General features: G+C 45.3%; 3 protein-coding genes across 5 annotated transcripts; 2 read left to right on the top strand and 1 right to left on the bottom strand.

Moving 5' to 3' along the window:
• Positions 1–32,942: 32,942 nt before the first annotated feature.
• GDAP1L1 (ganglioside induced differentiation associated protein 1 like 1) lies at positions 32,943–60,479 on the top strand. 3 transcript variants are annotated; one of them, XM_049868714.1, is made up of 9 exons: positions 32,943–33,031; positions 33,168–33,353; positions 41,514–41,706; positions 43,097–43,270; positions 48,225–48,322; positions 49,054–49,168; positions 57,471–57,506; positions 59,120–59,773; positions 59,873–60,479. In XM_049868714.1, the coding sequence occupies exons 2-8, from the start codon at positions 33,174–33,176 to the stop codon at positions 59,461–59,463; spliced, it is 1,140 nt and encodes a 379-aa protein (XP_049724671.1). In that variant the 5' UTR covers positions 32,943–33,031; positions 33,168–33,173; the 3' UTR covers positions 59,464–59,773; positions 59,873–60,479. The 3 variants fall into 3 exon arrangements, with proteins under 3 accessions (XP_049724671.1, XP_049724672.1, XP_049724673.1); XM_049868715.1 differs by lacking the exon at positions 59,873–60,479 and having other exon boundaries at positions 32,943–33,353; positions 59,120–59,817; XM_049868716.1 differs by lacking the exon at positions 57,471–57,506 and having other exon boundaries at positions 32,944–33,353; positions 59,873–60,478.
• Positions 60,480–69,221: 8,742 nt separating this feature from the next.
• Positions 69,222–77,475, bottom strand: FITM2 (fat storage inducing transmembrane protein 2). The gene is made up of 2 exons (XM_049868720.1): positions 77,235–77,475; positions 69,222–74,897 (listed from the first exon to the last, which is right to left on the bottom strand). The coding sequence occupies exons 1-2, from the start codon at positions 77,405–77,407 to the stop codon at positions 74,282–74,284; spliced, it is 789 nt and encodes a 262-aa protein (XP_049724677.1). The 5' UTR covers positions 77,408–77,475; the 3' UTR covers positions 69,222–74,281.
• An 18,112-nt stretch (positions 77,476–95,587) lies between these two features.
• On the top strand, positions 95,588–108,182 carry R3HDML (R3H domain containing like). Its single transcript, XM_049868721.1, has 5 exons — positions 95,588–95,848; positions 99,680–99,798; positions 101,659–101,791; positions 103,126–103,241; positions 108,050–108,182. Exons 1-5 carry the CDS (start codon positions 95,588–95,590, stop codon positions 108,180–108,182), a joined length of 762 nt encoding a protein of 253 aa, XP_049724678.1.
• The last annotated feature ends 35,997 nt before the right edge of the window (positions 108,183–144,179 follow it).

Raw genomic sequence — 144,179 nt, 5'->3', positions numbered from 1 at the left:
GATCTTATGATAGTGGTCTTATGCAATATTTGCCCTTTTGCCTCTGACTAATTTCACTCAGCATAATGCCTTCCAGGTTCCTCCATGTTATGAAATGTTTCACAGATTCGTCACTGTTCTTTATCGATGCATAGTATTCCACTGTGTGAATATACCATAATTTATTTAACCATTCATCCATTGATGGACACCTTGGTTGCTTCCAGCTTTTTGCTATTGTAAACAGAGCTGCAGTAAACATAAAAAAAAAAAAAAAAAAAAAAAAAAAAAACATGGGTGTGCATATATCTGTTCGTGTAAAGGCTCTTATTTCTGTAGGGTATATTCTGAGGAGTGAGATTTCTGGATTGTGTGGTAGTTCTATTTCTAGCTTTTTAAGAAAACGCCAGATAGATTTCCAGAGTGGTTGTACCATTTTACATTCCCACCAGCAGTGTATAAGAGTTCCAATCTCGCCACAGCCTCTCCAACATTTATTATTTTGTGTTTTTTGGATTAATGCCAGCCTTGTTGGAGTTTTTTTTTTTTTCTTTTTTTTTGTTGGAGTAAGATGGAATCTCATTGTAGTTTTAATTTGCATTTCTCTAATGGCTAATGATCTAGAGCATTTTCTCATGTATCTGTTAGCTGCCTGAATATCTTCTTTAGTGAAGTATGTGTTCATATCCTTTGCCCACTTTTTGATTGGGTTGTTTGTCTTTTTCTGGTTGAGTTTTAACAGAGTCATACAGATTTTAGAGATCAGGTGCTGGTCAGAGATGTCATAGCTGAAAATTTTTTCCCAATCTGAACGTGGTCTTTTTAGTCTTTCAGTGAAGTCTTTAGATGAGCATAGGTGTTTGATTTTTAGGAGCTCCCAGTTATCTGGTTTCTCTTCTTCAGTTTTGGTAATGTTTTGTATTCTATTTATGCCTTGTATTAGGGCTCCTAACGTTGTCCCTATTTTTTCTTCCATGATCTTTATTGTTTTAGTATTTATGTTTAGGTCTTTGATCCACTTGGAGTTAGTTTTTGTGCATGGTGTTGGGTATGGGTCCTGTTTCATTTTTTTGCAAATGGATATCCAGTTATGCCAGCACCATTTGTTAAAAAGACTATCTTTTCCCCAATTAACTGACACTGGGCCTTTGTCAAATATCAGCAGCTCATATGTGGATGGATTTATATCAGGGTTCTCAATTCTGTACCATTGGTCTATGTGCCTGTTGTTGTACCGATACCAGGCTGTTTTGACTACTGTGGCTGTATAATACGTTCTAAAATCAGGTAGAGTGAGGCCTCCCACTTTCTTCTTCTTTTTCAGTAATGCTTTACTTATCGGGGCCTTCTTTCCCGTCCATTATGAAGTTGGTGGTTTGTTTCTCTATCACATTAAAAAATGTCATTGGAATTTGGATCGGAAGTGCATTGTATGTATAGATGGCTTTTGGTAGAATAGACGTTTTTACTATGTTAAGTCTTCCTATCCATGAGCAAGGTATGTTTTTCCACTTATGTAGGTCCTTTTTAGTTTCTTGCTCTAGTACTTTGTAGTTTTCTTTGTATAGATCTTTTACATCCTTGGTAAGATTTATTCCTAAGTATTTTATCTTCTTGGGGGCTACTGTGAATGGTATTGATTTGGTTATTTCCTCTTTGATGTTCTTTTTGTTGATGTAGAGGAATCCAAGTGATTTTTGTATGTTTATCTTATAACCTGAGACTCTGCCAAACTCTTCTATTAGTTTCAGTAGTTTTCTGGAGGATTCCTTAGGGTTTTCTGTGTATAAGATCATGTCATCTGCAAATAGAGATAATTTTACTTCTTCCTTGCCAATCCGGATGCCCTTTATTTCTTCGTCTAGCCTAATTGCTCTGGCTAGGACCTCTAGCACAATGTTGAATAAGAGCAGTGATAAAGGGCATCCTTGTCTGGTTCCCGTTCTCAAGGGAAATGCTTTCAGGCTCTCTCCATTTAGAGTGATGTTGGCTGTTGGCTTTGTATAGATGCCCTTTATTATGTTGAGGAATTTTCCTTCAATTCCTATTTTGCTGAGAGTTTTTATCATAAATGGGTGTTGGACTTTGTCAAATGCCTTTTCTGCATCAATCGATAATATCATGTGGTTTTTGTCTTTTGTTTTATTTATATGGTGGATTACATTAATGGTTTTTCTAATATTAAACCAGCCTTGCATACCTGGTATAAATCCCACTTGGTCGTGGTGGATTATTTTTTTGATATGTTGTTGAATTCTATTGGCTAGACTTTTGTTGAGGATTTTTGCATCTATGTTCATGAGGGATATAGGTCTGTAATTTTCTTTTTTTGTGGTGTCTTTACCTAGTTTTGGTATCAGGGATATGGTGGCTTCATAGAATGAGTTAGGTAGTATTCCATCATTTTCTATGCTTTGAAATACCTTTAGTAGTATTGGTGTTAACTCTTTTCTGAAAGTTTGGTAGGACTCTGCAGTGAAGCTGTCTGGGCCAGGGCTTTTTTTTGTTGGGAGTTTTTTGGTTACCTTTTCAATCTCTTTTTTTGTTATGGGTCTATTTAGTTGCTCTACTTTTGATTGTGTTAGTTTAGGTAGGCAGTGTTTTTGTAGGAATTCATCCATTTCTTCTAGGTTTGCAAATTTGTTAGAGTACAATTTTTCGTAATAATCTGATATGATTCTTTTAATTCCAGTTGGGTCTGTTGTGATGTGGCCCATCTCGTTTCTTATTCAGGTTATTTGTTTCCTTTCCTGTATTTCTTTAGTCAGCCTGGCCAATGGTTTATCAATTTTGTTAATTTTTTCAAAGAACCAGCTTTTGGCTTTGTTAATTCTTTCAATTGTTTTTCTGTTCTCTAATTCATTTAGTTCAGCTCTAATTTTTATTATTTGTTTTCTTCTGGTGCCTGATGGATTCTTTTGTTGCTCGCTTTCTATTTGTTCAAGTTGTAGGGACAGTTCTCTGATATTGGCTCTTTCTTCTTTATGTATGTGTGCATTTATTGATATAAATTGACCTCTGAGCACTGCTTTTGCTGTGTCCCAGAGGTTTTGATAGGAAGTGTTTTCATTCTCGTTGTATTCTATGAACTTCTGTATTCCCTCCTTAATGTCTTCTATAACCCAGTCTTTTTTGAGCAGGGTATTGTTCAGTTTCCAAGTATTTGATTTCTTTTCCCTAATTTTTCTGTTACTGATTTCCACTTTTATGGCCTTGTGGTCTGTGAAGATGCTTTGTAATATTTCGATGTTTTGGATTCTGCAAAGGTTTGTTTTATGACCTAATATGTGGGCTATTCTAGAGAATGTTCCATGTGCACTAGAAAAAAAAGTATACTTTGCAGCTGCTGGGTGGAGTGTTCTGTATAAGTCTATGAGGTCAAGTTGGTTGATTGTAGCAATTAGGTCTTCCGTGTCTCTACTGAGCTTCTTACTGGAAGTCCTGTCCTTCTCCGAAAGTGGTATGTTGAAGTCTCCTACTATAATTGTGGAGGTGTCTATCTCACTTTTCAGTTCTGTTGAAGTTTGTTTTATGTATCTTGCAGCCCTGTCATTGGGTGCATAAATATTTAATATGGTTATATCTCCCTGGTCTATTGTCCCTTTAATCATTATGTAGTGTCCTTCTTTATCCTTTGTGGTGGATTTAACTTTAAAATCTATTTTGTCAGAAATTAATATTGCTACTCCTCTTCTTTTTTGCTTATTGTTTGCTTGATATATTTTTTTCCATTCTTTGAGTTTTAGTTTGTTTATGTCTCTAAGTCTAAGGTGTGTCTCTTGTAGGCAGCATATAGACGGATCGTGTTTCCTTATCCAGTCTGAGACTCTCTGTCTCTTTATTGGTGCATTTAGTCCATTTACATTCAGTGTAATTATAGATAAGTATGTGTTTAGTGCTGTCATTTTGATGCCTTTTTGTGTGTGTTGTGGACAATTTCATTTTTCCACTTACTTTTTTGTGCTGAGATGTTTTTCATTGTAAATTGTGTGTTCCTCATTTTCATAGTAGTTGAATTTATGTTTGCGGGGGAGTCATCATGTTTTTCTTGGTTTTTATTTTGAGTAATGGAGCTGTTATACCTCTTTGTGGTTACCTTAATATTTACCCCTATTTTTCTAAGTAAAAACCTAACTTGTATTGTCCTATATCACCTTGTTTCCCTCTCCATATGGCAGTTCTATGCCTCCTGTATTTAGTCCCTCTTTTTGATTATTGTGATCTTTTACATATTGACTTCAATGATTGCCTGTTTTGAGCATTTTTTCTTTTTAAAATTAATCTTAATTTGTTCTTGTGATTTCCCTATTTGTGTTGATATCAGGATGTTCTGTTCTGTGACCTTGTGTTGTGCTGGTATCTGATATTATTGATTTTCTGACCAAACAATTTCCTTTAGTATTTCTTGTAGCTTTGGTTTGGTTTTTGCAAATTCTCTAAGCTTGTGTTTATCTGTAAATGTTTTAATTTCACCTTCATATTTGAGAGAGAGTTTTGCTGGATATATGATCCTTGGCTAGCAGTTTTTCTCCTTCAGTGCTCTGTATATGTCATCCCATTGCCTTCTTGACTGCATGGTTTCTGCTGAGTAGTCTGAACTTATTGATTCTCCTTTGTAGAAGACCTTTCTTTTATCCCTGGCTGCTTTTAAAATTTTCTCTTTATCTTTGGTTTTGGCAAGTTTGATGATAATATGTCTTGGTGATTTTCTTTTTGAATCAATCTTATACGGGGTTCGATGAGCATCTTGGATAGATATCCTTCCGTCTTTCATGATGTCAGGGAAGTTTTCTGCCAACAGATCTTCAACTATTCTCTCTGTGTTTTCTGCTATCCCTCCCTGTTCTGGGACTCCAATCACACACAAGTTATTCTTTTTGATAGAGTCCCACATGATTCTTAGGGTTTCTTCATTTTTTTTTAATTCTTTTATCTGATTTTTTTTCAACTGTATTTATATTGGTGTCAACTCCCTTGTCCTCCAGGTCCCCCACTCTGCATTCCAATTGCTCAACTCTGCTCCTCTGACTTCCTATTAATTTGTCTAATTCTGTAATTTTACTGTTAATCTTTTGGATTTCTGAATGCTGTTTCTCTATGGATTCTTGCAGCTTATTAATTTTTCCACTATGTTCTTGAATAATCTTTTTTATTTCTTCAATTGCTTTATCCGTGTGTTCCTTGGCTTTTTCTGTAGATTGCCTTATTTCATTATGAGGTCATCCCTGATGTCTTGAAGCATTCTGTAAATTAGTTTTTTATATTCTGCATCTGGCAATTCCAGGATTGTATCTTCATTTGGGAAAGATTTTGATTCTTTAGTTTGGGGAGTTGTAGAAGCAATCATGGTCTGCTTCTTTATGTGATTTGATATCGACTGCTGTCTCTGAGCCATCTATAAGATATTCTAGTGATTTATTTTATATTTGCTCACTGAGTCTTATCTTGTTTTGTTTTCTTTCAATATACGTAGATGGGCTACTAGATTGTACTGTCTTGATTGTTGTAGCCCTTGAATCACTTATGTCCTATTACCAGCTGGTTTGGGCTGTTACCAGATATATAAGCCTAAGAGTCCGTTCACTATTCTTGAGTAGAATCTGATTTTGGGTTATCAAGTGTGTGGTGCAGACTGTCACCTATCCGCCTAGAGGAGTAGTGGTGATAGTTGTGTGCACCAGATTCTAGTAGCAGCAGGGTTTCACACTCCAGGGGGTGCAGGATGCTGACAGGCTTCCCCCAAGTGCCAGTGAGGTAGGTGTGTCTCTATTCCTAAAGCACTTTGGTGGGTGGGCTCCGCAGCTGTACCTTAGGCACCCATTGCAAGTACCTCTACAGATTGGCAGGTGTCACCATCCTTAGACCCCTAAGGCAGGAGACTAGGAGGTCTGGGGGGAGCTTCAGCCCTCAGTTCCCTGTTGTGGGTCAGTGAGGGCTCTGTTGAATACGCAGAGATATCAGACCTGGGCAACTTGTCTTTCCAGTAATCTGCTAAAACAATTACAGTCAGATCCCTATCAGAATTGCCTTTGCATTATAATAGCCACCTTGTTCCGTGTAGGGATGAAAGCCCAAGAGTGTGGATCTCATATGCTTGGCTGGAGCTGGTTCTGTATTTTTAGTCCAATTAGGGAAGGATTTTTGGTCCCTCGGTTTTTTGTAGCTGCTTCTCTCAGGCCAGGAGAATGGGTTAGGAAAAGACCAAAAAAGAAAGAAAAACTGCAGCGCAGTTCACTCTCTGGCCCAGGAAATTCCAATGTTAATGAAGCCGCCTGGGAAGGGGAGGGGAGGGATCAGATAAATAGGAGAGAGTAGCACCCCAGAATATAGACAAAGTTACTTATCTTGTTTGGTGATGACTGTTTTATCTGAGATTCCCGAGGGGTGTGTAGCCTGTGTGCATTGGCTGGGTCGAGATTGCCCCCGAGGGTCAGGCCCGCGTCCTGTGCTTGTGCTGTCTCAGAAGCCGTGGTCAGTTCCTCTGCTCCCAGTCCAAAGCCCAGCGCCAAGGTTCCCCAGCTGGGACGCTGCACTCCAGGCTCCAAAATCAGTCGCTGCCTCCCAGTGACTTCTCCTCCTGTCAGCCATGTCGCTGCGCTGCCTGTGTGCATTGGCTGGGCTTCCCCTGAGGCCACTTCTGGGGGCTAGGGCTGCGTCCCGTGTTTGCGCCATCTCAGGATGCAGTGCTCAGCTCCCCTGCGCCCAGTCCAAAGCCTGGCGCCAAGGTTTCCTGACTGGGATGCTGGGTCCAGACTCCGAAAGCAGTCGTTGCTTCCCGTGGTTGTTCGTTCTCAGTCTCTGTCACTCAGGTCAACTCTTTAGATCTGTGTTTGATGCTCAGGGTTCGTAGATCGTCATGTATGTGATCGATTCACTTGTTTTGCCGAGCCTTCGTTGCAAGAGGGATCTGAGGTAGCTTCTACCTAGTCAGCCATCTTGGCCCTGCCTCCTAAAATCTTGTTATAGCTCTTATCACTGCATGACAATGTATACTTATTACCAGTTCCCCTCACAAGGATAGGAGTTACTCGAGGTCAGAGACTTTGTTATTACTCCTTTCTTCATTGAACCTGAGATGCACATTTTCCCACAACTTAGCACACTGAAAATCTGGCTGTGTCTTGTAATCACAGTGTGTCCTAGTTTAATTGGTAGCATTTTTTCTTTCTTAGTGGTACCTAAAATAAATGGCACTTCTTTAAAATGATGTTTTATTGTTGATAAAAATACAGGATACCCCCAGGGCCTAAAATCTTGTCTGGCACACAGTTGGCACTCGGTAATTACTGGTCGAATGAATGACTTAAATGTTCACTGTGTGCCAAAAACTATTTAAATATTTTTAATCCCTACAGTTACCCAGTTATGAAATACTTTGTTATTCGGGCAGTATGATACCAGTACCAGTTGCCATCGAGTCGATTCTGACTTATGGCGATCCCATATGTACAGGGTAGACCTGCTCCATAGGGTTTTCAAGGCCACGGCCTTACAGGTACAGACCACGAGGCCTTTCTTCCGAGGCACCTCTGCATTTCAACCACCAACTTTTTGGTTAGTAGTCGAGGGCTTAACCATTTGTGCTACCAGGGCAGAATGGTAGTGGGAATTAAGTGTGTTTGGATCATTTTGGAAGACTGGGAGCTTGCAGAGAGCTGCGTCCTAGTCTCCTCCACTGTGGGACCGTGAAGTGTCAGGTTGCTTTTCATGTCCTCACTTGCCACTTCTCCTGTCCATGGTCCTTAGTGAACACCTATTGCTTGCCTGGCAGAGAAGCCCTTGAGAAGCTCATGGTCTAGTTGGAGAGCCAGAGACTAAAAGGGTGCTGTGTGGGTCTAGTCCAGTCGGGGGCACAAGTCAGAGAAAGCCTTCCTGGAGGAGGTTATGTCTAATCTGGGTTTGAAAGTCAGGCAAAGTGGGAAGGGATGAGATGAGACTGGAGATAGAGTCCAGGCCAACTCAAGGATAGAATCAGGTTAAGGAGATTGGATTTTGTCTTGAAGGTCACGAATGATTTAAAGCAAAATGGTAATGTGCCAGCTTGCAGTTTATATCTATCACTGTAGCAGCCATTTATAAAATAGGGCAGGGGCAACATAAGTGAGGCCAGTTAGAGCACACTCGAAATAATCTGAGTGAAGGCCAGAACTGAACAGTGGCTGAAGGATGGTGAAGGGGGAGTGGGTTCTAAAGAGTTAGAGAAATTTGGCAGGGAGTACTGGTCAGAGAAGGAGCCCTGGTGGTGCACTGGTTAAGCATCTGCTGCTAACCAAAAGGTCAGCGGTTCAATCCCACCAGCTGTTCTGCAGGAGGAAGATGTGGCAGTCTGCTCCCTTAAAGATTACAGCCTTGGAAACCCTATGGAGCAGTATCAGTTGGAATCCACCCAATGGCAACAGGTTTGGTTTTTTGGCTGGTCAGAGAAGCCTGGATTGAGTGAGACAGTGGCCAGAAGGTGGCACAATTCACCAGGGAAATCCTGGAAGAAAACGTTTGGGGAGTGGGGTGTGAGTTTAGTTTTGGACAGAAGGAGTTTGAAGTGCAGGTGAAAACAGGAACAGATCATGAAGGGTTTTAAAGGCCATGACAACAGGTTTAGGTTTTATGCTAAGGATCATGAGAGCTATAGAAGAGAAATGACCCGATTTTAGAATCACTACTCTGGTGGTGTAGTGGTTAAGAGCTACGGCTGCTAACCAAATGGTCAGCAGTTCATATCCATCAAGTGCTCCTTGGAAACTGTATGGGGCAGTTCTACTCTGCCCTATAGGGCTGCTATGAGTCCGAATTGACTCGACGACAGCGGGTTTGGCACTCTGGTTTCAGCATGGGCTGGCACAGTGATCCAGCCTTGAGATGGCAGTGATCTGAAGAGAGCAGGTGGGTGTACAAATGGAGAGTAAGTTAACAGACTCAAAATTTGAGTAGAAATCCCTCGGAAACCATATATCTGACAAAAATCTAATAACCAGTATATATATAAAACTTCAACAACTTAACAACAAAAATACATAATCCAATTATAAAATGGGCAGAGGACTTGAACAGACATTTCACCAAAGATGACATTCAAATGGCCACCAAACCCATGAAAAGATTCTCAGTGTCATAAGCAATCAGAGAGATGCAAATCCAAACCACACTGAGAAACCATCTCACACTAGGATTGCTAAGTTTAACAACAACAAAAAAGGAAATAACGAATGTTTGTGAGGATGTGGGGAAACTGGAACCATTGCCTGTTTCTGGTGGGAGTGCGAAACGGTACAGCCGTTGTGGAAAACTGTGTGACAGTTCCTCAAAAAACTAAAAATAGCACTACCATATGACCCAGCAAATCCATTCCTAGGTATATACCCAAAAGACTTGAAAGTAGTGACTCACACAGAGACTTGTACACCAATGTCCATAGCAGCACTATTCACAATAGCCAAGAGGTGGAAACAGCCTAAATGCCCATCAGTGAATGAAGGGGTAAACAAAATGTGGTACATACATACAATGGAATACTACTCAACCAGTAAGAGAAATGAAGTCTTGATACATGCTACAATATGGATGGACCTTGAAGTCATTATGCTGACTGAAATAAACCAATCACAAAGGGACAAACATTGTATGCTCTCGCTTATATAAAAATATAAGAAAAGGCAAATGTATAGAGACCAAAGTTTATTAGTGATACCAAGAGTGGGAGGGAGAGGGAAAGAGGTTAAGAGTGATGCAAAAATCACATTTATTAAGGGTAGGGTTGCACAGCTGATTGTTATAATTGTCAATAAGTTGTATGCCTGTAAAAAGTTGAATTGGCAAAAGTGCTATAGATATATTTACAACAACAACAAAAAAAGAGTAGCTGCTGAGGCTGCTTATGTACAACCAAATACCTCATGGGATTTGGTTCCTTGGTTTGGAGGTTTAGGGTCATGGTTTCATGGGACATCCCAGTTAATTGGCCTAATAATATGTTTAGTGCTTCTATTCTACCTCCTAGTTGCATAGGGCCTGGGGTCTTAAAAGCATGCAAGCAGCCATTCAAGGCACAATAATTGATCTCTAGTCATCTGGAGCAACAGAGGAAGGACAGCCAGGAATAGGAGGACATGGAATGTGTGGCTAATTGTCTCCATGAACAACTGCCTCCTTTGCCATGAGACCAGAAGAACTGCCTGGTGCATGACTACCATTACTAAACATTTTGATCAAGGATTCCATAGAAGAATCCTGATCAAAAGGGGGAAAATGTAAAGCAGAATTTCAAATTCTCACAGACTCTAGACTTTCTGGAGCCATGGAGGGTGGATAAATCCCTGAAACTGTTGCTCTGAGATACCCTTTAAACCTTAATCCAAAAATATCCCTCGAAGTCATCTTAAAACCAAACAATAGTTTAGCTTAACTAATCTGCCTTGAACATCATGCTCTTTTAAGAACTATCGGTATAGGATCAAACATAGGGGGAACAGGGATTGAGGGTGGGATGTAAAATCAGGGGTGGGGAAGGACTGTGACAGATGCTTTTTGCCCACCAAGAGCTTAGAATCTAGCTGGAGATACAGGAACTGGGTAAATGGCTAAGAAGTAACTTGAAGAGGTACTTGAAGAAGTTTCATGTGAAGTGCTGTTGAAGTACTGGAGATGGGTAGGGGCCCTGTGAGCTGGCAAAGCTGGCAGGTGGTAGATGGAGCAGTTGCAGTGATGGACAAAAGAACAGATGTCCAGGGAAGCCAACAGGCCACCAAGTGGAATCTCATGGTACAGGAGAGTAGGAAGCGTTACCACCAGTCGGGAGGGGTCCCTAGGTTTGCAGGTCCTGGACTCTACTTTGTTATGGTACTGAGAGCTGATGGAATTCAGGGGGATGAACTCAATAAGTTGATTGGTGATCTCTAACCCAGATGCCAATTTATTAACATGCAGAAGGGAATATACCTCCCCACCCCCCAACTGGAATGCTTGTGTTTGACTTTCAGAGTTCCCTTGCCTCTTTCCTTCTATCACTTCCCACCCTCTCCTGGAACTTCAATTGCTACCTGCTTGCTGATGTCACACTCTCTAGCTGCAGTCCAAATCTCTCACTTGTGCTTCAGACCCATATATCAAACTGACAACAGCAACTCAAAAGATTAGATAGGAACTTAGGGGGCAGTGAGTTGATGTTAATGAGAGAGAAACAGCTCAGAAAAGGAGGGCAAGAATGACTGTACATCTTAATGATGTAATCAGTGTCACTAAATAGGACATGTGGAAACTGTTGAATTGGTGTATGTCTTGCTGTGTATATTCCCAGCAACAACAGCAAAATAAGTAAAAAATTAGAAAAAAGAAGTTGTGTAGAACAGGTTTTTGTGAGAGATTGGATGTGAGCAGGAGAGGTAATGAGAGAAAGTTGACAGTGACATTTTACTGTCTAGTGTGAGCAACTGAAGGAAACCCTGGTGGCGTAGTGGTTAAGTGCTATGACAGCCAACCAAAGGGTTGGCAGTTCGAATCCTCCAGGGGCTCCTTGGAAACTCTATGGGGCAGTTCTACCCTGTCCTATAGGGTCGGTATGAGTCGGAATCGATTCGACAGCACTGGGTTTGGTTTTTTTGGTTTGGTGAGCAACTGAATGGGTGGTGTTGCCTGTTTCTCATCTAACTCTACTTAATCCACTAGACAGGGAACAGAGAAAGAATCTTTAAACAGTAGATAATAGAACAGCTTGAACTTCTACAGCACTTACCGTGAGTCAGAGCTGACAGCACCTAACAGCAACAACATGCCTTAGAAAACTCATTTTAATCCTCACAACAATCCTTATGAGGTTACCATTATCATCTTCACTTTCCAGATGAGGAAACTGAAACTGAGAGAAGTTAAATAACTTGCCTACAGTCACACAGCTAGTAAGTGGCGGAGTGAGAATGTGAGCTGAGGCAGCCTGGCTAGCTAGCGTGTGTGTTCCGGCTCCTTATGTGATGAGGTGCCTCTCTAAATGATGAGCTCTGTGTGGACATGAAAACCTTGAGAGATCTGTGGGGCAGCCTCATGGAGGTGTCTGGGGGAGGAACATATATGGGTCTTAAGCGCAAGTGAGAGATTTGGACTGCAGCTAGAGAGTGTGACATCAGCAAGCAGGTAGCAATCGAAGTCCCAGGAGAGGGTGGGAAATGATAGAAGGAAGAGGCGAGGAAACCCTAGAAGTCAAACACAAGCATTCCAGTTGGAGGCGGGGGAGGAGGATATATTCTCTTCTGCGCGTTAATAAATTGGCATCTGGGTTATAGATCACCAATCAACATTTATTGAGTTCATCCCCCTGAATTCCATCAGCTCTCAGTACCATGACAAAGTAGAGTCCCGGACCTGCAAACCTAGGGACCCCTCCCGACTGGTGGTAACGCTTCCTACTCTCCTGTACCATGAGTTTCCACTTGGTGGCCTGTTGGCTTCCCTGGACATCTGTTCTTTTGTCCATCACTGCAACTGCTCCATCTACCACCTGCCAGCTTTGCCAGCTCACAGGGCCCCTACCCATCTCCAGTACTTCAACAGCACTTCACGTGAAAGTTCAAATGCCTCCTCAAGTTACTTCTTAGCCATTTACCCAGTTCCTGTATCTCCAGCTAGATTCTAAGCTCTTGGTGGGCAAAAAGCATCTGTCAATAGCAAAAAGCTGGAAGCAACCAAGGTGTCCATCAATGGACGAATGGATAAATAAATTGTGGTTTATTCACACAATGGAATACTATGCACCAATAAAGAACAGTGATGAATCTATGAAACATTTCATAACATGGAGGAACCTGGAAGGCATTATGCTGAGTGAAATTAGTCAGATGCAAAAGGACAAACATTGTATAAGACCACTATTATGAGATCTTGAGAAATACTTTAAACTGAGAAGAACACATTCTTTTGTGGTTACAAGGGGGGGAGGGAGGGAGGGTGGGAGAGGGTTATTTACTGATAAGTTAGTAGATAAGAACTACTTTAGGTGAAGGGAAGGACAACACTCAATACAGGGGAGGTCAGCACAACTGGACTGGACCAAAAGCAAAGAAGTTTCCTGAATAAACTGAATGCTTCGAAGGTCAGTGGAGCAAGGGCGGGGGTTTGGGGACTATGGCTTCAGGGGACATCTAAGTCAATTGGCAAAATAACTTCTATTAAGAAAACATTCTGCATCCCACTTTGATATGTGGTGTCTGGGGTCTTAAACGCTAACAAGCAGCCATCAAAGATGCATCAATTGGTCTCAACCCACCTGGATCAAAGGAGAATGAAGAACACCAAGGTCACGTGATAACTATGAGCCCAAGAGACAGAAAGGGCCACATGAACTAGAGACTTGCATCATCCTGAGACCAGAAGAACTAGATGGTGCCTGGCCACAACCGATGACTGCCCTGACAGGGAGCACAACAGAGAACCCCTGAGGGAGCAGGAGAACAGTGGGATGCAGACCCCAAATTCTCATAAAAAGACCAGACTTAATGGTCTGCCTGAGACTAGAAGAATCCCGGCGGTCATGGTCCCCAAACCTTCTGTTGGCCCAGGAGAGGAACCATTCCCAAAGACAACTCATCAGACATGGAAGGGTCTGGACAATGGGTTGGAAAGAGATGCTGATGAAGAGTGAGCTACTTGTATCAGGTGGACATTTGAGACTATGTTGGCATCTCCTGTCTCGAGGGGAGATGGGAGGGTAGAGGGGGTTAGAAACTGGCAAAACGATCATGGAAGGAGAGACTGGAAGGAGGGAGCAGGCTGACTCATTAGGGGGAGAGTAAGTGGGAGTATGTAGTAAGGCATATATAAGTTTATATGTGAGAGACTGACTTGATTTGTAAACTTTCACTTAAAGCACAATAAAAATTATAAAAAAAAAAGAAAAAAAAGGCATCTGTCACAGTCCTTCCCTACCCCTGAATTTCCCATCCCACCCTCAATCCCTGTTCCCCCTGTGTAGGTTAAATCAGGGCTTCAGACAGGTTCATTTCTGTTTGACCCCTGCTGAGAGTTTGCCTTTCTGCCCTAGATATACTGAATCAGAATCTACAGTTTAACAAGATCCCCAGGTGATTCTTATGTGTACAGATAAGATTCCGTTTCCTGATTGTGGTAAAGCCCTTTACAGCAGGCTTTGGAAACTGTCGAAGATATAATGTTAGTTAGTAATTGCTTGCCTTTTCTGTCAAATATTCATTCATTTGAACTTTGCAATTTAAACACAGGGTATCTACCCCCATTTATTTAGATCTTCTTTAAGCAATTTTTAAAATACCTTTCTGTGTACAAGCCCTTGACCTCGCTGGTTCAGTTTATTCCTAGGTATTTTATTCTTTTAGATGCTATAGAAAGCAGAATTGTTTCCTTAATTTCATTTTCATGTGGTTCGTTGCGGTGCATAGAAACACAACTGATTTTTGTATGTCAATGTTGTACCCTGTGACTTTGCTGAATTTGTTTATTAGCATTAGTAGCTTTCTTGTGGATTCTTCGGGAATATATATATACATATATATATATGATTATGTCGTTTGTGTATCTAACTGCTTCATAGCCCCACTCAGTGGATTTGATCTTCAAGGATGGTGGACCAGAACACTTGTATCTGAACTCTTATCCTGCTTTTCTCCCTTGGCAGGACCAGACCAGATGGACTTTGTCCCTTCCTGCTGTATGGGAACTTCTCTTTAATCTTACACTGTGTCATCTTTGGAATCCTGGTGGCATAGTGGTTAAGCACTACGGCTGCTAACCAAGAGGTTGCAGTTCAAATCTGCCAGGCACTCCTTGGAAACTCTATGGGGCAGTTCTACTCTGTCCTATAGGGTTGCTATGAGTCGGAATCGACTCGACAGCAGTGGGTTTGGGTTTTTTTGGTGTCATCTTTATCCACTGAAACCAAACCCATTGCCATCAGGTTGATTCTGACTTATGGCAACCTTACAGGACAGAGTAGAACTGCCCCATAGGGTTTCCGAGGCTGTACTCTTTACAGGAGCAGACTGCCACATCTTTCTCCTACAGAGTGGCTGGTGGGTTCGAACCAATGACCTTTTGGTTAGCAGCTGAGCGCTTAACCACTGCACCGCCAGGGCTCCTTGTGTCATCTTTACATTGTGGAGTATAGAACATTTCTATTCTTTCACTCCCTAGTTTGCTCCTGATCTGCAAAGGGAAGCTTTTGGAAATTAGGAAACCTTGTTCTCACTCAGCAAAGTCAGACTTTAAGACTGTTATCTCACTGTGGACTCGAGGAAATTGAATTTAAAACTCAGAGCTGAGTAGTGCCCCGTGAGCAGCAAAGGCCATTGATTGACTGGCTGGGGAGCTTTTGCAGGTGAACTGTTGCCGTCGAGTCAATTCTGACTCATAACGATCCTATAGGACAGGGTAGAACTGCCCCATAGAGTTTTCAAGGAGTGCCTGGTGGATTCGAACTACAAACCTTTTGGTTAACAGCCGTAGCACTTAACCACTACGCCACCAGGGTTTCCACAGATGAACTAGGAATTGGGAATTCTCAGCAAGGAAAAGACATTGGTTTTTATTCAAGAAATTTTCTCTATTACACCTAGCTTGGCACATGTGCCCACCTGTTGGGTGGCAGGGCTCCTTAATTGACTCACACCAAGAGTACATGGATATAAAATAGTGACATCTGAAAAGGATGTGCTCCATGGAACAAACAATTATATAAGACCAAAAGGGCAACATTTGCCCAAAAACATAGATGAGAAGGCAGGAAGGGGTAGGAAAACCAGACGAAAGGAAACAGGGAACCCAGGGCGGAAATGGGGAGAGTGCTGACACAGTGTGGGGATCGTAACCAACGTCATGGAACACTTGGTGTACAATTTGTTGAATGGGAGACTAATTTGCTCTGTAAAGTTTTGCCTAAAACATAAAATAATATTTTTAAAAAGAAAGAAGGAAAAGCATGGTGGGGGGTGGTGTGGGAAAAGTGCATGGAATGGGGTGGTACTTCTCCAATGGAAAAAATGGGTTGCTGTTTACCCAAAGAGGAAACCCTGGTGGCGTTGTGGTTAAGAGCTCAGGCAGCTAACCAAAAGGTCCGCAGTTCGAATCCACCAGGCACTCCTTGGAAACTCTTCGGGGTCTTATAGGGTCGCTATGAGTCAGAATCAACTCAACAGCAATGGGTTTGGTTACCCAAAGAGAGGGGCAAGGGGCCATGGGCAGGCAAAACAATAAATGTTTCCCACAGCATCAGGTAATATCTACAAACCCTTGTGGCATAGTGGTTAAGTGCTATGGCTGCTAACTAAAAAGTCGGTAGTTTGACTCCACCAGGCGCTCCTTGGAAACCCTGTGGGGCAGTTCTACGCTGTCCTTTAGGGTCACTATGAGTCAGAATTGACTCAATGGCAATGGGTTTGGTTTGTTTGTTTGTTTTTTTGGTTGACACCACAGCTGTGTATCCAGCCCATCTGTCTTCTCACCTCCACACCTCAGTGCCTAGTCGCCTACTGGTTGTCTCTATGTGGGTGTCCCACATATACTTGGTGAAACTTGATGGGTTCAAAACTGAACATGTTCTCTTTCCCTCTAAGCCTTCTTTTCCTCTGCATCCCTTGCAATTTATTTCTTATCTTTCAATTTAATTGAATCAAGTTGAATTAGGGTATGACAAACGTTTACACAGCAAATCAGGTTCCTATTTAACAATTTCTACACAGTTTTTTCAGGGACATTGGTTTCATTTTCCATGGTGTGTCAACTTTCTTATTTCTCTTCTAATCTGTTTCCAGTGGTTTAGTTTCCCTGCTCTCTCGCCTTCTCACCTGTGCTTTGGAGTAAGTGTTAACCGTTTGGTTCTCATGTAGATGATTTTTTACAGGCCCACAGTACTCACACGTAAGATTGTTTATTTTATGAGCCAATCTGTTATAGCTAAGAAATGGCCTCATGGAGTAGTTTGGGTTCAAGAATTAAAGAGTATCTCAGGGTGATAGTCTCAGAGAGTCCTCCAATCTCAACTGGTCCGGTAAATCTGGACTTCTTAAGAATTTGAGTTCTGTTCTGCATTTTTCTCCCCTTCTATCAGGATTCATCTCTTGTGTTCCCAATTAGAACGGTCAGTAGTGGTAGCTGAGCACCATCTAGTTCTTCCGGTCTCAGGGCAGACGAGGTCATGGTTTGTACAGACTAAATGTATATTTTTTAATTGCTGATAACTGTGTATTCAGTTTTATGTCCTGCTTTTTTTTATTTACTATTTCAAGTATTTTTCCATGTCACAAAATATTCTTCAAAAACATTTTAATGACTGTATAATAGTCCACCATTTAAATATAGCCATAACTTATTCTGTAGTTAACAATTCCCCTATTTTTCGACAATCAGGCATGTGTATATGTGTTTTCTATAATAAAGAACTCTGTGCTGAAACTCATTGTGTGTGTGTATATATACCTATAAAAACTTGTGTATTTGTGTATGTGTATATGTATCAATATCCACATATGATCTCTGATTATTTTCTTAAAATAGATTTTTACTCATGTTACCTCTTATAACACATTGACAAACCATTAAAGAAAGTAGCCAACCATTTACACAATTCAGTGTATAATAGGGCCCGTCTCACCACATCCTCTCTAGCAGTGAGATGAGCTATCTTAAAAGTCTTTGCCAATTGTCGCCACAATTCCTTTACAGGCCAATTTTCCCACATTTCCCTGCGGTAATGAGAGATGGTCCCATGCCCAAGGTGCTTCCATATACCATTTCACTTTTTGTGACATTAACAAATTAACCGAGCAGTTCCATGATCCCTGGATGGACATATTAACCTGCTTCTTGTCCGGTCTATTTTACAGTGGGTGGAAATGCAATCCATGGTGCTGGTAATATATTGTTTTTTCTTCTCTGCCTGTTCCCTTTACCCTAAGATGTTTAACATTGTAGCATTTCTCCCTGGTGATGGCAAGGTCCCATAGCACAGTAATAACTTCTAAAGGTACCGGGCTCAGGTAAGATACAAGCGTGAATGAACTGACCCCTTATCTGAACTCTATGTGTGGCTTTCCAACTTACATTGCCAGTCCTTGTGCCATGTTTCAAATTTCTATTCAATGTGCTTTGACTTGCAGTTTTCCTACTAGTATTATTCTAACCTCCAGAAAGAGAGCTAGAATCGTATTTTGTTAAAGTCAACTAATATTTTTAAGTGCTTTACATTTTACAAAATGCATTCATACACACGGTTGCTTTGATCCTCGAAACAATTCTGGGAGTCAGGTATGTTTATCTTCATTCTCCAGATGAGGCCTCGAGGAGGAAGCCACTTGGTCAAGGTTGTTGAGCTGGTGAGTAACAGAGTAGGATCTCAAGTTCACACTCTTTCTAAAGCATGTTGCCTTCAGAAAAGGAGAGCCAGAAGGGGGACAACTACTTTGGGGAGGTGAATACCAGCTTTGGTTGAGGAACAGAAGCTGAATAGGTGTTGAAGGAGCAGAGGCACAAGCAGGAACATTTGAAAAGGGGATGGAAGTTAGGCCAAAACCAAACCCAAACCCATGGCTGTCGAGTCGATTCCGACTCATAGCGACCCTACAGGAAAGAGTAGAACTGCCCCATAGGGTTTCCAAAGAGCGTCTGGTGGATTTGGACTGCCGGCCTTTTGGTTAGCAGCCATAGCACTTAACCACTATGCCACCAGGGTTTCCGAATTAGGCCAGGGGTTCTAAAAGCCACTCCCTTTTGCTGGACCTGCTCCCCTTACTTGGTGGGGTGCAGCAGAAGGAGCAGCAGCCTGGGACTCCACGGACCTGACCACTCTCTTGCTCTCCATGGTTACCATTTCCTGGTGGTAGGCCCTTGGGCAGGTCTCTGCACTTTCTGAGCCTCAGTTTCCCTATTTGCAAAATGGAAATAATCATCCCTTTCCATCAAGTTAGAAGAATTGCTTTGAGAATATGGTAAGGTAGGAACCTTAAAGTGTGGGGCACAAGGACCCCAGTAAGGCAAGTTTACTTACTCCGGCTCTGTTGTTAGAATCGTTTATAATCAGCAAAGAAGGAAGGCAAGGCAGCACTCCCATAAGGGTCCCTTCTTTTTCTCCTTTATCCTCTTCTTTCTCTTAGTTTTATCTTTATTATTTTACAATAGTCCTGTAGAAAGATGCAAGTGATGCTGAAGTATTTCAAGTAGAAATTCCAAATTCCATGTGTTCCACGTGTACCCTCCCCCGCATCCTACTTTGGTGCGAGAGAGCCACTGTTTGCTGTTGAGCACACTTGCTTGGAGGCTTCACAAAACAATGACATATTTCTATGTATGTATTTTCTCAGTACATATATGCACATGTGCTCTTTAAATGTTACAAAAAAATGTCCTCTACATTGTTCTGCACCTTGCTTTTACCCTTCAACAGTTTTATCTTGAAGGCTTCTGTACATCAGAGCCTCATATGTCTTTTCCACCCTTGGGCATTTTACAGGTATGTGTGTGTATATATATATATATTTAGCCATGTAACCATGGGTAATGACCCATTAAACCCATAGCCGTTGAGTTGATTCCAACTCATAGCGACCCTATAGGACAGAGTAGAACTGCCCCATAGAGCTTCCAAGGTGTGCCTGGTGGATTCGAACTGCTGACCTTTTGGTGAGCAGCAGTAGCACTTAACCACTATGCCACCAGGGTTTCTAATTTTTTAAATATTACTAATAGTGCTGCATTAAAATGCTGGTCAAACAATTTGTACTCCTATAAATATATTTTGAAGTGAAATTCCTGGTGACACACATTTTGATATTTGATAGTTATGCCGGATTGCCAGAGTCCCCTCCCACAGATAGTGTTCAGGATGTCCATTTGCCTACAGTAGTTCTCAGCCAGGGGCGATTTTGCCCCAGGGACATTTGACAATGCCTAAAAACATTTTTGGTTGGCACACCTGGCAGAGTAGGGAGGAGCTATTGCTGTTTTATGGGTAGAGGCCAGGGATGCTGCTACACATCCAACAGTGCACAGGACAGCCCCCACAGGAAAGAATTGTGTCAATAGTGCCGAGGTTGGGAAGCCCTGGCCTACACCCTCGCCAGTACCAGATATTGTCATTCTTTTTCATCTTGCCAACGTGTAGGTTGAAAACTGATACCTTATTTTATTTTGCATCTCTTTAGGGGAATGGAGTTATTTTTACTTTTTACTTTATATATATTGGAAACCCTGGTGGCATAGCGGTTAAGTGCTACAGCTGCAAACCAAAGGGTTGGCAGTTCAAATCCGCCAGGCGCTCCTTGGAAACTCTATGGAGCAGTTCTACTCTGTCCTATAGGGTCGCTATGAGTCGGAATCGACTCAACGGCACTGGGTTTGGTTTTGGTTGGTTTTACTTTATATATGACTTGAATTTGTTCTAACGAATATGTATTATTTTGCTTTTTGGAAAAACTATTAAAAATTTAATATATATATATCTTTGATTACTAGTATGCAGTCTGCTCCCAAGATTTAGTAATGTGCCTGATTATTTCCCCCTGAATATGGTATAGGAAGAAATGCTCAGTGCAGGCCTTGAGAAGCCATCTATGCTTCAGGTTCAAGGGTCCCATCCTCTAGCCTTCAGAGCTTCCTTATTGCTCTTCCAAAGCATCTTCTCCCAGCAGACACCCAGCCTTAGGAGCCACACAGGTACCCCAAGAATCATCTTAGCCCTGAGATACTCTTCACCACAGAGAAGGGCTCCAAAACAAAAAGCATCCTGTGCTGACCTTAGAGAAGCCAGGAATCTCCATGGACTCATCTGCCCAGACACCAGGAAACAATCCTCGGGTTCATTTCTCAGCTTTGGAACCTTAGATCCATTCACCTTGTGAATTTCTGGGGCTGTCGCAGCTGAACCAAGACCCTTGGTTCTTCTGCAGAGCCTGGATCTGCTGGCATAGGCTCGGTGAGCAAGAACACGTTGACGCCTCCACTGGGACCTGTCAGCAGAAAAGCAGTGGTGGGAGCCCTGCCTTAAGCCTTGCCAGTGTGGCAATGACTCCTGGAGAAGTGCCCCCACTCCTTTCATTCTGTTCAGAGGCAGACTGGAGCAAGTGTCTATGGAGGACTTCTCAGTATCACTTGGATACTCCCAAGAAAATATCCCACGTGGCAGAAATGGCATGGACTTACCTGTAGCCTCTGCAGATCATTTGGGGTGGAGTCACCCAACAGCAGACTTTCAAATGGTCAGGCAGCTACTGGCCTTGGTGCCAGGGAGAGGACTTCTGCCAGCATTTCTGTGCTTTTCATCTGCAGCCCAGTGTGGTTTTCCAGTAAAGCAAAAGCATGTGTGGAAGCTGCCTGGTCTACTGGCTCTGCCCACTCCCCAGAATTCACATAAATCATGTCAGTGAAATGGAGTGTCCAAGATGGGAGGCTGGGAATGCCTAAGACACCCCTGCATTTCTGATTTACTGAGAGAAAAATCGGTTAGTAGGTTCACAGTGGGAAGGGAAGGGACAACGTAAAGGAAAGACACCAGTCTGCAAGTCAGGGACTGAGCACGGGTCCCGCCTTGCTGTGTGACCTTGGGCAAACAAGTCACTTTACCTCTCTGGGCCTCAGCTTCCTCTTTAACTGGTTATTGGAAGCATTCACAATTTTCTTAAATAAGATCATTGCCGATTAGGTAAAGCTGGCTAAAATGAACCACAGATTTTAAAGTAGACTTTTAAAGTAGTTCAGTTCCACTTTGTTAGTTTTTTTTTTTTTTTTTTTACTCAAAAGTAGTAGTTGCTCAGAACAGGAAAAAGAAAATCAGAAGATACAGCAAGCAAAAAAGTAGTTCATAAACAACACCCATAATTCCACCCACCCAGAGACCATGCTGTTGGCATCTTGATGGAGTCCTTCCAGCTAAAATGTTCTTAACCTGGATCAATGAGTGGGCTTGGGGGAGAGCAGGTCCCTGAACAGTTCACTAAAATTATGTGTGGGTTTGGATTTCTACTCTAGTTAAATTCTCAGAGAGGTTTCTGACCTCTGTTTTCGGTATTTTCTGGGCATATATATTCAGGGCTTTGAAGTGATTGTTCCCGGTTCAGTCACGGTTGAGGAAGTGAAACCAGAACAGATTCAGATTTTTTAAATTTAAGTGAACTGAAACAATAGCCAGAACAGGAAAAATTAAGGTTGAAGCCTAATCTCCCTGTTAGAAAGCAAGGGCAGCACACATGTTGCACAGCAACCAAATCTCTTGCCTGGTAGAATTTTGAGCAGAGTGGGAAACAGTGGTGCCCAGCTCAAAGATGGCGGCCGACCACACCAATTTAAATGTGTGTTGATTTCCACGGGCCTGCCAATAGTCCAATCTCATACATCAGGCTCCTGAAATGGCTCACTATGCCTCTTCGGAATCTCTCATTCAAGAGCTTCCACCTGTAATTTTTTTCCACTCCAGTTATCATTCCGGATCACCCAAATTGTAAAAATTTGGGTTGGTCCCGGTTTCGCTTCATTGGCCATTCCTAAACCAGTTGAAACACTTGGAAGCCCTGTATGTATATATATATATATATATGAATTTTTTTATTGTACTTTAGATGAAGGTTTACAGAACAAACTAGCTTCTCATTAAACAGCTAGTACACATATTTTAAAGTTTTTTTTTTTTTTTGCCATCTTACCATACAGGCTATTTTGCAGCCTGCTGTTTTCACTTACTAATATGTAGACCTTGTTCCTAACTTTGGCATCTTCTGTTTCATTGCTTAGCTATACATGACTTAACAAATCCCTTTGGTGGGACATTTAACATATTTTAGCTGTTTTGCAGTTATAAAGAATGCACTGCAGGTATAAGATAGATGAAAATAGTTAGGACTTAATTAGAAAACAAAAAGATAAACATGGACAAATTTGAACATCTGACAAAGGATGGTAAACTATCCTACCCAAAAACCCACTGCCGTTGAGTCGATTCCGACTCATAGCGACCCCATAGTACAGAGTAGAACTGCCCCATAGAGTTTCCAAGGAGCACCTGGCGGATTTGAACTGCCGACCTCTTGGTTAGCAGCCATGGCACTTAACTACTACGCTACCAGGGTGCACGAAAATTACCAATAAGACACAAATGAGGAATTAATACTCATTTTCAACCAATTGTATTTAAGCCAACAAATACTGGGCACCTATTTGCCAGACCCTCTGCCAGGTGCTGGGGACTCAGCAGGTAAACCAGTCACAAATCTCACTGAACTTATAGACCAGTGGAGACCAACATGACACTATCGCATACACAAGCAACAGTTCATGTTTAACTAAGTTGCCTTTGTGACTGATTACTTCTGGCACAGTAACCAGTTGCCATCAAGTCAATTTCAACTCATGGCGACTCCATGTGTGTCAGAGTAAAACTGTTCTTCAGAGGGTTTTCAATGGCGATTTTTTGGAAGTAGATTGCCAGGCCTTTCTTCTGGGTGGACTCAAACCTCCAATCTTTTGGTTAACAGTTGAGTGTGTTAATTGTTTGCACCACCCAAAGATCTCTTCTGACATAGTAGAACCCTGAGCTATGCTCTTCTCATGACATAGTCCAGCCTCCCTGCCTTTGAGGAGGCTGCAAGTTTCAAGCCTTCAGTGCTTGAGAGGTTGAGCCTACTCCAAGCTCACACCCAAACAAGGTTGCCTCTACGTGCCCCTGGATGAAGACTGATCACCTTCTGCTTGTTCTCTTCCAGGAACAAGAAGGTCACCAACTTCTGATTCAGCCTCTTCCTGCTTGTTTGAACCTTTCTCTTATATTGAACTGAAACTTCCCTTCCTATAACTTCTTCTGATTGGTCCCAAAACCTCACAAAACAACTTTGTCCTCTGTCCCAATCTCCAGAGATCTAAAAAGAAAGATCTTTAGATAATCTTGGTCCCATGGTCTGGTCTTCGAGTGAATTCCAAGAGTCCAAGAGTGAATTCCTTCTGGCAGAAAGGACCTGGAAGCCCCCCGTTGACTCATCAAACCCTACTCATGCCCAGACCTTCCAACATGGTATTCATGAACAGATGGCCACAGCACAGGGGCAGCAAGGCCCAGACCTTTGAGGACAGGCTCTGCTGGCAGCACTAGAAAAGTTCTGCAGCTTCAAGAGGTGGATGGGGCTGGGGGAGAAGATGGGCCAGCCCCTGACTGGAGAACGTAATCTGCTGTCCTTCCTCAAAGAAGCTGTGTGCCTTAGATGTTGCTTCTCAGGCTTCATGTGCATGTTTGTCATGGGGGGAAGGGAGGTGGGGGGAGGTATTGGGGTGCGGGGGGCCCCTTGTTAAAATGTGGATTTTTTTTAATTCAGCAGTTCTAGAGTAGATCCTGAGCACCTGCACTTCTAACAAGCTCCCAGCGCTGTGCTGATGCTGCTGGTTGTCAGACCACATTTGGAGTGTGGTAGACATCAAAATCCCCTGGAGGAGCTTTAAAAACACCCAGAGCCTGGTTTACCCCAAACTTACTGACGCAGAGTTTTTTGGGAATCCACTTATTCGGTAATTCTCAACCTAGACTCCACATTAGAGTCATCTGAAGAGTTTTTTTTGTTTGTTTGTTTTTAATTCTTATTCCTATACCATATCATCACCCAATTAAATCAGAATCTCTAGGGTGGACCCCAGGCAATGCCATTTTATAAAAGGCCTCAATTGATTCTAATGTACAGCCAGGGTAGAGAATTACCGATTTATATTATTTCCTTCTTTCTTCTTTCCTTCCTTCCTCCCTTCTTTTCTCCTACTCCTCCACCTCCTCGCTCTTCCTTTCATGCTGCTTTAGACTGAAAACTCCCCAGGTGGTTCTGATGACCAGCCAGCTTTGGTTTGGGAGCAGTGGCAGCAAGTCTTACCCTGGTCGCACATCGGAGCACCTAGGAGCTTCATAAAATATGTATCCTAGCACCCCACCCCACCCCAGACCAATTGAGTCACTATTTCTGGGGCTCAGGGCCAAGAAATTAGCGTTTACAAAGCTTCCCAGGTGATGCTAGGGTGTGGTCACTGGTATAGAGCCTGATTTAAGAATCACCTGGGGCTTTTGATCAAAATACAGGTTCTTACCTTCCTCCCTGGAGATTCAGATTCAAGGTGTGGGGTGCAGTCCAAGGACTGATCTGTTTAACAAGTGTCACGGTAGTTCTTATGAGGTGGTGCCTTAGTTATCTAGTGCTGCCATAAAAGAAATACCACAAGTGGATGGTTTTAACAAACAGAAATTTATTCTCTCAGAGTCTAGTAGACTAGAAGTCCTAATTCACCGTGCCAGGTGCAGGGAAAAGCTGTCTCTCTGTGTCAGGTCTGGGTGAAGGTCCTTGTCATCAATCTTCCCCTGGTCTAGGAGCTTCTCAGCACAGGGGCTCTGGAGTCCAAAGGACATGCTCCCGTCCTGGTTCTTCATTCTTGGTGGCATGAGGTCCCCCTGTCTCTCTGCTTGTTTCTCCCTTTTATATATCAAAAGAGATTGACTCGAGATACAACCTAATCTTGTACATTGAGTCCTGCCTCATTAACATAGCTGCCTCATTAACATTGTAGAGGTAGGATTTACAATGCATAGGAAAATCTCACCAGATCACAAAATGGTAGATAACCACACAATGCTGGGAATCATGGCCTAGTCAAGTTGACACATATTTTGGGGGAACACAAGTCAATACAGGACAGATGGCAAGTTTGGAAACACTGGGGTAAAGGAAAGTTCCTTGGATTGGTCAGAAAGACAGTGCTCCTTGCTGTATGACTCTACAGGTCCCTTAGCTTCTCTGAGATCTGTTTTCTTTATCTTTAAAATGGCGATGACAATTACTGAATGAGGCAGAGACACTTAACTTTGCCTCAGTCACATATCCAGATTCACGTACCCTGTCCACAGGGTAGAGTTGTTGCTGGAAAATGGCTGCCGCCAGCCATGGTCGCCATTTCCCAGGCCCCTTTGGTATGTCCGCGGGGCAGCCACGTGACTGAGTTCTGGCCAATGGAACAAGCAGAAGTGAAGATTGCTGCTACCCATAGAAATATTCCGCTTGATTTTCTACTCTCCTCTGGCTATCTGCATACTGGATGTCAATGCCCAGGTGATACTGGTCAGGTTGGCTGAGTTCCTGCCCCTCCCCCCACATCCTGCTAATTGGACTTTACCTGAGTGAGAAATAAACTTCTACTGTGTAAAGCCACTGAGATTCAGCAGCTTCTCTGTTACAGCAGCTACCTACTACTACTACTACCCAGGGCCGTGGAGTCCATTCCGACTCATAGCGACCCTATATATGAGTTACAGTAGCTAGTATTATGTTAACTAACTACTTCCCAAAGAGAACCATTCATCCTGTCAAGATGAATGGTCATCGTTCCGTCGAACACCAAGATCTCACTCACCTCTGGGCCTTTGCACCTGCTCGTCTCTCTGCCTGGAGCAGGCAACCCTCCCCCTATCTTCTCTTCATCTGGCTAATTCCTCCACATCCTTCAAGTTTCTGCTCAGAGATACCTGACCAGATGCTGGTGGTGCTCCACCTGAATCCCTCACTTTTACCACTTCAGTGTACACCAGCCGACCTCCAGCTGACAGCACCCACATGTACTGCCTGAGGGCTTTCTGTAGCCATTGGAGCTCACTCTGCCACCTGCAGGGCAGGCCTAGTGCTGGGAAATTAACACCCCTCCCCACCACCCACCCTGTGGTGCAAACGGTTAAGTGCTTGGCTATTAACCAAAACGTGGGTGGTTTGAACCCACCCAGAGGGACTTCAGAAGAAAAGTCTGGTACTCTACTTCCAAAAGTCTCAGACCTTGAAAACCCTGTGGAGGGCAGTTCTAGTCTGACACGCATGGGCTCACTATGAGTCAGAATTGACTCCACAGCATCTGGCTGGGTTTGGTTTTTTTTTTTTTTTTTTGGCCCACCCTGCCCCAAGGAGCAACCCTCAAACAATGACTGACAAGAGTTGGTGTATAAATACCCCTGGTCTCTTCCTCCTCAGGTGGGATAATATTGAGGTGTTTTACACTAGTTTTAGTATTTTTGTGTGGAATTAAGCTTCAGTCATCCACACTGGTAGCTTAACAGCACAATGTCTATTGGCTACCTTTCCTCTTCTGTTTTTCCACTTGTTGCTCAGGCTTTCTTTCATGTTCCAGATTAACTACTTGTCCTTGAATTATTGTCTCAGGGGATGCTTCAGAGGAACACATGCTGATAGTTACCACCTATGAAAAGCCTTCACTGGCATGTCTAGCCACTTAGGCGGGGTATACTAGATGTCCATCTAGGCTCTTCTACAACCTCTTTCTATTCTAGTCACGGCACTTACCATACTGTGCTATGATTGCCCAGTTCCCCAAAGAAACACAGGCAGTTTGCTGAGAAAGAAATTAAAATGGCTTTTAAGCATTTGAAAAGACGGTCAACTTCACTCATAATTAATGAAATCCAAATAAAGAATCCCAGCTGATAAATGCAGACAAAACTAGAAAATCATTATTTTACAACCTGTGATAATTGATTCAGTCAATGACTATCAGTGGATGGAGAACTGGATATCCACGAGGTGCTGGTTGGAAAGGAGAAATGGACATTGTCTTAGTTGTCTAGTGCTGCTATAACAGAAATACCACAAGTGGATGGCTTTAACAAAGAGAAATTTATTCTCACACAGCTTAGGAGGCTAGAAGTCCAAATCAGGGTGTCAGCTCCAGGAGAAGACTTTTTCTCTCTGGTGGCTCTGGGGGAAAGTCCTTGTCACCAATCTTCACCTGGTTTAGGAGCTTCTCAGCTCAGGGGCCCGGGGTCCAAAGAACGCGCTCACTCCCAGCTCTGCTTTCTTGGTGGTAGTGAGGTCCCTCTCCTCTCTGCTCCATTCTCTCTTTTATTTTTTGATTCAAGATACAACCTAATCCTGTAGATTGTGTCCTACCTCAATGACATAACTACCTCTAACCCTACCTTATTAACATCGTAGAGGTTAGGATTTATAACACATAGGAAAATCACATCACATCAAGAAATGGTGGACAACTGCAAAATACTGGGAATTATGACCTAGACAACTTGGCACACATTTTGGGGGGACACAATTCAATTCATAACAGACGTTTACTATGGAGAGTAATGAAACTTGGCATCATTAATAGTGAGATAACTAGACATTATGAGCCTCTTGACATGAGGTAAAATGAGGCACACAGCTCCACCCTTGAAGTATTAAATTCTTTGGAAAAAGAAAAAGTTTAACCTGAATCTAATCAATTCTTTAGATTTTAATAGTAGTTTCAGTGAAATACAGGGGAGAGTAGAACAAATGAAAGGACAACACAATGGAGCAATCGAACAAATCCCAAAGTGGAACATTGTATAAGACAAGTGGTCCAGGATTTTCACAAGTCAATGTCATAGAAGAAAAGAGTGGGGACCATGCTAGATTAAAAGAGATGTTCGAGATGTAACGACGAAATTCATTGTGTGGTTCTTGATTGGACCTTGCTGAAATGAACAAGCTATAAAAGACATTTCTGGGACAACTCCATACATTTGAATATGAACTAGATATTAAGGCCTTATTGTTATTTTTTAAATGTAAAGAGTGTGTTGTTTTATGTAAGAAAAATGAATAATGTTAGATATAAGATATCTAATACTTTACAAAGTGTTTATGAAGTATCTGATACTGAAGTATCTAGTTGGTGAACCAATGTGATCTCTATTGCTTACTTCAAAATACTTCAAAGCCCCCCCCCCAGTTAAACGAATATGGCACATTTTAAACAATGGTTATATCTAGGTGAAGGAGCCCTAGTGGTGCAATGGTTAAGCACTTAACTAACCAAAAGGCTGAAAATTCAAACCCATCCAGCATCTCCAAGGGAGAAAAGTCCTGGCGATCTGCTCCTGTAAAGATTACAGCCTAGGAAACCCTATGGGGCAGTTCTACTCTGTCCTATAGGGTTGCTATTATGGATTGAATTCTGTCCCACTGTAAAAATGGTGTGGTGGTGGCGTCTGATGTCCTCTAACTTCACAAAGGGGAAGGAGAATCAAGATCAACAGCCCAAGGCTGATTCCTGTGAAGTGGAGGTCAGATATGCCTCCTCTCTTAGCCATCTTTACCAATTCTGACACCAACCATCCCTCCCACAGCACTCTCTACTTCTCTGCAGAGTTCAGTAATTCATTGCAATGGCCACACAGAACTCACAGACAATACTCATGATTATGGGGTTTGTTAGGGAAGAAATAGGTTACAATTCAGGTTCAGGAACGCTCAGGATACAGTTCTTCCATCAGGACAGCCTCTTGTCAGATGTGCTGGAAGGCAGGTCTCTCTCTGGCCCTTGGCCTCTGCCCTGCTAGGGCAAGTGTTACAAAGCTCCTTTAGCTCTGCCAATAAGTGGACCAAGGCACCCCACTCTGGCCAGTAAGCCTCAGCCCACAGGCCCTCAGCTCTAGCTCCGTGAGTTGGCAAACCTAGCTCCACCAAGTGCCTGGAGACATCCTACTCCTCCTACCTGAAGGTGCTCAGCTTTCTTGCTCTGTCAGCCAGGAAGCCCAATGTGCTGTCTCCTGAAGGCTTCTCCTGCCTTCGTTTCTCTGCCACCATTTCTTGCCATCTTCAGTGTTACAGCTCCCCCCTCCCGCCATCTCCTAGTTTCAGCAGCTTCTTGAGCAAGGATCCCAGGTCCAAAGGATGCACTCCACTCTTGGCTCTTCTTCCCTGGTGGTGGTAAGATCCTCTCCTTCCCACCTCTGGAATGGCTCATTTTAAGCCTAGCAGGAGAGCAAAACTGACCAATCCCCTTTGTGGGTCACAATTACCTTATTTGCACATTCCCACCAAATCACTTGGGTGGAAGTTACAAGACCATAGCCAGAAAGGCCACACAAAAGAGATCTATAACACCTTACTACCAAAAATATGTTGTAATTCCTAACTTCTATGCCTGTGGTGGAAACCCTGGTGGCGTAGTGGTTAAGTGGTTAAGAGTTGGCAGTTCAAATCCGCCAGGCACTCCTTAGAAACTCAATGGGGCAGTTCTACTTGTCCTATAGGGTCGCTATGAGTCGGAATGGACTGGATGGCACTGGGTTACTGGGTATGCCTGTGCTTATAATGCCATTTGGGAATGGGTCGTCTTTGTTATGTTAACGAGGCAGGATTGTTATCTTTGATATGTTAACGAGGCAGGATTGTTGTCTTTGATATGTTAACGAGGCAGGATTAGTGTAGGATGTGTCTGGAGTCAATCTCTTTTGAAAAGTGAAAGTAACTAAACAAGCAAATGAGAGAAGCAGAGATGGGGTAAGATAGACCCCACCACACATGGAGATCTCCAAGGAACCAGGGAGCAGAAGCTGGAGGGACCAGAACCTTCCTCCAGAGCTGACAGAGAGAGAAAGCTTTCCCCTAGAGCCGGCACACTGCATTTGGACTTCCAGCCTCCTAAACTGTGAGAAAATAAATTTCTGTTTGTTGAAACCACCCCTTAATGGTATTTCTGATACAGCTGCACAAGATAACTAAGACAGTCACTCTGAGTCGGAATCTATTGGAGGCACACAAGAACCACATATCTGGGTGAAGGATATATGGCCATTTATTAAACTGTTTTCTTTGCCTTTTTATGTTGGAACTTATTCATAATACAAAGTAAAATATATGTATATATATATACAATATATATACATTATATGCAAATTAAAACTATAATGAGATACTATTTTTTATGAAGATTCACAAAGAAAAAAATGTTCGAAAATATGCTGTGCTTACAAGGGTGTAGGGAAATAGTATTTTCATAGATTACTAGTTGGGAGTATAAATTGGTCCAAAGACATATCCTTTGACCCAACAATTCCACTTCTGGGAATTTATCATTCAGATTATATTCAAACATGGGCCCAATATGCATGAATAAGTATACTCATTGCAGCGTTACTTTTGTAACAGAGTATTAGAAACGGCATATATCAGCATCAGTAAGAGTTGTGAAATAAATTTGCTATGGTGCATCCATACAGCGTAGACTGTTTCAAAGTATGAGTTAGGTCTGTTGTGCTGACAGGATGTGCTCTCCTGTATTGCCAAGTGAAAAGTACAAAGAGCAGAGCAGGGTCTGTCTTATTTATTACTATATCTCCAGTGCCTAGCAAAGTGCCTGGCACATAGTAGGTGCACAATTAATATTTGTTGGGTGAATAAATACACGTTTGGGTGTGACTGCTGCAAGTCAGGCTCTGTCATGGATTGAGTTATGTCCCCTCAAAAATGTGTGTATCAACTTGGTTAGGCCATGATTCCTAGTATTGGTGGCTGTCCTCCATTTTGTGATTGTAATTTTATGTTAAAGAGGATTAGGGTGGGATTACCATGTCACATCCCTGATCCAATGTAAATGGAGTTTCCCTGGGGTGTGGCCTGCAACACATTTTATCTCTCAAGAGATAAAATGAAAGGGTGGTATGAGTTGGAGACATCATACCACCAAGAATGCAGCACTGGGTGCATCCTTTGGACCCTGGGTCCCTGTGCCTGAGAAGCTCCTTGACCGTGGGAAAATTGAGGACAAGGACCTTCCTCCAGAGCCGACAGAGAGAGAAACCTTCCCCTGGAGCTGACGCCCTGAATTTGGATTTTTAGCCTACTTTACTGTGAGAAAATAAACTTATCTTTGCTAAAGCCATCCACTTCTGGTATTTCTGTTATAGCAGCACTAGGTGATGAAGACAGAACTCCCTGGATGCAGTCAGTTCCAAGACATGGACATGGGCCAGATGTTCCACCTCAATCAAATTTTCAAGGTCTTACTCCCTAGAGTCACAGACATTTGAGCTTTCCCTGAAGACACATCATATTCTTCTTTGCAAAATTGAGCGGTGAACAATAAAACACTTTGAAGAGGAAGAAGAAATAAAAATTTCAGAAAAGAGTGACAAATAGTTTGCTGAACCAGGGAGACAAATGAGGCAACCTGGATTTAATAGAAAATGTAGCTCTAAGCATCCTTGTAGCCAGGGCAAAGAGGGAAACCCATGGGCTAAAGAACTTTTGTTATCTGGTAGAAGGAAGCACAATGATTCCTCAAGAGCCATGCTTGTCACTCTGGGAGGTGGTGCACGCAGGAGTTCGTGGTAGCACGACTAGGGGTGAAACTGAGAAGCTTACCTTCTCGGTGCATCAATTTTGCTCAAAGGTAAATAAAATATAATATTTATAGTAAGGAAAACACGATGTTTCTAGTAAGGTGGATTAACGAATTTTACGTAAAGCCCCATGACTGTTTCTAGGAGAGACTATGTGGCTGCAAAGGCATTCCAGGCTTTTCTTGGACTCCTCTTGTTGTGTCTCAGTCTCCTTGGGGTGAAGGCATGACCTTGGACCAATGACTTCAGGACTCTGAGCTTCATCTTCCTCATCTGGAAAAAATGATTACTGTGCAGCTGAAATGAGATGATGCATACAAAGTGCTTGGATGGATAAATGCTTGCTGCGCTGTTGTTTATCATTCTATCCTGAGCTTATAGCTGACAGCCGGGACCTCGGAGCCAAACTGCCTGGGTTTGAATCCCAGCTCCACTACTTACTAGCTAAGTGACCTTGGACAAGGTCACTTAACCACTCTGCGCCTCTGTTTCCTCCTCTGTAAAATGAGGCTAATAGGATTCTTACCAGAGTTAGATGAGTAAAGCCCAGAGAGAAGTGCCTGGGCACACAGTGTTTGTTAAATCATGGCTTGTTCCCCTCTGCCCTTAGAGGCCCTTCAGGAGAAAAGTTAGGAAATTATAGGCTCAAAGAAGACAAGTTATTCCCAGACTGATTTCTAAAAGGAATGGATCTCTAAAACACTTGTGGTGGAGAAATACGAAGTGCGTTTATAATGGTGGAATCTCGCAGCCTGACTGGCCAGATAAGAGCTGGTTAGAGGGCATGGCCCACTTCCCTAGGGCTCCTCCCATCCTTCCATGGAGCCCGACAGAGAGGGCCTGCTGGCTTTTCTGGCGCGGGCTGGGCCCAGGGGAGGAGGAGCGAAGGAGCTCCCGGGATCCCCTCGCCCCTCCCCCACTGGCCCAGTGAGTACTGTAATGACATTCACGGAGAGAGAAGGGGCGGGGGGAGGAGAGGGGCAGGCTCGGCGAGGCCATGTGATGCTGGGCGACAGAGAGCCGCCACCGCCGGAGCCTCCTTCTTTCCTCACTCTGATGCCAGGCTGTCATGGCGACCCCGAACAACCTGACCCCCACCAACTGCAGCTGGTGGCCCATCTCGGCGCTGGACAGCGATGCAGCCAAGTCAGTCGAGGCCCTTGACGCGCCCGAGGCGGCCAGCCCCGCCCATTGGCCCAAGGAGAGCCTGGTTCTGTACCACTGGACCCAGTCGTTCAGCTCGCAGAAGGTAGAGCTGGAGGGAGCAGGGAAACCGGGCGCGTCTGGTGGCTAGGAGGGTTGACGGTGGGCTGGGAGGTCCAAAGGCTGCCGAGAGGCTCGAGGATGGAGTATGGGGTTTGGAAGCCCTGAGGACTGGGATGCAGCGGGAAGGTGACTGGCCCTGACTGGGCCCCGGGAGCACCGTCCCCAATTCTAGGAGCTTCTATTCTGCCTCCTTCCCTCCCAGAAAGGCCTGACCTGTTGGGGTGCTGAGAAGGGAGACAAAGGCAAGGGAAAGGGAATGGGCGCTGCTGGGAAGCCGGCCTGTTTGGAGGGGGATGCTGCGGAGAGAGAGGACGAGCGCTTCCCGCCTCCAGCCTCGGTAGCTCCCCCGCAGACAGTCCCAGAGCGCTGCTGTCCCGGACCCTGCCAGCCCCCGGACCACAGCTCCTCTACCCCTCTGCCTTGGCTGTGGACCTGCTTCTGACTGGGGCTGGAAGGGCCTGTTCCCAGCTTTCCCCCTCCTCCTGATCTTGAGCTGGGAACGAAGGGGTTAATCCATCCACTCTGACCGACTTGGCCGAGCCCTTCCAATTTGTGTCTTGCTCTTAAAGGCACAGGGTGGTCTTGAGCCCTCATCCCCTTCTCAGTCCCAGGGGAGGTGAGGGGGGCAGTTGGAATCCAGCCTAGTGCTGGGTTCTCAATTCCCGCTTCCTGGGGTGAGGGTCTGGGGCTAGGCCTGTGAGACTGGGGCACTTCTAGGGGCACCATTTCACATCCTGGGCTCCTGTCCTGATTCTGGGGAACGGATTCAGCACCATGGCCAGGGCCCAGTAGAGGGTCCTGCTGGGGCCTAAGCAGCGCTGTTTCCCAACTAACCCTCCTGTTTTCCGGAAGATCCTTTTGTTCCATTTGCCCATTTCCAAATGCAGAAACAGATTCTGTAGGGAGAAAGAGACTTGGGACCAAAAGACTTGAGTTTGAGTCTTGATCCAGGCTCACCGGTTGTATGACCTTCTTTGATCCTCAGTTTCACCTGGAAAATGAGGATAATGGGAAGAAGAATAATAGTAGCTACTTCTTCTAATGCCAGGGTTGCTTCTCAGGGTTGCTGAGAGGGTTGTTAAAGAGGCAGATAACTTAGGGTTCTAAATTGGCACTATTCAAACTTGAGCATGCGTCAGAATCTCCGGATGACCCTGGTTAAAGCGCAGACTGCTGGCCCCCACCCCAGAGATTCCAGTTCAGTAGGTCTGAGATGGAGCCCAAGATGCTGCATTTCTAACAGGCTCCCAGGCAGCTGGTCCACGGATTGCCCTTCTAGTAACCTAGTTTAGAGTACAGACTTTGAAACCAGGCAGTCCCCAGTGAGAGAACCATCTTCACTAATTCACTGTGGGGCCTTGGGCAGGTCACTTTGCCTCTCTGAAGCCTTGGTTTTATAATCTGTAAGATGGGGCTAATAGGAATACATTTCTCTGAGGTTTATTGTAAGTGTGAAATGAGATGATGCACAAAAAGTGCTGATGGAAGTGCCTGGCTCAGGGTTAAGGCTCGGTTAATAACGGGTGTTATGATGTCATTAAAATGCTAGGGGTCATGGTTAACCAAGGTCACACTTGGATGCCTCCATGAATTTTGCACATGCTTGTCGAGCACCTGTGCATGGAGCAAGGGGCTTGGCGATGAATCAGACTGACTTTGAGATTCAAGACCCTCTTTCCACCCAGAATTTCAGGAGTCAGGCTGCAGTGGCTGGGACTCGGCAGGGGACAGGCAAGCAGCACCTCCCCTGACTAACCCCCGAGGAAGCCTCCTGTTCTTCAACCCAGGAAATATTTCCTATTCTTCTTGAGCTCAGGGCCAGTGTGGTCCCTTAGTCAGGGAAGGAGCCACTTTGTGACCAACCCCTGGCCAAGCTACCCTGGGCATCCTATCGCCTCCCCTGCCAGGGCCTTCCCCCTACCCAGAAGCCTGTGGTGGGTTGTAGAAGCAGTGTAGCTTAGAGGAAGGGACATGGGCTCTGCAGTCAGATGGCCTTGGTTCTAATCTCCGTTTGGCCACCTATTGGCTGTGTGACCTTGGACAAGTCACTTCACCTCTCTGAGCCTCAGCATCCTCATCTGAAAAAAGAGACTTTTATAGACTACCCTGCAGAGTTCCTGGGGGATTCAGAGGGCATGAGTGTATGTTAAGTGACTGGCATGTTAAGTAGGAGCTTAGCAGGTGAGTTCCCCAGTCCTGAAGGGTCTTGCTTGCACTCAAGGATCTGTCCCCAGTGTGGAGCATCTGAGAAGCCTGTCCATGGCACAGGTACCATTAATACTGAAAACAACCCACCTTTAGGAGTGATGGTGGCTCCACAGGGACTCTGGGGACCCTCCCAGATCCAGATGGCAGCAGAAAGGGAAGGGGTCAAAAGCCCAGACTCTGGGGCCAGCTCCATCACTGACCAACTGGTGGTCATCCTGGGCAAGTCGCTTAACTCCAGTGCCTCAGCTTTCCACCTTTGTAAATGGAGAATAAAAACAGTATCTCCCCAACAGGGTTGTTGTAAGTATTGAACAAATGTATCCATGTGAATCACATCTGGCACGCAGAAAGTGCTCAATAAGTGCTAATTGTGGTTATTAAAGACATGGACTTTGGAGTCAGATCAAATCCCAACTCAGCCACTTCCCAGCTATGTAATTTTGTAAAAAATCTTCATTTCTCTCTCAGCTTCCTTATATGTTTGGGGATAATGGCAGTACCTACCTCAAAGGGTTGTGAAGACTAAATGATATCATGTATAGTCATACACTTGCACAATATCTTTAAAAATTACACGCTAATAGTGGACTTTCAGGCACTGTCATAGGTGATTGTTTGAAGCTGTGAGGTTTGGAGGAGGCTCCAAACGCGTGGGGTAAATGGTAAGGTGCTTCTGAGGCTGTTCCTGCACCCAACCCCTTCCTTCTTTGGGAGGAGGGCATTGAAGGTGGGGTGGAGCAAAAAGTGAGGGAGTCAAGAGACCAGGATTTCAGTGCTGGCACCCCCACTAAGTGGCTGTGTGGCCTCAGCTAAGTCCTGACCCTCTCTGGTCCTCAGTTTCCTCAAGGGGAAAACAGACTAGATGTTTGCTACAAGCTGCCTATCTCTGTGCCCCAGCGCTTTGTGCATGCCCCTATCCTCATACCAGCCAGTTTTTAACCCAAGCTACTTACTGTCTCTGTGCCTCCATTTCCACTTTTGCAAAACAAGCATAATACTAATACCTACCTAATGGGGTTGTTGTAAGAATTAAATGAGTTAATGCCTGTGAAGTTCTTAGAACAGTGCCTGGCACAGAGGGTGTGCTATATGAGTTAGCTATGATTATTATTGTTGTTGTTTCTACCAGGGTGAGAGACTCTGAGGGCCTCCCCTAACTCCCTGCAGCGAGCCTGTTCGAGGTTCCCTAACCCCATACTCTCTGGATCTTCCTCCTGTCCTGAATGCATTTGTGGGAAGCCCCTGCCCCAGACTTCAGTTCCCGGGGGTAGAAGCCAAGATCTGGGTCCTGCCACGGGCCAGTCCTGATACCCAGGACTGAGTAGGTCTCCTGCAGGCCCCTCCAAGGTATGGCAGGAGGGAAGCAAGAGGGGCAGAATAACCTTCACCCCCTACCCTGGCCTCGCCTTTCAAGTCCTGGGCACTGTCTCAGCCCTGTCTGTGCTGGACTTGATTATTTACCCACCCCCCAAGAGAAGACCCACAGGTGAGAGCTGACAGGGGCAGTGATGTGGCAGCTGTACCCACTCCTCTGCTGAAAAGTCTGCAGTGGCCCCCAGGTTCCTCCAGACAAAAGCCAAAGTCCTCACAACAGCCTCAGGCTCTGATGCGGGGCTCTAGCTTTGCTTGGGCCACGGACCCCTCGCCAGTCAGCGGAAGCATGTGGGCCCTTCTCAGAATATTTTTAATTGAATAAAATAAAATATGTACGGTTACTATATTAGAAAGGAAACCAGTTATACTGAAATACAGCCATGAAAATATTTTTTAAACAAATTCGTTATATAACCATAGTGTTTCCGTATTAACCCCATTATATAACACGATTCAGTGGCGGGTCTGATAACAACTGTAATGTGGAAGCTGTGATGAGGGTACATGATATTTTGAGGTGACTGCTACAACTGCAAAGTGATGAAAATATCTGTGATTTCTAGCGGTGACAATATTACAGGCAGTGCTAACGCTACTGTGCTTTGTCGCCTACGTGTATAATTGAAGCAAAAGCTAGATGTCAGTTTCAGATGACTGAAAATAAACATGTAATTTTTCCCATCCAAGTTCAAGGGCTCCCTGAGTGTATTCATAGACCCCTTGGTCTGGGGGGAAGACTTGGCTAAAAGCCCTGGTGCATGATCCTGTCTGCCCACCTTCTAGCCTTTGCATGGGCTGTTCCTTCTGCCTGGACACCCTTCCCCCAGACACCTGAGTGGACCCCTCCCTCACCTCAGTCACGCCTTTGTTCAAATGTCACCTTCTCAGAGAGGCCTAACCTGGGGGTCATCCTAATCAAAATTGCCACCAGTCTCCCCAAACCTCTGACACCCCCAGTTCCCCTTACCTGCTCTATTCTTTCTTTTCCCCCAACACTTGCCATCTTTCAGCATACCATATCATTATAACTGCTGTTGTCTGTCTGCCCCCGCTGGAACGTCAGCTCTCTGAGTGCAGGGGTCTTTTGTACACTGCCGAGGCTCCAGTGTGCTTAGAACAAGACTTGGCAAATAGTAGGACTCAATAAATAACTGTGGAAAAGTGATACATTTGTAAACCATAAGATTTACACACACAAAAAAAGCCATCTGAGATGAAAAACTTGAGATTCAGAGACTCTAAGTATCTGTTACAAAGTCACACAGCAGCTAAATGGCAGAGCAGGGACACCAGTCCAGCCCATCACAGTTGCTTCATAAATGAGGGCCTGGAGGGGGAAGAGCCAGTGCCTCACTCATGAAAATGAAGCACAAGTGGGGGAATTTCAGGCACCCACAGGGAAGACAGTTTACCAGAGATGGCTGATGTCTGGTCACGCTAAGTAGCCAACACCTAAGTCCAGCCCAGCCTCCAGGTGGCAGAGATGGCAGATGGCCTTGGTGGCTGCATGCCCTTCCCCAGGGCCTGGCTTCCTCCCTGTGCCCTCCTCCCCCGTGGGAAGGCACATGGCTTTGGCCTGCAGCTGAGCGAAAGGAGAAAGTCTGTGGCCATCAACGGGCTGACCCCAAGGCAGCTTCCAAGAAGGACTGTCTGTAAAGATAGTCCCCTCCCCTGGAAACACCCCTCCCTCCATCCTTGCTGGAGCCCCAGGGTGAGGCCAAGGAGTGGTCATTGGGACAACAGCCCTGCCAGGGCACAGGCCTGGTTTGGTCTCTGTTTTTATCCAGCCATTCAGAGGCCCTAGCTTGGTTTGGAGGCTGGATGGCTGGGTGGGGCCTGAGTACTGAAGTCTGAGGATGCAGGGACAGGGGACAGGGACCGGGCCAAGTGGGGCAGCTTGCTCCAGCTGGAGATTTGTAGCTCCAGCCTCGACTGCTCTGGGGCTTCTCCAGGCACAGGCAGCACCCATGAGCTCAAATACACACACATTCTCATGCACACTCACACATGTGCACACACAAGTGCACACACACATCCATGCATGCATACTTGCACACACACTCACACAATACTTGAATACTCACATTTACTCCCACACTCACCCATGCACACTCATGCACACACACACACGCACACGCAGACACACCTGCTGCCTCACACGGTCACCACTCACACTCGTGTGCACACATTCATGACACACACTTGAACACTCACACACCAGACCCAAACAGATACCACCCCGGGCTGCTCACGATCAGCAGCAGTTCCCCCTCTCTCAGACAGAACCAGTGTTTCCCTGCCACTCCCAGGAGAGAGGTGGCCCGCACTGTCTCCCACATTGGAGTGGAGAACGTGGTATCAGCTCATGACAGATCTGTGGGCCCTCCATGAACTGGGAGTCCATGTTTTACTGGTGGAAAATGACGGCCCAGAAAGAGGCAGTGATAGTTCCAAGATCCCACAGCATTGCTGTGGCAGAGCCAGGGTGAGGACCCAGGTCCCCACCTTCAAGCCCAGGAACTCTGCAGGTGGGCCCCACCTGCAGGCCCTGCTTTGGCTAATGGAGCAAATGAATGTGAATGAGTGTTGGGAGCTCAGGAGCTAATGACCTCTACGCCAGACAGTTCACCAAATGGAAGGGGGTGTCCGTATTAGCTGTGAGCGTGGGGCATGAAGGACTCTAGGGCATTGTAAAACTGGCACCAGGGGGCACTGCAGGGTGGGGGGCCCGACCTCTTCTAACTTCACAAGGGGAGGGAAAGAGAATCAAGATCAACAGCCCAAGGCTGATTCCTGTGAGGTAGAGATCGAACACGCCTTCTCTCTCCAACCGTTTGCCAGTTTTGACACCAGCTCTCCCACCCATGGCACTCTACTTTTCTGCGGGGTTCCATAATTTGTGGCAATGGCCACACAAAACTCCCAGATCACACTCATGATTATGGGGTTTATTAGGGAAGTAACAGGTTACAATTCAGGATCAGGAAGGACTCAGGATACAGTTCGTAGGTCAGGACAGCTCCCTGGCGGGCCTATCCCTTGGCCCCTGGGCCCCTCTGCCTGGCCTCTGCCCTGCTCAGGCAAGTGTTACAAAGCTCTTCAGCTCTTTGAATAACTGCCCGGGGGCACCCCACTCCACCAGGAAGCCTCCTGCCCAAAGGTACTTAGCTCTCTCACTTTATGAGTCGGCAAACCTATTGTAACTGCCTTGCTCCATGGGCCGGTCTTCTGGTTCTGCTGGCACTGCTTCTCACCACCTTGCACCATCTCCATTGTTACAACGCTCTCTCTGTCTCCTGGATCTAGGAGGTTCTCAGTGCAGGGACTCCGGGTCCAAAGGACACGCTCTGCTCCCATCTCTCTTTGGTGGTAGTGAGATCCCCCCCCAACCTCTGGGGTGGCTCATTTTAAGCCTAAGGGATGGCAAAACTGACCAATCTCCTCTTTAGGGTTCCATACACCTAATTTGCATGGTCCCACTCCTCAAGGTGCCATGTACCTTATTTACATTGTTAGCAAGTTATCCAGTCCCCTTGGAGGGCCACAAGCACCTTATTTTCATAGACCCACCCAGACATTCGCTGAGAGTGACAAGACCATGGTGAGAAGGGCCATATAAAAGTGATCCATCGCACTACAGCCAGAAGCGTGCCTCAGCCTCAAGGCCTTCCATTAGCTCCTACCAGTCCAGAGGTTTGTCTGGGACCCTCCTAGAGACATAGAGAAAGACTCAGGAGGAAGCAGGGCCAGGACACCTTGAAAGGTAGGCAGCCTTCAGAGCAAAGAGCACTGGTTTAGGAGTCAGGAACCATTGCTTCCAGTCCTAGCTCTGCTGCTGAATTGCTGTGCGACTTTGGGTAAGTTATTTGCCCTCTCTGGGCTTTAGTTTTTTCGTCAAGGAAAATAGGGAGATACTCCCTGCTCTTCCATCCTCTGGGGGGCTAACGTGAGCATTCAACCAGGAAACCAGGTGGGAAGGTGCTTTGGGGCAATAAATAGTTAGACTGATGTTGGCAAATTATTTTTTTCACCTCACTTCGTTTCCCCAAATAATTTGAGAAATTTAGCTATTGATTATGGTGATGACAAAAATTTCTGTGAGTTTCCTGGACAGATCCACTTCTGGAGGCCAGGCTGCATGTCCAGTCATGATTATGATCACTGTGAACTGAGTGCCATCTATGTGCCAGGCACTGGGTTGGTATTATTAACCCCCCATTTTGCAAATAAGGAAGCTGAGGCTCAGAGAGGTTAAGGAATTTGCCCAAGCCCACACAGCAGAGCCAGGAATTCAGACCCAGGTGTGCCCAGCTGTAAAGCCCAGGCCCTTATCCAACTGGCGACACTGCCCCCATCGCTAGAGCAGGGCTGTGTCCCCCACCACCAGGCCCATGTCCCTGAGAGACACTCCCTCCCCGGGTGCCCAAGAATGGGCTGAAAGCAACACTGTCCCCTCCTGTGTGTGACCTCTGACCTCCCTCCCTGCATGCCCTTGCCCCACCTGGGCAGAGTGTCCCCACTTGTCCGCCCGCCTTCCCCGCTCTGACCCTGGCGCCTGCAGGTGCGGCTGGTGATTGCGGAGAAGGGCCTGGCATGTGAGGAGCGGGACGTGAGCCTGCCGCAGAGTGAGCACAAGGAGCCCTGGTTCATGCGGCTCAACCTGGGTGAGGAGGTGCCTGTCATCATCCACCGTGACAACATCATCAGTGACTATGACCAGATCATCGACTACGTGGAGCGCACTTTCACAGGAGGTACGTCCCACCCTGCAGACCCTGGACAGTGCCACAGACCCCAGGGTCAGAATGCACTCAGGCAGAATCCCAGATCCTTGGGAAGCCTGGGGACATGGGTGGGGCTCAAACTTACCCAGAATAAGCCAGGGGCTACAGGCAGGGCTCAGCTGCTCCCCAAGAATAGCAGAGCCATGGGCTTTGCTTAGGCATTGCCACAGATCCTCTGGGGCTCCGCAGAGTCCCCTCTCAGGCACCCTCTTAGGAGCACTGGGGAGCCCTCAGGAACCCCTCAAGCATGAGTGAGAACCAGACCTCCCTCCATGTCTTCACAGACAGGGCCCAGATCTCCCAGGGATCCCAGGGCAGAGGAAGGGCCCAGCCCTCTGATACCCTGTAAGCAAAGACAGGGCCAGAGACTCTCCAGAAATCTCATGGACATGAGCCCATACACTTTAGAACCCTGCAGGTGGTATGAGCAGGGCCCAGGCTCCCAAACCCTGTAGACACAGGGAGGCCCAGACACCCCTGAATACCACAGACACTGCAGGACCCAGGTACCCCAGAACCCCGTAGAAAAAGACAGGGCCCAGACACCTCAAAACCCTGCAGGCATGGGCAGAGCCCAGGTACCCCAGAGTCCCGCAGATACCAGCAGGACCCAGACACCCTGGAAACCACAGATATGGGTAGGGCCCAGAACTCCACAACAGGAACAAGGTTCAGACATCCCAGAATGCCTCAGACACAGGCAAGTTCCACATGGGCACAGAGCCCGTCGCCTCCAAGTCCTCTGTGGACTTTCAAGGACTCAGAGGTCCAAAGACATAAAGCCTTGACTGGGTCCTGTGGCCAGTTAATGCCAGTGCTGGGACTGGCCCCCAGAGCTCAGCCCTCTCCCTGCCACCTCCCAGTGGCCTCCCTGCCTCTCTTTGGCCCTCCTCAGCTCCTGCTGTGGCCCAGACACCAGGGCCAGGTATGCCCCAGATGGCCTCGGCCCTCCCTCTGGGTGCTGACTGCCCACAGACAGCCGCTAAGAGGGGAATTAGCTAACATCTAAAAATCAAGGCCAGTTCACTTTAAAACATCCAGGTTTCCCGCTTCTTCTGAAATCTGGAAAAACCGGGCCTAGACAACCCCCTGGAGATAGGTCTGAGGCTGAGGGGAGCTGCCCTGAAGAGGGACAGCTTGGTAGCGCTCCGGTGAGGAGAGGTGGGAAGGGGCTACACAGGACCCCCTGTCAGTCAAACAGCTGAGTGGGGACTTCCTCTCCAGAGCCGGGGGGAGGGGAAGAGGGTGTGACCGTGTCCCTGGGGATGCGGCTGGGAGGGGGGCTGGGCTCTCTGCATCGCGGCAGGACGAGGCAGGGCACACCGCCTGCCCTGCCCCAGCCCCTGGCGGTGCCCCGCAGAGCACGTGGTGGCCCTGATGCCCGAGGTGGGCAGCCCACAGCACGCGCGGGTGCTGCAGTACCGCGAGCTGCTGGACGCACTGCCCATGGACGCCTACACGCACGGCTGCATCCTGCACCCCGAGCTCACCACCGACTCCATGATTCCCAAGTACGCCACGGCCGAGATCCGCAGTGAGTGCCCTGCAGGCGGGCCGGGCAGGCATGGCGGGGCGCGTCCCTAACTAGGTCTTCACTGCCCACTGTTCAACGGGAGTCCTCCCTCCACCTCCTCTTCCTCCCACTGGTGTGTCTACTTCTCCGTTTCTCTTCCTCCTTCTCTCCCTCTTCCTGTGTCTGTCCCTTTCTGTCTCTCTGTCCCTGCATCTCTGTCTCTCTCACTTCATCTCACTGGGTGTCTCATCCTCTTTCTCTCTCGCTGGCCTTCCATCTCCTTCAGCCTGTTTCTGACTGAATGTGTCTCTCTCCCTCTCTGGCAGTCTCTCTCTCATCCCTCCCCCTGGCCTGCCATCCCTGAGGCTCTGGGGCTATGTTATCCATGGGGGGGCTGGAGCATCTCCCCTTGGGGACAGGGTTGGCCTAAGGGCCCACTAAGAAGGCTGCCCAGATATGGCAAGCCCCCTGCACCCCAGACTCTCTGGTTTCTGCTTCAAGGGTCACCCATTGTCTGCTCGAACTGCCAGCTTGGACACAGCCAAGGCCTAGGGCTGGTTTAAACCAGATGACCCATCGGCACCTGTTTACAGACTTTAGTTCAGGCTGCGTGCAGACAGCATGGGGCTCTACAGACAGGCAATATGTTAAGATGCCTAATAAATAATAGGTGCTCAGTAAATGGTCACTTCCTCCTTCCCAAAGGAATGAGGCTGATGTCCAAAGGTTGGGGTGGGCATGGTGGGGTGGAGGGGGGGAAGATTGTGAAACTCAGCCCTGTCTCTTTAGAGTCCTCTTGAACAAGACTCAGGACATATCTATACTGTCCTGTCTCATTCAGTCAGTATTTGTGAGATCTCCTGTGACCCAGACCCTAGGCAGGTGACTGAGGACAGACAGGGACAGACACAGCCTCCGCCTTTCCAGAGCACCCAGTTCTGTGGGTACAGGCAGACAAGTAACCAGCAATTACACTACAGGACTGAGTAAAGTTGACCAGCCTCTCAGGAAGCAGTCTGGCCCTCTACATAAAACATAGAAAGGCCACTCCTTGGAGATAATCCTGCAGTTATTCTCAGACACGTGCACCAAGAGTATGTACAAGGATATGCGCTGCAGCATAGTTTGTAATAGCAAGATATTGGAAATAACCCAGCTGTCCATCAGCTGGGGACTGGGTAAAAAGATTACGGTATGTCCGTACAGTGGAAAACTGCACAACTGTTAAAAAAAAAAAAAAAAAGGCATATGGAATGCTAAGATATATTTGTGAGTGGGAAAAATGAAGGGCAAAAAAATGCATCTAGTGTGCTGTTTAACACACCTAAAAGGGGGTTAAATGGATACACAGAGGCTTACAAAGGCAAGGAGTATTTCTGGAAGGATCTACAGGAAGCTGACAATAGTGTTTGCCTTTGAGGAGCAGAGCTACAGTGCTTCAGGCTGAGAGGAGAGGGATTCACTCTTCACTGTACATTCTTTAAAGTTGTTTGAACTTTTCTTAACAAGTTTGCATGTATAACCTGTTCAAGAATGAATTAATTAAAAAATGTTAATCTAGTATCAGTGTTACGATAAGGGGGCATGGAGGCTGTGGAACCATGGACGATGCCCATCCTAGCATCTGGGGTTGCAGAAGGCTTCCTAAATCCATCAACATCCATGGCTGAGTGGGAGTTAGAAGGGGACAGACAGGGAGAATCATTTCAGGTTCAGGGTGGGAGACGGCATGTTGTGTTTGGGAAACCGAAGGAAGTTCAATGTGGTTTAGATGGTGGTGGTGTGAGTCTGGGGAGTGGGTTTTATCCAAAAAACAATGGAGAAACGGTGACTGGTAGTCGCATGGTAGGATCTGCATTTTACAAGGATCACGTTTCCAACCAAGAGAAGAATAGAGGGGGGCAGCTAGGAGGTCCTGGCTGTTGTCAAGGTGAGCAATGATGGTGGCCTGGACTAGCGGGAGGCGATTCCTAAGTTCTTTTGGAGGATGGAGGTGCTCTTCCCCACTATCCCGACCTGAGCCATTCAAAGGTGCCTAGAAGGCAGTGGGAGTCCAAAATGGACCCAGCTGGGGTGGGAGGAAGCCCCACAGAGAGCAGAAGGAGCAGAAGTCAGCCTGACTTGACCCCCTCAATCAATCCAAGGTCTTCCCTTGGACTGGCCTGCCCTCCTGGAGTCTGAACATAGCTACATGTGACCGGCAAGAGAGAAAATGCTATACTTTACTTGACCTTCACGTTCATAAAATATCAATGAGACTTAATATAGCCCTAAAGCTGAAAGAGCTGGGAGTCTGTTTCCTGGGGGTTGTATCAGGCCACGAGATAGGGTGATGAATGGTGAAACCCCAGAGAACAGAAGTTGGGCAGCTGTGGTCACTTTATTCATTCATTTGTTCATTCAACAGTCACTGAATTCCTGTTCTGTACCAGGTCTGTGGCGAGTTTCAAGGACCCCTGACCTCCAGAAGCTCATATTCTAGTGGGGGAAATATACATTCATTAGCTTCAGTGCCTCCATGCACAGCAGTGCAGAGTGTGCACTGCACAAGTCCAGGGGGCGCTATTAAGATAGACTGCAACATGAACGGAGTTGTGCAGAGGCAGCTCTGCGTAGTACCTTTGCATTCCCTGGCAGACGTCTGTACAGGGTGTACTGGAGCACAGAGGCATTGGGTGGTCAGACCTTCAGAGGATCAGGAAGGGCTGCATGGAGGAGGTGATCTTGAGCTGAGTCTGGAAGAGGGTTTTAAAGAATAGAGAAGGGATCCCAGGAGGGAAGAGTAGTGTGAGCAAAGGCATGGAGGTTTGAAATGGTCTGGCACCTTCAGAGAATGGCCAGCCCTTGGAGTGGCTGTAATGTAACTCAGTGAAAGATAACGTAGATGAGGGGGGGAGGAGCTGGATCCTGGGGGGTCTTTTAAGGCAAGTTGAGGGGCTTGGACATCACCCAAGGACAGTGAGGAGCAAGCCAGGGAGTGGCACCGGCCAAGTGTGTGCTTGAGGAAGATGTCTCTGGTAGAAGTGTGAAGGACTCGTAGGGGAAAGAGTGGAGGTAGCAAGGAGCAGATTAAAATCATTCAGGTGAGAGATTAACGGGCATCTGAACTGAGAGGGAGCTTGAATATGAGAAAGATTGTTGATGTTCTTGTTGTTAGTTGCCTTCAAGGTGTTTCCAACTCATGGTGATCCGATGTGTGCAGAGTAGAGCTGCTCCATATGGTTTTCAAGGCTGTGACCTTTCGGAAGCAGATCACCAGGCCTATCTCCCGAGGTGTCTCTGAGTAGGTTTGAACTGCCAACCTGCCGGCTAGTAGTTGAGCACTTACCCGTTTGCGTCACCCAGGGACTCCAATGAGAAGGATTAAGGTAGAAAAATCAACAGGATGGGGCTGATTTGATGTGGGGAGGGAGGACTTCAGGACAACTCCCAGGAACCTCGTTTGGCTCACTGTGAGGGCGAGAGGTGCTGTAACTTAAGAAGAACATAGGAGGAAGAGCAGGGAAGATGATGAAATCAGTTGGACCAGGATGAGTTTGAGGAACCTGGAGGATGTCCAGATAGATCTGGAGCCCAGGGGAGAGGATAGGGCATGACTGGGGCCTCACCACAGACTTGGCCCACTTGTCCCCAATTACTGGCCAGGAATCCCAGAGAAACCTTGCCCTACTCAGGGAACAGACCCCAGGATCTTATTCCACTCAATATGATTCCCCCTCCTTTGAAAACCCATTGCTTACAGTAGACTTTCAAAGTTGGTTTATAGAACATTTCCTTTCTCCTGTATATTAATTTTCTAGGGCTGCCGTACAAAGCATGACAAATTGAGTGATTTCTAAGAAAAGAAATTGTCTCATAGTTCTGAAGGTTAGGAGTCTGAAATCAATGTATCGGCTGTGTTGATTCCTTCTGAGGGCTTTTAGGAAGAATCTGGTCCATGCCCCTCTCCTAGCTTCTGGTGCTGGCCAGCAATCCTTGGCATTCATTGGCTTGTAGGTCAGTCCAATCTCTGCCTCCATCTTCCCTTGGTGTCTATCTCTGTATCTCTTCTCATCTTTTATAAGGACACTGCTCATATTGTATTAGTACCCACCCTACTCCAGTATGACCTACTAACTTATAACATCTTCAGAGACCCTCTTTCCAAATGAGGTCACACTTACAGGTACTGGGGGTTAGGACTTCAACGTATCTTTTGGGGGGACACAATTCAATCTATAATGCCATTAAGAATAATTTTCAAGGTGTTACTTTGGTTTTTATCATTAACCTACTTTCCATTACTCTTGCCTTTTTTGCATCTTTAAAGGACCAGTTTTACCAGGAAGGGTGGACCACCCAGTCCCTAAATCTTGAGGGAAGTAGCTTCACCAGAAGTAGAAGTTTCAAGACACCAAAAATCTCTTGTGCTTTTTCTTGCGCTAAACAAGATTTTGTGAGGTTCAGTGAATGAGTGCTGGATTGAGAGTTAGAAGATCTAGGTTTAAAACCTGCTTGTCGCTTCTGGTGTCGGATTATTACTTAGTCTCTCTGAACTTATTTCATCACTGTAAAAAGGACATGGGTGGAAGACACTTGCTGAAGTATGAGTTTGTCCAAGTTTAGGATTATATCCATTTCTGGTGAACTACTCATTATCAAGGGCTTCTTGACCCCTAATACCCTAGGCAGGTGACCCTCTGGGTCCCCTAGTATTCTGTTCATTATTCTATTACAGCATCGGTCATGCTATGTCATAGAAATTTCCTTATGTATCTGTTTCTCCCACTAGCCTGAGTCTAGGGCAGGATAGGGTCCCATCCATCCCTATGTTACAGCCTATAATTCATACAGTAAGGGTTTAAAAAGCATTAGTTATTGATATTGTTACTTTCCTGAGCAATGTTTGCATGGAACCTACTTCAGGTTGCATGGGGGAAGTGATGGGGAGGCACTGGTTATCAGCAGGACAGGATCTTCCGTATTCTTTCTTCAGGACATTTAGCTAATGCTACTACGGACCTCATGAAATTAGACCATGAAGAGGAGCCCCAGCTCTCTGAGCCCTACCTTTCTAAACAGAAGAAGCTTATGGTGAGTGCCTCCAAACCTTCTGACACCCCCGCCCCGCCATCTTTTCCAAGGAAAGGGACAACTGGGGGAAGTTGGCTCTAAGTAGAGGACCAGCTAATGAAATGAAATAGGAAAAGCACTGGCTTGCTTTTAATATATTGTCTCCTTTGTAATTTATTGGCAGTATGGCCTCAGGCAAGTTACTGTTACCCACCCCTTCCCATAGCCTCAGTTTCATCATGTCTTGGATTGGGTCCCTCAAAGCAGAGCACTGAACAGAAGTACTTGGTACTTGAGGGGGTGCTCTGAGGAGAACCCTGTATGAAAAGGAAGGGAAGGGAAGGGGGGGGTCAAGCCTTGCCTCATCCCACAGGGAGCTCTGGAGCATAAATAACACTACAATGTTGATCACATGGAAACACCAGACTAGCCTTTCATACTCATATCAGTCAGTCATCGGCTATAGCTTGCCTAAGGGAGAGGGAGAGCATAACCTCCCAAGTATTTCTGGGCAAGGCAGCTCCTCATTGGCCAAGAGCAGTGCCTAGAGAAGGTGGCAGATGTGAGCCACTAGTAACCAACACTCACAGTACCTGGGGAATACAAGGGATGGGCACATCCCATACACTTGAGGGGATATTTGGAGACTGGGTTTGCAGAAGGGCGTTTAGGCAAACTCCTACCTTCCCTGGTTATCTCTGGCTCTAGTGAGGCCAGCCAGCCCCGCTGTCTCCTGCCTCTCCTATCCCCAGGCCAAGATCCTAGAGCATGATGACGTGAGCTACCTGAAGAAGATCCTTGGGGAGCTGGCCATGGTGCTGGACCAGATTGAGGCAGAGCTGGAGAAGAGGAAGCTTGAGAATGAGGGTGGGTGCCATCCCTGGGGTAGGTGGGTGCTGGAGCCCACCTACTCGCCCTGTCCCTGCCCCACCCCTGCCCCAGCCCCAGCCCCATCCCAGCCTGTTTTTTCCAAAGATTTCAGAGACTGTTCTAGGAGGTTAGAATCATGGGCCATGGAGTCAGACATACCTGGGTTCACGTTCTACCTTGGCCTCTTACTAACTGAGTGGCCTTGAGTCAGGTTCTTCACCTGTCTGGGCTTCAGTTTTTCATCAATAAAATTTGGATAATAATAGGACCTTCCTCAGAGAGCTGTTGATAGATTGCATGAAATAATGCAATGTAGAGTGGTTAGATGAGTACTTAGTACATAAACCAAACCCCTTGCTCTCAAGTCGATTCTGACTCATAGCAACCCTAGAGGACAGAGTAGAACTGCCCATAGGGTTTCCAAGGAGTGGATAGTGGATTTGAACTGCCGACCTTTCGGTTAGCAGCTGGACATTTAACCACTGCACCACCAGGGCTCATCATAGTAGGTGTTTAATAAAGGTTGGAAATGATGATGATGGTGATGAAGATGATGATGACTACACACTGTCACCCCTCTCCCCTGCCAAACTCAAATGAAAGGGGTGGAGATTTAGACTGCACCTCTTGATGGGAGAGGCAGCAAAATGAGATGCCTTTGAGACACCCAAGAGGAGACGCCACGTAGGCCACTAGATATTCAAGTCTGACTCTCAAAGAAGAGATCAGAATTTGGAGCTATGTATTTGGGAATCCTCAGCACATGCATGTTGTTTAAAGCCATGGAATTGGATGATTTCATCTAGGGAGAGAGTGGATAGATAGCCAAAAAGAGGAGTCAAGATCTGCTGCATTAGTTTTCTATTGCCATGTAACAAATTACCTCCGAACATAAAGCATTTATGATATTACACAGTGCTGCTATAACAGAAATACCACAAGTAGATGGCTTTAACAAAGAGAAGTTTACTCTCTCACAGTCCGGTAGGCCAGAAGTCCAAATCCAGGGTACTGGCTCCAGGGGAAGGCTTTCTCTCTCTGTCGGTTCTGGAGGAAGGTCCTTGTCATCGGTGCTCCCTTGGTGTTGGACGTCTCAGCACAGGAACCTCAGGTCCAAAGGACGTGCTCTGCTCCTGGTGCTGCTTTCTTGATGGTATTAGGTCCCCCATGTCTCTTTGCTAACTTATCTCTTTTATATCTCAAAAGAGATTGGCTTCAGACACTATCTAATCTTGTAGATCTCATCAATATAACTGCTGTTAATCCATCTTATTACATCATAGTGATAGGATTTACAACACACAGGAAAATCACATCAGATGATAAAATGGTAGACAATCACACAATACTGGGAATCATGACCTAACCAAGTTGACAGATATTTTGGGGGGACACAATTCAATCCATGACATACACATTTTCTGTGGATCAGGAATCCTGTAGCCAATTTACCTGTAATCAGGTAAATTAGAACCTGAGTGGTTCTAACTTAGGGTCTCTCATGAGGTTGCAGTCAAGCTGTTGGCTATGGTTGCAGTCATCTGAAGGCCTCACCAGAACTGAAGGATCCACTTCTAAGATGATTCATTCACATGGCTGATAACTAGAGGCCTCGGTTCCTCACTGGCTGTGTGCAGGAGGTCTCAGTTCCTCACCACCTGGGCCTCTCACTAGGGCTGCTTGAGTGTCTTGACAACATGGCAGCTGGCTTCCCCCAGAGAAAGTGATCCCAGAAAGAGAGAGAGAAGGCAGAAGCCACAATATCTCTGATGACCTACTATTGCAACTCACTCTGTCACTTCTACCACATTTATATTCATTAGGAGTGAGTCGTGAAATACAGCCCACGTTCAAGGGGAGGAGAATTGGGATTCACCAAATGGAGAAATATCAAATTCTTTGTGGGTGTATTTTAAAACTACCACACCTGCCCTGAGGTTCACCCACATTGAAAGACAGGTAAAGGCAGAGGAGCTGGCAAAGCAGACTGTGAAGGAGTGGAGTAGAAGGAAACTTGTGTCACAGGAACCAGGACAGGATTGTTTTAAGGCATGAGAACAGTGTAAAATGCTGCTGGGAGACTGAGTAAACCAGGGATAGGAAAGTGTCCCCTGGACTTTTTATCATGTATGTTGGTGGTAACCTTGCCAAAGCACTTTCACGGGAGTGTGGGGCAAAAGCCAGATGGGAATGGGCTGAAGGGTGCATGAGAGGTGAAGAATGAAGACAGCAAGTGTAGACAACCCTTTTGAGAAGCTTGGCTGTAGAAAGGAATGGAGAAACGGGGTGGTGGCTGAAGAAGGGTGTGGGGTGAAGGAAGAAGTGTTTTCTAAGATAGGGGATACAAGAGTGTTTTCATGCCCATAGAAATGACCCAGTGGAAAAGGGGGAATGAATGATACACGATTTTGCAAAGTCTTTGAGAAGACAGGAGGGGGCGTGGTTGAGGCAGGGTCCCCACACTGAAACTGGGTAAATTGTTGTTGTTGGGTGCCATCAAGTAGATTCCAACTCATAGCCATCCCATGTGACAGAGTAGAACTGCCCCATAGGGTTTTCTTGGCTGTAATCTTTATGGGAGCAGATTACCATGCCTCTCTCCTGTGGGGCTGCTGGGTGGGTTCACACCACCAACCTTTCAGTTAGCAGCCAGGCACTTAACCATTGCACCACCAGGGCTCCTTGGGTAAATTGAAGAGGGTTTAATAAAGGGATTGTTTACAAATGTGTAGGCAGGATGGAGGGAAACCACAAGGAAAGGGGCAGTGAGCAATGGGTGGTGTGCCTGAGCAGTGAGTGGTGTGAGGAGAGAGGATAAAGAGATAGGAAATTGTCTCCCCAGGGAGTGGGGAAGAGAGCCTGCCCAAGAAATCAAATAGGACCCCGGGCAGTGCTGAGTGCCCTCCTGGGCTTTGTGGTCATGAATTTAAAGCGTAACTGGTCAGCTGCATTGTGAGACTGTCTCCAGCAGGCACAGCTGGCAGATAGAAGACACAAGGTGAGGTTCTTCTGGGGTTGGGGTTTTGCGAAGGGAACGCATAACTGGAGGAGGGAGGAAACTGAAGGAGTCAGGCCCTCTGGTGACACTCATGATAGCCATACATGTCCACACACACGTAGTCATGGCTGTCAGTACACTTAAATAGTGACACGCAGGTACATGCTCGTGAATGTCTGTCTGCAGGCAAACAGCCAGACAGACGGAAGAATACACTTGACTTATACATGAGGGAATGTACACACCTCCATGGACACAGATTTCTGCCCATGTGGATATACACGTGCATATATATACACCATCAGCATGGATTTGTGCAGGCATACACATGGGTCAACACACAGACCATGCATAACATAGACACACAGATCCGCAAGCAGACCCAAGTGAAGATTTTGCCTATTGGAAGGAGCTTGAGTCTATGTGGAAACCCTGGTGGCGTAGTGGTTAAGTGCTACAGCTGCTAACCAAAGGGTCACCAGTTCAAATCCACCAGGCGCTCCTTGGAAACTCTATGGGGCAGTTCTACTCTGCCCTATAGGGTCGCTATGAGTCGGAATCAACTCAATGGCATTGGGGTTTCTGGGTTGGGTGTATGTGTTCACTTGCATGTGAAAACAAGCAGCATAATGTAGTGGTTATGAGCAGACTCTAGAACCAGATAGCCTGGGCTGGAATCCAGACTCTGCCACTTACTAACTGTGGCTTTGGCCAAATTACTTAACCTCTCTGCACCTCAATTTCATCATTTGTGAAAACAGAGAAAATAATGGCACCTACTTTATAAGGTGGAAACCCTGGTGGCTTAGTGGTTAAAAGCTGTGGTTGCTAAACAAAAGGCTGGCAGTTCGAATCCACCAGGCGCTCCTTGGAAACCCTACGGGGCAGTTCTACTCTGTCCTATAGGGTCGCTATGAGTTGGAATCCACTTGACAGCAACAGGTTTGGTTTGGTTTTATAAGGTAGCTGTGTGGATAAAAGGAGTTGACATATGTAAAGCGCTCTATAGCAAATTAGCAGAAAGTAAGTACGATATAAGCTTAAACTAATTATGATTATCATTCTCATCATTATTATTATGATGTAGATGGTGTTGCTATGAGGCTGAACAGGTTTCAGTGGAACTTCCGGACTAAGACAGACTAAGAAGTAAGGCCCAGCAACCTACTTCCAAAAATCAGCCAGTGAAAATCCTGTGGATCACAATAGTCAAATCCACAACTAATCATGGGGATGGTACAGGACTGTGCAGCACTTTGTTCCATTATGCATAGGAATGCCATGAGTCGGGGGACAACTCAGCAGCAGCTATGACAACAGATACATGCATATAAGGACATGCGGCATACAGTGAAGAGCAGCGACATTAGATGGCCAACATTCGTCCTTGAAATGACCCCCTCCCAAGAACAATGGCCGGGGCTAAGCCCTGGACTGGTAATGACCAGGGGACACTGGGACATCCCATCCCATGAGACTCCTCAGACTAACCATGGCTCAGATCAAATCCTTCACCTGCCTTCTCAACCCGTTCTTCCTCCTTGGTCATCACCTCAGGCCAGAGCACGGCTACCCTTCCAGTGTTGTGGACAAGTCTCCTATACACCTCAAACTTGTCTGCTTCTCTCTGTCCTTCTGCTGTCACTTGATTGGTGCACCAGCCTCCCCATTGGTCCCTGGATTGAGTTCAAACCCTTCCATGTGCTCCTCATGGTTTGGCCCCTGCTTAGCTTCCCAGCCTCACCTGGCCCTGCTCCCCTTATTGTCCTCTGAAGTCATGTTGACTCCCTGCTCTTGCACATCCCCCTCCCCCACCTCCTCTCCAGATCCCCTGACTGCAGCTGATACCCTGCTCTCTTCGGCACTCGGCCTCCCCTGCGACCCTCTCTCACGGAGACCGATTTCTCTCCCATGGGCCTGACGTAGGGGGTAGGTGTTCTTCCTGAATCCTAATTGCCACTTCCACTCTTCCCCTGCCTAACTGCCCCCTCGCCCCGCCCCAGCTTGGAATCTCTTGTTATGGACCCTGCCACTCCCTATCCTTCTCTGCACCAGGGATGGTCATCCATGCCCCTTGGGCAACTGGCTCATTGTCATCCTCTCCAGCACCACTCCTGTTGTAATTCTTGGCAGTTATTCAGGTGGATAATTCTTCAAATATCCTGGCCCCTCAGTTCTTTGACCTCCTCTCCTTATTGATCTTTCCCCGCCCTGTCTCAGCAGCTCCTCCCACAGTTATACCCGAGATAGTAGCATTGCCAATAACTGAGAACTCTCCAGAAACTCAACCTCTGACCACCACCTCCTACTTTTCAGCTTGCTCTCTGTAGAACTCAAACTCCAACAGCCATCCTACCTGCTGGGACCACCACCCTTGATCTATCCTCTTTTCACTGTGCCTCAGCTATTCCCTGATCCAGCGCTAGGAGCATCCCTTTGTCTACACTTTCAGCTCCCTTGCCCTTCTCTTGCTTCATCATCTCACTTGGCAAAACCTCAAACCTATTTAAACCCAACTCTCCACCTTTTTTCTCCACCTACTCAGTGCCTTCTCCCGTGACACTACATGTGGCTTGAAAGTCACTCACGGATGCTGGCCAGTCTCACTTTGAATTCATGACCACTAGCCTTAGGAGGTGGGAGAAAGATGTGGCAGTCTGCTCCTGTAAGGATTACAGCCTGGAAACCCTATGGGGCAGTTCTACAGTTCTACTCTGTCCTATAGGGTCACTCTATGAGTCAGAATCGATTTGATGGCAATGGTTTTTTTTTGGGGGGGGGGAGCGGATAGCCTTAGATGGCCCTTAGTGCTGCCTGAGGCCTCCCTGTCTCCCTGATGATCACTTTATAATTTCTCCTTTCTACTTAACCCTTCAGCCACTTCTCCCCCATCCTTACTCTCAGCTGATCCCTTTCCTTCTGTATGACTAAGAAAATGCAAGCATTATGCAGAGGTCTTCACAGCTTCCACCTCCCACAACTACCCACCTACCAACCTTAGTGCCCATAACCACACTGTATTTTTTTATTCTAAAGCCATCATCGTTAAATCACATTTTATCATCTGAAATTGGGATGTTTCTTACAATCAGTAGTTGAATTGCATCATTTGTTCTCTCGAGGGTGGGTGCCTTACAATGGATGGCGACTTAGATTTGATGAAATAGGGCACCAGGCACTTCCTCTTGTTAACTGTGGGCGTTGAGCTGTCCTTGCGCTAGCCAAGACCAGTCCCTTTGCTGTGTCCTAGCGCCCACCCACACTTATCCACTCAAGGACATCACATCAGTAATTCTCTCCACTCTTTCTTATAGAATTACTTTCATCCTCCCTGTGGGATCATTCCCATCAACATGCTATTTTTTCCATCCCAACTAAAAAACCCTCCTGACCTGTGTCACATTATTAGCCTGTCCTCCCTGTTACAGCAAACTCCTTGAAAAGAGTGGTCTTTGCTCACCGTCTCCAGGTCCTCTCCTCTCTTTCTCCTTGAACTCCCTCCAAATGGGGTTTCATCAGCGGCACTCTCTTCCAGCTGCTCTTGTCAAGGTCCCTAGCAGCCAAATGCAGTCATCAGTTCTCAGGCCTCCTCTTTTGTGACCTCTCTGCAGCATTTGAATACAGCTGAGCACTCCCTCCTCCTGGAGGCACTTTCTCTTCTTGGTTTCCAAGACGCTGCACTCTCCTAATTTGTCCCCTTCCTCACAGGCTGCTCCTTCTCATTCATGCTCCTTTGCTAGTTTCCCCAAGTTGCCCAGTATGTAAATCTTGGAGTGCCCCAGGGCTCAGCCATTGGTCCTACTCTCAAGTCTGTCTACACCCACTTCCTTGCCAATATCATCCAGTCTTGTGGCTTTCAATACCACCTCCGTGCCAATGACTCTCCCCTGAACTAGGGCCTTGTATCTCTAACTGCTGGCTCATATCTCCCCTTGGATGTCTAGCAGGCATCGTGAAGGTTACATATTCAAGAAAGAAGTTCTGATTACAGCCTTCATTACGCTTTATGCCCCCACCCCAGGAAACTGTGAGCCACTTGAGGGAAGACATTGTGTCTTCATGCCCAATAGATGCTACCATAAATATTTGTTGAATGAGTGAATGAATGAGAAGATACAGAGTGAAAGGGGGGGCTGGTATTTTGATGGTGGTGGTTGCTGTATTCTGTCTGGTCGATTCCAACTCATAGTAACTCTATATGATAGAGTAGAACTGTCCCACAGGGTTTCCTAGGCTATAATCTTTACGGACGCAGACTGTCAGGTCTGTTCTCCCACAGAGCCGCTGGGTGGGTTTGAACTGTCAACCTTGCGGTTAACAGCCCAGCACTTAACCACTGCACCACCAGGGCTCCTTTGATGGTGGAGGGGCTGTTAAATAGGGCATTAGATTCACAGAATCTCCCAGCTGAAAGGAACAGCCTGTTCAAAAGTGCAGAGGCAAGCTTCCCAGGGACGCAGAGGGAGGAGAGAGCATCCCAGGCACGGGACACAGCAGGGACAAAGGTCCAGAGGCTGAAAGGGGCATGGCTTGCTTGGGGGGAACAGTGGGCAGATGGGGGATTCACGACAAGACAAGATTAGAGACCTATATTGGAGCTAGACTACTGGAAAGCCTTGAACACCGGGCAAAGGAATTTGAGGTGTTTTTGAGCAAAGAGGTGATGTAGGAGACCCAAGGAGCTCCAGAATTTCAAGTCTAAATGACCGGAAAAAACATATTGCACAGACCCATGTTTCCCAAATCTGCAGGCTAATTTTAGATGGCACATGAACATAGCAATAAATAATATAAAACCACAGAGTAAGAATTACTCTCTTTTCAGTTTTCTCCGGTCATTTTGATTACATCAAAGAAAAAGATTCAATATGGGGCTAGTATTTTATTTAACCCCTTTGTAAAACATGTTAATATCTTCCCCTTTCTTTTAAAAAGAAAACAAAACAAAACAAGACAAGCCTTGGACTCAGAGATCTTGGCGGGTAATAGTATCCAGCTCGAATTTAATAGCATTTGTTTTGTTTTTGTCATGCTTAACTTTATGATTTTATATTTTATGGCAATATACTGTTAACGGTATAGAGTTTCCTTTTCATTCATTCAGTCACTCAGTATTTATTAAGATCTACTGGTTGTGCAAGGAGCCCTGGTGGCGCAGTGGTTAAAGCACTTGGCTACTAACCGAAAGGTCGGCGGCTTGAACCCACCAGTCGCTCCTCGGGAGAAAGATGTGGCAGTCTGCTTCTGTAGAGACTTACAGCCTTCGAAACCCCATCTGGGTGGTTCTACTCTGTCCTACAGGGTCGCTAGGAGTTTGCATGGACCCGACCGCAGAGGGTGAGTTTGGACTATGTGCCACCTGCCTGTTTTAGGTGCAAGGATACAGTCGTGAACGAGGCAGACCAAAATCCCTGCCCTGGAGGAGCTTTCGCTCTAGTAGAGGAAGGCTGATGATAAACAAAACGAGTATGTAAAATATAAGTGTATGGTGTGATAACGGCAATAAGTTCTATAGAGAAAAACGAAGCAGGGAAGGGGACAGTGGCTGCTGTGGTTGGGACTTTTTACTGCAAATAGGCGGCCAAGGAAGCCCCCCAGAGAAGATGGCATTTGAGCAAAGACTGAAGGAGTTGGGGGAGAAAGCTGTGTGGGGAAGAGTGTTTCAGGCAGAGGAAATATCAAGTGCAAAGGCCCTGAGGTAGGAACATGGTTGGCACGTCTGAAGAACAACAAGGAGCCAGGTGTGCTGGAGAAGAGTGAGGGAGCGGGAGAGAAGCAGAGCTAGAGGCCTGAAAGGCATCGGGGCCAGACCACGTAAGGCCTCACAGGGCTTTTACTCTGACCACGATGGGGTGTCATAAGACGGTTTTTAGCAGAGAGAACTGACATGATATGACTTAAATTTTACCAGTATCCCTCTGGCTGCTGTGCTGAGACTAGGCTCTAGGGGGCAAGGGCAGAAGCAGGGAGACCTTTAAAAGGGATGTTGCAATAATTTGGAGTTCCTGGGTAGTGCAAGGAAACCCTGGTGGAGTAGTGGTTAAGAGCTACAGCTGCTAACCAAAAGATCAGCAGTTCGAATCCGCCAGGCACTCCTTGGAAACTCCATGGGGCAGTTTTACTCTATCCTATAGGGTAGCTATGAGTCGGATTCGACTCAACGGCAGCGGGTTTGGTTTGGGTTTTGGGTAGTGCAAACTGTTAATGCATTTGGCTGCTAACAGAAAGGTTGGAGGTTTGAGTCCACTGAGAAGCACCTTGTAAGAAAGGCCTCCTTCCCAAAAACCAGACACTGAAAACCCTATGGAACGCAGTTCTACACTGACACACAGGGGGTTACCAAGAGTCCAGACTGACTTGACAGCACCTGTTCTTGTTTGGTTTGCATTAATTCAGGTAGGAGATAACTGTGGTTTTTATCAGGGTGGTAAAGGCAGAGGTCATTAGTTCTGGGTGTATTTTGAAAGTAGAACTGACTGGAATTGCTGACAGATTGTATGTGGGTATGAAAGAAAGAGAAGAGTTACAGGCAGCACCAAGGCTTTTGCCCTAAGCAACTGGAAGGATGGAGGAACGTCACTGAAATGGGGATAAGTGTGGTGGTTTGGTGGTGACAAGCAAGGGTTCAGCTCGGGCGTGTCAAGTTTGAAATGCACCACGGACATCCAAGGGGAACTGTCAAATGTGCAGGTGGGTATATGAGTCTAAAGTTTAAATACATGTATTTATTTATCTTTTAAAAGTCAGTTATTTAAAGAAAAATAAATAAATACAAAGGTAGTATAAGGACACAGCAAAATCATCTAAGTGGTACAGGAATGAATGACCTTCAGGAAGCACCGTGGTCAACACAAGCTAGAGTTGTTAAGGGGAGAGAAGTGAGTATGTTGGGGGGCAGGAATCTGCTTTCCACCTCCCCCTTCCGGCATCTTCCTTCTCTTCCACCCCAGGGCAGAAATGTGAGCTGTGGCTTTGTGGCTGTGCCTTCACCCTTGCTGACGTCCTCCTGGGAGCCACGCTGCACCGCCTCAAGTTCCTGGGACTGTCCAAGAAATACTGGGAAGACGGCAGCCGGCCCAACCTCCAGTCCTTCTTTGAGAGGGTCCAGAGACGCTTTGCCTTCCGGAAAGTGCTCGGCGACATCCACACCACCCTGCTGTCGGCTGTCATCCCCAATGCATTCCGGCTGGTCAAGCGGAAACCCCCATCTTTCTTTGGGGCATCCTTCCTCATGGGTTCCCTGGGAGGGATGGGCTACTTTGCCTACTGGTACCTCAAGAAAAAATACATCTAGTGCCAGGCCTAGGGCTTGGTGTGTGACTGACAGTGTCTTCTGTGCTGTGTGATTCCCAACGAGCTCTCAGTAACTCACTGTCTCACAAACACTTGGACAGCCCTCCCACACCCCTTGTTCTGAGTAATTCTACTGTCGATATGAAAACATTCCATAGTTTAGAAGTAGATGTTGCCAATGCCGTGATTTGAGGTCATGGCCCTACTAAAGAAGAGAAAGGGAGAGAGAAAAAACAGAAACAAAACACGAATGCCTTTTCTTTCGATTCAAGGTCTCCAGATGAAACTGTGGGGACGGGTTAGGATCTGAGGTAAGTCCCAGGTTACTTCATCCACCAGGACCCATATTCTGGGAGGTGCTGGGGGCCTAAGAGGGCCTGACCCTTCACCTCCCCTTCCCTCTTGCCCAGGGCACTTTTCCACAGGACAAAGCCAACATCAAGACTTGACTCTTCTAACTGGTACCTACAAGTGGGACTGGAGCCCTGGAGACCACACTAGAGGCCCCCGAAATTTGGAAGGGGCTTCATTCTTCTCCTGGACACGGACTGAGACAGCACTGACTTGAGCCAAGGCAGTTGCACCCAAAAACCAGGCCATAGTTGGGGCCGACACCATAAGCACACTTCTCATTCCCTTCTTGTTTGGGCCAGCGTGTTTGGTTTGACATTTAGTAGCGATCCCTGAAGGCAGCATCCATCTTCTTCTTTCTACCTGGAATTGACTTTTCCTACCATGTGAGTTGGGGCTTCCACTAAAAGCCTTGTTGGCCTTCTTGCAGAAGGTCAGTCCCAGCCCAAGTGCAGGCATGAGTCCAGAGGTAGATGAACCTCAGGGCCCTGTCCCAGCCTCTGCCAAAGCTATCTCCTTTATTCCCACCTTTCCCATCACTTGTGGGGCTCCCCCATACCCCACCAAGCCACGTAGAGGAGGGGTCTCTGTATCCTCGTTGCCCACCCTGGTCATGTCTCACTTTCCTGTGCCTTTTGCATGTTGGGAAAGGGACTGGGTGTCACTGCTGCCCATGCTTAGAAACCACTGAAAGCCCCCAATAAAGCAACCAGGAGGAGCAGCTGCTTTTTGTTTCTAAACCTGTGTTGTCCATCTAGCCGTCATTTCCAAAGGCTGGGGCCAGAGGGGTTGAGACACAAGGTTTCAGACTCAGTTCTTCCACAAGAGCAAGCAAGAGTTAAGTTCAGGCTTCAAGTTGCTGGGTCTGATGGCTTCTGGATAGACTTCTCAAAGCTCTGACCTTGACATAAACCTACCTCACTTGGGCACAGTGCACATTCAGAACTATTCACTCATGTTAACCCAAACACAGACCTTCAAGGGGGTACCCAGGGCACATGCCCACAGAATTTCCCAAAGGGGAAATGTGCTAGAAATACCCAAAGAACCCAAAATCAGAAGTATTATTTGTGAAACATAAGGCATAAGCATATTTATTTCGCAAAAAAAGTATAAGAATTTGCACATTTCTTCATCAAGATGAAAAGAAAATAGCCAAGGCCAAGAGTAGAATTTGAAGACCACAGACTCTGTCTGGCACTGTCTACTTCTTCGGCTACACAAACCTCCAACAGACCCTTTCATTCATAACTAATCTTCCCTTCATTAACAATAACATCACACTTAATCCCAACTCGACGGCAGTGGGTTTGGTTTGGTTTAATCCTAAAAGGATGAACCATCCTCCTAAAATGAGGACACATTCATCCTTTGTCAAAAGTTGACACTCACAAAGTCCCATCAGTAACATCACACTGGATGATGTTGGTTTCTCTTCTAGGAGTCACAACCATACCTGAGTATACTGTAAAATACACATTAAATTGGACATTTAACCATCACCAGCATTCCTTATATAAAAATGTATGTGTGCACAGACACACACACACACAAGCAAGGAAGAAAATACTCATAGCTGCTACAGTTCTCATTTCTATAATTGACCACAAGACCATTGTTGATATTTATAATTTCCTCTCTTTTCCACTAGCTATCCTATGTTCTCTGCCCTCAGCCAGCACCTTAGGTGGTTGGGATAGTTTATCCAGTAAAATGACTTAAATGTTGGTGATCCTTAGGTTGTCGTGCTTGTCTGTTAATCTTTTACAATTAAGTACTATGAGGGGCCTTGGAAAATCTCCCGGTTTCCATGTAGTCTTCCACATCGTCATTGTGTAGCAGCAACCCAGTTTACCCTTGGGGATCAGGATCAATCACCCTAGCCAGGAAAGTAACCTACTTCTTTGTCTGTATGGTCAATGATATGAGGAGCTCAAAATGGCCGAGTGACAGTCTCAACTTCTAATTCCTTTCTTGGGAACTACAATCTTTAAACTATCCAAGTCCAAAGTTTCAGGGATGGGAAGCAAAATTTTTGTGAACGGGTTATTAGATGTAATAGTGAACACAACCACTGCCACTTCCACCTCTGCATTGCTGGACCCATTGTCTGGCTGCAGGAGAAAGAGGATTGTGTATTTGCGACTGGTTCAAAGCATCCACTGTATCCTGTAGGACAGGGCGTGAGCATCACAGTGTCTCCCAGCTGGCACTGTAACTGTTCTTTAATAGGCCATTTCAATGTTCTTTAAGTCCAGCTGATTTTAGGTAATAGCACACATGATCAAACCAGAAAATTCCACAGGTGTGATCACACCACTGCATTTATTTTGCTTTGAGATCAACTCATAAGCAATGCTGTGTGGAATATCAAGACAGGAACCGAGGTACTCCTAAGTCCGCAGGTGTAGTGGTCAGAGAAGGCAAATTGCTGATCCCTCCATGATGGGAGGAAACCCTGCTGGTGTAGTGGTTAAGAGTTACGCCTGCTAACCAAATGGTCTGCAGTTTGAATCCACCAGGCACTCCTTGGAAACTGTATGGGACAGTTCTACTCTGTCCTATAGGGTCGCTATGAGTTGGAAACGACTGGATGGCAATGGGTTTAAACTGGTATTTTCCATGATGGAAGGGGCCCAGTGGAATTAACCAGCTACTCAGTGGCTAGCCCATATGGGAAATGGTGCCATATCAGGAACTCTGTGCAAGTTGGGCACCCAACAGTGGCATTAGCTAGATCACTCTTCATGAGAGGAAGTCCACGTCGTTGAGTCTGTTATAAACTCCAAATCAATTACCATGGCGATTTTGTATATGAGACAATTGAGCAAGCACTAAGGTAGCTGGGGAAAGAGAATGACTGACATTTACAGAAAAATTATCTTTTTTGAAAAATCAATGACCCTTTATTTTGCATGACAAGGTTGTAACTTTTTTCAAAACATTTTTTTAAGTCATGCTTTTCATGAAAGTTTACAGCTCAAGGTAGTTTCTCATACAAAAATTTATACTCACATTGTTATGTGACCCTAGCTGCTATCCCTATTATGTGACCGCACACTCCTCCTTTCCACTTTGGATTTCCTGTGTCCATTCAGCCAGCTCCTACCCCTTTCTGCCTTTTCATTTTGCCCCCGGACAGGAGCTGCCTTTTTACAGAAAAAGTTATCCTGTCCGTCTTTTTATTGAGAGTCTTCCCTGCAGTTGGTATCTTTGGGGGAGCATTTACATAGAACACAAATATCTTCCCATTCTGTATCCATTGTTAGAAGTCTATCCACATCCTTTCCCACAGACCCCTTTGTTACCGATCTTCCAATTTTGTTCTTTCCATGTTGCTGATCATCCAGTCAAGCCATCCATCCCAGGAATATGTGTAGATTCATACTTCTGGACTTCTATCTAGACAAAGTGGACAACCAGATGTACTGCTTGAAATCCTGTTCACTGAAAGCATCGATTCCCCTTCCTAATGGAGCCCTGGTGGTACTGTGGTTAAGATGTCTTTCAGGGCCATTCCTGTACTGCTGCAACCATCCACTTCCAGCTGGTGCCAGGTCTGAGTTTTTTCTTCCTCCATCAACTGATCTTAGGGAACTAGCCATGAGGCCTTAGGTGTTGACTGAGGAAGAGGCAGCAATGTGGCAGGAATAGGTGATACAGCCTTATGCTAATTTCACTTGATGATAGAATGCTGCTGTGCATGACCAGCTCACGATGGGCAGCTCAGGTTGCACAGTCACGTGGTGTCCCATGGTCAGATGTTAAGTCTCTGCCAGACCCAGTAGCAAACCAGGAGCTGTTTCTCAAAAGGACAACTGTTATTTGCAGAAGAGGACATGATTTTGTTTCAAGTCCTAGGGCTGCTAAAGCCTCCACACAACATCCTTATCTCACAGACAATTTAAACACCACTGGATCTGCTGGGTCATAAGTCTCAATATGCAGAGCATCTTGCACTGCGGCCTGAAACTGCTTTGGGATCCATTCAGAACTGGCAGCCTTATGGGTTACTCAGTAAATGGGTTGGAGCAGCACACACAAATGGGAGTATGTTGCCTCCTCAATCCAAAGCGGCTCACCAATGGTCACACCTTCTTAGTGGTAGGTTCAGCAACTTGTCTTTCACTTGGAGGGGATATCTTGACATATCCTAGACCACTGGACCCCTAAGAAATTCACTAATGTGCCAGGCCTCAGAATTTCCTGGGTATTCCCATGAATTTCCTCTAGTATTCCTGGGTCTTACTAAAGCATCTGGTTTACTTGCTACTTCCTGCCCATTAGGTACAGCATGATGTCACCAATGTAGCAAATCAGTGTTTTGTTACGGGGACATCAGCATAATCAAGGTCTCGACAGACTAGATTATGACAGAACAGAAAAGCTGTCAGAGCCCCAAGGTAAGAAGGTAACAATGTACTGCTGCCCTGCCAAGTAAAAGCAAATGGGTTTTGGTGGCCCTTATTAACAGACATAGAGAATAAACACTTCTGGATCAAGAGCTGAATACAAAGTGCCAGACACTATCTTGATTTGTTTAAATTAAAAAACTCCATCTGAAAAATCAACTGCAGTTTGAATCACCACCCGATTAAGTTCACAACGAAACAAAGTCTTCTCCAAGACCCATCCATCTTTGCAGTATTGCATTTAGTTTACTACTGGTGTGTGTGTGTGTGTGTGCGCACGTGTGTACATGTGCCGACAAGGAGGGAGAAGAGAGTAGTTCCAGGGTCTTTCTCTTGGCCCTTCTATGTAAATAACCCTCATTCCATGAATGAAGGAGTCCTGTGTAGATTCTGCCAGTGCCAAACTTGTATATTCCAATAATGTATCCAGGGCCTGGTGTAACAACCACAAGGTGCGTCCACGATCCACTGGCCTCCTATGAGTTGGTTTAAAGTTAAAACTCCACTTATCACCCAAACTCCATAAGCCCTATGTTTGATTATAGTGGCATTTTGGGTCCCCAGGGACTAGCGTCAGCTCAGAGCTAGTATCAAAACTTCCCTGAAAGCTCTGGGTATTTCCCTTTCCCCAGTTTGCACCCAGGTAAGTGGCAGGTCTCTCTGGAGCGCTTAGGGAAGATTTTTAATTTACTCTCATGGCAGTGTCACAGGGACCTTCCTCAAGGGGCTATATTCATGGGGCTCCATGGACTAGCTCATATCTGAACTGGATAAGAGGCTGTGATTCTCCCTTGTGGTGACTTCAAGTTAGGTATCTGCTCACTGGACCTACAGTCTTCTCGATTACATATATCAAATAAAACTTTAGTAAGCTACCCATATATTTCATTTCTAAAGATGGTGTAATCAATTTGCCTCCAGCAAAAATCCCTGTGAGTGAAAACTTTGCAATGGTTGCTTTGGCTCTGCTGCCCATGATGGTAATTGCATCCAACTTGTCTCTCAAAAAAAGGTTTTTTTTTTTGTCTCTAGCAGTTAAGTGTTGCCACTTGGACTCTGCCACTCCTCATGGAAACCAGAGAGCCCATTTCAACGACGGAACACCCCACTGTCATCCCCGGACTACAGAGGACGGCCAGCACAGAACTTTTGAACGGTGCTGGTGCTCTATTCATCAATGCTTCCCTCAACACCTTAGAAAAAGGAATGTCTTCTGGGCCTTCCCAGTGGATTTAACGTAGGGTGGAGGGGGGTGGGCAGGTCGTACATGATAAATCCATCCCAACATTCCTATCTCCCTAAACCTTTGGATTCCTCCCTCCACATTGTCTTGGGGAAATCCTGGCATCTCACCTGAGTCTAGGTTTCAGCCAATCTATCCAGTAAACAGGTAACTCCAACATATCTCCAAAGACCTGCTTGGTCCTTCTCTAGCAACCTGGGTCCACATTGCCTAAGGGCCTCAGTTTTCTTATCTCTAAAATGAGGCTGATAATAATAATAGCCACCATCCACTAAATACTAATTATGTACTAGGAAAATTACGGACATTATTTCTAACCTTGCACAGCACATATCATTATTTATGTTTCTCTGTCAAGGAAACTAAGGTTCGGAGAGTTAAAATGACCAAGGACATGGTGGCAGATTGGATTATGGGTCTTCTGACCCATAACAGAATAGAATTATACATCTAGTCTTTGTCATTGAACTTTGTAGCCCCCCAGTGTGGGTGAAGTTTATGTCCTGCCTGCACTGATGCTGGGCTTGTCCATGTGACCTGCCTGGGCCAGTGGAATGCTAGTGGAAGCACGATGTGAGCAGAGGCTTTAAATGTGCTTACGTGGTTTGGCTTAGGCTTTGGTGCCCCAGTGATTATCATGCCCCAAGCAATTGCTGTCCCTTTAGTTTGGACTCCAGAAGGCAACAAACAGCAGAGCCAAGCCCGGCTTGTGGCCTGGAGCCAAGCCCCACTGACCCACAGCTTGAAGCAGAGCAGGCCAGCTGAGCCCAGCCTAGGTCAACAGAACCATGGTTAACCTGTGAACATTTGTTGTGAGCCACCGAGTCTGGTGAGTGGTTTGTTACATAGCATTATTGCAGCAATAGCTGATATAGCTGAGATATGAAGCCAGATGTGTTAGAAGCCAAAGCACTGGCTGTGTGTGTTTTTTAAATGTCCTAAATTGTTGGGAACTACAGGTGAGATAATACAGTCAAATGATGACACTAGATTTAAAAATTCTTTACAAATGCTAGCGGTTATAAATTTTATTTGATGTTGCATTTTTAAAAAATTACATTGATGGCACTAGGTCATTTCAGGGTTAGCAGGGCCATGGCAGAGTTACAGTGCCAGTTCCAGAGAGACACCCATCAGACAAAGGTAAATCTCCTCAATAATAAGCAGCCTTCGCTGATGTCTGGCATTTTAATTAAAGCTTATAAAATATTTTCCCATCCATGAATTCATTAAGCCAATCAAGACCAGCGAGGTAGACGTGAGGCAGGCAGCCTCAGAGCCCAACCCCTCTGAGAGACACCGGCTCTGGCTTATCCTCCTGCACTGAGCAGAATAAGCCGCACATTCTTCTAGAACTGTCCTTGAGGAGATAACCACAGAACGGGCCACAGATGGCCTCAACCCACCTCTGAGCGGAGACTTAACATCCTAGTAAAAGAAAATCAATCTCTTCCTCTATCCTGGGGGATCGAACTCTTGTCTAAAGAAAATGCACAGTCCTCCCCAAGCTCTGAGTACCTGTGTGAAGGTCAATCCTTAATATTCATGATTAATTTGCATTTCTTTGTCTGCTCTCTGTAAAAGCCCGCCTCCCCAAGCTGTCTGCCAGCAGTCTGGGAGGCAGCAGCCCTGATTGCTCCTTTCCTTGTACAATGAAATAAAGGTGTCTCCCGCCTCTGCCTCTTGTTTATTGGCTGTAACAAGTCACGCCAAGCAAAACCTGGGGTTTTCACCTGGCAACAGACAGATCCAGTTCATCAATGAGTAATAAGCCCAGAGAGGCTAAGTGACTTTTCCAAGATCACACAGCCAAGGAATTGACAGGCAGGATTTGAACCATGGTCTGCTTGGCTCCAAGTCCACTGCTTCTTTCCTTATGCAAGAGTCACTCCAGCTGACAGTTGATGCCCCCTTCCACTCACCCCTGCACTGCTCCCCAGCAGCGTGGGGTACCTGGCAGGCACAGGGTGCTCAGGAAATGCAGACAGAAGCAGGGTGGGGGGAGGTGAAGGGAGTGGGGGTGGGAATAGGCAACAGTAGCTTGTGTGTTCAGGGCCTGAAGAACTTTGCTGGAGAAAGTAAGATGTTAATCAGAAGTGGATCCCAGGCTCCCCCACCCACTCACCTCCTAGCTACTCAGACACTGCAGACACACATATCCTGGGCAGCCACATCCTGGCAGGGAAGACAGGGGGCATGGCAGTTCCATGAAAAGGTACAGCCTGGGGCCAGGGTCAGACACCTATGAGTGGCCAAGGCTCTAACAATGGGGACCTCCTCAGCCCAGAGGGCACCAAGTTACAACGTGTCTTTCCTTTCATCTCTTCTGGAAAACAGCTGGCTCTCTCCCTCTCTCTCTAGTTAACCCTGACATCAGAGGCTGCACTCCCAGCCAGATGACCAGGGACATTAGGTGTTCAACATTCACTGACTGTATGTACGTTTTAACTTTCTGAGTCAATCAAACATTAGCATGTGTGGGGCTTCTTTTTCTTTGCTTTGTAAGTAATAATAATGAGGGCACAGTGGGCACTTACTGTGTTCTTGAAAAACATTTATAAGTGCTTCCCATATGCTAGATCCTGTTCTCTACACTTTACAGGCATTAATTCATTTAATCCAGTCTTATTATTATCCCAGTTTTACAGTTGAGGAAAAAAAGGGGGGTTAAGGAACATGCTCAGAGTCACAAGGCCAGTGTGTGGCAGAGCCAGAAGGTGGGCCCTCCCTCTTTTGCTCTTTTAAAGCTTTATGTAAATCCCCTCTACCCAAGCTAGCAGGGTGGCAGGGTAGGTTGGGGGACTGCTCTACTTTTGACCCTCAGCACACCGTTTTGGAATTGCCATTTCACAGCCTGTACCCAGCTAGACTCTAAACTCGCTGAAGGCAGGACCATGTCTCCGAATCAATGCTGCACCCTGTGCCCAGCACAGCACGTGATGCACACTCAGCTGCCATCGAGTCAGTTCTGACTCATGGTGATCCCACGCATGTTAGAGTAGAACTGTGCAATGCTAGGTTTTCGGTGGCTGATTTTTTAGAAGCAGGTTGCGAGGCCTTTCTTCCAAGGTGCCTCTGGATGGACTCGAACCTCCAGCCTTTTGGTTAGTAGTAGCTGACCACATTAACCCTTTGTACCACACAGGGGCTCTGGTGCACACTCAGATCCTCCAGTATTGATTGAGCGGATGATGAATGGGATGAGGTACTACTGTTATCCCCATCTCACACGTCAGAAACCAGGGCTCAGTGAGACGGAAGAGACACAATTACAAGTTACAGTCGCCTTGAGTTAAGGTCTTTCCAGAATCCACAGGATATATAACATCACTTCTTCTTTGTGGTGACTGAACTGTGTTCTGTAATATAGTTACCATAACTTATTTAACTAACTGGCATTTGAGTTCTTGACAGTTTTTCACTACTACAATCAGCTGCAGTAAAATCCTTATATCCTTGCCCACTTCTACAAGCATCTCCAGAGCCTGAACACCTAGACTGAGATTGTTGGGTCTGGACATTTTAAATGCTGACATTACTAGATTACCATCTAAACAGGTAGTACCCATTTACCCTCCCACCAAGGTCTGAAAGTACCTGTGTTCTGGGGGCTCCTGGCACTATTTCTGAAAGTGTTCAAATTGCACAGAGCTTCTCTTAACAGAAACTAACTTCTCTTTGAGAGCTATCAAAAATGTTTTGATTTACACACAAAGTAAGAATTTTTGATGGTTACGAGAGAAGGGAGGGGCCGGGAGGGAAAAGCACTAAATAGACAATAGATAAGAGGTAACTTTGGTGAGGGGTAAGATAGTACATAATGCTGGGGAAGGCAGCAAAATTTGATCAAGGCAAGGTCATGGAAACTTCATAGATACGTCCAAACTCCCCGGGGGACTGAATTACCGGGCTGAAGGCTGGGACCATGGTCTTGGGGGACATCTAGCTCACTTGGCACAACATAGTTTATAAAGAAAATGTTCAACTTCCTACTTTGGTGAGTAGCATCTGGGGTCTTAAAAGCTTGTGAGCAGCTATCTAAGATACCCTACTGGTCCTACCCCAACTAGAGCAAGGGAGAATCAATAAAACCAAAGACCGAAGACAGAAGGGAAAGATTAAATGACTAATGGACCACAACTACCACAGCCTCCACCAGACTGAGTCCAGCACAACTAGATGGTGCCTGCATACTACCACCGACTACTCTGACAGGAATCACAATAGAGGGTCCTGGACAGAGCTGGAGAAAAACGTAGAACAAAATTCTAACTCACAAAAAAAGACCAGACTTACCGGTCTACAGAGACTGGAGAAACCCCGAGAGTATGGCCCCCCAGATACCCTTGTAGCTCAGTAACGAAGTCACTCCTGAGGCTCACCCTTCAGCCAAAGATTAGACAGGCCCATAAAACAAAACGAGACTAAATGGACACACCAAATCAGGGGCAAGGACTAGAGGGCAGGAGGGGGCAGGAAAGTTGCTAATGGGAAACCCAAGCTTGAGAAGGGGAGAGTGTTGACATGTCGTGAGACTGGCAACCAATGTCGCAAAACAATATGTGTATTGTTTACTGAGAAATTAATTTGCTCTGTAAATCTTTATCTAAAGCACAATAAAAATAGAACAAAAAAATGTTTTGATTTAAACTTTCATCTAAAGCACAATAAAAAAAAAGTTTTGACTTTTAAAGACTTTTTTTTTAAGGTCCCTGCCATCTTTCCATTAGGGAACCAGGTTCAGCTTCCCATGTCCTGTAAGTCCATATGAGCCCTCACAACAACAGGTCTGAGCTAGATTAGTGTTGGTGCAGAGAAAAAGACGGGGAGGGAGGAAGGGCACCTGAAGTATGCTCCCCCATCACTCACTTGCCAGGAAACCAGCTGCCACCTCAGCTGAGTGGGAGTTTCTTCTCGGATTGTTTCCTAAAAATAAAAGTCATAAACAGCTTGGGAAGAATTTTTCATCAGGCAGAACAGAGGAGAAAAGTAGAAAAGATAAGAAGAGTTGGTGAGATTATTCAGGCCACCCCCATCCTTTTTCAGATGAGGAAACTGAGACCCAGAGAGGCTCAGTGACTTGTTTAAAGTCACACAGAAAAGCAGAAAAAGTAGTAGCAGAACCCAGCTCCAAGCCAGGTATTCTAACCCCCAGTTGAGAGCACGTGATACTGTCACAGGGCTCATCTAGGATCTCCGCTGACAGTCTTCTTTACGTCTGCCTTTCTTCAATCTCAGTTGCTTTAGAAAATGATAGGGAAGTCCCATTTCTTGAAAAGGGGTATCTGCATGAGCATTGTGGTGACATCTGTACGCCTTTGCACATGCTGTTCTCACCGCCTTAACACTTACCCTTCAAAAGGATTGCTGTCTTGTGAAGTGTTCCCTGCTCTACGTTCCCAGGCCTTGACCTTGCCCCAGCACGCACCACTTGGCGATGATTACTGGTCCCTGATATGTCTTCTCTGTAAGACTGAAGATGCCTTCAGTGCAAAGTTGTATCAATTTCATTTTCACAACCTCAGCATACCCTATAGGCTCAGAAGGGATGGACTTCAGACACAAACTCCACAAAGGGAGGGAGTTTATCATTCTACCCCAGTTCTTGGCTCACGGTATGGAGTCAAGAAGGGTTTATTGCAGTTGAAGGAATCTAAACCGGGGAGTTTTGCAGTGTGAGGAGATTCTAACCCTGCAGCCACAGAACTTTCGACAGACACGACCTGGGGGTGCCAAGCAGGTCAGGCTGACAAATGAGTGAGCACTGGAAGGCGTTAAGAGGCTCCCAGGTATGTACAGGGCTCCAGGGTTACAAAGCACTTTCAAAGATGACCTTGTTACTGTGAACTTTGTAACTGTTCTTCACTGTTCTTCTGTGAGGCCAATCTCTTCTCCTTTTGCCAAGAGGACTGCTCCCAAATCTGGCTGATTTAGAACTCAGGACTGTAAGTCAAGCTAAGAAATAACAAAGAACATCTGTGGCCTGCTTAAATGAATCAACAAATACTTAGTTTACAGGATCTAGAGGGGAAGACAGGAGCAACTAAAGCGATGAAACACCCTACATCTGACCAGCGGTTGAAGAGTTAGCCTACTTTCACAAAGTGAGCTAACATTAAGTGGACCTCCTCGAGGGTATTAGAAAGGAACACACGAAACACTGGCATGTGGAATTTAATTCTCTCTAGTTTAATTTGCTTGTTTACACACATGATCCATGTGTATATAACAGTGGCAAGAGCCATTCTCTAAATACAATCTGGTACCCAGACTACGACAGATGCATGTGGAAAACGAGGCATCAGTGAATGAACCTCAACATGGAGAGGCAAAACAAGGGCGGCAATATCCTGTGATATACCTCCAAAAGCCTCTTGTTTAGCACCTGGGGACAACAGACACTTTTCAAAGTACGAATCTGTTTCAAGAGGAGACCCAGACCCCAAATGGCACCAAAAAGAAGAATGTTAGTTTCCCCTGCCTTCTCTGGAAGAGCCAAAAAGTTCTAAAGGCTTAGACAAGAAGGATGGGGCGGGGGGTGGGGTGGATAGGGAGATTAGTGCCTGCTAAGCACACAGGGCAGTTTATTGGCATCATTTCCCTTAATCCTAAGTGTATTATCTCCACTTTACAGATGAAGAAAACGAGGCCTGGAGATATTTAACTTGCCCATGGTCCTACAGCTGAGTGGTGGTGCCAAGATTTAAATCCAGGTCTAAGTCCAAACTCTTTCACCTAACACCATGCTGTGTGAAACAGGAATATAGAGCATGTTCCCAAGAAAAACGCAAGGATGCTAAGGATGAACAAGAAGTAGTGGGAGACTAATCAACACAGAAGGCACGGATCTGGGAGTTCTGGTAACCGACACTTCCCACCAGAGTTAGTCTAATGCTGAGCCTGAATCAGACACGCATGAGAAAATCCCTGGAGATTTAAGTGTCACAAGTGAACTTCCAGATTGCTCTATGCCTGTTGCTTTTAGGTGCCAAACAAGAAATTTAGGAGAGATTTCAATCCCTTCAGTAAGCACCTACCTCTCTGGGTTTATGGATGTAAACTCCAGAGGGCAAAAATTTCTCTCATTGGGGCTTATCACATCCTGCCAAGTGTTTCCGAAGCACCATGGTGATGCTGCCAGTGTTTCTCCCACTTTAGGGTACAACACATCAGGTCTCACAATATGATCAACACGAGTTAACCTGCAGCTTAACAGCACACAAACCACGTATTTTAAATACATCTTTATATAAAATAAAATTTACCCTGAACAATTTCCAGGCCTCAAGCTCCTAACAGCCTAAGCGTGAGTTAAGCTGGTTAAGTGTAGTGTTTATCAGTTAATGCTATTACCAGGCTGGTGGGGTGGGGGGGGTGGGGAGGGGCATCAAAGCACTTCAAGAGCGATTATCCAAAACGCGAAGAGCTCAGTCTGAGAGACCTTAAGGAGAGCCTGGGTGAGGGGAGAAGAGAGATCTGCTCACAGGTAGCTGTGCCTTTGTGGGATGGAGGTGGTAGGATTTCTAACCCTTCCCAGCACTCTCAGAGAGGCCACAGAATGACAAGGCGAGTGTGGGGAGAAGGGCAAATTCGAGGCCCAGCCCAGGTTTGTTTTTGTTGGAGGTGCAAGAGGTGGGTGGGACCAAAGCCATGCCACCATTTAATAAGGGCATTTCTGCAATCAGGCTGGCTTCTTGCCATCTGATGCAATGGGAGACATTTTATTTTACTTCTGAATTATCATAATCTTGCTCAATAAGTAAAGATGCCTTGGGCCACCGAGCAATGTCCTTATCATAGGACCCTGAAGCACTGTTCGGTCTGATATGTGCTCAGAACATTTCAGGACAAATGTGTATTCTGCAAAATTAATCTGACTCAGCTTTCAAACTCATCAAGTTACTACTAAAGCACCTGCTTTCCTGTTTTATTCTTCACAGAGAAAACAGTCCTGTGAGGCAGAATTTAATGCCATAAGCCAAGACTTTGGTTTATAAAAAGTAAATTCATGTTCTAAACAAACCCTCAAAACAATCTACACATATGCCAAAGTGCAGCACTGGCGTTGTCAGTTATTCTCAGTTTTGTCGACAAAGAATAATGGCCACGGTTGTTATTAAAACCTATAAAGCATTCGCTCAAGAAGGAAGAAAAAACAGTAACCTTATTGCTTCAAAAACCAACATACATAATAGAAATCACTGACAGAAAATCATCAACGTTTGTGACGTTCAAATCATACAACACTAGGTCGCAGAGGCACTCCGGTTCAACAGGCCTGTTTCGACATTTAACATTCCACGGATTAACAAATACTACAACCAGAGTTTGTTTCGGGCAGTTGCTTCTTTTATAAAGAACTCTGCCTGAAATAAATGCTTGTGCAAAATGGACCAGAGGGAAATATTTTCAAATAATATCATTAATAGACATTAAAACCATAAAACAATCAGAAATCAGGAAGATGGCAGCAGATAAGAGTCTTAAGGCCCCTGGCCTCCGCTCGGCCACCCAAGGGAAGCTTTCCTGACTCTCTTTTCGCTGAGCCTCTGCTCTGCCCTCTAGAGACAAAAGGGGAGTTCAGACCAAGATCAAGTCCTGCCAAGGACGAAATGTGCCTGGCTGGAAGGGTGGTGCTTGTGACACAGGATAACGCCACAAGATTAGTCTGGGGGCTAAACTTGCTCCCCAGACTCCGCCACCACACACCAACACTGCCTGGTAAGCTTCCTCTCTGCGGTAGGATCAATAATTTAGATAAATAAATGAAAAATATATTAGCCATTGTTCTGCTGCCACCCCTTTTGTTTCTTTTACTTCTTGTAACTGTCTTGCTTCAGACTGAAACTAGAGCTCTGCGGAGGAAGTCCTGGGGAAAAGGACTTCTGATACCAAAACCCGTATGTCCCATACCACCCCAGGAGACCGAACAGAGTGCCAAACACTTTCTGAGGCAAGTCATGAAAATAAAGAGCTGTGCACAGAAACATCAACACCCAAACGAAGGTCAGGGTGCCCAGGGCCACGACCAGGGTGGTGATGGCCGTGTGGAGGCAATGGCTTCGGTCCGTCTTCACCTCATGCAACACGGCCATCTCCTCCACAATCATGAGGGCACAGTAGGGCAGCAGGAAGGAGTGGCCTGAGATGTCAAAGCCGTGCCAAAAGCCTCCTTCCCCGCGGCACTGCTGTTTGTTCTGGTGCTCCTTCCTGACCCCTTCCAGGGCTGGCGAATGGTAGCAGCTGCCCGTGTAGTGTTCAACATTGGAGAAGATGGTTGTGCAGACATACCAGATGGCCGTGCCCACAAGCAGGGTGCTCAACCGCCGCAGCACCAGCCTGGTCTTGCCCGTCAGGTGGTAGTTGGTGAGAGCAATGAAAGGCAGAAGGAGACAGAAGGTCCAGGCCCAGGCTACTTTGACAAAATACCTGGCAAAGAAGGAAAGTGGAAGTGAAAAGAGGGGACGTGGCAGAGAGGAAACAATGTCAGGAGTCAGATCTCTAGACTCGCAAAAGAAGGAAAACTGGATAAAAGTTACAGATCATGACAGCTATCACATTTTGAGTTCTTACTACATGCTTCACATATAGTACTTTAGTTGTATTAGTTATTTAATTCTTAAACAACTCTCTGAGGTATGGACTATTACTATACCCATTCTACAGATAAATGGAGACCTGGTGGCATAGTGGCTAAGCGCTCGGCTGCTAACAGAAAGTTCAGTGGTTCGAACCCACCAGCTGCTCTGAGGGAGAAAGATGTGGCAGTCTTGAGATTACAGACTAGAGATTACAGCCTTGGAAACCCTATGGGGCAGTTCTACTCTGTCTTATAAGGCCGCTAAGTCAGAATCGACTCAGTGGCAGTGGGTTTTACAGATAAGAGAAGTGTCACACCCAAGGTAGAAGTAGCTGGGGTTCAAATCCAGTGTCTGTAATCTTAAGCGCTATGTTATTTGTTCAAGAAAGTAATAACGGAGCACCTACCAAATGCCAGCTTTCACATACATTCACTTTCCCATAGAATACTCAGTTACCCCGGGAGGAAGGTATTGATTAGGAATCTAAGGGTCAGGAAAATTCAGTACCTTGTCCAGGGTGACACACAAAATCAGCAAGCAGAGATGAAACCAGGGTCTGGCCAGCCCCAAACCCATGCTTTTCTCACCACACCACGGCTCTGTCCTAAAAGACACACATGGTCTTGGAACCATCCAACTGCATTTCAAAGGAATTGGCACACGAAGTGCTTGTCTTCAAGCTCGATGACCCAGTTTCAAATCCTGACTCTGATCTAACCTGTTACTGCACCTTTCTAAGCCTCACTTTCCTCAGCTGTTAATAGAGCTAAAGGGATCAAACTATTTTTAAGGTCCCTTCTAGATCCAATGATTCACTAGTTCCCTTCATTAATTAGCACAGAAGCTTGGAACAAAATGCCAGAATCCACGGCTACTCCCAAACAACAGGGACTTGTCTGCCAGGCTGTTTGGCTCCTAGCCCACCCAGGCAGGACAAAGCAGCAGGTGCCTTGTTGGCCCCTCATGTGCTCATGAAAGGTGGCTGACCTGGGGACCAGCTGTGGTTAACACATAGGCAAGGGACTTGGGGACACTAACACTCTTGGAGTCTATTCTTAGCCAGGCCATGCAGGGTATGTGAGGAAGGAAGGCAGGCCAAGGACAGAATGGCATTCCTAGGATCCAAAGGTTTCCCAGATATCACTCAAGGGCCTGTCACTAAAATCTTCACTGGGGTTGACATACAAGGATCTTGCCAGAGCCAAGATCTGTCTGACATTTGACAAAGCTGCCTGGGAGAGAAACCAGGGTTTTAAGCAGATAACCAAAGTTAGGCAAACTTTCAAGAGGTGCTGCAGACACTCTAATTCTGAAGAAAAATCTGGCTCTAATCAAGGGATAAGTTTTGCCTTTTGGCGCTTCCCTTTATTACTGCAACAGTGGGTTTGTGCAATAAACTTAAAATTCCAGGAGTTTCAAAATAAAGGAGTAAGTGGGTGGAGTTAAGATGTCTCCGAGAGCCCAGCTGGGTTGTTTTTTTTTTTTTTTTCTGGGCCACCGCCATGCACTTTGGGTGACTGAGAAGGTCCAAGGAAATCCAGAGGAAAGGTCATAGACTGGAGAATTCCCGACTCCTTGGCCGAATATCTTTGAGTGGGGGTCCTGTCACAGGCTGGCGCAACACTCTCAAAGGTGGGATGGGGAGAGAAAGTAGGTCTTTCACAGGTGGTGATGAGACCCTGTCACAGGCTGGGGGGATCAACACAGGGTGGAGATGGGGGGTCTGACAAAAGCAGGCGGGGGGCAGCATCTCCCAAACAGGCCAAGGATCAACTCCTAACTCCATGGGGGATTAGGAGAAGGGACAGAGACACAGGCTAGTTCCTATGTCCCCCTACCCCACCCCGACACACCCCCCTACACTCACATCGGACATCCAGACAACCCTGCTCATCACTCTCTGCCCAGTCAAGCTCCGGCTACTTTGTCTGGGTCTGCAGACACCAACTTCTAGTGACACCAGCTGTTCCGGCGCCCCTTAGTCGCGACACAAGTGCGAAATGCTGCTGTCACGGTTGGGAGGGCTTACCCCCTTCCAAGGACCCGTCCATCTGGGAAGCTAAATCCCCGCTTCAGTGGACGAGTCGTCCCGTCAGCCGGACGTCAGCCAGGCCCCGTGCCCGCCTATCGCGACAGCGAGCCCGCGATGGCGGGGACAGGAGAGGGGGACCCGGGGCTGACTCACACATTGAGGACGTTGCGCTTGTTGCTGAGGTAGCTCTCCGGCAGCGGAGAGAGCTCCTTGAGGAGCGAGCCCGCCAGCATGAACGTCACCAGTGCCCAGGGCAGGTAGCGCCGCACGGCCGCCCGCACCAGCGTCCCCCTGAGGAGCCACGCGCAGCGCTCCAGGTGATCCATGGCCGACCTTGTCGGCCACCGTCCGCCTCCCCTAGCCCTCTCGGCCACCGTCTTGTCCTTCGCCCGGGCTTGTTCCGCCCCCCGTTGGGCGCATGCGTGCCACCCGCGGGCCCCACCCCTTGGCGGAGCTTTTGCACTCTGGAGCCCGCGCACTCCCTCTTCTGGTCGTTACCAGCCACTGCAACGCGCTCATCTCCGAACACCTCGCTTTCCTCTTCTTCCTTCCCCCAGCCCCTGCCATCCGGCGATAGCCCTCTGTGTACCTAAGGTTGGAATCTCACCCCCTTGGGTCTTTAGTCTGGGAGAAAGCGCTTGTGGGAATGTTTGCTGGTGGTTGGGGAAGAATGAATGGGGCAAGGTAGGAATTGGAGGAGTGATTACATCATCAATTAGTTTCCCTTTTACCTTGGCAAAAATGCTTCCTCTATTTGAGCCTCAGTTTTCTCATCTGTAAAATGGGAGAGACGAGATTTTCCCAAGAGTTAGTTCTATGAGTGGTGGTTCATTATGGTGGTACACGTGCAGGCACATGAGATTAGGTTTCATTAGAAAATCAATTCATAAAATATTAAATTTATTTTCTCTTTTAAAGCAGCTATTTGTATGGGATAAAAATGCTGGACGATGCAGTTTAAAGGAGATCCAATGAGGGTGTTGGTGACTCAGTCACTCAGTTCATCACAGTGAAGCCCCCTCAGTCCTTGTAAGACAGGGAGCAAAGGCCCTGAGATCGAGGGTGCCAGTTTGAGAAATGGCAAAGAGACTGGTGTGGTTAGAGGAGAAGCAAGTAAAAGAGAAACAGATTATACTATCAGGGAAGTAATAGGGGGTGGAGGGTGGAACCTTAACTAGAGACTTAGTAAGACAGAGAATGGAGGGGCCCCAAAATCTGCAAACAAAGTAACAAGAAATGGAACAGGGCTCAGAAACAAAGTCCTTCCCCAGAACAATGGGGCAGGGTATCTAAAAATAGCCCGCAAACTTCTTTAAAGTTGTCGTTCAGAGGCAGCTGGAGAAAATCAGGCCCAGGAACATGGGCAGAACATCCACCTGTGACTGCTGTGTGACCTTCCACTAGGGGCAGTGAGGGGCTGCAGCCCCAGCCAGGAATCAAATCCAGGGAGCAAGAGACTATGCAGGTGTGACACCCCATAATAAGTCCTGCTACGAATCCCAGAGGCCTCTGGGATAGGAGCCATCTTGGAAGGCTGCTGCACGTGCACCTTAGTTAACATATCCCCGCCTGTGCCTATGAATAAACATGACTCACCCAGGCCCTCTTTTTTTGCTCTAGGCCTTCCTTGTTTCCACTTGCAAGCCTCTTCAATAAAGCTTTGCTCGAGTGGAAAACTCTATGTGCCTTACCTGCTCATTCTTGACCAGCCAGAGGCAAGATCCTTATTCCTGTAACACTTGTCACAGCTAGGTGTCTAATTCAGTGTTTCCCAGCCTTGAATCATTCCTTTGCCACTTTAACTACTTTCGCTACATCCATATGCCACCAATTCTACTATTAATAGTGTTCTTTAAACCAACACACATTTAAAACTTAAATACCTACCGATTAGCTTCCCAAACAAAAACATCCTTGAAATCACGGATTCTGTGCCAGTTACATGTTTTCTATTGCAAATGAAAATTTGCCACTGAAATATCCATTATCTCTGAACTTCCTAAAATAATCTCATGCCCTATACCAGGGATAGGTACCACACTTTGGAAAACACTGGCCTGATTTGTGCCTATAATGAACTGATTATTCACAGACCAAGTGTTATTTGTGAAATGAAAAACAAACCAAACCCACTGCCATTACTCTGACCCTATAGGACAGAATAGAACTGCCCCACAGGATTTCCAAGGCTGTAAGCCTTCCAGAAGCAGACTGTCACATCTTTCTCCGACAGAGAGACTGGTGGGTTTAAACTGCTGACCTTTCAGTTAGCAGCTGAGCACTTTAACCAGTGCACCACCAGGGTTCCTTATTTATGACCAAACCAAAGACCCATTGCCGTCCAAGCAGCGCCTGGTGGATTCAAACTGCCAACCTTTTGATTAGCAGCCATAGTTCTTAACCACTACACCATCAGGGTTTCCTTATTTGTGAGGGCAGCTTGTAAATAGTAGGCTGAAACCATCCCTATCTCCTGAAGGTTGGCAGGTGCTTGGTTAGTGTTACTTTCGTAGCAAACAGCACAATGGCTAAGAGGGGGAGGCTGGGTTGAGTCCCACCTCCATTCCTTATCCGCTGGGTGGGTCCACCAATGAAAATCCAGGTACTGATCTCCTCCCTAAAAAAAAGGGAAAAGGGTCCCAGGTAAAGAGAAACGCTAGACATCACCCAGAGGAACTATCACAAAGGTATCTTCTGAAAGGTTCAGGATTATTCATATTTCTTTAGAAAGGAAACGAGCTTGTTTGAGACCATTCAGCCTCGTTCCTGGAGATTCTTGAAGAACTGGTTAAGCCCAGGGCTGACTAATCGTTAGGGAGCCCTGGTGGCATAGTGGTTAAGAGCTCGGCCGCTAACTAAAAGATCAGCGGTTCAAATCCACTAACTGTTCTATGGAAGAAAAATGTGGCTTCTGCTTCCATAAAGATTTACAGTCTTGGAAGCTCTATGGGGCAGTTGTGCATTATGAGTCACAATCAACTCAGCGGCAATGGGCCTTGAACCAATTGTTGCAGGTCTCTAGAACAGTTTTCAACTTTCATTTTTGCCTCAACCCATATTCCAAAAAAAAAAAACAAAACTCATTGCCATCGAGTCGATTTCAACTCATAGCGACCCTAGAGGACAGAGTAGAACTTCCCCATAGGGTTTGCAAAGAGCGACTGGTGGATTTGAACTGCTGACCTTTTGGTTAGCAGCCAAGTTCTTAACCACTGTACGTAGGAAATACATATTTGTGTTTTGAGCCCAGTGGTGTGTTGGAACCAGCTCATAGTGGCCTGCCCGAACTGATTATGAGATTTTCAGGAATTTTGCAAGCTGATTATTAAAAATCAAATTATATAAACTCACACTCAAAAGTGATCATTTCCTAATTATTTTAGTATATTTTATTATTATCTATGGTCTTTGGGTTATTTATGTCTATTGTACGTGTAAGGAGTAAGGAGTCCCTGGATGGTGCAAACGGTTAAGCACTTCAGTACTAGCCATAACAGTGGCGGTTCAAACTCACCCAGAGGCACTTGGGAGACAGGCCTTCCAAAAGGTCACAGCCTTGAAAATCCTATGGGGCAGCTGTACTCTGCACACATGGGATCAGTTGGGGTCACCATGAGTAGGAGTGTATTCAGGGTCAACTAACAACAACGACATCCTATCTGTGAGACAGAAACACTATACGGTGTAATGGTACGCTACTATGCCTCTCTTCCCAAGTGCATATTCAGTGATGTCATACTGGTAGCTTTAAATTAGCTACGGTGGGAGTGTTTACATGAAGGAAATTGGCAAATGCTACAAATCAGAGCATAATTTGTTTTGTTGATTGTCTAGATGGAGATGCAACTCTGTTTGTCAGAACATGGTTGAATTGAAAGCATAGGTCAGCTAGTGTTTTAGTCATCTAGTGCTGCTGTAACAGAAATACCACAAGGAGATGGCTTTAAGAAACAGAAATTTATTCTATCACAGTTTAGAAGCCTAGAAGTCCAAAGTCTGGGCATCAGCTCCAGGGGAAGCCTTTCTTTCTCTGTTGGCTCTGGAGGAGGGTCCTTGTCATCAATCTTCCCCTGGTCTAGAAGCTTCTCAGCACAGGGACCCCAGGTCCAAAAGACACCGAATTCGGCTCCTGGCTCTGCTTTCTTGGTGGTAGGAGGTCCCTCTCCTCTCTCCTCACTTCTCTCTTTTATATCTCAAAACAGATTGACTCAAGATACAACCTAACTTTGTAGATTGAGTCCTGCCTCATTAGCATTATTATCTCTAATTCTGCCACATTAGCATTATAGAGGTTAGGATTTACAACAGGTAGGAAAATCACATCAGCTCACAAAATGGAAGGTAACTACACAATACTGGGAATCGTGGCCTAGCCAAGCTGACACACATTTTGGGGGGACACAAGTCAATCCATAACATCTATGAATGCAAGAGTTTGGTGGAAATCAATGAAAGCATTGTGTGAGAATCAATTGGCTATACGGATTTGTAATAAAGAGTATTTTCACATTTTATTATTATTTGTAAATTACATGCTATGCATTCTTTATATCAAAAAATTATAAGAAACATACGTACATATATGCTTATACATTCTCCCCCAAAGAGCTAGTTGTTAAACATTTACCAACAAACCTTTAGTTGTGATTCAGTACACACAAAAATGTATGTACCATATAACTGAATACATATCCTAATACAGGTAAAGCTATAGACATGGAGTATATAACTGAAACAGGTTTCATGACAGCATTTGCTTCTACTATGTGTGAGACACTCTGATATTTTCTATTCAATTCACTTTTTAAAAATGCTACTCATGACCCACTGAATTGACTTTATGACTCACTAATGGATGGGAACCCATAGTTTGAAAACCACTGCACTGGGGGATTTTGGGAGTCCCTGGGTGGTGTAAATGGTTAACCTGCTCCCTGTAAACTGAAAGGTTTGAGTGGTTTGAATCCACCCAGAGGCACCTCTGAAGAAAGGCCTGGTGATCTACGGAAAAAATCAGCCATTGAAAATCCTGTGGAGCACAGTTCTGCTCTGACACACATGGGGTCGCCATGCGCAGACTTGATAGCAACTGGTACTGGTAATGGGATTTTAGAGCATTCCCCACCAGAGGGTGATAAAAGGCCACAAATATCAGGGTTCTGCCCTGCCTAAGACTTCAGTGGTACCTCCAAATTGTTGCTATTCATTTCTACATTTATCTATTCAACAAACACTTGTTAGCACCTGCTATGTAGGCCCGGTAGTAGGTACAGGGATGGGAATGGAAGTTATAAAGATAGATGGAAGGGATAAGGATGCACGTATATGGTCTCTGACCTCAAGGGAACTTAAAGTCTAATGAAGGTGATAATCGTTAATTTATTCAGCCAACCAACATTTATCAACTACTTTCTGCGAGCCAAACGTTGGGGTAGGTGTTGGGACTTCTGTTTTGAATAGTCGAGTTTCCCAAATAACTGGAGATCTATCACCATTTGAAAGCACAGTTTCTCAGGTTTGAGGCAGAAAATGTACAAGACGAGCCTGGAACATCTTATCTGAACAAAAAGGAAGGCAGTCATAAGCTATCAATGATTGCCAAAGTCATTTCCAAAGGACACAGGAGTCAATAGAAAGGCCGAGGATGGAACTATTTGTTCATAAATAAAAATAGTGACTGCAGTCGATTAAAATGCAACAGACATGTTTAAATCCACGGGTTTATGATGATACTTAAAATATTCATTGGCCACCCTTGAAGAAACCAACCCATTATTTTGAGAACTGGTAAATAAAGGGAAGAGTCAAATCTTTTTCCTGCCTTTCCCATGTGAACTGAACCGAGTAACAAAACAGTAGGTGACTTCCTTGTAGTAGAAATATTCTCACTAATAAATGAAGAAGGAAGGATAGAGCCAGAATATCACCTATGTAACATGGAAGTAAAAATGTTGGTTTGAAATATTTGTGAGTCATATTCATTAAGTCAGTATGCAGATATTCACATACAGAAAAGTTTACTAAAATAAATACTCAGCAGCATTTTCAATTAACTCTCCAAACGTTCACCTGGTAAGTTTTAAAATTTTAAATCAGATAATTACCTTTAGTTTTGACCTTTGCTCAGAATTTTATGTCTTAGGTTTCTTAGAGTCGGGCTTTACAGATGTATATGGCTTCCTGTTTACTACAGAAATGAAGAACTATAACCAAAACGTTGTCTGCTACAAACAAAGTAACACTTTCTTATTGAATGCTAAATATAATTGCATAAGCAAATTCCACATACAAGTATGTCACTTTTGTCGCAAGAGTTTGGAGATTACAACATTGATCTTGAAACTGGTCTACAATACAATAAGCACTTATACAAATAAGCACTCTGCTGCTTTTCAATTTTTTTGAGAATCACTTCTACTTGTCTTTTTTACTTTGATGGCAGCTTGAGTTTTTTGAAAACTGTAAAATCGCACGTTTGTGGAACAGCTGCCTGGAAATCATCTGAGGTTAAGATTGTGCCTTGGCCAGGTAGGACATGAATACGTGCGCACACACGTATACACACCGTATTAAAATACAAGAAAATTTAAGCTTATGCTGTCCTCTTATAAAGAATTTTGTTCTTCATAGCCACGTTACATTCTAATGTCACTGATTCATAGGGGATTAACTGAATTCTGTTGGGGTAGAATACGAAAGAATGTGAGTAAGTGATTCCATTTGAAAAGAAATCTCTATTTTGACAATGAACTTGGTCTGTTTTAAAGTAAATTGGCCTGTATCACTTCGTTAAAAGTTGTTGTTAGATGTCACCGAGTCGGTTCCAACTCATAGCGACCCTATGTACAACAGAACTAAACACTACCCAGTCCTGCACCATTCTCACAATTGTTATGTTTGAGCCCATTGTTGCAGCCACTGTGTCAACTGATCTCATTGAGGGTCTTCCTCTTTTTCGCTGACCCTCTACTTTACCAAGCATGATGTCCTTCTCCAGGAACTGTTCCCTCCTGATAACGTGTCCAAAGTCTGTGAGACATAGTCTGGTCATCCTTGCTTCTAAGGAGCATTCTGGTTGTACTTTTTCCAAGACAGATTTGTTCATTCTTTCGGCAGTCCATGGTATATTCAATATTCTTCACCAATACCACAATTCAAAGGCATCAATTCTTCTTCAGTCTTCCTCATTCATCGTCCAACTTTCAAATGTATATGAGGTATTGAAAACACCATGGCTTGATGTCACCTCAGTCTTCAAGGTGACATCTTTGCTTTAAAGAAGTCTTTTGCAGCAGATTTGCCCACTGCAATGCGTCTTTTGATTTCTTGACTGCTGCTTCCCTGGGTGTTGATTGTGGATCCAAGTAAAATGAAATCCTTGACAACTTCAATCTTTTCTCTGTTTATCATGATGTTACTTATCGGTCCATTCGTGAGGATTTTTGTTTTTGGTTAAACGTGTTTCAAGGTTGTGTCATCTGTATAACGCAGGTTGTTAATGAGTCTTCCTCCAATCCTGATGCCCCGTTCTTCTTAATATAGTCCAGCTTCTCATATTATTTGTTCAGCATACAGCTTAAATAAAAAAAAAAATAGGTATGGTGAAAAAATACAACCCTGACGTACATCTTTCCTGACTTTAAACCAATCAGTATCCCCTTGTTCTGTCCGAACAACTGCCTCTTGATCTATGTAAAGGTTCCTCATGAGCACAATCAAGTGTTCAGGAATTCCCATTCTTCGCAGTGTTATCCATAGTTTGTTATGATCCACACAGTCAAATGCCTTTGCATAATCAATAAAACACAGGTAAACATCCTCCTGGTATTCTCTGCTTTCAGCCAGGATCCATCTGACATCAGCAATGATATCCCTGGTTCCACAAACATCACCACTATCCCCTTTCAAACGTTTTCATTCCCCTGGACAGACACAGTACCCCTTAAGTAATAACTCCTCTTTTCCCTCTCGCTCCAGCCTCTGGTAACCACTAATAAACTTTTCTCTATGCAGTTGCCTGTTTTAAGTATTTCATATAAGTGGGATCATACAGGATTTGTCCTTTTGTGTCAAAAATTATTTTAAATATACTTTATGTAATTTCCTTATATATTTATTTTCTGTCCCACATACTAGAATGTCAGCTCCAGGGAACATAGCCCGTTTTATTCACCAATGCATTTCAAGTGTCTAGTACGGTGTCTGGCACCTACTAAACCCTCCAGCTTTTTTTTTTTTTTTTTTGGTTGTTGTTGTTGTTGAATACATTAAGGAATCATTACTAATAAACTGATCTAAAGGAAGTTATTTTTAAAATACAAACTGCTTCTTTATAAACAGAAGAGAAGCAATGTAAAATAATAATGATGAAATTATTTTTCTGTTTTTCATCTTAAGGTGTTCTCACGATGATAAATCTCTGCGAGAGGGGGTTTCTGGTCCATAAAGTATGAAAGATGCTGTGATAAATTGATAGCGGCTTAAGCAGAAGACACTTGGGGGCCATGGAGGAGAGCACCTACCCAGCCAGGGAAAGGCCAGGAAAGAATTCTTGGAAGATGCAGTTTCTAAGCTGAGGTCTGAAGGATTGGCCAGGGGTTGGCCAGGGCAACAGTGGGAAGCGCTCGTTCCAGGTAGAACAACCAGCATGTACTGTTTTGCTGGCTGGTGTTCGGGAAATAATTCACTCTGGGAGTGGGCAGGGGGACCAGGTGCCCAGTAATTCTCCTGGTAGCTGGCCTCCTTTTTCAGGGCTCCTGGCCAGCAAGCAGCAGTGTTCATCCCCAGCACCAATTCTTTCCTTCTGAACTCTCCTCTTCAAAGCTTCCCTTGTTATTAACCTCTGGCCACCTCTCTGTCTGGCCAGAGGGGACAACTATTCACTCCCTGGGATGAGGCAGCTGAGCAAAGCCCGTGTCTGTCTGAGGCGAGGCTGTCAGACTGCCTGACTGAGAGGGGGCTGCATCCACAGGCAGGGCCCCCAAACCCACAAGCCCAGGCTGCCCATCTTCTGGGCCCATCTGGCCACAGGGTCAGTGGGGCTGGCGCAAGGCCTGGGATCCTGCTGTGTTCATCTGCAAGCTGCACAACCTGGGACCCCACACCACCTCCAGCAGCCCCAAGGTCCCCCCTGCTCCCTCCTCCGGCCATCCTCTCCTGCAGACCCCAGACCCTCTTATCCCAGGCAGTCACAGGCCTGAGGCCGGAGAGGAGGGAGCTTTCGTTGCCTGAAAAAATCACTGGGAAAACTAAAAAGCAAAGCAAGGAAATGATTAGCCCAGGAGAGTGGTTACCTATAGAGTGGAGGGAGGACATTGAGATCAAGGGGTTTGGGGAGTGGAGGCAATGTTTCAGTTCTTGACCTGGGAGTAGTTATCCCTGTAACTATGTCGTTACCTACCGGCCTATATAACACCTATGTGTTTGCTTGACAACTATTCATTCATAATTTATACATTTTTCTGTACGTATGCTATATTTCAGGGTCCAGGTGGCACAGCGGTTAAGAGCTACAGCTGCTAACCAAAAGATCAGCAGTTCGAATCCACCAGCTGCTTCTTGAAAATCTTATGGGGGAGTTTTACTCGGTCCTAAAAACCACACCCAACCCATTGCCATTGAGACAATTTCAACTCATAGCAACCCTAGTAACTCGGTCCTAAAGGGTCGCTATATTTCATACTAAAAAAAAAAAAAAAGTTTAAAAAACAAAACAAGGAGCACCAGGTCGGGAATATGATACCTATGTTTCAAGAAGAGCCACTGTTCATTGAGCCTTAACTAAGTGCCAGCCACTGTGCTAAGTGCTTTATTGTATTTGACAATTTTCCGTTCCATAACAACTTCACAGGTAGGTACTGTTGTTACTGTGTTCCACAAATGGATACACTGAGGCACAGACAGGCTAAGCAACTTAGCCAAGGTCACACAGGAAGCCAACCCAGCAGAGCCGGGATTCAAATAATCGCCACCCCCACGGCCCCCTAGACCTGAGGAGTGCTACTCTGACTTCACCTACCTTCTCATGGTAACAGCTCAGTCACAGCACTTTGCAAAGTGCACCAAATCAGGGTTTAGAGGCCATGTCTAGATCGGTTAAGAAAGCCCTTGGATAGACACGCGTACAAGTCTAGACTCACTACCTGTGTGATCTAGAAGCTCTGGTGGTGCAGTGGATAAAGCACTCTGCTGCTAACCGAAAGGTCAGCCACTCTGGAGAAAGATGTGGCAGTCTGCTTCTTAAAGATTACAGTCTTGGAAGCCCTATGGGGCAGTTGGAAACCCTATGGGGCGGTTCTGCTTTGTCCTGGAGGGTCTCTGTGAGTCAGAGTCGCCAACGGGATTGATTTTTGAATGTGACGTAGGGCAAATCACCTAACCTGTTTCCTCACTTTAAAAATGAGAATGGTATGCTTGCCAACCTGGCTGCCCAGATAAGGTGCACGATAAATGGCTCCCTCTATAATAAAGATGCTCATCTTTGGTTGCTCATAGTAACGTGTGAAAGACGCACGGCAAAGTGTCAACGTCTCCATTAAAGAGACGGGAAGTCTGGTTCACTTTTTGTCACACTACCTAAGAGCGACAAGACCCAGAGGGTCCCACAGATGACTTCTCGCATCTTCCTGGAACATGGCCGCGGGGCCCAGACTCCTTGCCCTGCGGAGGAATTTGGAGCACCGCGATGGCGCAGAGGCAGTGGGCGCTGCACCGCGATGGCGCAGAGGCAGTGGGCGCGGACGCGGAGGCTTTTCCGCTCCAGATGCGCAGTCCCGCGAAGCAGCAAATTCTGCGGCCACACCTGGCCGTGCGGCTAGCTGCCAGGGCCAAACCAAAAAACCCAGTGCCGTCGAGTCGATTCTGACTCATAGCAGCTGCCAGGGCCGGACCCAGGCAATTTCCCAGCCAGGCGGCCTAAGCCCGGGACTACTGGGCCAGTGTGAGGCGCAGGACGCGGGGCACCCCCTCGGGGCTGAGCACGGCCGGCCAGCCCTCACCCTCCCCGCTGCCTCCAACCCCACCCGCCCCCCGCATCCCAAGGTGGGAGGGGGCTCAGCCTCTGAAGATGCCCCCGACCCTGCGTGGCACAGCTAGCTCCTCCCTGTTTTTTGGAGTGGGGGCAAGTCCTCTCCCAACCTCAGAAGAGTAAGGGCTCCTGGCTCAGCCTCTGAAACGTCTGTGCTCAGAACCCCTAGGGGCAAGGGGAAGACAGGACTAGGGTACACTCCTAGTTTCAGGATTCAGGGAGTACAGGGCACAGCACGAGGGGAATCTGAGATCCTCACCTCCCTGCAGCTAGCATGGCACCAGGGCCTCCAGCTTGCATGATGTGGCCTCGGCCACCTCTGAGCCCATCTCCCTGTGTCTCTTACACTCTCTTTACACTCTAGGTTCTCCCTGTCATTAGTTGCCATCAAATGTCAACCTTATGTACAGCAGAACAAAACCAGGCACCATGCTCATGACAGCCAACAAGCTTGAGTCCATGGTTGCCTTCCAGTCTAAGGGGCTTATCTTCCAGAACTCTGTAGGACAATATTCTGTTGTGATCGATACTGTTTTCACTGGTTAATTTTCAAAAGTGGGTTGCCAGGCCTTTCTTCCTAGTCTGTTTTAGTCTGGAGGCTCCTCTGAAACCTGTCTACCATAGGTGACACTGCTGGCATTTGACATGCCAGTGGCATAGCTTCCAGCATCGTAGTAACACAAAAGGCACCGCAGTACGACAAACTGACAAACGGGTGGTGGAGGTCCTCTCCCTAATCTGCCGTTTCTCAGTTCTTCCAAGGAACTGAATTCCCACCAGCCTCAGAGCCTTTGCCCATGCTGATCTCTCTCATTGTGCTGCCCCTGTTGCCTCCATTCACCCTATGTCCCAACTTCACCCAGCTATCCTCTGCTCATTTTTCTTCTTCTGCTTAGTCATCACATGTGGTGACTGGATCGCTCAAACAGTTAAGCAGTAACTACTAACCAAAACGTTAGCTCTTCAAACCGACCCAGAAGCACCTCGGAAGACAACCCTGGCGATCTGGTTCTGAAAGGTCGCAGTCTTGAAAACCTATGGAGCAGACCTACTCTGCTCACATGAGGCTGCCATGAGTCAGAATCGAATCGACAGCAACTAACAACAACATCACTAATACTGTGACTAATTAAGTGTCTTAAAAATTCTCAGGCAGTAGCTCTTCTACATGAATTTTAGAATCAGCTTGCCAACTTCCTTCATAATCCATGTTGAAATTTCGATTGGGATTGCACTGAATCTATAGATCAAGCTGAAGAGAACTGACAAAACAGGCAAGTGAAATAATACAGGTGCCTGGATGGCACAAACGGTTTGCACTTGACTATTAATCAAAGAAGAAGATCCTCAATGAGATGAACTGACTTGGTGGCTGCAACAATGGGCTCAAACATAGCAACGATTGTGAGGGTGGCACAGGACCGGGCGGTGTTTTGTTCTATTGTACCTTGGGTCACTATGAGTCAGAACCAACTTGATGGCACCTAACAAAGATAACAACAGCTAATTGAAGAGCTGGTGATTTGAACTCACCCAGCACTGTCACGGAAGAAAAGCCTGGTGATCCATAAAGATTACTGCCAACAAAGCCAGTGGAGCTCAGCTTTACTCTGTAACACATGGGGTGAGTTGGAATCAGCGCCATGGCAACATGTTTGTTTTATTTTGGTATACTAATAATGACATAACGTGAGCTGCTGAGAATACGGAGACAAATACAATGCAACCCCTTCCCTCAAACAGCTTATTTGTTCATGGTTTGCCTTTTTATTTTGTTTCATTTCATAAGAGAAAATCTTATTGGGCCTGTTTTACAGATGAGGAAACCAAGACTCAGAGAGAAGATGTGACTTGCCCTGGGTCCTATGAGGAGGAAGTGGCGGGGCCAAGACCCCTTATCCACATATGTCTGACTCAAGAACCTGTTGTGAAGAGCCCCAGGGATCATCTAATCCAGCTGTTCATGTGTTTGGTTTGTGTGTGTCTCTGTTTGTGTGTTTGCTTGTAGGATGTGTTTCCATGTACCCAGCACAGGAAAACTGTGTTCGAAGATGGGTATGCTATGGGGTTGAGTGGGAGTGTAGGCATGTCTACTTTATTGGAGGGTGACTTCTATTTGTGTTGGTGTTGGGGTGTTTGGCTGTGTGTATACAGTGTGGGGGTGTTTAGTGGGTACATTAGGGAGGGTTTTTATGTGTACTGGGTAAGAAGTATGTGTTGGGGGGACAAAAATGGGATATTTCTGTGGATGTGTGTTTTTTCTTGTGTAGGATTTTAAATTTATAGTTGTTGAAGGAACTCTTAAAAGCAGATTTAAAAATCACATATAGCTCTACATTTTTAAAAATGAGATATAACTTACATACAATGAAGTACCCAGATCTTAAATGTACAACTGGACAAATTTCTATAAGTAATCACCACCCAGGTCAAGATACAGTACATTTACAGCATCCCAGGAGACTCCCTTCTGCCTCCTCCTTAGTCAGTATCCCCCAAAGTAGCTACTGGTCAACTTCCATCGCTCTAAATTGGTTTTGCCTGTTCGAGGAAAAAAAAAAAGCATCTTGAAAATGGAATCACGTAGCGTTTCTGGTGGGGAGGTTAATAGCTAACATCAATAAGCTTTGCTTGAACTCAAAAGAGCAGGGAGAAAAGTTAGGGGGTAGTGAGTTTATGTTAATGGCGAGGAGCAGTTTAGAAAAGGAGGGTGAGAACGGTTGTACAACTTGACGAATGTAATCAATGTCACTAAATTGTTGAATTGGTGTATGTTCTGCTGTGTATGTCCTCAACAACAATAACAAAAAATAAAATCTTTTTTAAACAATAATAACCTTTGTTTTGTGTGCTAGACAATTTCCATATCCCTTTGCTGACTTTCTCATAACAGTCAAATAAGGTAGGGCCAATTTCTTGTTCCCGTTTTACAGATGAGGAAACTGACGTTCAGAGAGAGACCATGACTTGCCCTAGAACCATTTGACACCACAGCTCTCGTCCTTACCCACAACGCCATCCTGCCTCCTTCTGGGTAATCTGCCAAAGAGGCAGCAGTATTCTCTGGGTTCAGGGGTGTGAGAGATGGAGCCAGGGAGCCCAGGGATGCCTCTGGGTGTGCTTTATTTTCTGAGGACTTGGTTTCTCTCTATCTATCGTGAGGCCTCTTTACTCCTGCCCCCACCCCTAAGACTGAAGCACCGCTGTGCTGTGGAGACACACCAAGCCACAGGGGTTGACTCCTGGCTCCCAGACTTATTTGCTGTGTGATTTCGGGCAAATTGCCTTGCTCTTTGAAGCTTAGTGTCCTCAGCTGCTAAAACGCAGATTAAAATCCCCCCACTTTTACATAATTAAGGTGGTAACAGATGTCACCGCCGTATAAATTACTACTGTTGTTATTTCAAAGTGATAGTAATTTTTTTTTATATGACAAAAAGTCACATTAAAACAAATGTGGTACTTAATGAGTTATTGTAACCACCAGCCGGGTCAGGAAATAGAACACGTCAGCCCCCCATAAGCCGCTGAAATGTCCCGCTCAAATCGTGGCCTGAGTTTTTATAGTACAGTAAAACCTACAAAAGCCGGAACCTCTGTAAGACGAAAACCTATCAGAGCAGGAAAACTCAAATATTTTTCACTCATAGAAAGTGATAGAAAAGCGGTAAGGCTGCACCCTGTCGAAGGCAGAAAACTTGTGAGACCTGGAAGAACAAGGCAGGCACACTGAGCTACAGCTCTCACAGATGTCGCTGTATTTCTCTGTGTTTCTTTACAGTTTTGTTGCCCAAGTGCACATCCCTAAAACCAGCTGCCGTTGAGTTGACTCTGGCTTGTGATGACCCCGTGTGTTTCAGAGTGGGACTGTGCTCCACAGGATTTTCAGGGGCTGTGCCCTTTTTGGAGGAGCCCTGGTGATGCGGTGGTTAAACCGCTCTGTGCCCTTTTGGAGGAGCCCTGGTGACACGGTGGTAAACTGCTCGGCTGCTAACTGGGGGATCAGTGATTCGAGCCCACCAGCTGCCCCGGGAGAAACATGGCAATCTGCTTCCGTAAAGATTTGCAGCCTGGGAAATCCATGGAGCAGTTCCGCTCTGTCCTGTAAGGTCACTGGGAGTTGAAGTTGATGGCAACGGGTTTGGATTTGGTTTTGGTGACCTTTTGGGAGCAGATCACCAGGCCTTTCTTCTGAGGCACCTCTGGGTGGGTTCCAACCGTCAACCTTTCGGTTAGTTGCTGCGCACTTAACCCTTTGCACCACGCAGGGACTACTTATATGTACTATTGTTGTTGTTGTTGTTTAGTGCCGTCGAGTTGGTTTGGACTCATAGTGACCCTACAGAACAGAGTAGAACTGCCTCGTAGGATTTCCGAGGAGTGGTTGGTGGATTTGAACTGCCAACCTTTTGGTTAGCAGCCAAACTCTTAACCACTATGCCATCAGGACTTCTACTTATATGTACTAAAAAAAAAAAAAAAGTGTACTAGATATGATTAAATGTGTAAAGGGTGGGCTTCTGTGTATTTATGCACCTGTGGATGTACAACACAAGTGACATGAGGGGCTATCTTTGTGATTTGTGGGGGAAAGGGGATATGCTTATGTAAGTGTATGCACATAAATGCGTGTGTGGTATGTGGACAGGGGGCACGCATGTGCTCGGTATATGGGTGAGGGTGTTCACTGCCAGAACCCTAGCTACTACACAAATAAGCCCCATGCCCTTGGGCAACCCATTGAGGTTCTGCATGACTCAGTATTCTCATCTGTACAATGGGTAGGATTACTACAGCAAAAGGAATTGTAAAGATCAAGTGAATGATGACTGTAAAGCCCTGAACCATGCAAGTGGCACTTTCAGGGAGATGTTCGTGTTAAGCATTCAGAGAGTAGGGGATGGTTGTTGATATTCCTGGTTTCCTAAGTGCCCTGTAGTGTGTGTCTGCCTCCCCTGGGCTGCAGACCTGACCCTGTTGTGCCACGGATACCAGCCTGCCACAGTCAGAAGAGCCTTAATTTGGTTTCTCTAATGGCCCAGAGAGGGATAGGGTAGGAACTTGCCCAGGGATACCTATTACACTAAGGCAGAGATGGAACTAGGTTGGTGTCAGTCTCTGTCCTTCCCTGTGTGGCAGGAAATTCCTGTAAGGTTGGGGACTACAGCCCCCACCCCTCACTGTCTCTGCCTATCCCTTCATCCTACCCCCCCTCACTCCCTTCATTCCCTCACTCCCTTCACTCATCCCACCAGCATTCAGCTGTCAGCTGCCTGGGCTTGAGAAGCTGCTCCCCACAGGAAGGTGTGTGCTTTGGCAGCTGGCACTGTCTGGGTCACGGGGGCTGGGGCTGGGTGACTGCCTGGGGTGGGAATTCCATGTGTCTGAACAAGGTGTTTTGTTTTACTGGGAGGAGGACCCAGTTTGGGTAGTCCAGCCCCAGCCCTCTGAGCCACATCCCAGCCTGGGCCAGGCCTGAGGGTGCCATCTGAGACTGGGCTTGGTGGAGGTCTTCTCAGAGGAGGGAAGTAATCAAAGAGGAGAAAATGAAGCCTTTCTTAACTCAGAAGTACAGCAACTCAGAGATCACCGGGGCTTTACCAGCACACGTGCACACACATGCATGTACACATCAACACACGTGCATGTAAATGTGTACTTGCACACATAAGCATGTGCGCACACACACACTTACAGAGTACACATTGTGCCAGGCACTAAGTGCACCATGAATGTTAACTTGTTTAATCCTCATAACAGTGCTACAAGGTGGGTACCATTATCACTCCTGTGTTACTGACGAGGCACAGAGAGTTTGAGTAACTTGCCCAAGGACCCTAGTTAGTGAGTGGAATAATGGGGATTTGAACCATGATCCCTGGGCTTAATTACACTACATGATGCTCTGAGTGGCAGCTTAGTGAATCTCCTTCTAGGCTTCCCCTCCCCGCACCATGCATCTAGATTGGGTTTGGTTACAAAAATGGGATCCTTCTCACATACCCAAGGGTTCTGAGGTCAGACAGACTTGGACTTGAAGCCTGGCTCTATCACAGACTGGCTGGCTTGACCTTGGGCTTCCTCCTCCACCTCTCTGAGGCTCAGTTTCTTCATCTGTGAAATGAGGAGGGATGGTACCTGCTTCCCAGCGCTGGCTGAGCTCGTGTGTGCACAGCACTCAGCCCTGGGTCTGGCACATAGTAGGTGTGATTAGATGGGGCCGCATTAGCTGCCCACTCTAAGATTACAGTGTTTTGTGAGGAAAACAGACAGATAACCCTCTGAATGCGAGGTGGTCTTAAGATGCTGGGATCTCGGAGGCAGAGGGGAAGCCTCTGAATCTGAAAGCTCCCAAGGGGGTGGCTCTTTCCTCCTGGAGTCCCTGCCTTTTTGCCACATCCGTACCCTGACCAGCAGCTCAGCCCCAGCCCTGCACACTCCAGGTGGAGCCAGGAGGTGCGGAGAGGGTAGGAGAGAAAAGCTCATAACTCGGCAGGCAGAGCTTCTCTGTCCAAGTCTGGCCTGGCTGGAAGGGGAGGGGACTGTGGGGCCTGGACGTCAGATGCCATCAGCTCCCAGGGGACCGTTACAGTCGCTGCACTGCCAGGTGGGCCAGGGAGTCTGCAAAGGTCCCCTGCCTCCTCGGCTGCCTCCAGCTGCCCTCCTGGGTAGGCGCCCTGGGGAGCCTACTGCCCAGCCTCCCTGTACCTCTGTCTGTCCCTCTTCTCTCTAGTCCTCTCTCCTCCCTTTCTGTTCTGTGTCTTTTCTTCCTTTATTTTTGTCTCCCCCTACCTTTATTTCTGTCTCTCCTATTTTGCCTGTCTCTTTCTTTCCTGTATCATATTCTCCCTCTCTTTCTCCTCTCCCCTGGTTTTTCAATTTCTCTCTTGTTCCTTTTCTCAGCATCTCTTTTTCCTGTTGTCTTTTTGGTCCCTCACATTTTGTTTTTCCCTGCTTCTCATTTTTCTTTCTCACTGCCTTTCTTTTTCCCTGCTTTTCTCATTTTCTGCCATCTCTCTTGTTCTTTCTTTCTTTCTCAATCTGTCTCAATCTGCCTTGGGGACAGTTGGGTCCCTGCCCCTCTGAGGACATCACCTGAGCCCACTTGGGATAGGATTGGTGAAGAGGGTATCCAGGCTGGAGAGGACTCATGTCTCTCTCCTGGGCTGGTGGCATAGGTGCTAGCTTTGAATTGGTAGCTGCTGTCTCCCTCAGGGCCGGGTGTAGATGAGCCACTGTCTGGGCATTTCTTTCCCTTGTCTGATCCATTCAGTCCACTGGGTAGGGAGGGAGGGAGGTATATTGGGCACCTGGACCAGAGCTGGGGTCTGGAGGTCTTTGCCAAGTCCCCAAAGGTGGCATCCTCTGGCTTAGTAATGGTGGAGGAGAACACTCAGCGTTTTGTGCCCTTATGCTGGTCCCTTCCAGGCAGGTGGCCCTGACTGCAGGAGGCAGACCGTGCCCCTCCCCCCAGCCAGCAATGCCCCTGCTGCCCAGCATCTTGTGCCTGGCAGGCCTGCTCTTCCGGGCAGACCAGACAGCAAGCACCACGATGATGCCCAATGCCACCCTGGAGCTGGCCCAGCCCAAGGTCACAGCCGTGAGGTCCCTGACTGGCCTAGGGGTGCCCAGGTACCACCGGAAGCGCCACATCTCTGCCAGGGACATGAGTGCCCTATTGGATTATCACAACCACCTCCGGGCCAGCGTGTATCCACCCGCCGCCAACATGGAGTACATGGTAAGTCTTCATGCTGTCCCCTCCCCACCGCCCCTTCCAGCAAATGCCAGCTGACTCAACTTGGCCTAGAACGACTGGCTTTGAAGGGCTAGAGCATTTGCCAGCCTGGCCCGACTTAGCCACTGGGTTCTGGGACCTGTGCAATAGGGCAGGGATTTGTCTGCTCATTTTACAGATGAGGAAACTAAGGAGATGACACAGATCCTCCAGTGAGTTGGGGCAGAGGACTACCACTTATGGAGCACCTACTGTGTACTAGGGGCCCTGGTGATGCAGTGGTTAAGAACTTGGCTGCTAACCAGAAGGTCAGCAGTTCAAATCTAGCAGTCAATTCTTGGAAACCCCACGGCGCAGTTCTACTCTGTCCTATAGGGTAGCTCTGAGTCAGAATCAGCTCAATGGCAAAGGGTAACAGGTACTGTATACTAGGCACTAAACCAAAACCAAACCAAATCCATTGCCATTGAGTCAGATCCGACTCATGGTGACCCCATGTGTTGAGAGTAGAACTGCTCCGTAGGATTTTCTTGGCCAGAATCTTTACAGAAGCAGATTGCCAGGCCTTTCTTCCATGGTGCCGCTGGGTGAGTTTGAACCACCAACCTTTAGGTTAGTAGTCAAACATAAACCATTTAAACCCCCCAGGGATCTTTGCTCCAGGCACCAGATATGTGTTATTCCAGGAACACCTCTTCCTTAAGGGTGGGTACTGTCATCTCCATTTTCAAAATAATTTGAGACTTAAAGAATTAATTTGCCCAAGGCCACCCAGCCCAGCTTCCAACCCAGGCCTGTCTGATTTTAAAGCTTGTGGTCTTAACAAACACAATACCTTGCTCAAAATCTTGGCTTCCTACTGGGGGCCTGGAGTGAGGGAGTGGTTGGGCCTTTCTATGCTATTGGCTCTTTGCCTGAGGTGTTTGGCTGACACAGCCAGACCACCTCTCAGCTGGGGGTGGGGAGAGGGTGGCAGAAAGGACAGGTGCTGAGGAAAAGCAGCAGCCAATCAGTGAGGGAGGCTGGGATATCTTCCCTAAAAGAGGCAGAGCCGGCGGCTCTCACTCCAGCCCCCCAGAAGCCAGACACCCGCCCAGCATGGAGGTGGGAACCTTCACTTTATCGAAGCCCCTCCCCTGGGACCATTGTCCCAAACCAACCAGGAGAGATAGGCTTCCAGCCCACCCAGAGATTTCTTTAGTCAAAGATATTGCCCTCCACCCCCTTCAAGACAAATACGTGCTACTCAACAGCCTGAGAATTCTTCCACTTTTGCGGAGTGTGCATTCACTGATATGTTAACGCCTGCTGGAGCCCAGCCTGGAATGCCTTGTGGATACTGCTGAGAACAGGACGAATCAGGTCCCTTCCCTCACGGAGCATAGAGTGGGCATGACAGAAAATAAATATCTGCAAGCAGCAACAATATATAAATAAGTATAAAAACAAACCCATTGCCATCGAGTAGATTCCGACTGAAAGCGATCCTATAGGGAACCTAACATGTCTATATACATTATACAGTTTTTTAATATGTGTATATACAACGTCGGAAACCCTGGTGGTGTAGCTGTTAAGACCTACAGCTGCTATCCAAAAGGCTGTCAGTTCGAATCCGTCAAGGTGCTCCTTGGAAACCCTATGGGGCAGTTCTACTCTGTCCTATAGGGTCGCTATAAATTGGAGTCAACTCGACGGCAACAGGTATACGTGTAATGTCAAGTAGCAATAAGGTGCAACAGGTATACATGTAATGTCAAGTAGCAATAAGGTGATGGAGGGGGTAGGGGTTGTTCCTCCTCCTCCACTGCCATCAGATGATTCCGACTCCTAGCGACCCTACAGGACAGAGGAGAACGGCTCCATTGTGTTTCCTAGGCTGTAATCTTTACGAGAGCAGATTGCCAGGTTCTTTCTCCCACAGAGCCGCTGATGGGTTCAAACTGCTAACCTTTCAGTTAGTAGCTGAGCACTTAGCCACTGTGCCACCAGGGCTCCTTGGGGTAGGGATAGGAGCAGGAAGTCCCTGGGTGGAGCAAATGGCTAAGCACTTGGCTACTACTGAGAGGTTTTGGTTTGAATCCACCCAGAGGTGCCTCGAAAGACAGGCCTGGTGATCTGCTTCCAAAAGGCATAGTCTTGGAAACCCCATGAAGCAGTTCCACTCTGCACACATGAGGTCACCATGAGTTGGGATTACTCAATGGCAACTTACACAGCAATAGGGATAGGAGCTGGGATGGCAGCAGCTAGAGGTGGGAAAAAACCAGTTACCTGCTCCACAGGTTTTCAACGGCTGATTTTCCCCCCTTTGGAAATAGATTGTCAGGTCTTTTTTTTGAAGTGCCTCTGGGTGAAATCAAACTGCCAACCTTTCAGTTAGCTAGAAGTGGGGGAGTCATTTAGTCATTCGTTAACTCTTTCATTTGTTGACATAGGGGCTGGCACATAGAAAGCCTTCCATTTTTTGAGCAAATGCCACAATCATTGAGCACCAGTTGTGTGTGCGTGGCACTCACCCCAGCAGGTGTTTAATTCATGCATGCAGCCTGGCACAAAGACAGTCATCATGGGAGAGAGCTATATGTCTCCCCAGGGGCCGCGGAGAGGATCAGTGAGTGTGATGTGTAGCATGTCCCTTCCCTCAGTTTACCCATTGGTAGCACAAGAGAAAACTTCTTCTGCTCCCCCCTTAAAGATTATAAGTCAGACAACCCTGGGGAGATGTCTGGACCACTCTTCAGCCCCTCATTTCTTCTTCACTAGCCACAGGTATCTGATTAAACACTCCTTGATCAATAAACCTTTTCTTTCACAGCTCCAAGGAAGGCTGGGTTCGCTGTTCCACGTTCTCACACCGCTCTGTTCTCTTCCCGGGAGCACCCGCCAGCACTGTGATGATTACTTCCTCACTTAACCTCTCATTTCCTTGTTAGACTATGAATCGAGGACTGCCTAGAAATATTGTTCACTATTTGCGAATAAAATGAATGAACAAATAATATCTCAAAGGATTCCAGGAAGTCAGAGCTGGAAGGGAACTAGTTTTGTTTTGTTTTTAGCAACAGTTTATCGGGTTATAAAACTTGAGACATTCATACATTGGAAAACTGTGCAGCTGTTAAGAAAGTTGAGGGAAGTATTCTCTATGTACTGACGTGGAATAATCACCAAGATAAACTATCTTGTTAGCGAAAAGAGCAACGTGTAGAATAGAATGTCTGCCATGCTGCCAGTTGTCAAAAAATATGTATGTATCTGCTTGTCCAGGTACAGAATATTTTTGAAAGAAGGCCCGCAGTGTGATTGCCTGGGGTAGGGGGCAGTGTAGCTGAGGGGGACAAGTGTGGGAAAGAGATAAGAGACTTTCTACTTTTCCTCCTTTGGATAATTTATATATTAAATTTGTGCATGTTTTTGCCATTAAAAAAAAAAAATTTGAATTAAAAAAATTAATGTTGAAATAAATGCAGTTTAAAAATACAGTAAATAAAATTAAAAATCCATGATCTTCCCATCATCCTGGGCTCAGTCACTTTTAGGGACTGCTGGGGACAAACACACTGGGACCGCCTCAGAGCAGAGAGCCCCAGACTTGAAGCCCAGGAAGGGAAACAGGGCACTGGGCAGGAGTCAGAGACTTGGATGTGGATCTTGGCTCTGGTGTGGGTTCACTGTTGACTATGAAGCCATAAGCCTCCTCTGAGCCTCAGTTTTCCGATTCGTCAAGTTGGTTTGTTGTGGCATCCAAATAGATGGAGAACGTGCATCCTGGGTGCAGGTAAGAAGCTACGGATGTGATGATGGAGACGTCCGTGGCCTTTCTTTCCCCAGGTCTGGGATGAGCAGCTGGCAAGGTCTGCTGAAGCCTGGGCCACCCAGTGCATTTGGGCCCATGGACCCTCGCAGCTGATGAGATACGTGGGCCAGAACCTCTCCATCCATTCTGGCCGGTGAGTGACCCTCTGTACCTTCCTTTGCTCAGTCATTCAACAAACATGCATTGGGCACTTACTCTGAACTGGGCACTGAGCTCAGCACTGGGATACGTTTGTGACCAAGACAGAGAAGGCCCCTGTCCGCATGGAGCCTACATTCTAGTTAGGGGTTGCCGTTGCTAGTTGTTGTCAAGTCAGCTGCAACTCACGATGACCTTATGTACAACAGAATGAAATGTTGCCTGATCCAGTGCCATCTTCATGATCACGGTTATGTTTGAGTCCTTTGTTTTGGCTATTGGGAAGTGCCTTCCAGCCTAGAGGGCTCATCTTTCAGCACTATATCAGACAATGTTCTCCTATGATCTATAGGGTTTTCACTAATTTTGGGGAAGTAGATTGCCAGGCCTTTCCTCCTAATCTGTCTTAGTCTGGAAGTTCCACTGAAACCTGTCCACCATGGATGACCCTGTTGGTATTTCAAATACTAGTGACATAGCTTCTAGCATCATAGCATCATGCAGGCCTCCACAGTACGACAAACTGACAGACAGGTGGTGGCTACTTATGGGAGACAGGCAATAAATGGGTTAACAAATAAGTACACAGTTTCAGAGAAGGAGGAGTGATTTGAAAGCACACAAGGGAGAGTAAGGGCATGGAACGTCAGGGGGAGCAGAGTTTGGCGTGGGGGCTATTGAATGGGTTTTTCAGGCCCAAGGGTGTCCCGCCAAAATCTGAGGATAGCAATGCCCACACTTCTGACATGGCCTCCTTACTGCCACCTGGCCCTCCAGATGGAATCTGAGGACTTGAGTTCTGACCTGTGTGGCCTTGGGAAGTTATTTCCACTTTCAGACCCTCAGTGTCCCCATCAGCAAAATGGAGGTGTTGGCCTAGCTCAGTTCTTTCCAGACTTGTGGATTTCATAGACCAGTAAAATTTAAAAAAGGCATTTGTAGGATTGCTACAAGATTGCCATATTTTATTTCACCAAATAAAGGTATTAGAGAAACAACTACCTTTCTGTCTCCACCATAACCCCACAAAAGCCGAAAGGACATAGTTTCAGACTCAAGGCCAGTCCTTTAAGTTCAGCTCAATGGAAATTCTGTGTCCTGTCTGCACTTTTTCATGTCGTCGGCTGGTCAGGGACAGCGCCAGCATTTGGGAGCCATGAATGGTTCCTAAGAGCCCTCCAGAGCAGACATGGGGTGACTCAGCCTTTCCTGACACGTACTCCCCCTCCCCACCACCATTAAGCTCTTCCTGCCAGACTCTACCCCACCCCACCCCATGGCCATCACTTTAGAGGCTCAAAGTGAAAACAAAATGCTGTTTGGGATGAAGATGTGCTGGTCTAAATGATGAGTGTGAAACTGGGTAGATTTTTTTTTTCCTTATCATCCCTTTTGTATGACTTGTGCCTCTGCTCCCTGTCATGTGAGTGTGACAGAGCAATCCTCGGGTCCCACCACGTGGCCTGTCAGACTGCAGGACACCCGGTGCCTGCCTTCTCCCCATCTCACATCTCAGAAGCCTAGAAGATGGTTCAATAATCCTTCCCTTCCCTCAAAATACAAGCTACCCTGTCTGAAGAGCCTACCTCATGCCTGGCCCTTCGTATGACATTAACAACAGTGTTTTATGGAGCACTTGCTCTATACCAGGTCCAGATAAGCACTTTTTATGGATTATCTCCAATGATCTTCAGAACATACCTGTAAAGCAGGTACTACTGCCATTATTTTCATTTTACAGATGAAGAAACCGTAGGGAGGCAAAATGGCTCACCCCAGGACACTAAGTGAGTTGGTGGCAGAGTGACTTTTCTGTTCTCCAACCCAGTTTCTTCTGCCTTCTCTGCCTCCCCAGGTACCGCTCCGTGGTAGATCTGGTGAAGTCTTGGTCTGAAGAGAAGAGGCATTATTTGTTTCCGGCCCCGAGGGACTGTAACCCACACTGCCCCTGGCGCTGCAGCGGCCCCGTCTGCTCCCACTATACCCAGGTACCCCTTTGCCAGGGCTAAGGACCGAGGGAGAACAAATCCTGGTACCTTAGGGAAAAACGAAGGCAGTGGAACAAAAATTAGACTTAAAGCAGAGGCCCTTGTGGACTTCCTTTTACATAATAAGCATACTTTTGGGACGTTGTGTGTACGTTGAATTGAGAACTGGGTCCTGTGCTGAGTGTCTTAGGTGGGCCGACAGTATCCTCCGCCCTCAAGATGGAGACGTGTGGTCTGACAAGTGCAAGAGTGCTTTCGAATTCAGTAGGTCTAGACAGCGTTTTCTAAGGCCCCCACTATCTTAAAGAATTGCCAAAACAAGATTATGAAACTTGTAATATATTTTGAGTGCTGATTTGGATATGTTTACACTTCTTCACATAAAGCGCAGTGCTATATGGTGTTCTAACAGGACAGAGACTTCCAATTGGACGACAGGTTTTCTTTCAGTGTTGATGACTCATCTGGAGATTATCTCAAAAAACTAAATGTGAGCCCCTCTAGGAAATGTGAAAGGACCCCTGGTGGTACAATGGTTGAGCACTTGGCTGCTAACCGAAAGGTTGGTAGTTCTAATGAACCCAGTGACTCTGCAAGAGAAAGACTTGGTGATCTGTTCCCAGAAGATTACAGCCAAGAAAACCCTATGGGGCAGTTCTACTGTGTCACATGGGATCACTCTGAGTCAAAACGACAACAAGAAATGTGAAGCCTGAACCAAATGTCCCTCTTGACTTACCATGAGATATTACTACCTCAATTTTGCCAGCGCAGAAACCGAGGCACACAGAGGTTATGTGACTTGGTCAAGGTTACACAGCTAGTGATATTGGGATTCTGACTCCAAAGTCTGTGTTTTAACCTCCAACACAACAATGATTTTCAAAGTGGGTTGAGATCCATTAGAGTTATGGTGCTAATTCTGAGGCTGATCACTAACGAAAAGAAGAAAAGAAAGGAAAAAGAAAACTAATAGAACAGTATAGGAGAACATGTTAGGGTATATTTTATCATATATGATAAGGTTAAATATTGTTTCATAAAACTTTTGTTCCAATTATGCACATGCGTGCATGTACACACATGTGTGTGCACGTGTATTTGTTCACTGGATAACAATATAAAATGTATTCCTTGTGGTTGATTGGTTGCAGTCAAAAAAAGTTTGGTAAACATTATGTTACAATAGTATGCCTCCAACCCCCTCATCTTAGGGTAGGAAGACTCTCTCCAGGAAGACCTTACCCAATGCACCAACCTGAATCAAGTCCAGGAGCCACCCAGTCCCCAGGAATTGAGTCCTTCTCATAGCATCCCCATCTGTCTTCCCTCAGATGGTGTGGGCATCCTCCAACCGGCTAGGCTGCGCCATCCACACCTGTGGCAGCATCAACGTCTGGGGCAGCAACTGGCGTCGGGCAGTGTATCTGGTCTGCAACTATGCCATTAAGTAAGTGCCAGCACTGACAGACAAAGAGCGTCCTGAGAGCAGGGGTAGGGGTGGGTGGGTTCTGAGGTACAATGAGCAGGATGCAAAGGAAAGAAAGACACACATTTTGTAGTTAAATAAGTAGACATCATAGATGTTGGTAGTTACATAAATAGATATCATAGACGTTCAGAGTTAACTAAGTAGACATCATAGATGTTGGTAGTTACATAAATAGATATCATAGACGTTCAGAGTTAACTAAGTAGACATCATAGATCATACAGGCACACACACACACATTGTAAGTACATGCCGTATATAAAAATCCTCCACGTGTTTCAGAGACGCTACTCCTTCTTCAGTTTTAAGTAAACTCAATATCACAGAATTTGGTCATTTTACAGAGTCAATTAATGATCCCTTTTCTTTTACCCAAGTTTCAGAGTCAATTGGGAGATAGACGAGCCTGGCAGATGGCTAGGCAGCCTCACTGATGAAGCCAATATGGAGAGTGGAGCTTAGGTCCACCAGCCAAGTGGGCCTGCAGATATTTCACTGCTGAATTGGACCTACCCACCCAGTGACAGACAACACTAGACAACAACAGGCTTCTTCTTACAAGTGTAGAGCCAGCCCCTCTAGGCTTACTGCAAGAAATAGAGAAACAGAGAACACACGCCCCCCTGTAGGCAGGCTGATCTCAAAGGGAAGAAAGGAAGGATAGAGCTGAGCATGCTCAGAGCGCCTTCTCCCAGCTTCTCCAATCGGGTAACTGCAGGGTGGAAAGAGGCTAGGAGTGGTCCTCAAATACATGTCCCTTGGAAACATGGAGAAAGGGAAAGGGAAGTTTCCATCCAATGTACCAAGCCAAAAACCAAAAACCCATTGCCATTGAGTTGATTCCAACTCACAGTGATCCTGTAGGGCAGAGTAGAACTGCCCCAAAGAGTTTCCAGGGCTGTAATCATTAAGGAAACACACTGTCACATCTTTCTTCCTCGGAGTGGCTGGTAGTTTCCAACGGCGGACTTTTCAGTCAGCAGCCTAGCACTTACAAACTTGCAAATGGTACTGAATACAAATTCCAAGTTATATTTAGAATTTCAAATTTACATAATAGTAACCACCCTTTGCTCATTTACAAAATATTTTCGTTTTATTATCTCAGTGAAGAGATGAAAAACGGAAAGAAGGAAGGAGAGAGGAAAAGGAGGGATACTGGGAAAATATTGTTCTAGGTTAAGATTAAGAACCTGAAGCTCAGAGAGGTTAAGTAATTTACCAAAAGTTACACAGTCGATAAGAAGTGAAGCTGTTTCAAACCCACGTTTTTGATTCTAAGTCCCATGCTCTGTCTACTATGTTGTTGTTGTGTGTCATCGAGCCAATTCCAACTCTTAGTGACCCTGTATGACAGATTGGAACTTCTGCATAGGATTTCCTAGGCTGTAAATCTTTATGGGAGCAGGTCTCCAGGTCTTTTCTTTCACAAAGCAGCTGGTGGGTTCAAACCATTTCTGTTGGCAGCCCAGTGCTTAACTGTTTCGCCACCAGGACTCCTTGTGTCTACTATCCCCAAAACCAAACCCACTGCCATCTAGTTGATTCCTACGCATAGAGACCACATAGGACAGAGTAGAACTGCCCCACAGGGTTTCAAAGGCTGTCACTCTTTAAGGAAACAGACTGCCACATCTTTCTCCCGTGGAGCGGCTGGTAGGTTTGAACTGCCAACCTTTTGGTTAGTGCTTAACCACTGTGCCACCTGGGCTCTTTTCTAACCACTGTGCCACCTGGGCTCTTTTCTGTCTATTATACCATCCTGATATTCCAGAAGTCATTGGTTTACAGTAGCCTGAACACAAATTCTCAAGCTAGTTATTCATCAGACGGTAGTATCTATAGATGAAGTGTCATATTTTAGCCCAGCTTTATCAAACACACAAAAAATACAACAAGCCAAATTCCATTACAAACAACTTAAGAAACTGTTCTAATTCGTTTGTTGATATATTGAATTTTTGAAGCATTGAGTAGTGTCGTTGTTAAGATTTTAGGCTCTGGAGTCAAGACTGACTGAATTCCAATCTATGATTTAGATATTTAGCTTTTTCAGGCCTCAGTTTTGTTTCTTCATCTGCAAAATGGGAATAAAATAGTACCTACTCATGGGATTGTTGAGAGAATTGAGGTAACACAAGTAATGCCTGTGGGCTTATAGTAAGAACAGAATACATGTTGATTCTTATTACCAGATCGGATCTGGGTTTCATTGCCAGCTCTACTGCGCAAATGCTGGGGGCTTTGAATAAGTCATTGTATCTCTACAGGCCTCCGTGTCCTCATTTCAAATAGGGTTAATACTACCTGGTTCACAGGGTTGTAAGGATTAAAGTACGACAATTTCCTCACAGCGCACGCTGACTGAATGCTAGCCATGATTATAACTAGGTTATAAACTCTTTGAGGATGGGAAATAGACCCTATTCACCTCCATATCCTTCTACTGCAATGATTTCAACCTTTCTTTTTTAAATTAAAATATTTTGTGTCTTCAGTGAAAGTTTACACAGCAAATTAGGTCTCTACTTAACAATTTCTACACAATTTCTTCAGTGACATAGGTTACATTTTTCACAATATGTCACCTTTCACATTATTTCCATTCTGGTCGTTCCATTTCCAATAATCTAGTTTCCCTGGCCCCTTGCTTTCGAGTAAGTGTTGACTATTTGGTCTCATACAGATGATTTTTTAAAGGAGCATGGTGTTCACAGATGATATTGCTTGCTTTATGAGTCAATTTGTTATTCAGCTAAGGGATGACGTCATGCAATAGCTTTTGTTCAAGGTTTAAGGAGTATCTCAGGGTGATAGTCTCTGTTAGTCCTCCAGTCTCAACCAGTCCAGCAAATCTGGACTTTTTAAGAATTTGAGTTCTGTTCCACATTTGGCTCCCTTTCTGTCAGGAACCTCTATTGTGTTCCTGATCGGAACATTTGGTAGTGGTAGCCAGGCACCATCTAGTTCCTGTGGTCTCAGGGTAAATGAGGTGGTGTTGCCCTGTGGACTAGTTTCTTCTCTGAGTCTCTGGTTTCCTTCTTCCTCTCTTACTCCAAAACTCAAAGAGACCTCAACCCTTTGTTTTTTAAAGCAGTAGAACTTTCCCCCCAACTGATTAAATTAAACAAACAAAAGAGATACGTTGATTCTATCACCCCAGATGTCTCCCCGCCCACTCTCCCTGCCCACAGATTTCCTGGGGTGCCTTTTGAAAACTGTTGACCACAGGTTCTGATGCTCAATAGATGCTCTGGAAGTGTTTGTTGAATGAATGTATGACTGAATGAATAAGTGAATCCAGTTACGAAATGAAAAGTGCATGCTTTTCTGACTGTTTTGGTCGGCTTCAATCACAGACATCAAGCATCGGATTCCATCCTACCGACAAGGAATGTCCATTTCAGGTGTGAGGAAATAGAGCGTTGGGCCTTGCAAAGACAACTGACACTGCAAGCCAGTGGTGAGATTGACTAGACAGCCACCAGGAAGAGCTGAGAGAATGATTTGGGGCCTTGAGAAGACAAAGAGGGAGAAAAAGAGAGAAATCAGGGGGCTGGGAAAGAGAAAAGAATTGTGGGAAGATCAGGTGTGAAAGCCGGATCCATGTGTTTTGAGTGCAGTCTGGAATGCCTGACTGAAAACTAGAGATGTGATTCTATAAGCCAGAGGTTGGCAAGCTACAGCCCACAGGCCAAATCTGGCCCACTTTCTGTTTTTGTAAATAAAGTTTTATTGGAACACAGCCATACCCATTTGTTTATGAATTATATACGGCTGTTTTCAACATACAACAGTAGAGCTGAGTAGTTGCAACAGAGACTGTCTCAGCTGTAAAGTCTAAAATATTTACTATCTGGCCCTTATCAGAAAATTCTGCCAATTCCTGCATAGGCAACGGGAACCCACTCAAAGTTCTTGAGCAGGAGGAGGGTGTGATGAAGGTGGTGTTCTTTTGGGGGGGATTAATTCAGCAGCAGGTAGGATGGAGTTGGGATAAGGCCATTGATGAAATGGACTGTAGTGGTTATAACAAGTCTTGATGGCCATGTCCCCCTACGACTGAACTATACTCACCATCCAGTTATTCCAGTCCTCATTTTCATAGTGCTCTTATAAGTTACAAAGTGTTTTCTTATCAGGCATTTCACATAATTTGCACAGACACCATTTATTTATTTTATTCAGAGGATAAAAACAAGTCTTAAGAAATGAGGTGGCTTATTCTCTGTCACCCAGCTAGCAGGTGGTAGCAGAATCAGGGACTCGAACTCAGACCTAAGTGACTCCGCAGGTGGGTAGGGAATATGAAAATCAACACTTATTTGCCAGCACTGTGCTAGATGCGGAGCCCCTGGGTGGTGCAAATAGTTAAGCACTCAGCTACTAAGCAAAAGGTTCAAACCCACCCAGAGGTACCTCAGAAGAAGGGCCTAGCAGTCTGCTCCCAAAAGATCACAGTCTTAAGAAGCCTGTGGCGGGCAGTTCTACTCTGCCACACAGGAGGTCGCTGTGCGTCAGAATCAACTCAATGGCACCTGGCCGGTTAGGGCTAGGTGCTTCCATATATGGCACCTATGAGAGAGGGGTCTTCTCTTGGTTTTACAGTCGAAGAAACCAAGGCTTACAGAAGTGACTTACCCAAGGTCACACAGCCAGTCAGTGGCAGTGTGAGATTTGGGAAACCTCGCTCATGTGAAAGTTGTACACAGCATAACTGTACTCTGTCCCCCGACCCCATCTCCCTGGGGCCTTCTCTCTTCCAGGGGCAACTGGATCGGGGAGGCGCCGTACAAGATGGGGAAGCCATGTTCTGCCTGCCCCTCCAGTTACCAAGGCAGCTGCAGTAGCAACATGTGCTTCTCTGGCCTCGAATCCAACAGGCTCCTGTGGTTCTGAATTTTCCCTGGGCTCTGCTGGGTCTCCATCTGGACCTGAACCCCCAAGAGTCACTCCCCAAAGACACGGTCAAGGAATTACTTTTTACAAAGCACGCGGTTAAGGCTCACTCACTGATCTGAATTTTCCCTTTTGGATTCCATCTCCTAAATGTCCAGGCATGTGCCAAAAAAAGCCATTTTCTTGCTCTCCTTCTTTCCTCATTTCCATCTTTCTATTCTCTGCCCTCCAGGAAAGAGACCTGCATCTTTAATTGACTCAGTGCTCAGAGAGCCGGGGCTGGAGTGGAGCAGTGGCAGCTCCTTAGTTTTGTGATTCTCAGCCTTAAATCCCAAAAGTCTGTCCACCCAATGAAAGTATTTATTAAATAAGTTTTTGCCTGAAGCTGACCTTCATTCATCCAGTGACAGCCAACCAGCTACTGGGCAGCCTCTGAAGACCCACGCGTCGTTCCCTCCCAGAGCTGGGAACATTTTAGCTCCAAATTTAAAAAAAAATATCAAAATTAGCGTGTGGACCCCTGTCCCCAACTGCATATCACTGGAGCAATCAAAGAGTTCAAACAAACAAAAAAAAACCAGTTGCCGTCAAGTCGATTCCAACTTATGGCGACCCCATGTGTGTCAAAGTAGAACTGCTCCACAGGGTTTTGATAGCTGTGACCTTGCACAAGCAGATCACCAGGATTTTCTTCCAAGGCACCTCTGGGTGTATCTGAACTACTAATCTTTCAGTTAGTAGCCGAATGCTTAACTGTTTGCACCACCCAGGGCCTCCTCCACAGGATCCAGGCCCCCTTTTTACAGATGGGTACACCAAGGCTCAGCAAAGGGGTGAAACTTACTCCGAGCCCCACGGTTTATTTGTGGTGGCGCCAACGTGGGAGCTAGGGCTCAGAGATGCTCTTTGTGCTTCCTGACCCTTCTCCAAGCTTCAGGACTGAGAGGCCAAAACCAAAGTTGGCCTGAGGGGGTGCTCTTTCTGTATCTTTTTCTCTTTCCACGTCACTCTCTGCCTTTCTGACTTGTTCTTTCTTTTTATCTGCTTCTCTGCTCTATGCGTCTTTATTTTTCTTAGTCTTTGTATAAGGAAGACTGAAGAAGAATTGATGCCTTTCCTTTATGGTGTAGGCAAAGAATATTGAACATACCATGGACTCTCAGAAGATTGAACAAATCTGTCTTGGAAGAAGTCCATCCAGAATGCTCCTTAGAAGCAAGGATGGTGAAACTTCATCTCAAGTACTTTGACATGTTATCAAGAGGGACCAGTCCCTGGAGAAGGATATCCTGCTTGGTGAAGTAGTGGGTCAGAGAAAAGAGGAAGACCCTCAGGAGATGGATTGACACAGTAGCTGCAAGGATGGGCTCAAGCATAACAATGATTCTGAGGAGGGCACAGGATGGGACAGTGTTTTGTTCTGTTGTACATAGGGTTGCTATGTGTCGGAACTGACTCGACAGCACCTAACAACAGTCTTTGTATCAGTGTGTCTGATTTCGCTCTCTCTCTCTACTTCTCTGTTTTTCCTATAGAATCTCATTCTCATTCCCACAAGCCATTTCCGCTCTCCCACCCCACCCCGCCCCACCCCGAGATCATAACACACAAAAGTCCTTTTGTCTCCCCAGAGATAGTAAAATCTCCTCCCTCAGACCTTGCCCTTCAGCAGGCCCCTCCTCCTCCCTGCCTGGCAGAGAGAGCTCCAAAGACCTGCATGGAAAACAGCCCCCCACCTCCCAGTCCCTAAGTTGTCCTGAATGGGGTGAGCTTTCTCACCTCTTGGTTATTCTCACCCAGGCCAAGGCCTGTGCATGTCATCCCATCCACAATAAAGTCGTCTGAGAGATCAGATGCAGTGGTTCTTCCTGGTACCCTCCCCCCAGCCCCCAGGAGGGTTGAGAGAAGAGGGAAGGGAATTGGGTGGGGGCAGATGGAATGAGACAAAAACCAGTTCAAGAGGAAGACCAGGAGAGGGGACTGGCAGTTCCTCTGTCCCTACTATGTGCCAGACACAATGGATGGATCAGTGTATGTGTGCCTGGGTGTGGGTTATTATTCCATTTTGCAGGTAAGAAAAGTGAGGCTTAGAGAAAGAGTATCAATTTCCAAACACTGGAAATGAGTGAATGAAAGAAACAAAGACCCCAATTCTTTTTCCTTTTTGGGGGGAGGGAGATGGCGATTAAAGTGTCCTTTCTTTTATAAAACAATGGTGATAGTGTTAGCTTTTTAAAAATTATTATCCTTGCATTGGGGAGGGGAGGGGGAAGTTTGACAACCCTATGTCAATTTCCCAAAATGTTTTTGGACATTTGTATGACATATGACCCACTGGATTGATATGTATAAAGTCACAGCGCTAATAAGGAGCAGACACATAGTTTAAATTCAGTTTTATCTGACTCCAAAGCCTGTGTTCTTTTTACTGCCCCAGGCTGCTTCCTCTATCACAAGTATCAAGATAATAAGAACCATTGGCCCAGCACCCTGCATTCTTAATCTCATTGAATTATGACAGCCATCCTAAACGAGAGGTACTGTTTCTACCCACATTTTACAGATGTAAAAACTGAGGCTCGGAAGATTTAGGAAGTTGGCCAAGGTCAAGTACGTGGAGAAAGCTGGATTTGAATCGGCTCTATCTGACTAAAAAGCCCAATGGCTTAGCCTCTTTACTCTCCTGCCTCTCAGCTAATAAGGGAGCAACTCAGTGATTGAACAAAGGTGTTATCATAGAGTGGGAATCCCAGATAACCTCCTGGGTTCCTCATTTCTAATAAATAAATAAACCCAAAGAACAGAAAACACACAAAACCCATTGCCCTGCCTACAGGCATTGCAGACCTGGGGGGTGAAGATCTGGGGGGAGGGGTTATACTTGGTGTCCCGGCTTAAGCTGCAACTTGTCCCAACTAAGAAGTTCCAACTGAAGGGAAACTTTTGCCGCAAGAAGTCTCTTTCTTTCTCTGTGTAACAATAACAATGAACCTCTGTAGTGTTTTATACTTTTCTAAGGCTTTCGTATCCCAGTCAACTCATTTCCTCATTCTTTCAACAATCCAGAGAGTTAAGAGCGTATTGGAGCCATGCTGCCTAGGTACCAATGTAAGCGGCTGTGTGTCCTGGGTAAGTTACTGTGAGCTCTCTGTGCCTCAGTCTCCTCATCTGTAAATGGGTACTGATAGCATCCACCCCGTGACACTGCTGAAAAGATTAAATGAATGAATACATAAAAAGGACTTAGAACAGTGCCTGGTACCTAATAAGTGCTGTAAAAGTGTAAGCTCCGAGTACAGCAATCATTACTATAGACTGAAAAACCCAGCCAAACTTATTGCCATTGAGTCGATTCCAACTAATAGCAACCCTGCAGGACAGAGTAGAACTGCCCCATAGGGTTTCCAAGGAGCAGCTGGTGGATTCAAACTGCTGATCTTTTGGTTAGCAGCCAAGCTCTTAACCATTTCGCCACCAGCACTCCTGATACAGAGCAGAGATGGGTGAATAGGGCCCAGGAGCCAAATCTGGCCAGCCATCTGTTTTTGTAAATAAAGTTTTATTAGAACATAGCCATGCTCATTGATTTACATCTTGTCTGCAGCTGTTTTCACCCTACAATGGGAAAGTTGAATAACTGCAACAGAGACTGGATGGCTCCCAAAGTCTAAAATATATACTATCTGGCACTTTACAGGAGAAGTTTGCCAATCCCTGAGATATACAATGTTCCTGTGTTCTTGGAGTTTATAATTCTAGTGGGGAAGTCAGGCAGTAAACAGAAAATGAACACAAAAAGTTTATTAGACTGTCACCTGGGAGAAGAAAAGGGAATTACAGGAGCACAGTCTAACCTGGAATGAGTAGTCAGGAAGGTCTTCCTGCAGGGAGACGCTTTTAGATGAGATAAAGAAGCTGGTTGGGCCCTGTTATGGATTGAATTGTGACCGCCAAAGATGTGTGTTGTAAATCCTAACCCCTATACCTGAGGTTATAATGCCCTTTGGGAATGGGTTTTCTTTGTTACGTTAATGAGACAGTATTAGTGTAGGGTGTGTCTTAAGTCAATTTCCTTTGAGATATAAAGGAGATTAAACAAGCAAGTGAGCAAGCAGAGATGGGGGAAGAGAGATGCTGTACCACATGATGAGGACTAGGGAGCCAAGGAATAAGGACCTTCCCCCAGAGCCCACAGAGATAAAGCTTTCCTGTACAGCCGTCACCCTGAATTCAGACTTCTAGTCTCCTAAACTGAGAGAAAATAAATTTCTGTTTGTTAAAGCCACCCACTTGTGGTATTTCTGTTATAGCAGCACTAGATCACTGAGAGGCCCTGATGAAGCCGTGACAGCAGGGTGAGACTTGAAGGTGAGAACACATAGTGATATCAAGGACTAAAAGAAGATGTACTGGGTGGAGGGGGCAAGGGAGTGAGAAGACCTTGGGAGGGAACCTGTTGCTGTCAATTCTGACTCATGGTGACCCTTCAGGGCAGAGTAGAACTGTCCCATAGGTTTTCCAAGACTGTAATCTTTACAGAAGCAGACTGCCAGGGGCAGCTGGTGGGTTCGAACCACCAACCTTTCAGTTAACAGCCAAGTGCTTAACCACTGTGCTACCAGGGCTTCTTCCTGGGAGGGAGGCAGGGCCACATCATGCACAGTCTTGTGAACCACCCTGAGGAGCTAGGGCATCACTGGGGGACAATGGGAGGCACCTCAAGTTTCTAACACCAAAATCGCTTGGGGTCTTAATTACCCAGTGCTGCTGTAGTAGGAACACCACAAGTGGTGGCTTTAAAGAACAGAAATTTATTTTTTCACAGTTCTAGAGTCTAAAAGTCCAAATCAGGTCTCCACTTTGTTGGTTCCTTCTATGGGTCTCCCTCTTAGTTCCTGGTGAGAGTCGTCAATCCTTGGCATTCCTTGGCATTTTTGGCATCTGTGTCTCTGTGTCTTTTCTGCTGTTTTTATAACTCAGAACTGATTAGGTTTAGGACCCGTTCTACTCTAGTATGGCCTCATTAACATAACAAAAGAAAACCCCTTATTTCTAAACAGGATCACATCCACATGGGCAGAGACCAGGAACTCAATACATATTTTTGAGGAACACAATTCAATCCATGACACATGGTCAGATTTGCATTTGAAAAGGTAACTCTGGCTACGTAATGGGAAACAGATTTGACAAGGGCCAGAGTGGATGCTGGGAGCCAGGAAAAGGGTAATTTCAGTAATCCAGATGAGAAATGAGCAAGCCTTGAACCAAGATGGTGGTGCTAGAAAAAGAGAGAAGTGAGTGGCTTTTTGAGGTGTTTAAACCAAAGCAAACCCATTGCCATCGAATGGGTTCTGGCCCATAGAGACCCTCTAGGACAGAGTAGAGCAGCTCAAAGGGTTTCCAAGGCTGTAAGCTTTGCGGAGGCAGTCTGCCCCATCTTTCTCCCACAGAGCAGCTGGTGGCCTCAAAGGACCAACCTTTCTGTTGGCAGCCACCGTGACATTTAGGAGGTGGAATTTATGGGAACGTGGGTGTGTACATGAAAGAGGTGAAATAATGAAAGATGCCTCCCAGGTTTCAAGACTTAGGCAATAGGGTCCATCTTGTGTGAGTAGCTTTAACAAACAGAAATTTATTTTTTCACAGCGAGGAGGCTTGAAGTCTGAAATCAGGGGATTTGAAATCAGGAGAAGGTTTCTCTCTGTGTCAGCCCTATGGGAAGGACCTTCAGCTTCTATTCCTTGGCTGCTTGTCGATCTTCATGTGGCGTGCAGATCTATCTTTCCCTGTCTCTGCTTGCTTGCCTGGTTGCTTGCTCAGTCTGCTCTTTTTATTTCAAAAGAGATTGACTTAAGATACACCCTACACTAATACCGCCTCATTAATATAACAAAGAAAACCGATTCCCAAATGGGACTATAACCAGAGGTATAGGGGTTAGGATTTACAACACATATTTTGGGGGGACATAATTTAATTCATAACAAGGTCCCTAGTTAATGGAGGTGCCATTTTAGCAAGACGGGGCATATAGGAGAAAGAGTTTAGATGGAAGCAAAGAGCAGGAGTGCCATCAGGGGCATATCGTAGTGGAAGTGTCTGTGAAACATGTCAGTGGAGGTATCTAGGAGGCAGTTGGGTATAGGAATCTGGACTCCAGGGGAGAAATTTAGGTTGGAGATACACAATTGGTAGTCACAGGCATATGGATGTTCGTTTAAGCCATGATAATAAATGAGATTATGGGAAGAGAGATCATAGAGTGAAAAAAAGAAGACCAGAACTAAGCCCCAAGAGACTCTAGTGCTTAAAGACAGGTAGAGAAGCATGAAATGGCAAGAGACAGAGAAGAAAAGAACAGTTAAATAGCAAAAAAATCAGAAGACTGTAGTAATATGGACACCAGAGGAAGACAGTATTTAAAGGAAAAAGCGTCAACCAACTGTCAAGTGATGCTGACAGTCTAGAAAATCCCCATTGAATGTTTAGGCAAAGAGGCCATCCTTGCCTTGACAAAGAAGACTCAGTGGTGTTGGTGAGGTGGTGCTGGTGGGCAGAAGCCATATTAGAGTGGGTTGTGCTATAAATTGTTGCTGTATGCCCTTGAGTTGGTTCTGACTCATAGCAACCCTATATCACAAAGTAGAACTGCCCCATGGGATTTCCTAGGCTGTAATCTTTACGGAAACCCTGGTGGCATAGTGGTTAAGTGCTACAGCTGCTAACCAAAGGGTTGGCAGTTCGAATCCATCAGACGCTCCTTGGAAATCTTATGGGGCAATTCTACGTACTATAGGGTTGCTGCGAATCAGAATTGACTCAAAAGCGCTGGGTTTGATTTTTCGGTTAATCTTTTCAGGAGCAGATCTCCTGGTCTTTTCTCCCATGGAGCTGCTGGGTGAATTTGAACCCCTGACCTTTTGGTTAAGAGTCAAGCACTTAACCATTACACCATTAGGGCTCCTTGTGGTGTAAACAGGAAATGGAAAAACAGAGATAGTTGCGTAGAGAACTATTTGAAAAAGGGGATGTAGTAGCTGGGATGGGTGAGGCAGCTATTGAGGAAACTTTCTTTAAAATAAAAGCGATATTACAGACTCAATTTGTAAACTTTCACTTAAAGCACAATACAAATTATTAAAAAAAAACAGAGATATTACGGCATATTTGTGTTGATAGGATGCTGCTTCTAGAAATTTGTCCTGCAGACATACTCCCACATGTGGCTCAAAACGTGTGTACAAAGATATTCATCGTTGGTAGTGGCGAAAGCCTGGAAACAACCTAAATGTCCAGCAATGGCAGCTGCTAAAATCACTTATGGAGCATCTGTACAATGGAATAACACGTAACTACTCAGAAGAATGAGGTAGATACGCTGATGTGAAGACAGGTATTAAGAGGGGAAAAACAATTTGTAAAAGTGTGTTCAGTATGTTTCCTGTAGTTACATGTCACCACCCCATCAGTTTGTTGTACTGTGTTGGTTTGCGTGTTGTTACGATGCTGGACGCTATGCTATGAGTGTTTCAAATACTATTAGGGTCACCCATGATGAACTGGTTTCGGTGGAGCTTCCAGACTAAGATAGACTAGGAAGAAAGATCTGGCAAGCTCCAAAGATTAGCCAATAATAACCTTATGGATCACAAGAGAACATTGTTTGACTCACTTGCTTTTGACACATCATCAGGAGGGCTCAATTGCTGGAGGAGGACATCATGTTGGGTGAAGGAGAGCACGATCGAGGGTGAAGGAGACCCTCAGTGAGATGGCCTAGCACAACAGCTGCAGTCATGGACTCCAGCGTGCCGGTGACTGTGAGCCTAATGCAGGACTGGGCAACTTTTTGTTCTGTTGTACATAAGGACTCCATGAGTGGGAGTTGCCTTGACAGCAGCTATCTGTCTGTCTATCTATATAGCTATCTATCAATCTGCATTTATACTCTGTGTGTGTACATAATTTCTGGAACTATATACAAGGATTTGTGAAAAAATTTAGTGGAGTAAGATTTGGGCACTAAACTAAGATGGGAGGGAGGCCTACTTTTCATTAAACACTGTTAGCACAATTTTTATTTTTAACATGTGAATGCATTATTTTTTTCGGTTATAAAATGAGTTAAAATCAAACAAATGAAAGCAAAAGGAAAGATCACATCCGCTGGGGTAGCTAAAGTTAAAAAGTCTGACAACAAAGGCTGATGAGGATGTGGGGCAGCCAGGAGCTCTCTTAGACTGTGGGTGGGAATGCAAAATGGTACAACCACTTTGGAAAATAGTTTAGCAGTTTATTATAAATTAAACATATACCTACCATAAATCAACCAGAAATTCCACTTTTAGAAATTTAACCAAGAGAAATGAAAACCATGTTCACACAAAGACTTGTACTTAATTCATAATGGAGCCCTGGTAGCACAGTGGTAAAGAGCTCGGCTGCTAACCAAAAGGTCAGCTGCTCGAATCCACCAGTCACGCCTTGGAAACCCTGTGAGGCAGTTCTACTCTGTCCTATAGGGTCACTATGATTCAGAATTGACTTGATGGCAACGGTTTGGTTTTGGTTTTTGGCAATTCATAATAGCCCCAAACGGAGACAACCTGATTGTCTATCACCAGGTAACTATACAAACAAATTGTGGTAGAGTGGAATACTATTCAGCAATAAAAAAGGAACAAACTACTGATAGTAACAACATGGAGAAATCTCACAAACATTACCTTGCCTTACCAGTTGCTACTGAGTCTACTCCAACTTGTGAATACCCCGTGCGTGTCAGAGTACAGCTGTGCTCCACAGGATTTTCTATGGCTGATTTTTAAAAAAATAATATTTTACTGCATTTTCAGGGAAAGTTTACACAGCAAATTAGGCTCCACAAATTACTACAGTTTCCTACCACAAATTACTACAGTTACAATTACTATACAAATTGTTCAGTGACATTGGTTACATTTTTCATAATGTGCCAACATTCTCATTAATTCCATTCTAGATGTTTCGTTGTTTCCAGTAATCTGATTTTCCTGTTCTCTTATCCCTCCATCTTTGCTTTAGAGTAGTTGTTGACCATTTGGTCTCATATGGATGATTTTTGAAAGCAGCAAAATACACACTGGTAATATTGTTATTTATTTTATGAGCCAATGTTATTTAGCTAAAAGGTAATCTCAGTGGGTAGTTTTGGTTTAAGGTTTATGGAGTATCTCAGGGCAATAGTCTTGGGGAATCCTCTAGCCTCAACTGGTCCAGTAAGTCTAGACTTTTTAAGAATTTGAGTTCTGTTCCATATTTTTCTCCTATTCTATCAAGATCCATCTATTGTGGCCCTAATCAGAAAAGTCGTTAGTGAGAGCCAGGTACCATCTAGTTCTTCTGATCTCAGGGTAGATGAGGTCAAGGTTCATGTAGACCGTTAGTCCTATAGACTAGTTTCTTCCCTGAGTCCTTGGTTTCCTTCTTTCTGTTTTGTTCCAGAGGAGAAGAAACTGATAAGTGTACTTCAGATGACTGCTTGCAAGCTTTTAAGACCCCAGACACTACTCACAAACTAGGAGGTAGAACATAAACTTTTGAACTATATTTTGTCAATGGCCTTTTTTGTTTTAAGTAGATCACCAGACCTTTCTTCCAAGGCACCTCTGGGTGGACTCGAACCTCCAACCTTTTGGTTAGCACCCAAGCACACTAACCATTTGAGTCACCCAGGGACTACTCACAAACATTATGCTGAGCAAAAGAAGGGGAAAATAAATATACGTAAAATGAAGGGGAGATTGTGGATTGTAATTCCAAGTCCTCTAATTTCTCTCTATGCCTCAGTTTTCTCATCTGTTAGATTGGAAAAATTATCCCAAACTCTCAAGGTTAAATTTATAATTGGCAATGCCTGTGAGTAACTCCTAGCATCCAGTCGGCATTCAGTAAATGCAGTTTTCTACCCTTCCTCTTTTCTCCTACTCCCTGGCTTTCCCACTCCTCCCACACCATGCCACACCCATTGTTTGGAGCCATAAAACCCAACCCAGGTTGGACTCTCACCTCCCAAACCCTCCTGGCCAGTCCTTTCCCTCTAGTGGTGGTGGGGCTTGTGTCCCCCACATTTGGTTCCAGGTGCCCCCAAGCCAGTGTGCGGAACTGGGGCCAGAGTGGACCTCGAGTCTGGCTAGGTCAACGTTGTCATGGTGACAGCGACAGTCCCCAGCCGCAGGTTCCCTAAGTGACTGGTTATTCTTTAACGTATCCACCCACCTTGGGCGATTAGAAGAATCAATAAGATAACCAGGCGGTGGCAGCTGGCGGTGCTTTCTGCCTTCCTGGTGGCCTGGCTCCCAGTGGCCCCGCCGCCACTGCTGTGTATAACTCCGGCTCCTCCATGCCCCAAGGTCTCCAGCTGGGTGGGCTTGGCCATGGTCAGTGTGAACGCGCCCCTCGGGGCACCAGTGGAGAGTCCCTATGGTGAGTGAAGACAGCTGCTAGGGCTGGAGGGAGGACAATGCAGGGTGGGACCGTGGTCAGGTTTCAAAGGCATGGATGGGACCCTCCATGTGTTTCTGCTGGGCCCAAAGACCCTCCAAGTGCTCCTGGAGAACAGCAAGAAGCCCAGAAGAGGTATGTGGCTTGCTTCACTCAGCCTGAAACAGAGGCATGGCTGTTTCCTGCTGCGGGAAGTGCTGGGAGGGGCCGCAGGAGTCCGGGACAACCCTGGGAAAGGGGCTTGGCTCATTTAGTAGCTCACCTAGAAAAACAGGGCTTTCCTGGGATGCATCCCAGGAGTCTTTCCAAAATTCCACAGAGGGTGGAAAGCTGGAAGCATCTTTTCCACTCTGCTTTGGGGTCAAACTGAGGCTGAAAGAGAGCCTTGCTGTGTCTTGATCATCTAAATTGGTCTCGATCCCTAGCTGCGGATGCAACCCCAGCCTTGTGAATTCCAGTGGAAAGTCATTTTGGTCCTTGCCCAGCTCCTGAGGGCCATTACCTCTGAATAATTCATCAGAGGGAAGAAGTATAAAGCAATGCGCAGCGTGGGGCGTTGTAAAATGAGATCGGTGTGTGCTAGATGTGTGAAGCTTGTCTGCAAGGCTGGGAAGGCATAAGTAACTGGCAATGAATAGCTCAGGTTCCACTGCCTGAGGTGACCTGCAAGTTGGGAGTAACCCCAATGCCGGAGGAAAATTAATCATGGTGCATCTTTATGATGGAATGCCCTGCAGATCTGTGTGCAGAGAGGCAAGGTTCTCCAAGATATCAAGTGCAAAAACGGAAGCTGAAGGACGGTGTGTATAGCACACTACGTTTGTGGTAACAAAATGAATATGAATACGTACATGTGTACACACACCCATTTGTATTTGCATAGAAAATTAGCGGAAGGTCACAAAGACACTGGTCACCGTTTTGTTTATGAGGAGAGAGATTCAAGAATTCTCATTTGTTTCACTTTTTATTGTTTCCCCTTTAGCATTTTTTTTTTTGGATTTTTAAAAAAGTGATGTGCATTTTAGAAGCTGATTTAAACCACACACACACGAAACTGGGCCTCTGGAATCCAAGAGATCTCAGTTCTAGTTCTGTGACTTGGAGGAAATAACATTTCTGTGCCTTCGTTTCCTCCTCTGCGAAGTGGACATAATACTAGGACCTGTTTTCCGTCATGGTGAGGACTACAAGGGGGCAAGGGTGTAAAAGCACTTGGCATCACACACTGTGAGGACTTAATAAATATTACCTCATTTTATCATCATTACCTGAGGACAGATGGCAGTGAGAGAAAAAGGCTGGTCTCCTGACACTAGCCCGGGGATCTTCCTTGAATTGACCCACCTTCAAGCAGGAGTGTGTGGTGCAGTGGAAATAGCAGTGGCAAACAGCCCATGGGTCCTTCTCATACACTTGCTGTGTGGCCTTGGGCAAGCCACTTTCCCTTTCTGAACCTATTTCTTCATCTGTAAAATGGAGATAACAATGGGACCTATCTCTGAGGGTAGTCCCCAACTTATAATATATCTGAGTTGTAAGAACCACGCTATGACCAGCTGTGTTTTTTTGGGGGGGGTACATCTTATCATCAGTAATATGTACTACCTATAATGTCGAAGCGTATAATTTGCTGATGTTATTTTTCTCAACGTTATGACTCACTGATCAAAACACTGCCATATAGCAGGCTATGGCCTGGTCTATAACAAAGTCGGTGTCGGTGTTGGGAGTCATAAGGAACAGAAAGTTGGGCAATAATTCAACTCTTAATGACATATGACAATTGTACACCACACGTGCCCAACAGCCGTTATGACTCTGACTTCATTGTTACCACACTGACGCTGACAAAGATCAGATTTTATAACGCTATTGATAATAAGGAAAACCTGGTGGCGTGGTGGTTAAGTGCTACAGCTGCTAACCAAAGGGTCGGCAGTTCGAATCCACCAGGCGTTCCTTCGAAACTCTGTGGAGCAGTTCCACTCTGTCCTACAGGGTCGCTATGAGTCGGAATCGACTCGATGGCACTGGGTTTGGTTTTGGTTTTTATTGATAATAAAAGGCAATAATTATGAAAACTTAAAAAAAAAAAAGAGGTGTTTGACTTACTCAGAACTGACTTATGATGAAGTCGTGGGAACAAAGCCCCATAGAAAGTCAGAGACTACTAGTAAGTTAAAGGGCTAGGTGGTGCTTAAATCATGGTAAAGCCACAATTGTAAGACTTGGTTGAACCCATGGTTAGTGTTCCTCAAAGGAGTCAGGCAGTCAGCTCCTGGGGGACAGCCTAAGGCACAGGCACCACAGAGACCCAAAGGGACTCAATAAATAATAATATAACTGGCAGCCCCTCACTGCTCCCATCTCTGTCCAATTTGTAGGATGCCCTTACTTCCCTTCATCCCAGTCACTATGGCAGTGCTCATCACATAGTGAGAATTCAACAAATATTTGTTGGAATGGTTGGATGGATGGATGGACGGACGGACGGACGGATGGATGTTGTTCTTCTACACCTATTACCTCATTTAATTCTTACACCTCACAACAACTGTCTGAGATAAATAATACTATCTTCAAGGACAGAAGAGAAAACTAAGGCTTAAAAAAAACTAAGGATCATGTAAAAAAAATAATAATCTGACTCCAGGCCTGACATAATCCAGCTGTTCCTGGACTTGACCAGGCTACACATATGTCTGGGCAGAGAAAGGTGGGATCCCATGGCCAGATTTGCAGCATGGATCAACTGTGTGTGTGTTGTGTGTGTGTGTGTGTGTGTGATAGTAGCTAAAACACCCTGCTTTTTAGATAAAAAATCTAGGTTAGAATCTTGGATCCACCACTATTTTGGCTGTTTGGCCTTGCAAGTTACAACTCCCTCCTGAGCTTCAGATGTTTCATCTTTAAAATAGGAATAATAATCACCTCCTAAGATTTCAATAAGGAGCCCTGGTGGTGCAGTGGTTAAGCGCTTGGCTGCCAACCGAAAGGTTGGTGGGTCGAATCCACCAGCCGCTTTGTGGAAGGAAGATGTGGCAGTTCGCTTCAGTAAAGATTACGTCTTTGGAAACCCTATGGGGTAGTTCTACTCTGTCTTGTAGGGTTGGTATGAGTCGGAATTGACTGGAGGGCAACAGGTTAAGATTTCAGTGATAGAGGTCAATTGTTAGGTAAATGGATAAGGAACTCAGCACTCAGCAGAGCCTAGGTTAGTGGAGTAGATAGAGTTCATAGTTATTATTATGCACAGTCTGGCTATCTCCTAGTGAGCCTTGAGGCTCTTCTCCTTTCCCCTTCACAATCTTACCCTTGCCAAACCCAGATGTGTCCTTGTCTTGACACACCACCACCAGTACCATTGTCACAATTACCTACATTTACCTAGTAATTTAGAAATTCCAAAGTGGTTTACTGTCATTGAGTCTCAACCACAGAAAATGGGATCGTGTCATTCCTTCAGCAGCTTTCTCTGATAGCCATCCAGCTGTTTGTCTCCAGGGAAATTAAGATGTGTGAGATAGGGCTCTTGTCCCGGATTGGCTGAAGGACATCTGGTCAATAGGCTCACAAACTAAAATGGCTAGAGGACTCAGCCATTCATGTACATACAGGAAGAATCCTGGGTGGTCATTTGTTCATTAAGAAGTAGGCTTACTCGTCACTGCCACAAAAAATATCCTCTTTCTTTTCTCTTAAAACACCTGGCTCTCTCAGTCTCTTATTTTCTTACTTATTTTGAGAACAGGGGCTCAGAGAAATTCCTCTCTATAAGAAAAACAACAATGCAAGCCCCACTATAAATGGCAACTGATACTCAACCTCAATGTCAGGGAGACAATAGGGAAGGGTGGAGACTGTGGGAAAGTAGAGAGCGCTTTCCTCACCTAAGGGGAAGCTGCTATTCACTTTCTATTGATTGTACCCATGAGGGAATAAAAAAGCCAAAAACCAAAAACCAAACTCAAGTTGATTCTGACTTATAGCGACCCTATAGGACAGAGTACAACTGTCCAGTAGGATTTCCAAGAAGTGGCTGGTGGATTAGAACTGTGACCTTCTGGTTAGTCACCGAGCTCTTAACCACTGCACCACCAGGGCTCCTCAAATATCATAACTACTGGTAATTTAGGAAACCCATTCTCTTGGAAACTGTGGGGCAGCTCTATTCTGTCCTATAGGGTCGCTGTGGATCTGAATCAACTCGACGGCAATGGGTTTTTAGGTTTTTTTGTTTGTTTGTTTTTTCCCTCATGGGAGCCCTAGTGGCGCAGTGGTTAAGAGCTCAGAAGCTAACCAAAAGGTCTGCAGCTGGAATCTGCCAGCTGTCCCTTGGAAACCCTATGAGGTAGTTCTACTCTGTCCTACAGGGTCACTATGAGTCAGAATCGACTTGACAGCAATGGCTTTTTTTTTTTTTAATTCAAGAGAAGCGGTAAATGCAGATTTGCATATGAACTGCCCTGATTTTAACTGTGTTTATAGATATTTTAAACGACTTGATGGGCCAACGCTAAAAACATGTGTGGGCTATGAAGTTCCCAACTTCTGCTTTAGATATTCTAAAACTCAGGCCAAGTTAAAGCCAGACAGTCAGAGATCTTTGTATTTCCATTGTTTCTACATCTGTAAAATGGGAATAACATACCACCAATGCCATATGTGAGGATTAAATGAATTAATACGTGCAGGTTTAGGAGAGTATTTGACACAGAGTACGCACTCGATGAACCTTGATTGTTGTGAAGATTTCATGAGCTAATGAAGGAGAAGAGGAACAGTAAACTGTAATGTGTTGTATCCCTGTGAAGGATTTACGGGTTGAAAATTGGATGTTTTTTGTTTTTTTAAAGTTACTTATTTTTCTTTTTTTATTGCACTTTAGATGAAGCTTTACAGAAAGAACCAGCTTCTCATTAAACAGTTAGTACACATACTGTTTTATGACATTGGTTGACAATCCCATGACATGTCAACGCTCTCCCTTCTGGACCTTGCATCCCCTATTACCAGCTTTCCTGACCCCTCCTGCCTTCTAGGCCTTGCCCCTGGGCTGGCTGGATGTTGTTCTTCTTGTTAGTTGCTGCCGAGTCCGAGTCCACTCTGACTCATGGCCACTTTATGTGTAACAGAATGAAATGTTGCCGGGTCCTGTACCATCTTCATGACTGTTGGTATGTTTGAGTCCATTGCTGTGGCTATGGTTAACCCATCTCACTGAGGATTTCCTTCATTCTTGCTGACCCTCCACGTTACCAAACATGTGTCCTTTTCTAGTCATTGGTCTTTCCCGATGACACGTACAAAGTAAGTGAGCCAAGGTCTTACCATCCTTGCTTCTAAGGAGCATTTTGGCTGCATTTCTTTTAAGACTGATTTGTTTGTTCTCCTGGCAGTCCACAGTATAACTAATATTCTTCACCAACACCGCATTTCAAATATGTCAATCCCTTCTACCGTCTTCCTTTTTCATTTCTCAGCTTTCTTGTGCATATGAGGCAATCCAAAAGACCATGGCTTGGGTCCCAGATACTGGACAGCTGTGGGACTGTGTCCAGTATCAGACTATGGCTGTTCCCAAACTATAGTGCCCCCAGTCCCCCTTTCCTCTTCTCCCCTCCCCATATCCTCTTCCCACACCCTTGCTTCCCACTCCTCCCCAATTCAACCTGCAGCCCCTGTGATTCAATGGTTCACAAACCTGACTGCACATAGAAAGCTTTCTTAAACCTACATATTTTAGGGCTCCACTTCAGAACAGGAAGTCAGAAATCCTGCGGTGAGTTCCAAGAACCTGTGATTTTATTAAAGTTCCTCATATGATTTTGGGTATCTAGATCAGCTGGAGTTTGAAAACCATCACCTTGTTTTGTCCCATGTTGTAAAGGGATGAAATGGACACCTAAGTGAATCCTGTCTCTTCCAGGAAGCCTCCTGTGCTCGTGAATCCATTGTTCATTTTTTCAACAGACATTTACTGGGGGCTCATAGTGTACGAGGCATTCTGCTAGGCCCTAGGGGAACCTAGGAGAATAAAACTAGGCTTTGGATCTGGCAGAGCACCCAATCTGATGGGGTAGACAGGCCTGTAGGCAGTCAAAGACATGGATGGGGGTAATAGGACAATGTGGGAACACACAGGGACTTCGGAGGATGGGGGGTCAGGAACATCTTCCCAGCGGAAGGAACTGATATCTATGCTGAGACCTGAAGGTTCAGCAGGAATCAGCCAGGAGAAGAGAGGCAGAAGGAAGAGTGTTCCAGCTGAAGGAACAGCATATGCAAAGGCCCGGAGCCTGGCCACACAGTATACCGATTTTACTTATATTTGACTGTATTAAATTCCAGATTTTCCTGGAAGTATCACGGGACTTTTCTGATTGTTCCATGAATGATGAATGATTTCTCTTGCTGCTAAAAAGCTGATGAGATGTTTAAGTACAGGAACTTTGCCTTCCATTTTTTCCAACTCACGCACCTCTAACATGAGACTAGGCCTATGAGAAGGAAAGAAACTCACTTTCATGAAGCCCCTTCTATGTAGCAGACCACTATTATTCCCACTTCATAAACAGGGAAATTGAAATTCAGAGTGCTTAAGTAAGTTTCTCTGCATTACACGGCAAACAAGTCATCAAAACTGACACCAAGTCTTCATTCCTTTACCTAAACTTGTTACTCTTTGTCAATTGTATCTGAAGGACTGTATAACATAGTGGTTAGAAACTCAGACTCTGAGGTCAGACCTCAAATTCCAGCCCTGCCACCTACTAACTGTGTGACCTCGGGAAAATGACTTAATTTCTTGTGCCCCAGTTTCTTCATCTGCAAAATGGGGGTGATAATAACAGCATCTTCTTCACAGGGTTGCTGGCACAGTGGTTAAGCGTTTGGCTGCTAATGAAATGATCAGGAGTTAGAACCACTGACTTTGGAAAGTTCTATCTGTTCTATAGGGTCACTATGAGTCAGGATTGACTTGGCGGCAATGGGTTTGGTTTTAGGTTTTGGGCTATCTGGAAAGTGGTGAGCATCTGGCACATAGAAAGTGCTCTGTAGGTTCTAACTATCATTATCATTAGAGTAAGCACTTACTATGTGCAAGGGAATGTACGCATTAGGCATTTTTCCAGCTGTTGTGGAACAACAATAAATGAATATGGGACATGGGATATGTAACTGGCTCTAGGATACAACTGTCTGTTTGGAAGGTCAGAACAAAACTTAGCTCCAGGATGTGAGGAAAGGGGGGCTGGGGGCGCTATAGTTTGGGAACAGCCATAGTCTGATGCTGGACACAGTCCCATAGCTGTCCAGTATCTGGGACCCAAGCCATGGTCTTTTAGATTGCCTCATATGCACAAGAAAGCTGAGAAATAAAAAAGGAAGACAGTAGAAGGATTGATGTATTTGAAATGTGGTGTTGGTGAAGAATGTTAGAGATAATGTGGACTGCCAGAAGAACATGCCCTGTGATGTCTGAGGTTTGTTTTCAGAGGCCCAGTTCATGGGTCTGGGCCCGTGTGGCTCTTTCACAAAAGAGGAGCAAATGGGAGACACGGAGATGGAGGGACAGAGCTGCCCTAGCCAGAGGCCTGGGAGATGGCTGTGATCTGGGCGGCTGTTAGTGACCACCACATTCAAGCCCTTCTCCTGCTGGATCTCTGCCAACTTTTCTGAGAAGCGGGGTCGTGTGCCTGCTCCCAGGTTGTTACATGGTATTCACTGGAGCCCTAGAAACTCAGGGTTCACTTTGAGGGCGGCAGGAAGGGATTCAAACGGACCAGGCTCTTAGGCTCTCCCCACTCTACAACCTGAGTTCTGCCAGAGAAGCTCCATTTTGGCCTTTGGATAAAGCATGTAGTGAAAGGAGTCCACGGTTCAAAAATTTCAAAAAGGACCAGACCAGTGTGTTTCAAACTGCAGTTTTCACCCATGAATGGTTCACGTATTCAATTTATTGAGTTTTATTAGGGCAACACCAGCTGATACACAAACAAACTCACATGGAAGTTAGTTGATTTACTCCCCTCACATAGTTATCCAGGGACCCAGGCTCTTCCATCTTGTCTCCATTATCTTCAACATGTGACTTCCAAGGTTGTCAGGCTTATCTGCATCAAGCTGGTGGGAAGGGTGGAGATGCTCTACCACCTTGGCCCAGAAGTGACATCACTTCTACTCACACTCCATTGCTGAGAACTAGTCACATGGCCCCGCCAAATGCAAAGGAGTCTGGGATCTGTGATCCCAAGCTGGGCAACTGTTTTCCAGGAATGTTGTTGTTACTTGCTGCCAAGTCAGCCCTGACTCATGGTGTCCTTGTGTATAAGAGAACAAAATCTTGCCCAGTCCTGCACCATTTCATGATCGTTGGGATGTTTGAGCCCATTGCTGTGGCTGTTGTGTAGTACCTTCCAACCTAGGGGACTCATCTTCCAGTACTACGTCAGACAACGTTCTGTTGCGATCCATAGGGTATTCATTGGTTCATTTTCAGAAGTAGGTCACCAGGCCTTTCTTCCTAGTTTTCTTAATCTGGAAGCTCTGCTGAAACCTCTCCTCTATGGGTAACCCTGCTGGAACACTGGTCGTGTAGCTTCCAGCATGATAGTGGCACGTAAACCACCACAGTACGAATAGTTCTACACTATGGAAGGAGGCACGTGAATTTGTTGGTACACAGTTAGCTAACTCTGCCACAGGGCCATGAATACATACATACTTTTGAAATGCACAGAATGAGAGTTCTCAAGTTGACATAAGAAAGCCCAGTCTTAGTTCTTTTATGTTCTTGTTTCAGTTAGAACCCAGAGGAGAAGTCAACTACATATAGCAACGTGAATACGCAATTGCATTAGGGCAAATGTTTCAACAAAATATGTACAGATAGGTAGATAAATATAGATAAAGCGAATGTGACAGAATGCTACCAGTTGGTGATCTAGGGGAAGGAGCCATTAGTGTGTACTGGACTATTCTTTCAGCCTTTAGAAGGTTTAAAATTTTTCCAAGCAAAACGTCGGGGGAAAATTTAATTGTTGGAATTTACTAGACTTAGAAGTAGAATAAGATAAGATATAAATAGAATAAGGCTTAACTTAAGCTTAAGGTGTTTGAATTATAACTTTAACACAGGAATCAGAATCTTTTTCTAAAAAAAGCCAAATAGTAAATACTTTAAGCTTTGCAAGCCAGATAGGCTTTGTGGCAACTCCCTAGCTCTGCTGTTGTAGCAGGAAAGCAACCATAGACAATAAATACATGAATAAGCGTGGCTGTGTTCCAATTAAACTTTATTTACAAAAAAGAACAGTGGAACTTTCACTAAATGCATAATAAAAATTAAAAAACAAAAAACAAGCAGTGAGCCAGATTTGGCCCAGGGGGCATAGTTTGCCAAACTTAGCTTGAATATATTGAATGTTATAGTTTTTAAGGCCATTGAAACACATCTTTTTGTTTTTAAGCAGATATCCCTGATGGACAATTGGGCACTCTTCACTAGCAATTATAGATGGGCAGTGGCCAAGCTCTTAGGGATCCCAGGTCTGCAAACACACAGCACTCTGTAACCTCGCTGCTGCACAAAATAATCTCAGCCCATTTGCTGTTTGCCTCATCCATTGCTTTCCTTTGTCTTCATTTCTTGCCTTTTCTTTTACTAGAAATGTACTGTTTAAAAATATTTTTAATCAAGAGCTGATGTTCATACAGAAAAGGGCCTGAATCATAAACACATGGTAAAATTTCACAAGATGGCCACTTTAGAACAATGAAATAGAAGACCGCAGAGTGCATTCTATGTAAAAAGTTTTGTGTGTGTGTGAAACTTTGGTTTTCTTTATACATGTTTATGGATATGTGTTGGGAGGTTGTGATAATAGAAAAAAATGTATAAGGCACTGATATGTTTTGTACGTGTTAACTCCTGAGCCTCACAATGACCGTCTGAGGTAGATGTTGGTATTATTAATATCATTCCCATGTACAGATGAGGATAGGGAGGCACAGAGAGGTTAAGACACCCACCCAAAGCGAGACAGCACAGGCGGCAAGAGACGATGCTGAGGCTTCAGTCCCACAGTCAGACCCTGAGCCTGTGTTTTGGCCAACACCCCCTCACTGCCTCTGCACGTGAAGTCTGTGATGCAAAAGGTCCTTCTTACTGAAGGTCATGGCCAAAGGGTTTAAATACCTCTGGTCAGAATGTTCCCACCTTTCATTAGGTGTGCCCACGGGGCACAGGGGCCAATTTCAGGTAGGACATGGCCAAATATTTTTTAATTTTTTGTATTTCTTTTACTGTGTATTAAAACATTTATAACTAGCCATCAGAACAGTAATATACAATTTCTTTTAAAAAATTCATGTGTGTGTCTTCAAAAGAAAGAAAAATGTTCACTAAATAATTATAAGTAAATAAAGCACAGGGAATAGGCAAATGGTAAAAATCATGAAGAGCAATACAAATGTCTGGGCTTTGGTGACAGACACTGAATCTGGCCTCGGAAGACCCAGATCTGGGGCTCAGCTCATGCATTTTCTAGTTCTATTTTATCACTCCTTGTGTTTTGCCGTTGAGCCAATTCTGCTCACGGATATCCCATGTGTCACAGAATCCCATTGCTGTCGCATCAATTCCGACTCATAGTGACCCTATACGACAGAGTAGAACTGCCCTCTCAGGGTTTCCAAGGCTGTAAATCTTTATGGAAGCAGACTGCCACATCTTTCCTCCCTCGGAGCAGCTAGTGGATTCAAACCGCCAACCTTTCGGTTAGCAGCTGAGTGCTTAACCACTGTACCACCAGGGTGCCTTTGTTACAGAATATGACTGCTCAATAGGGTTTTCTGGGCTATAATCTTTTTTTTTTTTTTTTTAATTGTACTTTAGATGAAGGTTTACAGAGCAAGTTAGTTTCTCATAAAACAATACACATATTGTTTTGTGACATTGGTTGCCAACCCCACAACATGTCAACACTCTCCCCTTCTTGACAATGGGTTCTCCGTTACCAGCTTCCTGTCTCCTCCTGCCTTCTCGTCCTTGCCCCTGGTCTAGTGTGCCCATTTAGTCTCGTTTTGTTTTATGGGCCTGTCTAATCTTTGGCTGAAGGATGAACCTCAGGAGTGACTTCAGTACTGAGTTAAAAGGGTATGGGGGGGCATACTCTTGGGGTTTCTCCAGTCTCTGTAAACCAGCAAGTCTGTTTTTTTGTGTGTGTGTGAGTTAGAATTTTGTTCTAGATTTATCTCCAGCTCTGTCCAGGACCCTCTATTGTGATCCCTGTCAGAGCAGTTGGTGGTGGCAGCTGGGTACCATCTAGTTGTGCTAGACTAAGTCTTGTAGAGGCTGTGGTAGTTGTGGCCCATTAGTCCTTTGGACTAATCTTTCCCTTGTGTCTTTGGTTTTCTTCATCCTCCCTTGCTCCAGACAGGATGAGACCAGTGGAGTATCTTAGATGGACTGGGCTATGATCTTAATGGAAGCAGATGGCCAGGTCTTTTTCTTCCACGTAGCATTGGGTAGGTTTGAGCCACCAACTTTTATGTTAGCAGTGGAGCGCAAACCTATTATCGGCCAGGCACAGTTCTAAGCGCTTTACAAAAATTAGCTCCTTTAATCCTCGCAACTGCCCTTTGAGGTACATACTGTCATCATATCCATTTCTCAGGAGAAGGAACTAAGGCTCAGAGAGGTTACTCGACTTACCCAAAACTATCCAGCCCACAAGTGGCAGAGCTGGCGCTCGAACCCAGGCAGTTGTATTAGGTTAATACTAGGGAGCCTGGCTCCTTCCATCCTGGCTGGAAGTGGGTTTTATTTTAACCACTATGCCATACATGGTGATGGGTGGAACTTCTTTGTCATTCTGGGCTCCATGTTCTCCACTGAAAGTGGGGTTCCTAATGTCAATTCTGCTTCCCTCTCAGGATAGCTCTGCAGATCGAGGGGATGGATGCAAAGATCTTCTGCAAACTGCCAATGGTTTTATTGCATGTAAAGTGTTGGTGGTATTATCATACGCCAACATGGTGGAGTTGCCATGAGGATTAATTGAGACAGGCATGGAAAAGCCTTGGATCTGGTATAGACAATGCCAGTTGTGAATAATAGAGATGTGGCTGTGCTAATGAAAACACAGAACATTGATTTACCTTCAGATTGGAATACAGTTCTATAGGATCTTTCCTACTAGGAAGTTAATTCATTATATACAAAACAGAATAATCAAGAAGTAGCAGTATAACCATGATATTTAGGAATACAGAGTTGAAAGTGTTGTTTCTGGCCAGTGGAAATCAAGTTCAGGTAAGAATGGGTGGGCAACTACTGTTATTTATTCTAGTCCTTGTAGAAATATTTGAACTTTTAAACCATGTACATATACAGCTTTGATTAATACATTAAAATTAAATTAGAAAAGGGAATAATTAAACACAGTTTTGAACACTCTCAAATGTACCTGAAAACACATGCAAGAGTCTTGGGGCAGAGAGTTATGGAGAGAAAAGGCAGAGTTAAGTTTAGAGGAGAAATTTCAGGGTATAAGCTCCCTCCTGAAAACCCTCCAATGGCTTTGTATCACACTTAAAATAAAACTTGAACTCTTTTCTCTGACCTAAAAGGCCCCACAAAATCTGACCGCCGTTGACTCCATTCTTGCTTTGGCACACAGGCCTTCTTGCTATACTTCAAACACATTCCTGCCTCAGGGCCTTTGCACTGGCCTTCTCTCTGCTAGAAGATCCTCTCCCAGGTCTCCCCATAGCTGATCTCTCCTAATAGTTTGGGTCTCAGCTCAAATGATTCCTCCTCAGAAAGGCCTTCCTTTACCACCCAAATCTAAGGCTGCCCCACCTCCACCCCTATCACTTTCGATCCCATCATCCTTCACAGCCCCCATCACCCCCTGAAATTATGCATGTGTTATCTGTTTGCCATCTATCTTCCCTACTACAATGTAAGTTCCATTGGCGCAGGGAACTTGGCTGTCTTCTTCCCTGCTGTAGCCCCAACAAGGAGACTAGTGCTTGGCACACAGTAGGCGTTCCAGGAATACTTGTGGAATGGCCGGATGCAGATGGGGAAGGGCTGAGCGGCTGGAGGGGCCAGCAGCGTGGGGAGAAAGCTGCAGCCTTCCGCCTTGGTCCTACCTTGGGTAAACAGGCCTCCCTTCACCCAGACAGTCACTGTTTGACAACTGTCTGCCATAGGGCCGGCCAAGCCCGGACCGCCACACTGCCAAGGCCCCACGATTCCCTGGAACAGGTAGCTGAGGCAGCTGCACCTAGGGAGAGCTTGTGAAAGAACAGGTCAGAAAGTTATCCAAACAGGCAAGAGGAAGGGCGGAGGAGGTGGTGAGACAGAGAGAGAGTAGTTAGCCTTTCCCTGAGCAGAGCCCAGAGGAGCTGGAGGGAGGCCTTGGCACACGCAGTAGACGGCCTCCAGGGCGGGCCTGGTCTCCAGTCTCAGCTCTTTGTGGATTCAGCCCTAGGAGCAGGGAGACCCAGATTCTCGATCCAGCCCTGAACATGAACTTGTGGAGGGACCATGGCCAATGCCCTCTCTAGGCCTCCATTTCCCTGCCTGTAAATTGAGGGGCAGTGGGCAGATGAATGGTTTTCAAACTTAAAACAAACACACAAAAATGGCAGTGATCTTCTTTCTCAACAACAACAAAAATCCCTGAAGGAGCAGGAGAGCAGTGGGGATGCAGACCCCAAATTCTAGTAAAAAGACCAGACTTAATGGTCTGACGGAGACCAGAGGGATCCCGGAGGTCATGGTCCACAGACCTTCTGTTAGCCCAAGACAGAAACCATTCTTGAAGCCAACTCTTCAGACAGGGATTGGACTGGACTATAAGGCAGAAAATGATACTGGTGAGGAGTGGGCTTCTTGGATCAAGTAGACATGTGAGACTATGTGGGCAGCTCCTGTCTGGAGGGGACATGTAAAGGCAAAGGGGGAGAGGAGCCGGTTGAACAGATGCAGAAACACAGGGTGGAGAGAAGAAATGTGCTGTCTCATTAGGGGGAGAGCAACTAGGAGTATATAAAAAAAATATAGCAAGGTGTATATAAGGTTTTGTATGAGAAGCTGACTTGATTTGTAAACTTTCACTTAAAGCACAATAAAAATTAAAAAATATATCTTATCTGGAGGATAATCCACAAGAATGATAAAATTGGAGGTGCTCAGGTAGAAGCAGGAATGGAGGTGTGAGAAACTGCCCACCCAGCAGCCCTTGGCCCTTCAAAGTAGCCATAGTGTGAAAACCACCAGGGTACTCGGTCTCTGAGGTTCTTTATCCACTGTGAAGTGGAAGGGAGTGTAACAACAGGAAGCATCTAGAGAGGGTGGCAGAGTCTGGTGGTTCAGCGTTGACAACAGTCTTAAAATCAAACATAGACCCAGGTTCAAGTACCACGATGTAACCTTGGGCAATTTATTCCACCTTTCTGAGCCTTAGTGAACCTAGCATCAGAAAACAGAACCTATCTCATGGTGACATCAGAAGGTGATTAACACAAACCTGGCACCTAGTAAACTCTCAACAAAACCAGTTGCCGCGAGGGTGAGAATATACCATTCCAAAAATGTGATCAATGTCACTAAATGATATGTGTAGAAACTGTGGAACTGGTGTGTGTTTCACTGTGTACATTCTCAACAACAATAACGAAATAAATGAAATTCTATATATTAAAAAAAACAGTTGCCATCAAGTTGATTTTGACTCGTGGCAACCCCATGTGTGTCAGAGTAGAACTACTCTACAATGTTTTCAATGGTTGATTTTCCGGAAGTAGATTGCCAGGCCTTTCTTCAGAGGTGCCTCTGGGTGGACTCAAACCTTCAACTTCTCGGTTAGCAGGCAATTGCTAACTGAGACCATTTGCACCACCTAGAGACTCTGAAAAGCTCAATAATAGCAGCTAAAAAAAAAAAAATCAACGTTGATTATTAGCTAGCGTGGCAGAAATGACCTAGAATGGGAGCCTAAAGACTCAGTTATTTGTCTTTGCTGTGAGTTAGGAACATATTTAGCCAGTTTGAACCTCAGTTTCCACCTCTGTGACATATGGTCCAAAGGACCCTGGTGGCACAGTGGTTAAAGTGCTCAGCTGCTAACCAAAATGTCGGTGGTTTGAACCCACCAGCCACTCCACAGGAGAAAAGACTGGTGATGTAAGATTACAAGCCTAGGTAACCCTATGAGGCAGTTCTACTCTGTCCTATAGGGTAGCTATGAGTCAGAATCAACTTGACGGCAACAGGTTTGTGTTTATTTGGGTCAGAACATTTAAAATTACATGTTACTCGCTTTATATTTCTATTAGAGGACGCTGCTCTAGCCCCACAGATTCTATTGCAGGAACCAGACTCACTAACTCACTCTGCCTCCATTTCCCATTCCGGAATAGACCTCTAGTCCTATCCAAACCTCTTGGGCTTCTGTCCATCACTGACTTTTCCTCCACACTCCACCATTATTATCTGTGACGTCCCCATCCTTGTGGCCTGGTCACCTGTTTGTCGGGAGGACCCAGGCTCCAGAACTCCAGGCCTGTCTTCTAGAATTCTACACTTGGGAAATCTCGCCTCCCAGCCCCCATCTGGTAGCCATTGTGTTTTCTTTATCAGACATTCATATAAAACAATAGTCAATTTGAAACTTAATTACACACCCTTTCTTCTGTTTCCAGCCTGCTGAATTTACCCCAAATCCAGTGATTTGGGGGGCGGGGTTGGTGTGGCGGTGAGGCTGGTTTTTCCCTTCTCCAGGGCTGGTTTTTCCCTTCTCCAGGGCAGTCATAGTTTTTGGAGATCTTGTTGACTGAGCTGGGGGAGGGACACAGACCTTTTTGCAGTGAAGGCACTAACTTTTTGGCGGGACCAATATCCACAGCTCTTCTGGGGAGATGAAGGCATCCAGAAGGATTTAGGGAGCTGGGGGAAAGGAATCTTGGCAGGGGTGAAGACCCCCTTCAAATATACCCATTGTGTCCAGTCAATTCTGACTCATAGCAACCCTATAGGACAGAGTAGAACTGCTCCATAGGGTTTCCAAGGCTGTAAATCTTTACGGAAGCAAACCGCCGCTGCTTTCTCCTGAGTAGTGGCTGGTAGGTTCAAACCACTGTGCCACCAGGGCTCCCCTCCACCCTTCAAATAGGAAGGAATCATATGGGTAGTAGAAGAGTTAGGCAGGCTTAGTTGTTGTTGTTGGGTGCCCCCGAGTTGATTTTTGATTCCTAGTGACCTCATGTGACAGAATAGAATTGCTCCATAGGGTTTCCTAGGCTGTAATCTGGTGGCTCAATTGTTAAGCACTTGGCTGCTAGCTGCTAACTGAAAGGTTGGTGGTTCGAAACTACCCAGAGGCTCAGCTAGAGAAAGTCCTGGCAATTTGCTTTCCTAAAGATTACAGCCTAAGAAACCCTATGAGGCAGTTCTACTCTGTCATATAGGGTCGCAATGAGTCAGAATCAACTCGATGGCACACAGCAATAACAATCTTTACGCAAGCAGATTGCCAGGTCTTTCTCCCATGGAGCTGCTGGGTGTTAGCTGCTGGGTTTAGGTTAGCAGCTGAGCACTTAACCATTGTGCCATCAGGGCTCCTTGACTTATGTTAGAGCCACACAAATTATGTGACTTTGGACAAGTGACTTTACCTCTCTGACCCTTAGTCTCCTTATCTGTAAAATGGGGGTAAGAACAGACCTGCCTCATGCATTAGTGAGAGTTAAAATGAGATCTCCTGGCACAGTGCTGCATACCTTTGGTGCTCCACAAATACTGCTATCATCATACCTTTTGAAAAAGTGCCCAAAGTGGTATTTGGAGTAAATTCAATTCTTTTATTTTGCTTCTCTGCATTTTTGTAATTCTTCAACCGTGAATCTGCTTTAGTCAAATAATTAAAAGATAGTTGAGGGAGGAGGAATGAAACTAAGTAGAAAAGCCATCCTGACATTGGGCTCCAACATGGGCTTTAGAGCTGGAAGCAGGTAAGGGATCTTTAGTAACAAATTTTACACACCCATTTAATAGCTTAATAAATGGAGGACCCAAGAGGAAAAGTCATACAGCTGGTAAATGGCAGAGCCAGAACTGGGATGGCAGGGTACAAGAATTGGAAGGACCTTCAAGATTGGTTGACCAGCCTTTCCCAAAGTGAGGCCATTCAGAAAAAAAAAAAAAGAGTTCTGTCTTAAGATGTTTGAAAAATGCTGAATTAAAGAAAGATGGACAAATTTCATCACTGGAGAACTTCTCAGAGCCCTTAACACATCACTTGTGTTGGGCGTTCCCAGAGGGGCTTATAGGTGCAGGTTTCCCAATTACTAATCACAAAGCCCCTTTGCAAACACAAACCCCATTAAAGCACTCCTGGGCCCCAAACGACGCTGAGAAATGGTATTATATCTTATGTATGTTCCAAGATTTTTAAAAAATAGTTTCATTGACATTTTAAATTATACCTTTTTTAAAAATTACACTGCCAAATTGTTGTTGGTATATCGAAAGGTAGCTCATTTTTTTTATAGACTCTTTTCTCCCTCTCTTTTTTTTTTTAGTAAAAAATATTAGGAACAAGCAGAAAAATGTAGAGAATAATATTGGGAACCCTGATGTACTCACCACAGGGTTTTGTCAAGTCCTACCACATGGCTGTATTTTCTTTGGATTTGTTCTTTGTTTTAATGAGAAATGAAACATGTACCCTTCCCCAATCCCATCACCCTGTCACCCTTTTCAGAGGTATTCCTGTCCCCAACATTCAGTGTTTATCATTACTGGGCATGTTTTTATACTTTTACTGCTTATGTCTATATAAACAATATGCAGTATTATTTAAGGAGCCTAGTGGTGCAACAGTTAAGCACTTGGCTACTAACCTAAGTTTAGCAATTCAAACCTACCAACCGGCTGCCTGGGAGAAAGACCCGGCAATCTGCTCCCACAAAGATTATAGCCTAGAAAACCCTATGGGGCAGTTCTACTCCATCACATGAGGTCACTATGAGCTGAAATCAACTCAATGGCACCTAACACCAACAATATTATTTTGCATATCTGATCATTTTTTTTTTATGTATATATCCTTTATCACCTTCCTTTTATTCACTCCGCTTCACACCTTTTGGATCTTTCCATTCTGATTGATGTAAGCAGTTGCTAGATCATTCACTTAAAATGCTCTGTGAATATCCCAAGTATATTTATTTTATTTCTAGCAATTGAGTTGTTTCCCAGTTTTTCACTGTTTCAAACAACGTTACTAAGGACATTTTTGCACCTGGGCTTGGGCGTCTCTCTATGGTCTCAAGTAGGAGAATTTCTGGAAGGTAGGGAACAGGCACTCAGCCTTTCTTGAGGTATCAGCAAACTGTTCTCTCTCCTACAACTAGGGCTTCAGTGAGTCCTGTGGCGGGGTCGCAGTTGCTCCACTTTCTCGCTGCCCCGTCCTAGTTTCTGTAAGATGAAGAATGTAAAATGATACTTCATTGTTGTAATTTGCATTTCCCCTGACCTGGAGAGGGAGGAGCTCTTTCATGTTTATTGTCATTTGGGTTTCCTGCTCTGTGAGTGTGCTTGTCCATAGCCTTTCCTCCTTTTTTCACTGTGTTGCTTATTATTTCTTCTTGAGATGATTCCTTTTCCAGTTGTAGCAATGGAAAATATCTTAGATCAGTCTGCAGCTTATCTTTTCACTGTCTTTACAGCGTCTTGTACAGAAGTTTGCGATTTTAATGCAGTTAAATTTTAGTTAAATTATAAATAAGGTTGTTAAATTTAACACTTTTCCTTTAGGGTTTGTGCTTTTTGGATCTTAGCTATGAAATCTTTCCATGCCCTGAGATCATAAAGATATTATCCTAAATGTTTTCTGTAAGTTTTTAAGTGTTATTTTTCATATTTGGGTCTTTATTCCATAGAAATTGATTCTTTGTGTGTCGTGTGAGGTAGGGAATGCCGTTATTCTTCCTCACATGGATAACCAATTGGCACCATTTATTGAATAGAACATCTTTTCTCTGTTGCTGTTAGGTGCCCTGGAGTCTCAACCCCGCCTGACAGAGTAGAGTTTCCTACTCTGTAGTCTTTACAGAAGCAAGTCGCAAAGTCTTTTCTCCTGCGGAGCTTCTTGGTGGGTTCAAACCACCAACATTTCGGTTAGCAGCTGAGCGCTTAACAGTTTCACCACCAGGACACCTCATTTTTTCTCTAAACCAAAACCAAAAACCCACTGCCGCCGAGTTGATTCTGACTCACAGAGACCCTATAGAACAGAGTAGAACTGCCCCATAGAGTTTCCAAGGAGCACCTGGCAGATTTGAACTGCCACCCTCTTGGTTAGCAGCCGTAGCACTTAACCACCACGCCACCAGGGCTTCCATCTTTTCTCTACCGAAATACAAATGCCATCTCTGTTGTTTCCCACTTTTAAATACCGGTCGTTCTGCTTCTAGACCCTTTACACTGTTCTACTTGTCTGTTTGTTCCTGCAAATAGCTCAGCACTGTCCAGTAGATATGTAACATAAGCCACGTGTATCATTTTAAGTTTTCTAGTAGCCATGATTTAAAAAATATATATATAAAACAAGTGAGTACATCTCTAAAAAACCAAACAAAACAAACCCACTACCGTTGAGTCAATTCCAACTCATAGCGATCTTATAAGACAGAGTAGAACTGCGCCACAGTCTCCAAAGAGCTGCTGGTGGATTTGAACTGCCAACCTTTTGGTTAGCTGCCAAATACTTAACCACTGAGTTATTAGGGCTCCAACTGCATCTATAATTCTATCAAAATAAAAATGTTAATTTTTTTCAAAATTTCATTGTGGCGAAATATATATAACAAAACATTTGCCATTTCAACCACTTTTCCTTTTTGTTTAATTGTGCTTGAGGTGAAAGTTTACAGTTCAAGTTAATTTCTCATTGAGTAATTTATACACATGTTGTTTTGTGACATTGGATGCAATCCCCATAATATGACAGTACGCTTTCCACCCCAGGTTCCCTATGTCCATTCATGCAGTTCCTGTCCCTTCCTGCTTTCTCGTCTTGCTTTTGGACCGGAGTTGCCCATTTGGTCTCATATATTTGATTGAATGCAGAAGTGCGTTCCTCACATGTGTCATTTTTCATTTATAGGCCTGTCTGATCCTTGTCTAAAAAGTGGGCTTCAGAAACGGTTTCATTTCTGAGTTAGCAGAGCACCCGGGGGCCGTAGTTTCGGGGTTCCTCCAGTCTCTGTCAAACCAGTAAGTCTGATTTTTTTTATGTGAATTTGAATTAGGTTCTGCATAATTCTCCTGCTGTGTCCGGAACTCTCTGTTGTGATTCCTGTCAGGGCAGTTGTTGGTGGTACCTAGGCACCATTTAGTTCTTCTGGTCTCAGGCTGGTGGAGTCTCTGTTTCATCTGGTCCTTTAGTCCTTTGGGCTGATATTTTCCTTGTGTCTTTGGTTTTCTTCATTCTCCTTTGCTCTGCATGGGATGGGACCAGTAGATGTATCTTAGATGGCTGCTTACAAGCTTTTAAGATCCCAGAGGCTACTCATCAAAGTGAGATGTAAAACATTTTCTTTATGAACTATGTTATGCCAATTTACTTAGAAGTCCTGCGAGACTATGGTCTTCAGGCCCCAGCCCCAGCTACTCGGTCCCTCAAAGTGCTTGAATGTGTCTAGAAAACTTCTATGCTTTTGTTTTGGCCCAGTTGTGCTGACTTCCCCTGTACTGTGTGTTGTCCTTCCCTTCACTGAAGTTAACGCGTGTCTACTCTCCAGTTAGTGATTTTTCCTCCCCTCCCTCCCCACACTCATAACCATCAAAGAATGTTTTTTTCTATATGTAAACCTTTTCTCTGGAAAAACTCGTGGCATAGTGGTTAAGTGCTATGGCTGCTAACCAAAGGGTCAGCGGTTCGAATCCACCAGGCGCTCCTTGGAAACTCTATGGGACAGTTCTACTCTGTCCTATAGGGTCGCTATGAGTCGGAATCGACTCGACTGCACTGGGTTTGGTTTTTTTTGTGTGTGTGTGTGTAAACCTTTTCTTGAGTTCTTATAATAGCGATCTCGTACAATATATGCCCTTTGGTGACTGACTTATTTTACTCAGCATAATGCCCTCCAGGTTCATCCATGTTGAGAGATATTCCTCGAACTCATCATTTGTTTTTATCGTTGCATAGTATTCCATTGTACTGTAATTTGTTTATCCATTCCTCTGTCGATGTGCATTTATGTTGTTACCATCTTTTTGCTATTGTGAATAGTGCTGTAGTGAATATGTCTATTCGTGTGTCGGCTCTTACTTCTCTAGGGTATATTCCTAGGAGTGGGATTGCTGGATCATATTGTATTTCTATTTCTAGCTTTTTACAGAAGTGCCATACTGTTTTCCAAAGTGACTGTAGCGCTTTACATTCTCACCAGCAGTGCGTAGGAGTTCCAATCGCCCCACAACCTCTCTAACGTTTGTTATTTTGTGTTTTTTGGATTAGTGCCAGTATTGTCAGGTGAGATGGTTTTAGTTTGTATGTCTCTAATGGCTTAAGATCGTGAGCGTTTCCTCATATGTCTGTTAGCCACCTGAATGTCTTCTTTTTTTTTAAAATTGTATTTTAGATGAAGGTTTACAGAGCAAATTAGTTTCTCATTAAATAATACACATTTTATTTTGTGACATTGGTTGCCAACCCCACAACATGTCAGCACTCTCCCCTTCTGGACCTTGGGTTCCCTGCTACCGGCTTTCCTGTCTCCTCCTGCTCTCTCATCCTTGCCCCTGACCTGGTGTGCCCAATTAGTCTCGTTTTCATCTCAACCATTCTTATGTGTACAATTAAAAAGTTTTGTTTTTAATTAAAGAGAAAAAATGACATTAATTTTAACAATATATTTTATTTAACCCTATATATCTAAAACATCATTTCAACATATAATCAATATAAAAGTAATTGAGGAGATATTTTGTATTCTTTTTTCCCCTAAATTTTATTTATTTTGTTGTTGTTGAGAGTATGGAAACCCTGGTGGCGTAGTGGTTAAGTGCTATGGCTGCTAACCAAAAAGTCTGTAGTTCAAATCCATGAGGCCCTCCTTGGAAAATCTGGGGCAGTTCTACTCTGTCTTATAGGGTTGCTATGAGTTGGAATTAACTTGATGGCAATGAGTTTTTTGTTACATAGCAAAAATATGCACCAGTTCAACAGTTTTCACATGTACAATTTAGTGACGTTGATTACATTCTTCAAGTTGTACTACCATTCTCACCCTTCTTTTGTGAGCTGTTCCTCCCCCATTAACAAAAACTCACTGCCCCATAAGGTTCCTATCTAATCTTTGGAGTTGCTGTTCTCACTATAATCCCATCTAAGCAGTTATTAAAAAAGCATAATGCTCAAGGCAGACCTTTATTTACTAGTTAAGCTAAACTATTACTTGGTTTTAAGAAGACTTCAGGGAATATTTTTGGTATAGTCTTCTTAAAATAAATTTTCGATATATTAAATCAATTGGTTCATATACACTAACATTGACAAATGAGAAAATGCAATTTAAAACTATTTATGATGGCAAATAGGTTTTTTTTTAATTTTCATACTAAAACAACCTGGTGCCACTGAGTCGATTCCAAATCACAGCAACCCTATAGGACAGAGTAGAACTGCCCATAGGGTTTCCAAGGAGCAGCTAGGGGATTCAAACTGCTGACCTTTTGATTAGCAGCTGAACTCTTAACCACTTCACCACCAGGACTCAAAATATGGCATGTATTTTATACTTACTGGTCATCTCAGTTTGAAGTAGCCACATTTCAAGAGTTCAATAGCCACGTATGGCTACCATATTGGACAGAGTGTCTGTAGCTTTACATGCTGCGGAACGTGTCCCCCAAGGTTATTGTTGTTCTTTAAACTCATTTTGGCTATTTTATTCCCTTTGCTGACTTATAAAAAGTTTAGGGCAAGGTTGAGAAGGACAGAACAAAGGTTAGATACCCTTAGTATATTTGTCTCATCCACTAGATCACATAAATAACAACTACCATATTTTTGAGTACTTGCAATTTGCCGAGCACTATACTGACTGCTTTGTCCTGTTGGGCGTTTAACTGAAATTCATTGAATTTATTGATTAATTTGGGAAGGATTGAATCCTTCTACCATGAATATGATATATCTCTACATTTATATAGGTCTTCTTTTATATTTTCCAATGAAGTTTTATATTTTACACATAAAAATCTTTTGATAGATTAGTTTCTAGCTAACTTGTAATTGCTATTGTTATTGTTGATCCTAGTGTATATGAACTAGCTGATTTCAATATCTTAAAACTGTACCCAGCAATCTTGCTTAATTCTCTTATTAGACCCAAAGTTTGTACATAGATACTTTTGGAATATCTATGTCTTAGTTATCTAGTGGTGCTATAGTAGGAATACCACAAGTAGATGGCTTTAACAAACAGAAATTTATTCTTTTACAGTCTGGAAGGCCAGAAGTCCAAATTCAGAGCACCAGCTCCAGGGGAAGCCTTTCTGTCTCTGTTGGCTCTAGGGGAAGGTCCTCGTCATGGTCTAGGAGCTTCTCAGTGCAGAGACCCCTGGGTCCAAAGGACATGGTTCACTCCTGATGCTTTTCTTGGTGGTATGAGGTCCCTTTCCTCTCTGCTCAATTCTCTCTTTTACTTTTCAAAAGACATTGATTCAAGATACAACCTAATCCTGTAGATTAAGTCCTGCCTCATTAGCATAACTGCCTCTAACCCTGCCTCATTAACATCATAGAGGTTAGGATTTACAACTCAGAGGATAATCACATCAGATCACAAAATGGTGGATAACCACACAATACTGGAAATCATGGCCTAGCCAAGGTGATACACATTTTGAAGGGACACAATTCAACCCATAAAAAATACGTAACACATAAATGTATAATATATGAATATCTGTATCTATATATCCTCAGGAAGAGCCCCGGTGGCAGAGTAGATAAGTGTTCGGCTGCTAACTGAAAGGTAGGTGGTTCGAACCCACCAGCCACTCCACAGGAGAAAGATGTGGCAGTCTGCTTCCGTAAAGATCTGCAGCCTTGGAAACCCTATGGGGCAATTCTACTCTGTCCTATAGGATCGCTATGAGTTGGAATCGAATCGGTGGCAACGGGTTCGGTTTTTTGATTTATAAATCATTATATTGTTAATGAATAATGACAGTTTTCTTTCTTCCTAGAATTTCTTTCTTTCTTGTCTTACCACATTACTAGGGTTGCCAGTAAAATACCAAATAGAAGAAGCAGTAATAGGTATATCAGATAGAATTGAGTTTGCCCATGCGTAACAGAGACACAAAACAAGATAGAAGATTAGTTCTTACTTCTGGAAAAATCCAGAGGTAGGCAGTTTAAGGCTAGTATGGTAGCTGTGCCCCCACAGCAGTCCTCAGGAACCCAAGCTCCTCCCTGCTACTGCTCTCCCATCCACTTGAGGTCTTCATCCTCATGGCCCAAGATGGCCACCAGAGCCCCAGCCATGCATATGTGTTCCAGGCAGCAGGATGGAGAAAAGGGACAAAGAAGAAGAAGTAAAGTTCATCCTCCATTTGTCTTTTAAGAAAAATTCCTGGAAGCTGCCCCATTACATTTCTGATTATATTTCACTGGCCAGGCATATTCGCCATGGCTACACTTAGTATTAAGGGAAGCATGAGATAAATCGTTTTGCGGGGGGGCGGGGGGTGAGGGGGTGGAGGCGGACATTCATTGCCCAACTGAAAATTGGAAGCTTTATTACAAGGGACGAAGGGGAGACTAGATAATATAGGCCAACTCAGACCCTCTGCCCCAATGGACATTCTTGTCTTATTTCTGACTTTAAGGGGAAGTTTTGCCCCTTTAAGTATGATGTCTGCTTTAGGTTTTCGGTAGGTAACTTCTACTGGGTTATTAAAAGTCTCTTCTAGGTAAGCTAAGAGTTTTGTTTGTGTTTTAATCACAATGTTGAGTTGTCTTAATTGCTTTTTGTGCATCTACTGAGATAATCGCCCTTTTGTTTTTCCTTTAGTCTTCTAATGTATTAAGACATTTTCTAATATTAAACTATTTTTTGCATTCCTGGAATAAATCTAATTGGTTATGATGAAGTATGTATATTTTATTGCTGAATTTGATTTTGATAACCCTTGACTGAAGATTTTTACACCTGGGAGATGCTGCTTTGATTTGACCTTTGATCCATCGCTAAAATCCTCTCACCATCATCCCTGACACTGTTGTGATCCAAAGAGTTTTCATTGGCTAGTTTTTGGAAATAAATCACCAGGCCTTTCTTCCTTGTCTTAGTCTAGAAACTTTCCTGAAACCTGCCCACCATGGGTGACCCTGCTAGTATTTGAAATACCAGTGGCATAGCTTCTATCAGCATAGCAGCATACGAGCCACCACAGTAGGCAAACTGACAGAG

Source organism: Elephas maximus, chromosome 25 (genome assembly GCF_024166365.1).
Source record: "Elephas maximus indicus isolate mEleMax1 chromosome 25, mEleMax1 primary haplotype, whole genome shotgun sequence".
Taxonomy (NCBI): Eukaryota; Metazoa; Chordata; class Mammalia; order Proboscidea; family Elephantidae; genus Elephas; species Elephas maximus.
The sequence above is the reverse complement of the archived record's forward strand: the minus strand, read 5'-3'. Positions and strand labels throughout refer to the sequence as shown.

Excerpts from the sequence above, each read along its gene's own strand:
- GDAP1L1 (XM_049868714.1), top strand. The coding sequence starts at position 33,174 with ATGGCGACCCCGAACAACCTGACCCCCACCAACTGCAGCTGGTGGCCC. Across the intron at positions 43,271-48,224 it reads CGCCACGGCCGAGATCCGCA|GACATTTAGCTAATGCTACT; the intron begins GTGAGTGCCCTG and ends TTCTTTCTTCAG. Across the intron at positions 49,169-57,470 it reads GAGGAAGCTTGAGAATGAGG|GGTCGCTAGGAGTTTGCATG; the intron begins GTGGGTGCCATC and ends TCTGTCCTACAG.
- FITM2 (XM_049868720.1), bottom strand. The coding sequence starts at position 77,407 with ATGGATCACCTGGAGCGCTGCGCGTGGCTCCTCAGGGGGACGCTGGTG. Across the intron at positions 74,898-77,234 it reads AAGCGCAACGTCCTCAATGT|GTATTTTGTCAAAGTAGCCT; the intron begins GTGAGTCAGCCC and ends CTTCTTTGCCAG.
- R3HDML (XM_049868721.1), top strand. The coding sequence starts at position 95,588 with ATGCCCCTGCTGCCCAGCATCTTGTGCCTGGCAGGCCTGCTCTTCCGG. Across the intron at positions 95,849-99,679 it reads CCGCCAACATGGAGTACATG|GTCTGGGATGAGCAGCTGGC; the intron begins GTAAGTCTTCAT and ends TTCTTTCCCCAG. Across the intron at positions 99,799-101,658 it reads CTCTCCATCCATTCTGGCCG|GTACCGCTCCGTGGTAGATC; the intron begins GTGAGTGACCCT and ends CTGCCTCCCCAG.